At 57.2% G+C, this 104,656-nt stretch overlaps 1 protein-coding gene and 1 non-coding gene across 6 annotated transcripts; both read right to left on the bottom strand.

Moving 5' to 3' along the window:
- Nucleotides 1-1,402: 1,402 nt before the first annotated feature.
- Nucleotides 1,403-92,089, bottom strand: PDZRN3 (PDZ domain containing ring finger 3). 5 transcript variants are annotated; one of them, XM_036333324.1, is made up of 10 exons: nucleotides 91,023-92,088; nucleotides 83,838-83,924; nucleotides 76,980-77,087; nucleotides 12,561-12,808; nucleotides 12,094-12,181; nucleotides 8,587-8,685; nucleotides 7,021-7,083; nucleotides 5,765-5,866; nucleotides 4,523-4,669; nucleotides 1,403-3,745 (listed from the first exon to the last, which is right to left on the bottom strand). In XM_036333324.1, the coding sequence occupies exons 1-10, from the start codon at nucleotides 91,743-91,745 to the stop codon at nucleotides 2,297-2,299; spliced, it is 3,114 nt and encodes a 1,037-aa protein (XP_036189217.1). In that variant the 5' UTR covers nucleotides 91,746-92,088; the 3' UTR covers nucleotides 1,403-2,296. The 5 variants fall into 5 exon arrangements, with proteins under 5 accessions (XP_036189217.1, XP_036189218.1, XP_036189219.1 ...); XM_036333325.1 differs by having other exon boundaries at nucleotides 4,523-4,639; nucleotides 91,023-92,086; XM_036333326.1 differs by lacking the exon at nucleotides 8,587-8,685 and having other exon boundaries at nucleotides 91,023-92,089.
- Nucleotides 5,070-5,208, bottom strand: LOC118668737. Its single transcript, XR_004971742.1, has one exon. It is a non-coding gene; the product is annotated as a small nucleolar RNA SNORA67 (small nucleolar RNA).
- Nucleotides 92,090-104,656: the final 12,567 nt, after the last annotated feature.

Consider the following 104,656-nt stretch of genomic DNA (forward strand, 5'->3'; position numbering starts at 1 on the left):
CTGATGGGAGGCGGGGGGCCAGGCTGCAGGGGGCACTGCTTAGGAGCGGATTTCTCTCCGATCCTGGGGGCTCATTAAGGAGCCACATTTCTTAGTCTCCTAGAGTTTCCTGTTATTCATAAAATGATGATTTCTGAGGTCTCTTCCTATTTCTTTCAGAAGTTGATTTGCTAAATTAGATTGGGGGCGGGGGAACCCTCGCATTGCATTGCAAATTACGACCAAACATTAGTTACATGATAAAGGGATTTAAAAACAAGTTGGAGCGGGAGAATCTGGCCTTGGACGGACACGTATGTTGGTTTTATCTCCCTCTACTCCGTCACGAGCGGCACAGGGGACCCCCTCACCCAGAGGCTCACGGGGAGCGCTGGGGAGCAGCTCCTCTGCTTGACCCTGAAGCTGCCTGCTCGTGAGGCGGGAGCTGTGTTCTTCCGGCCGTGTACCCCTCCCCCATCTTTAATGAGAGCAGGAGGGGAGCAAAGCTATTTCCCTAAAGACCCACTATGTGCCTGGCAGCGCTTTATCGTTCATCTGAGGGGTGTCTGTTCCCTGGGAGACAGGGCATGCGCCAAGAGGCTGGGAGGGCGCTGCTGCTGGAGGCTCACCTGGAGACGTGGAAACCAGGCCTGGCACTCCAGCTGCGGGAGCTGCTCTCTGGAGGGCTGAGCAGGTAATGGATTACCTCTGCAGGGCCGGTTCTGGAAGAAGTGATGGGCGGACGGCTTCACTGTGAGCGTGAGTATTCCAGTGCCTTATCTTCACCAAGTGGTTCTATTGCCAGTGTGACGAGGAGGCTCCTTGGCCCCAAAGGAGAGGAGTTTGGGTTGGAATAGGAGTTTGGGAGGAATCTATGCCAGAGATGCGTGGCATCGTGGCAAAGGATGCCCCTCGTCACCCAGTCTCTATTTTTTGTCTTCTCAGTAGGTGCCACAGCTGGAATTGTGGTGAGCATTGCAGCCAGGGAGCAAGGCATAGCTCATTGATGATGTAGGAACTGGAAAGATAGCGGTGTTGAAGCCCACCCACTTTGGTGACCCTGGCCCTCCTATGGAAATGTTGTGTGATTTTCAGACGCACCTTGGAAATGGGAAGGGGGGCCTCCTTGCCGCCGACGTGAATGACCACCGCCAGGCAGGGATGGTGGCAGCCCACCAGAGGTTTCATCATGAGCATGACCCTGACCTCTAAACGTGTTCATAGTTATTCCTGTTTGTAGGAGATGGGGCCAGGTGGAGGCTTTCCACGAGACAGACTGCCGGCAAGCAGGGCTACACCGTGAGTTTGACTCCTTACTTTTCGCCGACAGACCTTGGTTTTATATCGGCCTTTTGTTTCCAGGCAGAAGGAAGGGTTTAATGATCTGAGAAGCAGCAGGCAATACAATGAAGGGAAAAAAATCAACACTGCAAAGGGCTTTTATTTTAGAGGCACCACTTCAAAAATGAGAAATCACTTCAAAACATATCAAATAGAAAATAATTTATTTCAACTTCATTTTCCTTGATGTTGGTGAGTAGTAATCATGACTTTGTGAACTTGCCTGTAAAGAGTCTGTCCCTTCAAACCTACACAGAAAAAGGTCTGCGAGGAGCGCACTTAGAAAGTCCACACACCGTCTCCATCCGCGACCCCCTGTGGGAGCACATTCTCCCCACCGGCTGCAATATTTGCAAACATGCTCTAATCTTCCATAAAGCGGCACAATACTTAGCTTTCTGCTTACACCTTTACGCTCGCTTGGGAACTTTAACCAGAAACATGTTTACAGTTGAAACATATGTTTAAACACGGCTGGTTTGGTTATGTGTAGTCAATCATGAACCGGTTTGGTGGTTTTGAGCTGAAGCCCTGACCTAAATAATATATTAATGGTCACTCATAGGAAACACGTTCAGGAAAGTAACATTATAAAATAGGGATCCATTAGAAATACATAATGGGAGTTGTATTTTCGGCAGGAAAGAAAGCACGTGTAACTTTTTCCGTATGAATATAGTTTAAAGACATTATCCTGTGAAAGTATGCTTAAAAAGATCTTTTTGAAATTTAAACACTTTACGTAAAAGGTAACAAAGTAAAAAAGTACCCTCGATATCTGAGAAAGGCCCTGGTTGTCAATACTGCCTCCCAAGATAGTCCCGGGGGGCTTTTCTCCACTTAAAATAGAGCCCTGCCCCCGGAAGTGCAGAGTGGACTATAAACACGACCTTGTTATCTTACATACAGAGACTTGCCGCATTGAACGAGGCAGGGTTTTCTACCCCAACGGTAGTGCTGTCTATATACATGAGGCTCAGACAGTAGTCACCGAGAGGAAGGAGTTGTACACTCTAGTGCCATCCGGGGACTTGGTGCCGTGGGTCAGGAGCTCCTGGATCGTCATCCAGTTATCCAGAATCTTCTTGTTCCTCCTCTTCATCATCTTCTTGTGGCTCAACTCAAGGATGCTCACCTCCCTCCTGTCCTCGTCGGCGGGCTGCTCCCGGGGGCCGTCCAGCCGGCTCTGCAGCAGGAGCGCGCGCCGCCGCCTCTGCTCCCGGGCGCGCGCCACGTGCTGCTTGCGCTCCTCGCGGCTCCAGTAGCGGCCCAGCTTCATGTCGCTGGCTGCATCGTCGTCCGTGGTGACCCCACTGCGCTCCTCGCGGATCCGCAGCGCGCGCTCCCGCAGCAGGCGGTCGCGCACTGGCCTCTTGGTGATGTAGCGAGAGCCATCGCTGCGCACCTTCACCTTCCACTCTGTGCGGGGCTCAGGTGGGCCGGCGGGGCCCAGGTCCTTGCACACCCCCAGCAGGCTCACCTGGCTGTGCGCGTACTCCACAGCCGACTTCTGCTGCACCAGCTGCATGTAGCTGCGGTAGCGCCGCGCGTGCGCCGGGATGTGGGCCAGCTTGTGGGGCGCGTGCGTCGGGGGTGCGGGGCTTGGGCCATCCCCTGGGCTGCGCTCAGGGCTCTGCGAGGCCCCATGCAGGTCTGCCTCCTCCGTGATGCAGAGTGGACTCTCTGGCGATGGCCCGCAGGCCCCTGTGGTCGCCTCGGCCCCTCTTCTCAAGGAGCTGTCGGGGGACATGTCCAGGGCGAGCGGGGTGCTCCGGCAGCTCTCCCCGGTGTTGTAGGCGCTTGAGCTGTCCTTGTCTGACTTCTCGGGGAGCTCGGTGATGTCGGAGAGCTCGTGACGGCGTCCGTCCGCCTCCGTGTCGCAGCCGCGGAAGCCACCGGGGTGCAGCGTCCAGGCCTCACGCAGCTGCCGAGCCCTGTGCGCGCGCACGACGCTCAGACATTCGAGCTCGATGCTGCGCAGCTCGGCGTTGAGCAGCTCCAGCTCCCTGTCCACGCTCTCGGGGGCGCCCCTGCCCGCGCCCCGCGCCGGGCACCGGAGCTCCAGCAGCTCCGCGTCCAGCAGCCCCAGCTCCCCGTCGGTGCTCTCGGGGGCGCCGCGCCCCGGGCACTTGAGCTCCAGCAGCTGGCGGAAGCTCTCACACTCCGCATCGTCTGCGTCTGCGCAGTCGGCCCAGAGCAAGGAGTCTCCGCTGAAGGGCAGGTCGCCGCTGCCCAGCGTGTCCTGGCTGCCCGTGCGTGTCCTCTGCCCGGCCAGCGCGGCCGCCTCGTCGCCGTTGTTCTCCTGCTCCGAGCTCTCGTCATTGCGCGTGCTCTCGTCAGTGCGGCCCACGCCGCTGTCCTTCTCGTGCTGGTTGGACAGGATGGTCGCGGTGTCCGTGGTCCCCCCGTCTTCCTCATGCTTCTTCTGCACAAAACAAGAACCTCCGGTCACGGCGAGAGGCCTGGGTGCCGCTACCTGTGACCTCTTCCTGCAGGACAAGGCTCTGCAGCGGGGGGGCCTCCACCACTCGGCACAGGTGAGGACTAAGACCGGGCCTGGGCATTAGCCAGACCCACCTGGGCGACCACTGATGCCACCGGAAAAGTGAGGTGACCGTCGCCTGGCCTGGATGCATGACCCAGAGCACAGGGCCACCTTTGGCTCCCGGTCAGTGGGGCGTGGAGGACAGTGGTGGTGGTATAGATGGCACAGGGGCAGCTCAGGTTAAACGGGGAAGGGCTGCACTTTTGAAAACGTGACCATGTCTCTGCTCTACATCAACGCCGCCCCCACAGGTGTTTTCCCTGCCAACGTGGAAGGTCAGCGGTCCCTCCCCAGTTCTCTGAGTGCAGGGCAGCGCTTCTCTCAGGCCAGAAGGACTAGCATGGTGTCCCTGCTGCCTTCCAGGTGGGGTCTCCCATGGTCCTTAGTTAAGCTTCTAAGGGAGACAGGAAGCGGTTTCCTGCAGCTGGGCGGCCCGCAAGGCTAGCAAGGGCTGGGCTAGGCGGTGATGGCTGGGCGTGGCCTGGCGGGGGCTGGGCGTGGCCTGGAGAGGGCGGGGCTAGGCGGAGATGGATGGCCGTGGCCTGGCGAGGGCGGGGCGTGGCCTGGCGAGGGCTGGGCTAAGCGGAGATGGATGGCCGTGGCCTGGCGAGGGCGGAGCGTGGCCTGGCAAGGACAGCGAGGGCAGTGGGGCCTTACCTGCTGCAGCGCGCTGGCGGTGAACTGCATGGCCTGGTGGTGCTGCTCCTCCAGCATGTCCATGTGCAGGTCGTCCAGAAAGTCGTTCCGGTCGTCGTCCATCCAGCCCTCGTCCAGCTGGGGAAAAGCGGCAGCCAGCACACGCCTCTGAGGAGAGTGCTCTTGCTCTCATGTAACTCATTCATATTTTTAAAGAAAAGACATTTCCTCGGGGAAAAACATTCCCAGGGCAGTCTGCCTGTTCTTTGCTATATTCCAGGAAACGCCCTGCCTCACCCCTTGTCTGGGGGGTGGGGGGTGGGTCCCCAGTGTCTGCCGTTTCATTTTGCAGGGTGGAACCCCTTCTCTCACATCAGCTACTTTCAGGCCGAGGTGCAGGGCCGGCCCCATACAAGCAGCAGGGCCCCCCCTCTTTCTTGTCCAGGAAGAGCAGACTCTTCAGGGGCCCTTGATCGGCAGCCCATGTGCCAAATCTGGCCTTTTGTGTTTGTTTTAATAAAAAGTCTGTTGACCAATGCGTCTCTCCCCCTCTCTCTCTCTCATTATTTTGTGTAGGCAGCCAAAGGAAGGCAAAGGACTTTAAGCATCACCTTCTCTGCTGACACCCTGAAGCCAGAGTTTATTCCAATTTGCTCATTCCCTAAAGAGGCCACATTAAGCCCCTTGGACAAGGAATCACCTTGGTGTGGTGAGTCATTAAAAAATAAAATAAAATAGAAACTGTTCTGTTTAAGGCAGACATCATGATTTGATCAACGTACTAAAATCATTACAGTAGTCAAGCTAATTAACGTCACCTCACAGTCCCTTTTTTGTGTGGTAAGAGCACCTGCAATCGACTCTCTCGGCCCATTTCCAGGCGTCAGGGCAGTATCACAAATCCAGGCCCATGCGGTGCTCCCCCTGCAGTTGTGAGTGAGACACAGCGCTAGGCTGGGAACTTGGTCAGGTCTTGACCTCTAACATCTTGAAGGTCGTGACCCTGGTGTTTTCCATTCCACGTTTTCCTCTTCTCCCTTTTCCAATCCCTGCGTTAAGGCGCCTGCCGGGCCCGCAGTGGAATTGCCCGGGTGGCTGCCAGCACCCTCCTTCAGCGGCGGACACGTCCAACAGATCCTGAACTCACAGTGAGACTACCTTTCCCGGGCACAGGGTCTTCACGCTCGGACCTGATACCGGGGCCGTGTTCTGCAGGGACAGGGACTCCGGGTTTAGAAATACAGGCCCAGGAAGTGGACTCACCTGGAGCTCGGGCCTCGCGATGAGCAAGGAGAAGTTCTTGTTTTCTTCACTGGTTAGAAGGGCCACAGCCTCTTCGTGGTTCCGTACCTCTATCCCGTTAATCTTAAAAAAAGAGAAAAGAAGGTGACGGGTGGACAAACGCAGAAGTAGGTCGCGCAGAATCACGCTGCACTGCTCTAGCTGTTACCCGTTTGGGGCGAGGACATGGAAGGTCTGCGGAGCTTGCAGAGAATGCTCAATTGTCAGGGGGCCGTGCCGGGACGCATGCAGCGCTGGCCAGGGACGGAGCCCCGGTGTCCAAGGCCGGGGCACTGTGGAGGCCGTGTGAACGGAGTGTGTGAAGAGGAACAGGTGAGCAACTGACTCAGACGTGAGACTCGGGCAGGAGTACAAGGGAAGCATGAAGGGTTATTACAGGTGTTTTAGGGTAACACGGGAGAAGCAGCCGTGGCAGGTCTGATGGGAACATTATGGAAGCTGAGGGCAGAGAAGGAAATGGGATTGTAAAGGGGGTCTGGGTCCCAGCCTCAGGCAGGGCAGACGGTCAGTGGGAGGGGCTCTCTCACCATCACCCCTGGTCACCCTCCCGCAGGAGTTCGGCTTCTTGTCCTCAGAATTTGGGGCTCTGCTGGTCTGGAGGTGTCAGCCCCAGGGTGGGCGATTCCTCCAGGGGACATGGCTGGTCCCACTGAGCCTCCCACCAACTCCTTACGCCTGTGCCCAACAGGCCCGTGGAGGGCTGACTGGGGTGATGGATCTCGGTTACCAAGGAGAAATGGGGTGGCTGAGAGGAGGGGGCCATGCTAGGTGGCAGACGCTGTTGGAAGCCCACAGCAACCACAGGAAGGCTGAGCCGTCCTGAAGGTCTGGGGGCACTCCACAAGATGGGGGTCCCTGAGCAGCCGAGGTTTGGGTTGAAGTCTTGGGTTGAAGGAATGTCGAATAAGCAGTGGAAAATGACAAAATCACTCACGGTGAGGAATGTCACGACAGATCTAAGCACAGTAGCTCAGAGCAGGAAGTGAGCTAGCTCCTGCCGGGGTGTGGGGCGCTGCCCTCTTGATGGGGTGCCCTGTCCCCACTGTCTCTGTCCTCACCACTCCCTGTGCACTTACTGTCCAGGGCTGGGCTTCACCCACTAAGTTAACGCGTCTGGCCTCCCTACACCCCTGGTTTGTGGCCCTCATTCTTTAACCCTGAGCTGTCACTACAACCAGTTTGATCTTCACAGAAGGGCAGGGGCGAGGCCGACCTACCTGGATGATGCGGTCGCCTTCTCGGATGCGCCCGTCCTGGGCCGCGATGCTGTTGGGGTCGATCTGGAAAAAACAGTGACCATGTCAGCACCAGGCGGATAGTGCAACGCACACGTACACAATGGCCCAAAGGCGGGCGCTGACACAGCCAGGCCTGTGCCTACACAGGACCCGCGTGATGCAAGGGAGCAAACATGGGTTGGTCCACGTCTCCAAGCACTTTCCAGGGCGTGTCCTCCGGTCCCTGCCTGGCAACCCTGTCCCACAGCCCCGTGTCCTGGCCCTGCCGGCCTTGGAGACGTGAGGCACAGCGGACTCTTGCTGCAGAGAAATGAAAATCACTACGGTGACTAGCAACCGTGCCTCGATTATTTTACCAAATGTTTCTAATAAATTTTGAAAAATTAACTTTAAAACTGAAGTGGTTTGGCTAAGTGAATAGAGCGTCGGCCTGTGGACTGAAGGGTCCCGGGTTCAATTCCAGTCAAGGGTGCATGCCCGGGTTGCAGGCTCCATCCCTGGTGGTGGTGGTGGGGGTGGGGGGGGCGTGCAGGAGGCTGCTGATCAATGATTCTCTCTCATCATTGGTGTTTCTATCTCTCTCTCCAGCTCCCCTCCTCTCTGAAATCAATAAAAATATATTAAAAACAAAACAAACCCCCCCCACAAAACAAAACAAAGCCTGAAGTGTACTTGAGACACGAGGACTGACTGTGGGAAAGAGACCCTGATGGCAGTGCCGATGGGCCCACTGGAGCGTGCGATGGAGAACATGAACTCAGAGGGAAGGTTACTGAGCCGGACCCACACACCCATGCTCATGCCATCGAGACAAGTTCCGTTCCCGACAGAACGGTTTCCGTGCTTGCAGACGTGAGCTCCTGACATCCGTGCTGGGGTCACTAGCTGTGCAGTCTTCTCTAGAACCGAGGTTGGCAAACTGCGGCTCGCGAGCCCATGCGGCTCTTTGGCCCCTTGAGTGTGGCTCTTCCTAAGCCTTTGGAGTACCCTAATTAAGTTAATAACAATGTACCTACCTATATAGTTTAAGTTTAAAAAATCTGGCTCTCAAAAGAAATTTCAATCGTTGTACTGTTGATATTTGGCTCTGTTGACTAATGAGTTTGCTGACCACTGCCCTAGAAGATCAAACAGCTTCTGCCTACCTGCTCTGAAGTCCATGCAACTTAGATGACTCCGACTACACACATTCCACCCAAAGGAAGGAGAGAGACAGAGAAACACGTGGCAGTGGGAGGGATCCCACTGGCCCAGAACACGAGACTGGAAATGAGCGTCGGCCGCTCCCTCAGGGTGGAGCACACACAACCATCTTATGGCCGGTCTGCAGGCTTCCCCGGGGCAATGTCGCCGTCTGTGCCGACAGTCGAACATAACCCCAGGAAAGATGGGGCTCCATGGGGTGTGATGAAAGGGACAGAGAAGCATGTCTGTGTCTTTCCAAGGGACTCAGTGAGGCAGAGTTAGGGCTGGTTACCACATGAAAGAAAGAAAAACCCCCTCTCTTGGTCCCGATGTGGTGGCTGTGAAGAGCTGCCCTCCTACCTCGCTGATATAGATGCCCAGGTCGTCCTCGTCGTCCGTGCGGTAGCACACCGTGAGGCCCAGCTTGTCCTGGCTGTTGGCGCGGTACAGGTCCACCTCCTGCAGAGAGAGGCCCCGTGAGACCCCCGCCCGCGGGGCGGCCGCCGGGGCCTCAGGTGCTGTAGAAATAGTTCGTTTAAATGATGAACTGGTTTTCTTTGCAGCCGACTAGGAGAGGAGCTAACTTACCAAACCCAAAGCGATTATGGACTCAGGATCAATGCACACGGCATTTTTGACCTTTCAGTCAATAGAAAGTCATTTTGGAAATAGTTATTCTATTGATCCCCGCCAAGAAAAATTACCCATATTTCATTCAACCTCAAGAGGTCGGGGGCTTTAAAAAGCATTCCTTCCACGTCTGCCACAAATAAGAATATTTCCACGTTCCCCACCGTCCGGCCGTTTCACGTCTCAATGCGTTCGGTTAGGTGACTGCAGGTTGTGTTGCCTTACTATTCACAGGAACAGAACTTGCGAACAGATCACACGGAAAGTGATCCGAGAAAGGAGGGTAGCGCGACCGCAGCAATGACTGCTCCCCACAGCAGCTGTCATAGCCATAGTCCGGAAATTGCTTTCAGCCGCCAGGCCTGCAAATTCGACAAGGTGAGGGCCCGACTATGAGACCCCGAGCACAGGGCGCAGCCGTAGCTGCCAGTTGGTCCTGCCGCAGAGCGAAGTCAGCTCTGGCGGCTGTCGGCGCCCGGGAGGAAGTACGGGGCCCTGAGCGAGCTGACCGGCCTCGCTGCCCTCTCCTGGGTGCAGCCCGCACCAGGCACGGTTCTGCAGCCGCGGCCGCCGCCCATGGGAAGGGCTGCCTGGGGTGCTCTCCCTGCGGCAGGCCCCTGGGTCTGGATTTAGTGTTATCTGCTCCACAATCCGAGAGGAGGGGCTCTGAGTTGGGGTCTCTGAGCCACTGTCTTTGGGGACAAATTCTTCCCTCCAGGCTCTTGGTGGAGGGGGGTGAGGAGGGTTCTGTCTTTGGGGTGCAGCTCAAAGCAGCTGTGTAGCAGCTACTTCCTAACCCTCCCTGGGAAAGGCAGGGTGCCCACTGCCATGGACGCCGTGAGGCAGAACATCAGGCACCCAGGTCCCGACGCTCTGTGTGCCAGGACCAGGGGTGGGCTGAGTGTGGCAGATGGTAAGGCTGGACCAGCGAGGGCCCCGTGAGAACTCACGTTTTATTGGGGCGTCATGGGAAACCATGACAAGTTCTATGAGCACCGCCACGACCTGACTATTCCCAGCGCCTCTGCCTTTCCGGTGCCCGGTGGAGTGTCATGTGGGGGAGAGTCGGGGCTGTGACGACCTCAGATCCCAGCTCTGCCTCTTTCTAGCGGCTTCCTCGGAGCTCATCACGGCGTCCCAGCCTCTGTCCTCACTGCGGTGCTGGCCGGGGGATGAAGGCGGCTATCGGACAATTTCTAACCAGATGCAGTATCTGGGGGTTCGGGGGAAGTGACAATTCCCCGAAGTTATCGGGGGTTTTGCACATTCTCAACGTTTCCTTCTGACGGTGAGCATGGAGGGGGTCACACATCTGCCCGTGACGACGGAGGCACGCTTCCCAAGACCGTGAATCGAATGGGATGAATAATGCACGGCCCGCGCTGGGTTACAGCCCCGCCTCGGTCCTGTGGCTTATCGGTAGATGGATCCCTGGATAACAAGGAGCGGCTCCGCCTGACATTTCAGATGCGACTGAAACGCTAGTCCAATTAAGAGAGTGAAGAGGCCCCTCCCCCGCGGGAGCCACGCTCTCCGGGTCCCGTCCCCGTCAGGCACTTTCCTCCGAGGGCCCCAAGGACCGGGGTGATGGCTGATCTACCTGTAGGAAGGCGGGTCACAACTCTTCCCTATTGGTCCAGGACGCTGCTCTGCACGTTTCTTTAAATTATCTCAACACTTTCTCTCAGCAGGTGCTAGGTGGGATGTAGAGCTGCCTCTAAAAGGCTGCTTTTTCCTTCACCTTCCATTCACCTTCAATTGACCTTCCATTCACCTTCAATTGACCTTCCATTCGGGATAGGGAACCACGGCCCTGATGCCTCCATTCAGCAAGTACTTGCTGGTGCCCATGCCAGGCCAGGGTGGCCCAGGCAGGAGTGTGAGTGAGTCGAATCAGAGCCCAGCTCTCGTGGGCATGGATTCTGGGGGAGCCAGAAGCAGGCAGGAGGTGGTGCCGTGGGGTCGGGGAAGGGGGCTTTGCCTGGAGGGGTCACCTCCTCGGGGACGTGCCGTGCAGGCTGTGCAGCAGCTGGGAGGGCTTAGGGCTGGTGGTGGGGCAAAGTCCCCCTGACACTGGGAGGGCCCTGAGAAGGTGACGGGGTGGGGTGGGGGGGGCACTCAGGACTGACCAGGGAAGGATCTGGAGGAGCCCGTGCTGTGCCTGGGAGGCGGAGGCTGGGCATCCTGTGTCCCCCCAGGACACCCCAGTGCCCTGTCACCTACTCCAGGGACCCGTGAGGAGCGCCCCCCAGGCCTTGGGGGAAGCAGTGCCCCCTGGCTGCTGTCAGAATCACGTCAGCGGAGCCCAGGTGACTGGGGAGGAGCCACTGATACACCAAATGGGGAATTAAAATAGATGAAGGACAAAGCCTCCTCAGACGCCTGCTTTCTCTCGGAATTGCCGACAGGACTGTCTAGAGCAGGTGTTCAGCCTGTGAAAACTTATGGGTGAGTTTGGCGCTCGACTCTGGGGTGTGCGCGAGCATCGCCCTTTTACCCGGAAGCGGTTTCCCAAGAGCAGGGACCTGACACTGACGTGAATGGGACATCCCGCCTGCTTTCTGAGAGAACACCGCCCTCCTGTGCGCCTGCCCCCAGGACACCCCCACGCGCTCCGCACGGTCCTCCCGTGGGACCCCCGCGGGACTTGTTCCCGCTGGACGCCTGGACATGAGCAGGCTTTTCTCCCTCCACAACGGAGCCCAGCCACCAGGCCCCAGAGCCGCATTTACGTGTGTTTTTTAATTACTTGAAGTATGCAAAAGACAGGGCAGCCAGTCCTGCTCCGCGCGTGGGAAGTGACATAACCGACCCTCCTGGCTCTCGCGCACCCTCGGGCACTGCCGTGAGCGCCTCCCTCGCTCCTTAGTCGCCACTCCTCACGCTCGAGCACAGGTGACCCAGTGCAGGGGCCCGCCACGCCCCCCAACAGGGCTGCCCACGGACTCGCGGGCCGGAGGTTTTCCAACACGGATCTCGCAGAAATTCAGCAGATCCATAGCTCTGCCCTTATGTGTTATCGGAGGCCAAAGAGGACGGAAGATTCCAGACGCCGTGTAATGCCAACTGGCCTCTGTGTTGCAGGTACTGAGAGGACCCCAGGCCCCGGGGTCTGCTTCTCAGATGCCTTTGGAACAGCGGGCGGTTGTTCTTTGGAAGGAAATCCGCCGGGAGCCCCGGTCTGTGCGTCTGGAGAACTGACTAGTGTTCCCGTGGCCCCCACACCAGCGCCCTCACCTCCAGCTCCAGCTCCTCCCTGTCCAGGTCCTGGTGGGCGCCGCCCAGGTAGTCGCTGGGGTCGTAGTACTCGTGGGCCGAGGGGTGCCTGCAAGGAGAGGAGCAGCTGTGAGGTGCCCCTGTGGTCACCGGCCCACCGGGCCCGCAGCAGGTCCGGCCCATCACCCACACCTCACGCTGTTTCCCAGCTTGGGGGGCGCGTGGGTACGCCTCTGGGGCCCCTCGCTTTGCGTCTATAAGAAGCACCGCCCGCATCCCCTCCCGCCGCCACTTGCGGTGATTAAATCTTATCCCGAAACAACTTTTACGACATTAGTAAGTAATTTTGCTCTTTGGATATAATTTGAATAACTCTGCTCCAGGCTTATAATAAAGAAATTAATATGTCACAGGATTCAATTTATCGCCTCCATAAACAAGAGAGTGCAGCATGGGAACCCTGGAGGGAGGCACAGGGTGCGACTTACTCCTCGGGCAGGAGGTAGGGCCCCAGCGCGGGCGGGCTGGGCGGGGACAGCTTGGAGAGGGCCATGATGTGCTCGAAGGTGATGTCGGTCTGGGTGCCCGCGTCCACCAGCTGCGCCTCCGACGGCGCCGGGAAGGCCCTGGCCCGGGGCGTCCGCCGCAGCACCTGCACCACGATTGGCTCCTTGGCCGTCCGGAACGCCTCCACGGCCTGGTCATGCGTCGCTCGGGATAAGTCTTTGCCGTTGACCTGTCGAAATATTAAGGGGGGACACGATGCTCAGTAAGCAGAACCTGAAAGACGGTTTTCACGTGCAAGCGGCCATCGGGAGGGCACGTGGGGATGTCGGGTCCCCGCGCGCGCCCTCCATCTCAGGTCTCCGGGGAAGAAGGCCTGGTGGGAGGGGCGGTTGGCAGGTCTGCGGATGTGGCATCAATACCAGATCCACAGCGGGACGCCCTGGCTTCCTTCTGGAATGTCTGTAACACCAGCGCGTCGTCTCGCCCGAGAGAAGGGCCCGGCCGCAGGCTCAGCGCCGTCATCAGGAGTGACAGCGACTGGAATGAATCACACTGTCACACGGTAATGGCGCGCGTTTCCCCAGCGTGTGCCAGGTGGCGTGACTGCTCCTTTCCTGCCAGTGACAGGGAGCTTCCTTTTGAAATGAATCCCTTTTGTTTCTCTTTAAAAGGCCAGTTGAAAATACGAAGGGACTCACAGGCCACAGGTGGATACGGCGGGTAACTCCAAGGAGCTCGGATGGCCGACGCTTGGGAAGCCCAGCAGCCAGTGTAGTTGCTGGGTTTTTCCGAGTGTGCGCAGCCCCTGCATCTGCCCTTCTTGCCCCAGTCCTCACCGCCCTCCCCCAGAGCGTCCAGTAACCACAGAGGCCGCCCGGTGGTTAGAACGTCGGTGCTGTGCCCCGGATTCTCTCCAGTGGCACCCTCAGAACTCACTCACCCCGACTACGTCCAGAACAACTTACACAAGAGGACACACAGCCAGCACCGTTTCTAGAAAATGAAGTCGCTCCCAGCAACACGGAAGTCCAGCCACTTCCTCCCCCCCCTCGTACTCCCCATGGAGGAGGAACATGACATCATGTCCCGTAGTTTGGTTACATCTAGTGACGGCACCACACGGACACCACCACCAGGCCCCGAACTACTTCCATATCTTCCCCGAGTGGTTGGTTTGCTTCTTAAAGGCAAGTATAGGATCGTGGTATAGGGACCGTGCTGCGGAATAGCTACCTCCCCAAGTCCCCCCGCTTCTCAAACCTTCCCTGCGGAGAAACTGGCAAATTGACATCACTCGCACGGCAATTTAATCCTGAGTTTAAACCCCTTAGATGCACACTACCTTCTCCCAGTAGGCATGCCGTTAGTGTGTACTCGTAAGTGCCAGGATGAACACCAACCCGTTTCCTGTCTGGCATTCATATCTCCCCCCTCAGTATCTCCGACTTCAAGGCACACACACTAGGTCCCTCCTCCACGTGCACATCTCCCCCCTCAGTATCTCCGACTTCAAGGCACACACACTAGGTCCCTCCTCCACGGGACAGACAACTTCCGCTTCTCTTGGTCCGAGCAGAACCGACCACGGATACTGTTTCTGCAGCTCCTTCCCTACTTTTTCCTAAGCCCTGTCAGCCCCCTCCGGGACAAGAACTCCGAGGCGGGGCCGCCTTGTAAACAGCCTGGGGTTGAGGAACGAGGAGCAGACGCCGGGTTCGTCCCCTGTAACGAAGCCCAGATGAACCAGGCCAGTGGGATCATGGATGATTCGGATTCATTCTATTTAGGTAATTTCCTTACGTCACAAGGGAGTTACTCGGGCCACACGAAGGCTCAGGGCACCAGTGAATAGGGGAATGGCGGGGGCACCGCCTCTTAAGGCCTCCACCCTGGAGGGTGGGAACACGGGGCTTAGCACACAATGGTCTTCGCCGTTCTTCCTTGGAGTAAAGAATAAAGGAAACAAAGGAATTCTTCCTAGCTTTCTGAACCAGCGGACCATTCCGACCCCGTCCCTGCTGAATAGGGCTGAACCCTTTAGCTGGATCCTCAGAATCCCAGTTCTGACCACTGTGCCTGAGGGAGCAATGTCACAGCTGGAGGCCACATACCCGTTCACCTCACACATTCCGATAAGCCCCTCCACACACAGGGGACCCCCTCCTTCCTCCCGGCTCAGGTGGCTGCACAGGGACCACCTCTGGGATCAGGCCATGGCCGGCACCCTCATGGGGGCTTTGGGCAATGTAACTGTCCTCTCTCTGTCTCCCTGTCTCACCGACAACATGAATGTCACCGAAGGGCTGGGATCTTTATGAGGCTTCATGGAATAAACTGGGTATAACGTCTAAGGCAGCGGTTCTCAACCTGTGGGTCGCGACCCCTTTGGCGGTCGAACGACCCTTTCACAGGGGTCGCCTAAGATCATCCTGCATATCAGATATTTACATGACAATTCATAAGAGTAGCAACATTACAGTTATGAAGTAGCAACGAAAATCATTTTATGGTTGGGTCACATATTTAAAGGGCCAGGAGGTTGAGAACCGCTAGTCTAAGGGATAAGAATTTACTAAGAAACCAGGGGGCCGCTGGGGACCCGTTACCAGGATAGTCACCTCTTCCCAGGAGACAATCATCTATAAATCAAAGGAGCAAAATGCAGCCTCGTCCAGGGGCCTGAATAGCTTCTGTACAGGGAGAGGCTCCCTCCCTGCCCACCTCGCGTCCCCGGCCACCGACACCCACATTAATGCCTCCAGTCCTCGACTTTCTAGGGACTCGTTAGGGGCGCGACAGATAAATGGCACCGGACTCCCCGCTTGCCGCACAAGCTCTCGACAAGGCGTCGCGGGATCATTACGTTCTCCTAACAGCCGATGAGACGAGGCGGCAGTCACTAACCCAGACAATCCATTCTTGCAGCCAAATTTGTTTTGAATTACCTTGTGCACATAACACTTATTACACTGTCATCTCGGAATCGCATCCCTGGGAGACTCGGCGAGGTGATGACTCACGCCGCCAGCCAACCGAGAATGACAGCCCCTACGCCCGGGATGAGCAGCGCGGCCTCGTTAGGGGGCGGCGGCGGCCTCCATCGCAGGAGGAACGCGCGTCCAGGCGCGGCGGGCGGTCAGGTGCAATATCGCCCAGTGGAGCGGACGGCTTTTACAACAGTTTACGCGGCTCTACGGCCTAGTAAGTGGAACGTTTTGGAACAAGAAATGCTGATTGCCAAGTTCATCTTTATTATAAATTAAATGCTTAAGTAATTCACCGCAGGCTCTGGTATGCAGGTGCAATTACGGTGGAAATCCAATCAGCCTGTCTCTGGGCTCACATCACAGCTGCAAATATGACGTGACACTAAGGGACTCCAGTGTCCTTTAGTGGAAGGTCTCCCGAGACGAGACCAGACGATCGTGCTGAGGGCGTGGGGCGATTCCTTCATGGTCCCACTGACACCCGGGTCACGTGCCCGCTGCCCCTTCCCATGTGCTGAGGACTAACGCGGAGCTGGGGGCTTGCCCATTTGGGGGTACATTTTACTGACAGCCCACCTGTCCACCTGTCCGTCACTCGCTCCCAGAAGCACCTGCTGTGGTTCCTGAGACGTGTCCCCTCTGGCGTGCCCCGCGGGAGAGCTCCTCGGGCAGAAGTGAGGCCGCAGCAGGTGCGAGGCGCGTCCAAAACGGTCAGACAGCAGGCACGGTGGGCAGCATTTCACTACAACAGCCAGACCGCGCCCCCCTGCATTCGTTGGGACACCAGCCGAGCCCGAGCCCAGACACAGGCTCCACTCTCACCGTCTCCCGAGAAAGCCCGCGGGGAGAGGCCCTCACACACCCGGCTCACCTTTCCGAACAGGAGCTGCAACCTTGCGAAGGTCTCCAGGGCCGGAGTGCAAGCAGGGCAGGGTATGTGTAAATACGGTATTTGGGAAGGACGGTCTACTCTCTCCAAATTAAAAAATCAGTGTCTTTTTATGGGAAGACATTGGTTTCTGAGGACCCGCGCCCCGTGGTCACCATCTATTTCTATCTCACGTGCTAATGACCCAGGGTAAGTGCTAATGCAATTTCAAATCCAGCCTATTGTCAATTACGCCCCTGGATAAAACCCAACTTTTATGGGGTTCATTTAATTAAATACAGGGGCAGTGATCTCATTCTGTAAAATATCACACCTATGTTTCCAAACTAATTAAAACGTAGATTCCATTGGAAGCAAGAGATGACAATAAACCATACACTGAAAAGTAAAAGGTTTTAAGGCCTGATCTAGCTGGGGTTACAAAGACTCTTGGAGTGATATCACCCCTGTGGTGACATAGGTAGTTACAGGACGGGGCACCACGGGGAGACGCCTGGAACTCGGGGTGAGCCTGGAGCGCCCCCTGCACCGACAGCGGCACTGGACAGGTGAGAGAAGTGCTGACCTAGACTGCATCACTGCCCCTCCCCCGGCGAGATGTACCGCAGGGGCCAGGTGTCCCCTGAGCCTCCGGTTCCTCCTTTGGGGAAAGAGAACCCGGGGGGACAACCAGCACCCCCAGTAGTGAGGGTCACTTGGTGGGAGCCCCCACTCGGATTTCAAGCCACAGGGAGTCCGTGGGCTCAGCCACTGGGAATCTGACTGAGGAGAAGGTGAAGGGACCTGCAGTGACCACACGGGGACCTGGCAGACTGGGCGCACGCCCGCAGCGCCAGGCAACACCCCAACCCGAGGCTCTGCTCACCTGCAGAGCCAGGTGGGGTGAACTCTCACCAGGGCCCTCGGTGGGTGCAGACCTGCCTGGTTCAGAGCCTCAAACGAGCCAGCCGTTTGGCGGCCCCGACCCCGGTGGGTCCTGCCCGCAGGGAGCCGAGGCCCAGCTCCACCTGCCGCGGGGAGCGCCCTGGTCCCCTTTGAACAGAAAGGCTGCTGAGCACTCGAGACCCAAGAATAAGATAGGACACTCTTGTCAGAAGAAACCACTGATCCTTTCTGGCCTCAGTTTCCTCATCTGTAAATTGGGGGCGCACTCTAGACACTGAAGATGGATGGTGACTTTTAACGTTGGAATGTCACCGCGTGGTTCCCAGGACCTTTCACCCGCTATGAGACCCGGGTTAAAGCATCTCGACTTCAGTTTCTGGCCCTGTTTAGTCACATGAGAGCATCACATCGGGCAGTGGGTCCTGCAGACACGCCCCTCCCCCCTCAGTCTCAGCCTCTAGCCACCTGGAGACACTTTGTTTCTGTACCTGAGCGCGTGCCAGTGCGCTGGGCCACAGAACACCCCGGCGGAAGGCTGGCCAGCGCCCAATTCTGAACGCTCTCGCTGCCGGACTGTCAGGGAGGCTCGGGGAGGAAGCTAAAGGGACTGCTTTGCTGTCGGCAGGGGCCCGGGAATGAGCGGGTGGACTCCAGTCCCCGTGACAGAGAAGGACCGGCAGCGTTTCCTACGATGATTTATGAGACGTGGGTAGGATTTGCTAGAAACCAACCAGACGCCGGTCCTCTGGGAAGGAATTAATGGGCCAAACACTTGATAATGCAATTAGAAGATGAGAAGAGGTAGGGGTTTCCAGAGGGGATGGCGGGGAGCGGGATGGGGTGGGGGGTTCTGGTTATGTCACACTTAAGGCCGGGTCAAGAACACAGCCCGCTTTTGAAAGAGCGAGGTTCAGAGGGGAGAGGGCTGACCCTGGTGCTATTTGTGTCTGATGCTTCCGGAGATGGGCTGCTGGGGGTTGGGCACTGGTGGCTGTGTTTCAGCTAAACGTGTGGGTCTGAGACAAGGTACGAGGTCCCTGGCGGCAAAACCATACTTAACAAGTAAAGTCAGATCCAGTCTTACATCCCATCCTATTAGAAAACAGCTGCGAAAGGCAACAGTCATGTAACACTTTTAGAACAAATCAGGGCCGAGAGCGTATGTCCTCACACTAGGGGCACACACCGTGAGAAAGGACGGATATCGGGCTCCAGTCAGTGACAGGATCCGGGTCCATGGGAGACGTCATGAAGAGAAGGCAAACACAAGCCACACACGGGGAGGGAATGCTGGCCACTCAGATCTGACGGACGACGAGAGTCCAGGCTGGAGCTTTTAAGGTCCTGCCACCAAGAGAAGGAGATGAAAACCCCAACGGAGAACCGGCGGAGCCTGAACAGGTGCTGCCCCACTCAGAGTGGCCGACGTACCGCTAGGACATGAAACAGGCACCTTCATGAGCAGTCAGGGTAAAGCCAGTGTAACCGGCGTGAGCCGCCTCTGCAGAGTCACTACGTTGGAAAAGTGAAGAGCAGGACAATTCCAAGTGTTGGCAGGATGCGCAGCCACCAGAACGGCTCGGCCAGGGTGATGAGTGAGTGGGCATGAGGAAGACCGAAGCGGCCTGTGCTCTAGGTGCCCTCCCGTCCTCTCTCCTCCTCCCTCCTGTCCTTTCCTCCACCCACCCCCCGTCTGTGCACAGGTAACCCTCCGTGTCTCTCCTAGAGCAGAGGGTGGTCCCCCCACCAGCAGCACCTGAAATCCTGGTGGAGCACAGGCTCGGTACTGACAAGCCCTCCAGGGGACTGCGATGCGTGTTCACGTTTGAGAACGGCTGCCCTGGAGGAATTTCTGTACCTTGAGACAGAACGCAAGTAAAAATGAGATTCCATCCCTCCACCCCCTTTTGCAATGAAAGAGGGGAAAAACGTGAGAATACCCTTAAGGCCCCATGACTCTGGGAGTGGGGGTGAGGAGAGGCGAGGTGGAGACTCATACACTGGTGAGCGCCTAGGGCATCACGGGAAGGCTGTGTCCAGACACAGCAGCACCCAATCATGGGAGGGCCCAGTGCTGGGACAGGAGCGCGTGGGGCCTCATGGGAGGGCTCAGTGCTGGGATAGAAGGGCCTCAGTGCTGGGCATCACGGGAGCACTCGGAAGGGCACCTGAGCTGGCGTGGTGGCTCACAGGCCTCCATCCTAAGAGAAAAGCAGAACTTCTCTTGGTCTCCAAAGCTTTCTACCTGAAGAAGAGACAGGTAGACAGAGGGCAGCAAGCCCTGGTCTAACCCTCCTTCAGCTTACGAGTGGCCTGTCCCCCACTGTTCACTTTGTTCACTGAAGAGCAAGCCATAGGCGGTGACAGAGAAGCGCCCACATGGAAAACAGCGACTTTCTCGGCCACAGACGGGCGCCAGGCTCAGGAAGAAGGGCCCCCAGGTTGTCAGGGCGGGAGGAGGCGACCTTCCCCTCCTGCACCTGCTCAGCCTACCCTAATTCGGGATGCAGAGCGGCTCTAAAACAAAGCTTTCAGAATGGACAGGCTGTTTACACAAACACGCTCCTCCTTGCCAGCGCACTAAACCAGGTGTGACACCGCTGTCTGGAGGTCAAGTCTAGGTCCATCCAATTACCCACCGTCCCTCTGCCCACGCGAACCGGCCACACGCTGCATCTCCGCAGCCGCACAGCCGCTCGGCTCGCAGGCAGACACGCATCTCGCACTGCATGGCGCTAATTGAATACGAAAATAGGATTGTATACAGTCAGGCTTCCAGAACCTTCCTTAAACTTGATTATCATTTCCTTTAGAAAGCTGTGTTTTTCTGACCACCTGGCTAACGGATACAGCAAGGGTCACAAATAGATGTATTTACATCTTCAGGTTTCTGGCAAGTTACAGTTATTGGGCAACGTTTTTGTTTTTTAAAACCAACATTAAGGGGCATGCGAGACACACATTGCTCGTAGCTGCTATGCTAGTTACTATCAACAGGCATAAGAACGTGAGCTTTCTCAAGTCACGTGGTCGTCACACTGCCTGGGAGGCCAGCGGGCTCTGTGCTCCCGGGGGCGCACCTCTGTTTGCCACCACCCTGTCCCCCGACTGAGGGCAGAGGCTCCGCGGGAGCCCCTCGCATTGGTCGGGGAGCAGAGCCAGGTCCTCTCAGGCTGATGGAGGTGCCAGCACATTTTTAAAAAATTTTAATCCGTGTTCCCCATAATGTCGGTGACCTATTCACTGGCTTTGATGGAAATGAAGAATTCTCAAGACATGGGCATCATAGCACAGACAGCATCCCGGCCCCATTTATCGTTCCTCTGTGCCTCAGTTTCTTCATCTTCGAAATGGGAATAACCTCATCTACCTCTTGGTGCCACTGTGAGGGGACGCCTGTGGTAGGCACTCAGCACAGTGCGACACGCAGGGGGTGCTCAATTCACATTGTGGTTGCTGCGATGAATGCCACGGAAGTCGAATCAATATGTTTTCCTTGCCTGCAGACTTTGGGGAACATGTTTTTTTTTTTTTATCACAGTTTTGAATCTGAAGCCTCAATCCCAACCAGAATGACTTCCCTGTGGCCAAGTCAAACCAGGGAAGTCATCCTTGTTCTCCAAGAGTCTCTGGCTGACCTAGAGGAGGTGGAGGGAATGAATGATACTGACCAGTGTGTCGCTTCTTTCCCCCACCCAGGCCTCCATCTGAAGACCCTCCTCACAGCCCCCACAGATGGGCCTTGTCCCTGTTCTGAAAGGGCACCGCGGGAGGGAGGGCTGGAGAGCTGGGCCTGCATCGAGGCACCAAGCCAGCAGAGCCACAGACACCCCCATCCCCGCAAACCCGTCTGCCCTCCCCTCCCCACAGCCAGGTGACCAGCCTCAGCCGGCTTCCAGCCCAGCCCTGGAGCCTCGCAGCTCTCCCTGCCCCCTGAACACGAGGTCGGGGCCAGCTACCTAATCCAAGCAGAAGGCGCACCCCTCCACGGCCTCAAAGCATCGTCCTTCCTACCTCCTTGTCTTTTTGCTTTAACAGGGCTGAGCCAAGTCACAAGACAGGCTGGAGCTCAGAGCGAGAAGCCGCTGCTCACTTAATGTTTAAATTTCCAATGGGCCCAGACCTTGTCTCAATGTCTCCCAGGACCCCCCCTTTGCCCCCCCACCCAGTTCTCATAAAAGCATAAACATAAACAACAGCTGTAGCTCCAGTGACCTCCCAACCCCCCGGGCAGGCAGGAGGCGAACACCCCCAAACCCTCCCCGCATTGTTCGCCTGGCGCAGATCGCAGATCGCTGGTGTGCGCGCGCTCTTTGCAGCGCCCTCTAAGCGCCGGGCGACTTCACGTGCCGTTGTTTCTCTAATGTGATTAAAGGTACAATAAGGTGTGTGCGAAGCAGAGGCATAGCCATTGTTCGGCATCATTAGGCTCACAGCAGCCCCCCAAGAAGCGGCGGGCAGCCTGCCAGAGGCCCTAATGAAGAGCGTCTCTTTGAATTATCTCGGGATGAGGAGAGGATCAAGCCTGAGCCCCAGAATATTTGATCCTCTTTGTGCTGCGCGAGGAGGGCGTACGGGAGGGGAGCCAGACGCGCCGGACCTTCTGGAACTGTAATTTATGGAAACCTCCGTTTCTCTGCTCTAATAAGGCTTCGCGTCACAAGAGCGGGGATGCGGTGATTAATTCCTGCAAGTGTTTTGGTGAATTCCTTTATGCTACGGTTCAGGACCCCCAAACAATAGGAGAAGGGGACTCTACTTAGTTGGCACAAAGGTAACGGGTCCGAAAAGCAGTTGGCATTTCCCGTAAAGTCCATCTGGACGGCTTCCTAAATTGCTGACACCGTGCACTCCACATGGAAGTCATTTATCAGCCGTTCGCTACACGATGCTTGGGCCAGAGATATTCCCACATACATCCACCTTGTGGAAAACAGAGTCCAGGCCCCCTCTCTTTGGGGCTGGGCTGGAGGAGCCCACATAACACAGGAATAAGCCGCTGGTTAGCACAGATTTGCGGGGGGTGGGTATACGAGGGGGACCCCCTTGGAGGCGGCCAGGGTAACTAATACACACACATCAACAGCCGGTAAAGAATGTTTTTGTGCATCAATGGTTAAAAGGAAAAAACGAGTTAGGAAAACTACATGCTGGGCACTGTATGTGTCCTACGTTCGTGGTGTGCGTGTGCACACATTGGTGATGCCCTGTTCGTCCTGCTTCATTCTTGAGTGACCGGCTCGCGGAGCTCTGGGCTCACTGCTCACAGCACATGGTAACTCGGCAAATTTAGGATTTCAGCTTCGCCACCTGATCGCAGAGGGACGGGGAAGACTCCCCCGTGCCCCAGACTGAAGTCCTGGATGAACTGTGTGTCCAAAGCTTGTTAAAGATGCCCATGTCTGGTCAGATCTGGCGGGGGGTGGGGGTGGGGTGTCAAGCCCCAAATGGTCTGTTTTGGCCGTCTCTGTGCCTCGCTGTGGAAAAGACACACAAACACCCCTTTATTCCCCCAGGGTGAGAGCATCATTAGGCAGCGGCAGCCAGCTGGGTCTCAGGATCTTTTTAATGCCACGCGCCCTCTGGTGGTGCTTGCAAAACTGACACCCGATGGACCACTAATCAAATTATGTTTCCACTCAAGTCCGGCCCTTAAAGAATATATTAATATACTATTGATCGTGATAAATGAAGAAACAAGAACATTTTTCTCACTATAACAACCTTATTCTAACATTCTATGTCAAAAAACCTTTTTAACAGGATTATGATTTTTTTGAAGACTGAAGAAAAATTTGAAGGTGTTAGAAGAGTTTAAGGCTGCGGTTCAAAACCTGTGGGTCGCGACCCCTTTGGGGGTCGAACGACCCTTTCACAGGGGTCGCCTAAAACCATCGGAAAACACATATATAATTACATACTGTTTTTGTGATTATCACTATGCTTTATGTTCAATTTGTAACAATGAAAATACACCCTGCATATCAGATATTTACATGACGATTCATAACCGTAGCAACATTACAGTTACGAAGTAGCAACGAAAGTAATTTTATGGTTGGGGGTCACCACAACATGAGGAACTGTATTCAAGGGTCGCGGCATTAGGAAAGTTGAGAACCACTGGTTTAAGGGGAAAATGCTTAAGTACCAACTTAGGTTACTCATAGCAGTATGGAAAGCTCCCAGCCCAGAATAAGACTTGCATGTGCACAAAGAAAACACTCACAGGGGAATAAATGGTGATGGAGGGAGACTTGACTTTGGGTGGTGAACACACAGAACAAGATACAGAAGATCTTTTATAGCATTGTACACCTGAGACCTATATAACTTAATTACCCAATGTCACCCCCGATAAATTCAATAAAAAACAAAAGATAAGAAGAAAACGCTCAACCCAAATGTCAGGTAAGTGATCTGGGCTCTACTTTAAGTATCCCTTTCACTCTCCGCTGCAATTTCATGTTGTTAGGAACGGCACAGAAGTCACCTGCCGTGGTGACAGCCCCAAGATCAGCCACCTGCTCCTGAAGGTGCTAAAATTCTCCCAGAGGGAGGGGCAGCCGTGGTGAGAGTGGAGCACGGGTCTGAGCCACAGGTCCCGCCAGGAGAAGCTGCCGAGAGGACGTGCCGGAGACGCTGCTCACCGCGTCCTGCCTGGGGCTCAGAGCACCGGCAGGTGTAGAGGCGCTTTGGGGCACAGCTCTGTGACACCTGCTTGCATATTCAGATGTCTGTGCGGGCAGCACAGACCGAACAACCACATCCCTTGATCCCAGCTCGTCCCAGCTCCCGGCGACAGACACCTGAGTGCCCCAGCGACGGAAAGTACAAGACTTAATAGGAAATATGCAGGAAAGTCCGGCTGTCTCGTTCAGAACACAAATAGACACCAGGCTCTCTGATTCCTTCCCCAGAAGGTGCCCTCTGCCAGGAGAGGAAGAGGCCACGGTTACCTGACAAACTTCGTAGAGTAGCCGGTACTGCTCCTCTGGCTTCCGCAGGCTGCACAGGCTGCATCCCATGTTGAGAGACGCGCCCACGGCCGGCTCCGACGCCAGCCCCCGGGAGGGAGAGCAGCCCTCCGTGCCCGGGGCCTCAGGCAGCTGCCGCGCTGGACACGGGCCGCGAGCACCCTCCCCGCCCTCGCCTCCCTCGCCTCCCTCGCAGCCTGCACAGACGCGCACTCCGCTCCCTCCTCCGACTGGCAGCTGCATTGTGCTCCGGCGCACACGTGTATATATACTGCTGCTCATGCATATTAATCAGCTCTCATTGACTATTCATAACAGACACCACCACAGAAGCTGTAATTGCCAACGAGGACAGTTGAAATTTCTCTAATTAACAAGTGAGCGCGCCGGTGCTGGGGAATAATAAAGGACACTGACAGTTGCGCAAAGCAAGCCCTGTGCCGGCGCGACAGAAGAACGGGACTGCGCTCCCAGCGAGGTCTCTCAGGAGAAGCCCGGACGCGCTGACGCTAAGCACAGATTCCGTTTAAATATATCGTAAAACGTACCTAATGCTGCAGGTAATGACGGCCCATCAGCGGGTTTTATGGCGTGGACCCGTTTTGAATAACGTTCATATCATGCTTAGTGCTATCCTCAGTGGCGGGAGAGATCCTCCCCAAGTGAATACAATGAGAACCTGTGAGACACACCTGTGCACATGCGGGGTGGCCAGGGGGTAGGGACGGAGGGGAGCAAGCAGGTGATTCAGGTCCCAGGGCAGAACGTCACCTGCTAATCATCCCCAGGGCCATGCAGCCCAGCTGACCATCCCCACGGCCACCCAGATGCTGGCTGGTCTCAAGGCCACGGCACCGAGGGCACTGTGGCGGGCACCAGGCCTGGGGGCCTGGGGGTGCCAGCGTGGCTGCTGGGCTCCCCAGCTGTGCCCGCCTGCTGGGCCAGGAAAGCAGGGAGACGCCTGCAGGTGGAGGTGGCACGGGTCCCCCATGCTCATGCCTCTGCCCACTTCGTTCCACGGTTTAAAAAAACCTTTTGTTTCTTGAGCTCAGAGGTAGGGGTTTATTCTCCACGAATTGCTGGCACTGAAGGTGGAGGGAACCTTCTCCATAGATGTTCGCCCCACGGCCTGCAGGACACGGGTGCCAGCACCCCTCCTCGGGCAGCGGCTGGTGTTTAAAACGCTCACGGTGCTTCCACGGCCTTCGCCCCTTCCCGGCACAAAGAGCGAACTGTCTCTGGAGGCCTCCCACGTCCCCGCAGGAGGCGTCGCGGGGCCTGGGGAATAAAGCCACCTTTCAGTCGGAGGACGGGCCCCCCTGACGTGACCAAACCGGCCCCAGTAAACCCGCGTGGGCTGGCGGCCAGCGGACACACCTGGTCCTGATTCTCAGGCCCTGACGTTGAGGCGAGGACAGCGGAGGGGGGGCAGTGTCAGGTCTGGCTGTAACCTGCGGTCACCTGGGCGGCAGCAGAGGACGCAGGCTGTGCAGGGGAGGCCAGGCCACGGTCGGACAGCGGCGCTGACCTCTGTTTGCTGGGCGCTGTGAAGGGCCCTGTGGGTCCAGGAGCCGGTCACCGGCTCTCAGTGTCCCAGGATCCAAGGAGAGTCACACTCGCTGCCAGGGCTGCGCCGTGACCACGGGCACCGCAGCCGCTCACGCCACCAGGAGCCAGGCTGCTCCCCGCCGCCTCAGCCACAGCCCGTCCCTGGAACATCTGTGCGGCTCTGTGACCCCAACATCTCCGACCTGTCACCCGAGGACGTGGCTGCTGCCCGCAGGGTGCCCTGCCCAGCTCCCTCCACACACCAGCCCGGCCGGTCGGCACAAGAAGGGAACACGCTCACTTCCTTCCTCCTTAACCCTCCCCAGGACGTCTCATCACCGGATCGAAATGGAATTCTCCGTCAGGATCTCTACTGCCCGGAACTCTGGCCCCAGCCCGCCAGCTTCGGCTCAGGCCTGTCCTCGTGCCCTGTCCTCGTGCTCACATGCCCACATGCCCGCCCACCAGGCCCATCCTGGGCTCGCGGTGCTCCCCGTGGGACCGTCCCCTTCTCCTGACCACCCAGCACCCAGCTCCGCGCAACAAGCCTCCTGAGAAAGCCTTGGCCGGGCCCCTGTGCGAATTTAGTTCTCAACCCTCGGACGCTCAGCGTCGCATCCCCTGCCGACCTCTTGGAAACACTGTTCCATCCACAGTACTGCCCCCCCTCCCGGCCCCCCTGCACAGGCGCCTGCGTTGGTGGGGACACAGGTGTGCACCGCCTGCCAGGGTGAAGGCCAATCCTCCTCAGGGCGTCTGACCGGCGGCACTTGGACAGTGAACCCCAGTCTGAACCCTGCTTCCCTTCCCCGAATTACGCTGCCCTACGGACCCATAAAATAAAACTTTGCAGAGAGCAATATCATGGCAAGAACACCCCACCCCCAATACTTAGAACAGAATTACTCAAGCTTTGGGGGCATTTTAGCTTCGGCAGGAAAAGGCTGCCTCTGGCAAACGTCATGGTTTGGTAAACAGTCACCTGCCCTGACGGTTCTCCCCACAGAACGGTTTGGGGGGTTGGAGTCGAGGCTGCCTAGTCCCTTGAAAAGCAGTTCACGCTTCCTGCTTAGTCCGGCCACCAGTGGAGGGCGGAAAGCACAAACACAACAACCTGGGGGCACCCCCTGCGGGCACCCCCACACCTGCGGTCGGGACGCCCCGCAAACACCTGGGGGCAGGCCCACACCTGCGGCTCAAGTGGGCACAGGTACCTTCAGGTTTAAAGCCGTCACCATGACGACCAGCCGCCAGCGCGATGAAGAACCTGCGTTCTCGCACCGTGTGTGGGGGCGCGGGGTCAGAGGCTGCTTTTCCCGGGCCTCTGAACCCCCAGGTCTTGCGAGTCCCTTTGAGTTTCGTTTGAAGCCTGGCCTTTGAGAAGCAGGGGAGACGTCGCAGTAAGGAAGGCTGAGACACGTCCACTTCCTGGCGGGGCTAACGAGGGAAACGGCGAGTAATGATGTCATCCCACTTGTCAGTCGGACACGGGAAGCGAGACGGAAGGCGGCCAGGGCCTCGGGACCCGCGTGCCAAGTCGTCTCCTAATTAACGAACGGCCCTTTAAGCTGTCAGGCTCGCGAGGAGCCCAGCCGACGCCTGATTAAAATTCACGTCTGGGCACTGGGCGCGGAGGCTGCGCTCTGGGCTGTGGTTGAACATCCGTCTTTAAAAATCGGAGAAATAACCACCGCCCGGCAGCCCGCGTCTCGGGGCTCCATCCCAGGGGGGCGGCGGCCGCCCCGAGGCCCACGGTCCGCGCGGGACACGGCCTCCACGGAGCCACCGGCTCGCATCGGGGACGAGGGCTCGCACGGTGAGGGGTGACTGTTTTCCCTCCTCCTGCCGCAGCCACACCGGCCTCGCTTTACAGACGGGAACGGCGCCTCAGAAAGCCAGCGACTGTGTACCCAGTGACAGCGCGCTGGACGGACCCCTCGGCGAAGGCCGCGTGGGAGCCCGAACTTTCATTCTTGGGCTCAGGCTGCGGAGACGCTCCCCTCCCGCCCCCCCTTCCCTGAGGGAAACCGGTCGGTCCAGGCGAAAGAGGCGCCTGCTCTTACTACACTCACTTTGGCTCACTTTGTGGAAAAGGCCGTCGCTAAACAAACCCAAAGCAGCCTACCGCCCCCCCAACCCCTTCCCCCCCACCCTCCCCTCCTCCCCCCACCCGTCCTCTCCTCCCCCCGGCCCTCCCCTCCCCTGCCCCAGTGGGCACCCAACACCAAGCGGCCCACCCCGTGGCTGCTCCTGAAGCAGGGGCGTGAGGGAGGGTCCCTCAGAGGCAGGGATGGACAGATGGACGGACGGACGGCGCCTTCTTCACCCTCAGTTCACGTTTACTAAGACAGCACCTGCGTTAGCTGAGGCTAACGCAGCCCAGCTCCCCCTCGAGTCCCAACGGCATTGGATTCAGAAAACCTCCCACCAGTGACCCCTCAGCCTTGGCTCTCGGGGTGGGGTCCCCCATAAGACTCTCTGCTGGACCAACCGAGGGCCGTGGGTCCCCCAGTCCTTCTCCCAGCATTTCCTCTGCATCCTGTGGGGCAAGGGAACCCTCTCCAGCCCTTGCTCAGCGTACCCCGAAGCTATTCCGACCAATCCTGAAAACAGGTGACAGTTCAGTGACGCAGCTCACACGCCTGCTGAGCAGACACAGTGGGGACAGGGTCTCCGGGAGGGTTCAACAGCAGCTGGGGGGCCTGCCAGGTGTCAGGCACCAGTCACGCAGCTCACGTTCCTCTGGGGGAGCGGGGCGAGGACATGCCTCACGCACAGCCCGTGCCTTTTACTAACGGAGTAGCCAGCCCAGTCCTGATCCATGTGACTGTCGGGTTTCCCAGCCTGAGCAGGAACGCACAGCCAAGCTGGCTCGGGCACCTGTTTGAATCCCAGAAGGCGTTTCTGCATTTCTGATGACCAGAGGGTGAACACTATCGAGACTGTCCCGCGGAAGACAGGGTCTCAGCAGGTAAAGGGGAAGCTGGGGGACGCCCCTCAGCTCCTTCCGCCCCTGGGGGAGACCATCACCGTTAGTGGCCAGACGTATCCCCCGATGATTATTTCTCGGATGACGTGGGACATGCCTCACACTCCCTGAGAAAAAGCTGACACGCTCCAAACTCACACGGCCCACCTGACTCTGGAGCTGAGCCTGCGCGGAGCCCGCCGTCACGGCCAAGCCCGCCCGGCTTCCCCGCGTCGGGAGGAGGCCGGGCCCACGGCCGGGAGGCTTGGCGCCCCACGGCACACGCCACCCTGTGCCGTCCCCGGGGCCGCAAACACTTCGGGCTCCCGGGTCACCGAAACTGGCTCCGACCCACAGGCAGTAAAGCAGCTAATGGTGTCTTTCAGGGCAAGCGCAGTAAAAGTGTAATTGCTCCCAAATTTTTACGGGTAACGAATGACTGGGACCGTCAACATTTGTGTTGCTGGGAGTGGATGTGTGTGTGTGCGTGTGTGTGTGTGTGTGTGTGTGTGAGAGAGAGAGAGAGAGAGAGAGAGAGAGAGAGAGAGAGAGAGAGAGCAGTCTTTGGGAAGCAAATACCCAAACCCGTCCATCAGGCCGGTTAACAACGCTGAGCCACTGACCACAAATGAATGTGTTGACTTTAAATGTCTGCGGGGAGCATGTGTCGTGGATCAAAGAACACACTGATTAACCCAACAGAGACCAGAGCCTGTCACTTTGCTCAGGGTGCGAGCCTGGGTCATGAAGGAGAGGAAGTGAGTGGGAGGAGAAAACCAAAGCAAATTCAGAGGGGCGCTGAGCTGCCCGCTCCCTGTCTGAATGTGACTCGTTAGGTGTGCGTCTTCCTTCCCCAAACCACCAGCTTGCCGACGCCAGGTAATCTCGCTGACACATAATCACTTCATGTTGCATGAGGTCATCAGCTCCCCCACGGAGTCCCACAGACACCCCGCTCCGGTCACACAGGCCCTAACGCGGCCCAGATGGAGAGATAAGCAGCTCAGGTTGTTGCTGGGAAGTCAGTTCTCATGTAAGTCACAGGACTCCTGCCGGCAGGACCGGGGAACCCAGGGAGAGCCAGGCGGCCGAACAATCAGCTCGGACGTGCACGTGCAAGAAATAAGCTGCCCGGGTTGTCCGGCTGGTGAGCGCACAGATGGATGCAGGCGAGGCCCCGGCCGGAGCCCGGTGCCCACGCAGGGCGGGCAAGTGGCCGCATGGCTACAGAGCGAACCCTGATCCCCGCCCACTGTTCCACAAATGTGGCCTCCAGGTGGCGGAGGGGACAGGACTAGACAAACACGGTCAATACGGCAGGTGAGCAGGCGGGTCCAGGCGAGCAGGCGACCGGAGGGTCGCGAGTGGAGGTGTGTGTGGGGGGGTGAGTTTGCACTTGAGCAACAAACACTGTTCTCTGGCACCAACATGACCACAATCATTTGTTATTCCCCCCCAGAAACCACGAACCACCCGCCACACGGACTCCCCGCAGGGGAACCCGCTCTGGTGATTCTATTCAACTGCCTGCCTCTCATTTCACTGAGGGCACAGCCTGCGCCGGGCACGCCCAGCTCACAGGGAACCAACGTCTGGGCCAGTCCTTCCAGTCCGCCCCCCACCGGCCGGTGTCGCCCGACACGCCCACGCGCGATGAGAATTCCAAGCACCGCGCATCCCGTGGGCCCTGCAGGGAACCCCGTCGCACTTGGCTGAGTTATAGCGACTCCAGTGTGCCCCTGCCCGTCGCACTAACACCTTCCTAGGATGATGCGGCTGGAACCTTTGATAAGCTGTGCATGAGCTGACAGGGCTGCCCACAAGGCCAGCCCCCCCCCCCCCCCCCCCCGCCCACGACACTCTCCCCAGCTGCACGTCCACCTCTCAACATCCTATGCACTGTCCTCCTCCTTCCACGGATTTGCTGGGCGGCTGTCAGACATGCCCCGCCCCCGTCTCGTCTGTGACATCTGTGCAGCGAGGAATGACCTGGGAAACGGACTACGAGCAGTGGACACTGAGGCTGAATACAGGACAGGGGTGCCGTGAGGAGGGCACAGCTGGGGAAGGGGGGTCCCCTGTTCCCCGCAGGCTCGGGTGATGCGCCGGGTCCGGCAGCATTCACAGGAACGGACTCCTTCAAGGGCACTTACTTCACGGCCTGACCCTGTGCTGCTTTCTTTCAAAACAGCACAATGACCTCAATGCACACAGGCGCTTGCTTAGTGCGTTCATTACACAGACGTCCATGTGTAATTTTAAATATGTCTCATTTATTTGTTTACTTTTTTAGAGAGGAAGGGAGAGGGGGAGAGACAGTGAAACATCAGTGATGAGAGAGAATCATCCATTGGCTGCCTCCTGCACGCCCCACACTGGGGATCGAGCCCCAAACCCTGACTGGGAATCGAACCCTGGACCTCGTGGTTCATGGGTCGATGCTCAACCGCGGAGCCACACTGGCGGGGCTGCATGCAATTTTATAGAATCGGCAATGATTTTATAAAGCCGACCATGTTGCTATTATATTAAGAGCACGTACTTTGAAAATCCCTCTGAAATGTTCCTGAAGGGAATGCCTAATCCCTGCAAGTGGGCCGAACGAACCTGCCACTTCTGCGGACCTCTCAGGCGATGTGGCCTGCAGGTGCGCCCGCCCGCGGACTCCGCTACTGAAGCAAACGCGGCCTTTCTTGCTGACCTCGTCCCGCTTCCTGCACTGACCTGCGCCTCTCATCCCCGGCCAACGCCAACAGGTCACCCTTGGAGGGTCCGCGCCGGCCAACGTCAAGAACCACCATAAAGCCTCCAGCATGTTCTAAACCAACAACCCAGTGGCCCACTGTTTGAAGAATACATCCCAGATGCTTTCATGGCAGAGGGTAGGCAAGGCCTGTGGGGAGCACGGGTGCAGACTCCCATTCAGTCATCAGACCCTGGCGAGCTGCTCTCGCACCGGGCTCCCTCCTCCGAAACCGGCTCGAACACAAGTGCAGACGGCAGCGCCTGGGGTGGGGCAGTGGGCCAGCTTCGCAGCCCCGGCAGGTGCGTCTCAGGAGAGTCATGCCCACGGCGGAAACCACCACCACCACGTGGACACACACCAGGGGCCTCGGCAAACCCGCAGGAGCCGGCGAATCGGAGGGAGGTGCTCGGAGCGGAAGGAGAGAGCACAGACCCTCTCAGTTCAGCCGCGCCCTGCCCTGCAGCCCATTAGCAATGACCCCCGGCCCTCACCTGAGCAGGGAGACGCATCCCAGCCTCTCCGTGTCTCCAAACAAACGTCCCCTGGGAAGAGGTCATGGAAGGGGCCACGGGACACCCCCGGGGTCGCTGATACGGAGCTCTGAGAAGGTCTGCGCGGACCGGACTCCAGACGCACCTGTTGTGTGTGCTTTGCCCGGGCTGCTGTTTGAATTAGTCTGCATAACCGAGAGGGCTGTCATTAAGCTGGGTGGAGTGGTATCACCCATTAATGCCGAGGACCAAGCGGCCAAGAATAACACTGCCCAGGACCGGGGTGGAGATCCGCAGTCACGGCGGGAGAGGCGGCTGGAGCGTGGCTCCATCGCACAGACAACCACACAGGCGGATACACGCACGAGTAAACACACGAACACGGAACACCCACGGCTGTTCACGAGAATCGCACCTCTGATGCCGGGTGTCAGCCGCTTTGGGGCACTTCATCGTTATCATCCCTAGGTGTGGTGATTATTATTTTCTCCGTATTGATGTTCAGTTCTGAGTGAGGGACGTATGTCTCGAACGTCTACACTCCCGGTGCCCTGGCTGATTTCTGCTAGAGGTCCCTCCACGTGGGCGCCTCCCACGCCAAACTGTTCGGGACAACCCACATCTCATCTCCCCTGAGCCGAACCCTGTCATCCGGGATTTCCACTCCTCATCTTCACGGAAGGCTTACATTGTTATCACCAGGACAGAAGCTGTTGTCGTGCTGGAGACAGAATCACCGTGAGTGATGCCCAACGACCATGCCCGGACCTCCTCCCCCTCAAGCCCTGAGCGGTGCTCTGCACGGGGGGGTGGGGTAGGGGGGTTGTCTATCCCTGAATCCTGGCAGTGACCCTGGGAGGGACAACCTCTTGCCTCATCTTCCCAGGGTGTAAGCAAGAAAGGTGAGGCCGGGAAGGTTGGGTAAACCACCGAGACTCACACAGTAGGTGCTGGAAACAGGATTCAACCTTGGCTCCTAGTGGTGACGCGATGCTGTGAGGACAGGCGAAACGGCCACGCCACTGCCCCACCCTCGCCAGGGCAGACGGACCCAGGGCCTCGGGACCTGGCCCCGGGGGCCCCACAGACACCCCTCCCAGCCGCCAGGCACGGGGTCTCTGAGCCTCCACGTCTCTCCCCTGCAACACACATTTAATAGGCCTGGTTCTGAGGATGAAAAAAACCCCATTTGCTTCCAAACTCCTGAGAGGCCGGGATGTAATAAGCCCGTGGAAGTGACGGCGGTCGCTCTTCTCCAGCAAAGAGCAAAGAACGAGCGTGAACCTGCATTTAGGTTTCCAAACACAGAATCAGAGGAGTCAAAGGCACGGCTTCTTCACTCCCTTCGCCAGGCCCACGGCGCACCCTGACCCTGCGAATGCCCCGATGGCGGCTGATCCGAACGCGCTGCTCCGGGACTTCCCCGGCCAGGCTCAGAAATCCCTGGTGACATCAGCAGAGTCGTGGGAATTGGACTTATTAGTTAATTACGGAGCCAGCAGAGGGAGCACAAGCCCAGCTGAAACAGCCCCGTCTCCGGTCTCTCAGGAAACAGTGATGGCCGGAGGGCGGGACGCACGAAACCTGAGTCACCAGCAGTCAATTGACAGTGTCTTCGATTTTTGGGGATAGTGTTAGGATAAACATACAATACTGAGCACGGCCCTTACCCTCTAAGCATACATGTGGGCTTCCTGGGTGGCCAAGGAGCCGGCAGCTGTGTGTGCGCACATGTGTGTGTGCATGCGCATGTGTGTGCATGCATGCATGCGTGTGTGTGTGCGTGTGCGCACACACACGTGTGTTTCCCTTGGTATTGTGGCGACACCTCCGCTGGTTGGATAGCCCAGCTCAGATGGCGAGACCTGCCTGGAGCGAGCCTTCTGACTCGATCCGGAACAAGACACACATCAGCAATGCATTTTCACCCGGCAAATGAACTTAGCCCAGCGCGAGTGCGGAACAGGCACGGATGCAGGGAATCGGGTTATGTTTACGATTACTCATTACAATTTGTGTCGACGGGTCTCAGGATGAGCGAATGGACAAAGACCAGCCCCGGGTCTCGCCTGGCCACGCTGGGAAGCGGCTGAACGTTGAAACCCTCTCATTTGTCTCCGTGAAAACAGGCACCGTCCCTCAGGCCGTGCCACATGTATGTTTTTACTTTCAGCACCTCGGGGCCCTCCTTAGCCACCTGGGTAGACAAGACCGGAAGCTGTGTCATCTTAGGGTCAGCGGTGTGAACTTGGGAGACCCCGTTTCACTGAGTAAACACCGGAAAGATCCGTGTCAGCGGGTGTCCCGGTGTCGAGAGGAAGCCAAGCCTGTGTGTGGCCTCCTGCCCCGTGCTCTCAGGGGCAAAGCAGAGACGCCACCACGAGAGACCAGGGACCACGCTGAGCACCCGGCGCAGGCTGTCATGTTTAACTTTTCGGTTATTCCTTCTTTAATGACAAACATTTCTGATTTTCCATTTCCAGAGGTTAGAGAAAATGTTAATTTACAGTTAGGTGAAATAAGCCAGTCCCAGGCCGGGGAGGAGCCTGCAACCGGGGTACATGCCCTGGACTGGAATCGAACCCGGGACCCTTCGGTCTACAGGCCGACACTCTATCCACTGAGCCAAACAGGCGTGGGCAAGGGTGCATTTTTAAAAAAAATCTGGAATCTAGATTCTCCTCTGCTAGGTGTCGGACACCCAGGCTGGGTGTGTTCTGAGTGTTAATTCTGCAGCTGAGATGCACCCCACTCCCCAGCAGAGAGCACAGGCTCACAGGTTGGGGGGCCGGGGTGGGGGGGCAGCACCTACCAGGCTCACTCGGGACCTGGTGTGTGATGGGCGTGTCTCTGTGTGTTTCAGTGCGGCCTTCCCGGTTTCTAAGGAAACTCTCCGAAGGGACGGGGTGATGAGGACACACGGATGACACGTGGCCGGTCTGCGGGTCAGGGCCGGCGGCTGGGACCTCACGATGATTGCTGCACATTACTTGTGTTTAGTGCCTGAGAAACGAGTTCCTGCTGCAATATCTCGTCCCAATAAAATGAAGAGCTCGGAGTAGGACCCAAATCCCCCCCAGAGGAGTTGGCTTTAAAAACGCGGTCGTTTTCCTGCCACGGGGATTTATGGGTCCCTGTGACCGTCACCACCTGACACCGGCGTTTCCCTGGTTGCCAGGGGTCCTTGCTGGCCTCCAATCAACTGAACTTCACACCAGGGCAAGGACTGTAAACGCTTCGGCACATGTCCCCACACAAGACCACTCTAAAATAAAACTCACGCTGAAGACTGTCTTTTCCTGATTGCCAGGCGGGCTAATTGCGCGTTGCCCGATGCCGCCTGTCAGGCTGGGACGGGGACGTGACACGTTTAGCCGCAGCAGGAGGCAGCGGTAATTGGCAGCTCCGTTTTCCCTCCTGGAGGGCAATTCTCCGCAAAGAAAACACAATGTTAACAAGATTTTACGAATCTGACATACGGCATCCTCTCCGAGACGACCAGCAAAGCGCCTCTCTCCCCAAGCACTTACCACCGGAAGGACCTCGCGAGAGTGAGGGACAAGCAGGGGACGGGGCCCAGAGTCCTCCTGGGGAAGTAAAGTGGCGATCACAGGAGAGGCCAGTTCCTCATGACAAAAGGGGAGACGCTGAGGGTGGATGTGTGCCCCGGAGAGCGAAGTGGTGACAACAGAACCTCACCCAGAATCCGGCTTCGTGAGTGACACCTGATCACGCCCAGGCCTTCGCGGGAGGGAGGGTGCAGACACCAGGGAGGCGTCCGTGAGGGTGAGTGAAGGCGGGGTTGGCACAGACACCCAGGACCCAGAACTGCTGGCCCCACGCACAGACACTCCTGAATGAATGGTCGGGATGGTGACATTGCTTTGATGTGACTCCTAGAACTTCATCACAGCATCATTCTTGTTTAAGACCAGACACCCCCAGCCCGGCCAGTGTGGCTCAGTGGTTGAGCGTCGACCACTATGAACCAGGAGGTCACGGTTCAATTCCCAGTCAGGGCACATGCCCAGGTTGTGGGCCTGATCCCCAGTATGGGGCGTGCGGGAGGCAGCCGGTCCATGATTCTCTTTCATCATTGATGTTTCTCTCTCTCTCTCTCTCTCTCTCTCTCTCTCTCTCATTCTCTCTCCCCCTTCCCCTGTGAAATCAATAAAAATGTGTTTTTAAACAATAAATAAAATAAAATGAGACACCTCCAGCGAGGTCTCTGGATTCTGTGTTAATCAGCAAAGGAAGGGAAGAAGGACGATGCCAGCACATAAAATGCCAGGCCCTCCGGGAACAGAACAACACGGATCCCCCTTCCTCCTGCTGGGTGGGGGCGCTCCCTTCATCCTGCCTCCGTGGGCACTGTGCAGACAGGCGCTGAGGGGGGCAGAATGGGTCCCCAGGAACTTACCTGGGATTCGCTGAGACCCCACAGTTTATGGCCCCCAGCTTAACCGGGACTGTCCCCAGCCCCCAGCGGCCGTCTCATCGAGCCCAGCTGCCAGAAGGCGCCGGGCTGAAGTTCCCGCTAAGGCTGTGATCTCCAGGGGGTTACCGGGCGGGATTACCAGCAGCTTCCCAACACCAGGTCCCCCCGGGAAAGGCAGGGTCGGGTCACGCTCTATTGTCGGGGGAATGAAGCAGCCCTTGGTTACCACCTGGTGACGCATAATTGAGGACAACCTGGAACGTGCCAGGGGAAGAGGGAGGGTGGGATGTACGTGTACCCATGAACCCAGTGGCACAGACACCCCACTTTCCTCAGGGGCAGGGCCTGCTTTTCCCCAAGACGAGCTGCTGCTTCGCTGTCCCGCCCGCCCGCTCAGCAGCGCTGACCCCAGGACACCTGTTCAGCTCAGCCTTGAATCAACCTGGAGCCACAGTGGGGTCTGCTCCCGTGGACGTCTCGCTGTCCTCAGACCGTGGGAAAGCGAGTCAATAAACCTGCCTTGTTTTAAGGGCCCCGTTTCTCCCCTCACCCCCAAAATAGTCAATTAAAACATATTCGGAAGTGGTGGTGACGAGGTACCTGCCTATGGCAGACCTGTGGGGATGTCTGTGAACACCTGAGGTCTGGCAAGCACACAGCTCAACTCCGGGGCTGTGAAAGGCAGACCCAGTGTCCCAGCACTAGGCACACAGAAGAGGCACCACGGCCACAAGACAGACAGCAAACAGGTGTCCGACACACTCTAGCTCCCCTCAACTGCAGGCCGCTCTCTTAGAACAGCCCTCTCCCAATCTCCATCTCCATGTTGCAAATATAATCCTTGAGTTCAGCTGGGAACCGGAGGCAGCGTCCTGGATCTAACCCTGGCCCTGCCACGGCCAGCTGCACCCGCGCCGGCTTGTCGCGCACTCTCAGAGCCTCAGTTTCTGCAGCTGTGAAATGGGATGATGGACACTCCCCTCCCACGAGCTGCTGTGGGGACCGGGCGAGAAGAGCATTTCTGCTGTGGCTCCGGCCCGACTCCTGTTGTTAAGATTCTGCCAAATAGTCCCAGGGACCTCGAATCCCCGCCACTGCGCAGGGCAGGCGTGCTCTTGGGGTGGCCTTGCAACTTGGTGGGCTCTGAGTGACATCACGGGTGCCGTGTGCCCTCACTGTGCCGCCGCCGAGGCTGCGGGCGCCAGGTTCGTCCGCCTGCCATTTATCAGCAACACGACCCCTGAGATGCGAATTCATCAAATGCTTATTGACTTGAGCTGCGGGGTTGTTTTCTTCCCCTTTCATAACATTAGAAAATATTGCTTCTGATTGAAATCGTTTTCTCTGCAGGATGGAAATAAAAAGCAAAGTGCTACTTAAGGCGCCCATTTTCCGATGGGAGGCATTGATCAGAGGGGAGCACTTATGAGCATGCCCCTGGACTTGAGGCAGGATTTCCAGGCTCGGCCGCGCTGGCGTCCTGCGCGTAGGGCGGCCGTGGCTTTGTGGGGTGTAGAGGGCATCTCTGTCTCTTAGACTTGGTGTCAGGGATACACCCCACCCCGGCTGAGACAACCAACAAGTCTTACCACATCTCTACGCTTCCCTGGTACCAACCCCTGCCCTGGAGTGTGCTGACTCCCAGGTGGCCAAGCACGGCTGTTTGCTAAAAAGATAATTAAAATATCAACATAGAAAGAGTCACCGTCATGGCTCCTAGTTGTGGGGAATTTAAAAGAAACATTTTTGCCTGTCTGGCGTGGCTCCATGGTTGTACGTCGACCTATGAACCTGGAGGTCACAGTTGGATTCTCAGTCAGGGCATGTGCCAGGGATGCAGGCTTGATCCCCAGTAGGGGGCGTGCAGGAGGCAACCGATCAGTAATTCTCTCTCATCATTGATGTTTCTATCTCTCTCTCTCCCTCTCCCTCCCTCTCCGAAATTAATAACAAAAATGCATTAATCAATCAATCAATAAAGAGAAACATTTATATATTTTTAATAGCATCTGTCCATACAGTAAATATAAGTTAAATGTAACGGTAAGTAACTGTAAATGTATGCTGTTAATGACTTAAAATTATGCCGCACTCTGGGGCCGGGCAGAGCGTGGGGTGCGTGGGGGTCCCTGGGCCTCGCTGTGTGCTCGGGCCTGTGTTCGCCACCTCGTCTCAGCGTCACCCTCTGGTTTTCACGCTGAGGGATGAAGGTTCAGGAAAGCTGAGTGTGGGATCAAGGTCAGTACCAGCACCGCACGGAGGTCACCCTGAGGCGGTGGTGGCAGGACCTGAATCGGGGTCCCTGACTCCCCACCTGTGTTGACGCCACTCTGCAGCGGGCAGGGGACGCACACCTGCTCCTGGTCGAGCCTTTCTGGAAACAAGGCTCAGATGCCCACATTCTATTTTTAAAAAATATATTTTTATTGATATCAGAGAGGAAGGAAGAGGGAGAGAGAGAAACAGCAATAAGAGAGAATCATTGATCGGCTGCCTCCTGCACTGGGGATCGAGCCTGCATCCCTATCACATGCACTGACCAAGAGCCAAACCATGACCTCCAGGTTCAAAGGTCGATGCTCAACCACTGAGCCATGCCAGCCGGGCAATAAATCCTATTTTTAAATCCCTCTGTCGGTGGCTACGGATGAGGGACTCAATCCCTGTGGCAGCCCCAGGGAGCTAACACGGTTTCTGTGCCCCACAAGAAGACCTGGGGACACGCATGTGGTGTTTTCAGGGTTTCTAGAACGCCATGCCCAAGTGTGACCTCGCCCGCCCCCTGGCAGCTGGGCCGTCAGTCTGTCCTGTCCTACCCTGGGTGCCGGGTCGCTCCGGACGCTTCTGTCCTCACCCCCAGGACCTGCCTCTCTAGGTCCCAGGCAGAGTGGCCTGGCTTTGCCCCTAAGGTTGGAATGTTCATTCACACAAATCCTGGTGGGTGTGTAAAGATGACATCTTAGGTTAAATGTCTATCATATGACAGCTCTATTCAGAGGTTCCGAAAAAAAGGAAGACCACTGACTAAGCAGAGAGCCACGGCAGCTTGGCGGCCTCCCCGGGACGGTGGGCAAAGACGGGACAGGCCGGTGGGCCACCGGGAAACGGACAGCAAACCTCCTCTCAACATGTTCGAACGGAAGTGTAGCTGATCTGCCGTCTTTAAGGTACTGCTGTGGAGAAGAGCCTACCTGGAAACATAAAACGTCTACGTGGCAGTGAGGCCGGCTGTCACCTGCTGACTTCGGTTCTGACGGTCGTTTTCAGACATCCTTTCCGCAACCCGCCCGCAGGGACTCACCCTGCCACCTGTCAGGGGGGACACAGCCCCAGGCCGAGGAGCCCTCCCCTCGCACAACCCTCACTCCCCTAAGAAGGCCTCGGGGTTTCACCCGACCGCTCTGTGACGGGACCAGCACTCCGTGTTTCTTTTAATCCACTCACCGCAACCTCGCTGCTCAAAAGAGAGGTAACCCACACGTGCCCTCGGCCTGGAGCTCCCGTGACCTTTCCCCGGCCCTCGACACATGTGGCTGAGACAGTGCAAACATCATCTGGAAGATGAGTAAATTCAGTAACTCAATTACAGCCGCTCCGAAGCCCCATTCGTCAAGCCGGGACCGGGCACTTGTCTCTCCGAGGCCCCTGTTTTCCACGGCCAGGCACTGGGGGAGAGCCGCTAATCCACTTAGGAATGATTAAACTGGAATTTGTAACACTTCCCATTATTAAACCTTCAATCTTCATTACGGCAACTTAATGATTACATCATGGCCGAGGAAAACAGATTACGGGTCACTGCGCCGCTCCGAAAGCTGGAGTCCAAGGAAATCGTCAAAACACCACAAGCCTCGCGCCTGTGGCTCAGGGATGGCTGGTGTGTCCAAAGGGCACGAAATCGCTATCCCTTCAGAGAAAAAGGTGCAGTGGGACTTGGCCTTTACTGCATCCCTGCCTTTTATGTGGCTGAGGTGAGTGAGCGGATGGGAGCTTGGACCCTTCACAATCTGAGCAAACCTGGAGGGAGCAAGTGGGCTCTGACCTGGAGGCAGGTTCCACGTCTAATCACGTCCTTACCGGAAGTGGAGTGGGGGCGGGGCCAGGACCAAGCCGGCCGGGGCGGGGAGGATGAGGGTTGGGGCGGGGCTATGGAGGGGCGGAGCCAGGGTGGGGAAGAGTGAGGGTTAGGGCGGGGCTACGGAGGGGCGGAGCGAGGGTGGGAGGAGTGAGGTTGGGGCGGGGCTATGGAGGGGCGGAGCCAGGATGGGAGGAGTGAGGGTTGGGGCGGGGCTACGGAGGGGCGGAGCCAGGATGGGAGGAGTGAGGGTTGGGGCGGGGCTACGGAGGGGCGGAGCGAGGATTGGGGCGGGGCTGTGGAGGGGCGGGGCCAGGGTGGGGAAGTGAGGGTTGGGGCGGGGCCAGGGGCAGCTGGTCCCCCGCAGAGAAGGCCCTTAGGCCAGTGATGGGAAACCTTTTGAGCTCCACGTGTCAGCATTTTGAAAAACCCTGACTTAACTCTGGTGCTGTGTCACCTATAGAAATTTTTTGATATTTGCAACCATAGTAAAACAAAGATTTATATTTTTGATATTTATTTTATATATTGAAATGCCATTTAACAAAGAAAAATCAACCAAAAAAATGAGTTCGCCTGTCACCTCTGACACGTGTGTCATAGGTTCGCCATCACTGCCTTAGGCCCTGGTCCTCTTTCTCTCTGAGAGGAAGTTCCTTTTGCAGAGACCTTTTCTCACTTAGTGGCATAACCCACGTGCAGGTTCTCCGCACACCCTGCCCTCGGCCATCTCCCGTCCTGGCAGCGGAGACAGGCCAGGGCTCGGCCTCTCCTGCTGACATTCCTATGGTTCTCGCTGTGCGCAGCCAAGAAAGAGGAAGTTCAAGGACGAGGGAGGGATACGGTGCAAAGGGAGAACAGCGGGACGTGGAGACATGACAGTGACCATAACTCCCCACGGACGTTCACGAAAACCAGGCTTCCCCAGAACCCCTGAAGTGAGCAAGTTCCCCTCACTGTTCGCATGGAGAAATGGGGGTGCAGAGACGTTACCTAACACGCCTGGCGAGGCGGCCAGCCTCGGGACGCCCCAGGGCCTGCCTGGTGCTGGGCCTGCAGCCCCTCCCACAGGGACCAGGTGCCCCGCGTCTCCGAGAGCACACCGCAGACCTGACTCATGTCAGTTCTGAGGTTAGGGAGTAAGATGCTAAGGCTTCTGGCCTGGGCGCTCTCCCCACTCCCGATCTCAGGGTGCCTGCTCTCAGGGTGCCTGCTCTCTGGGTGCCTGCTCTCAGGGTGCCTGCTCTCAGGGTGCCTGCTCTCCCCCCTACTGATCTCAGGGTGCCTGCTCTCTGGGTGCCTGCTCTCAGGGTGCCTGCTCTCCCCCCTCCCGATCTCAGGGTGCCTGCTCTCTGGGTGCCTGCTCTCCCCCCTCCCGATCTCAGGGTGCCTGCTCTCAGGGTGCCTGCTCTCAGGGTGCCTGCTCTCCCCCCTCCCGATCTCAGGGTGCCTGTTCTCAGGGTGCCTGCTCTCCCCCCTCCCGATCTCAGGGTGCCTGCTCTCAGGGTGCCTGCTCTCAGGGTGCCTGCTCTCAGGATGCCTGCTCCGGGGCTGCCGGCTGTAAGGTCGGAGCAGACCCACATGGTGAGGACACCTGCCCAGGGCCGGGAGGGACTCAGAGCTGGACCTCCAGGCCCCTGATGATGAGCAGAGCCAGTCTGGCTCCGATAAAACACTTTTACTGTCTCTAGCTCCCAGGGTTTGGGGCTGTCGCAGGTGATTCCGTAGCTATGGTAACAGAACTCGTCACACAGCGTCTGTGCAGTGGGGCCTGGCCTGGAACCCATTGGGCCTCGCTCTGGACGGTCTGGACCCTTCCAGATCCGTGTCCCAGGGTTTGGAGACCAGAGACTTCGACACCAGGCCGGCCACGGCCCGTCCATGCCCATCCAGCCCAGGAAGGTCCTCCGCCAAGCGAAGGGGAGTGAGGGTGAGAAGGGACCAGCTGTGAGGTGCCGAGGGCAGGGAGTGGGTTCATGACCCGCAGCCTCAGGACAGCCCCGCGGTCTCGGGGTCCCCACTACAAGGGGCGGGGGGCCAGGGCCGAGATGGGAGGGAGCTGGCGATGCTGCCAGTCTTTCTGCTCCGAACGGGCAGAGGGGTGATGAGGCTCTGCTTTGCTAAGTTAGCGTTTCACCATGATGTCACCAGAGCGAGCAAACCCAGGCCTGGCCCCAGGGCTCTGCTCTCCCAAACCAGAAGGGAGCTCTCGAGCCATGGAGGGAATGAGACAGGCCGGACGAGGCCAGGCTTGGGGCTCTGAGGAGACAGGGGCCTCCCATTGCTTCTGTTTCCATTCAAAAGGCCCCTCTCGCCAAGCGGATCCTGTGAAGCCCCACGGAGAGCTCGCACCCCCGCCCGTCCTCCCCAAGCCTCACAAACAGCCGCCATGGCCAACACGGCTCCCGCTCCGCCTGCGAATCGAGGCCCGGAACCCCTCTGCCCTCCTGGGTGCCACCGCTCTTAGCCCACAAATGAAAACGAATGATCCCGCCGCCTGGCAGCCAATTCCAGACCCACAGCCCTCCCCCCCCCCCGCCCCGAACCCATCTTATTCTGTTGCATAAAACTCATCTCATCAAATCAACCTCTCCAAGTTGTAAATTAAAAAATAAACATTCTTGAGAAAATGTCAAATGCAGGCCCGAGAGAAAGGCCACGAAATCCATTTAAGGGAGATTGCGGCGAATCTGTCCCCAGAAGATTGGGAGACGCCGAGTGGCGACTGAATATAAATTCCCTGCCTCGGGCCGGTGCGGGTGAAATGAGCCCTCGCCAGGGGGTGGGCACCTTGGAACCGCTGAGAGCAGCAGCGCAGGGCAGGGCGACCCCAAGGGCCCACAGAATATCCAGAGCGAGGCTGAGGGGGCGTGGCCGAGGGCAGTGCAGGCGTCTGGTCCCCTCGCTGGGGATTCACATACAGTCACGGAGCTGCCCCCCCCCTCCCCCGCCCCCCCAAGGGCTGCTCCTGCTGGCGGGCAAGTCCTTACTGCTGAGACCTTCTCCGGGTCCCGGGCAGCTTCCCGCCTCCACATGGTCGTCTCTCACCCGCAGATCCGTTCTGAGACCCCCGTGGATGCCCCAGACCTCAGAGCCACCGAACCCTGCACCCACGGCGCTGCTCTGAACGTACACACGGATGATACAGCTTAGCCCAGTGGTTCTCAACCTTCTGGCCCTTTAAATACAGTTCCTCATGTGGTGACCCAACCATAAAATTATTTTCGTTGCTACTTCATAACTGTCATGTTGCTACTGTTATGAATCGTCATGTAAATATCTGATATGCAGGATGGTCTTAGGCGACCCCTGTGAAAGGGTCGTTCCACCGCCAAAGGGGTCGCGACCCACAAGTTGAGAACCGCTGGTCTAGCCTATCGATTAGCACCGTGAGCTATTACAATAACTAATCACAAAGTAGAAAAGTTATAACAGTATGCTGTAGTAAAAGTTATGCGAGCCCACACGGTGTGGCTCAGTGGTTGAGCATCGACTTATGAACCAGGAGGTCAGGGTTTGATTCCCAGTCAGGGCACATGCCGGGGTTTCGGGCTCCATCCCCAGTGGGGGGGCGTGTAGGAGGCAGCCGATCAATGATTCTCTCTTATCATTGATGTTTCTATCTCTCTCTCCCTCTCCCTTCCTCTCTGAAATCAATAAAAATATATTTTTTAAAAAGTTATGTGAAGGTGATCTCTCTCTTTCTCTTTCTCAACATCTAGAATTTTCCATTTGGTATTTTTGGGCCCCGGTGATCTTGCAAAAGCACAGGAAGGGGCGCTGCTGTGTTAGACGTGCAGCCCCAGGCACTTGGTCTCCACGTGCCCCAGGTCCGCCCAGAGCTGTTCTGTGTGACTAACAGGGATGGAAGGGAGGGTGTGTTCTGTCTCTGGCTGCCTGTCCCTGTGCCCGCCCATCTGATCCGCGCTCTGGGGAAGCGGGTGGCACCTGCTGAGTGCCCTTCGGAGAGGCCGTGTGGTGTAAAGACCTGAGGAGGCCTTGCCCGTTGTCTTTGGAAAAACTCGCAGGCAGGGCAAGGATGATAAAAACCTATAATTACACCTAAAGGCGGCCACAGCATCTCATCCAGTCATTAGCGGCCCGTCTGGCAGCGGCGGCACGTGACTCACTGTTTCCAATTTCTCTAAGTAAATTTAAGGCTGTTACCAACGTCCGTGCCCACACAGCGTGGTCGTGGCCAAGAACTTTATCTTCATCACGGGCGGCAAGTGGGTCAGGCTGAGGGGAGTGGGAGGAGCAGGAACTGTGGGCCAGGAGGTGCCATGGCCCGGAGATGCCATGGGCAGGGATGCTGGTGGCCAGTGATGCCATGGGCTGGGGATGCCATGGGCCGGGGATGCCATGGGCTGGGGACACCATGGACCAGGGATGCCAATCGCTGGGGATGCCAGTGGCTGGGGATGCCATGGGCTGGGGATGCCATGGGCCAGGGATGCCATGGGCCAGAGGTGCCGTGGCTGGAGATGCTGGTAGCTGGGCGGCTGCTTTTGGTCAACAGCTTGAGTCCAAGTCTGCTGGGCAATCACACCGAGTCCTTGGCCTGTGCAGGAGCCCAGGATGGATGGTGGGGGCACTCAGACTGCAGGGGGGCAGCAGTGGGAGGATTTTTAGAAAACTCAAAACAACTCACAGGAAGCCAGACATTTGCTAGTGGTTAGAGCTCCTGTTTGGGGCGACGAGAGTTTTGGAAGTAGATGATGACCTGGTACAGCATTCTGAGTATAAAATCGTGAAGGTGGTAAATGTTACGGATTTTGCCACAATAAAAGAAGAAAGAAGGAAAGCGACCCGCTAGCTGGGGCGGCGCAGGCACAGGGGGAGCCCGCGGGGGGTCGGCTCTGATGATCTGTGAAGCTGCCGCAGGCGGTCGGCACCTGATCAGCAGGCGGGTCACCGGTCAGGAGTTTTATTTCATTTCGGGTGAATTTTGAAGGTATTGGAAAGAGAAGAATAAATCACCCTAAGAAACAGCCTCAGTCCCCGTCTCTTAGCAGCTGGTTCGCTTCTCTCGTTAACATCTTCTGCCCTGAAGCTGAGGGGGCTGCATGTCATCCAGCCCCCGACACTGTAACCCAGCTAAAGCACAGCGGTATCCCAGTGTCCCGTCTACACCGGAATCAGCCTTGACGCCTCTAAGTTTATAGAGGTATTTCCTAAAGTGACAGCTCCGGGTTTTGAAATTCAAGGCCTTTTCTCAAAAGCAATTTGTTACTGAATTACAGTAGCATTTGATTCCGTATCTTAGTATTAGAACATCATGTTCTTCAAAAAGAATACAAATGATTTTTTTTCCCACGGGGAAAAGCCACCAATAGAATAGGTACGTACATAACACGGAGCACAGGCACCTCGACTCGCTCAGCTCTGCCCGCACGACCCCGAGAAGGCGGTCCCCTCCCTGCGTTTTCCGAGGGACTCGCCAGCCCATCACGACACGCAGATGAAGACGTCACAGTTACCTGCTCCCAGCTGATGACCGCTGACACCAGACCGCCAGGGCCGCGGGAGCTTTGACGATGACGGAGTAACGATCGGTCTCGTGAGTCGCTCCGGGAATCAGCCCCCTTCCTCCCGATCCCGTCTCTTCACGCGTGAGCCTGCGGGTCCGCTGACACCCTTTGGGGACCTGACTTTAACGGCGTTGCCTGCTCTGCAGAACACGACACACAGCGTTTTTCCTAAACAAGGGACTCCGCGCTCAGGCCCCAGCGCACCTGTGGCCCCCGGGGACCCTCCTCAGGTCACAGGGAGGCCCTGCCGCCGGCACCGCCTGATGACGGTGTCAGGTCCAGCCGTGTCACCACCCGCTGCGGGTGTGGGTCCCCTCCCGCGCCAGCACCTGCGTGTCCTCAGAGGGAACCACGGGCCAAACCCAGGCAGCAGACTTGTCCCAGTGGCCACAGTGGCCCGGCAAAGGGGTTTCTCCTTCCCTGAGTCTCTAGCTATAGAGTCAAACGGAGCAGCGTCAGCAAACAATGCGCTTCTTTTCAGTTGAGTCAGCATGAAATCCCACGTGCAGACCCAAATGACTTCCCGGTTCCGTGGCCCACCCATCCCGCCTCCAGCGCGCCGTCATTTCAGGGACCGGCCCGCCACTTCGCCTGTGGCTGGAGAAGGCCCAGCCCCTCCCGCTAAGCACCGAGCAGCGCCCCACTCCGAAAGCGCTCCGGGCTCCGACCTGCAAAGCCTAACCAGCGGCTGGAGAGAGAGGAGGCGCCAGCCGAGGCCCCCGGGGTCAAAGGGAAGCCTCCTTCAGTTTCAGCCGCTGGCTCCACGCTTCCCGGGAACAGGTGGGTGGCTGTCCCCTGAGAGGAGCCGTGGGAAGGCGGGCCTCTGTGAACTGCCTCCGCTTTTACCCAAAGGAGACCCTTTCTTTCCTTAGCGTTGTCATTAGGCCGAGGGGAAACCGACAGCCGGGGCCGCCGGGCCCGCTATGCACGGTCAGGTGTCACTAACGCCTTTGTCTGTTTTCAGCCAAATTATAACTTGGTCACAGCCCCAGTGGCAGGTTGTTAGCGGGAGACACCCACTTCACAATGGGGTTCCTTGGCGTCTAAGCCAGTGGTTCTCAACCTGTGGGTCGAGACCCCTTTGGGGGTCAAACGACCCTTTCACTGGGGTCGCCTAAGATCATCCTGCACATCAGATATTTACATGACGATTCATAACAGTAGCAACATTACAGTTATGAAGTAGCAACAAAAATAATTTTATGGTTGGGGGTCACCACAACATGAGGAACTGCATTAAAGGGTCGCGGCATTAGGAAGGTTGAGAACCACTGGCTAAGCGAACGGCTTCTCCTATCGGGGACTGACTGCAGGTGGATTCGAGAAAGGAGGGGAAGGGACTTCGTTTTCCAAGCGATTAGGCCACTAACAAGTAAAATCATTTTCTTCAATATCTGTTCATTCTATTTGACATTCCTCTGATTACAGCGCCCTTCCCCCCAACACACAGGCACAGGTGGGCTGTTGTGTCTGGAAGTGGCCTCAGGGAACCCCCGGCGACAACCCCAGGGTCAGCCACAGAAAAGAGGGCGTAAGCCCACAGCCAGCCCACTCAGCTATAAGCAGCGAGACACGTGTGGTGCCGGAGCGCCACCTGCTGGCAGAGCCGTGTTTTACACATAACACGTTTTTCTATTGGAGTCACGTTGATGCTGTTTAAATAAACATGGAAGGTTAAGTTCTCCCCATGAGCAAAAAGACGCAAACGCTGTACGAGATGGTTTTGAACCGTTGGGGCTGGTGCGGGGGCCCGCGGACAGAGGCCATCACACTGCCAGGCTCGGTGTGCCCCCGTTTTAGATACGGCAATTTTATCTTAACGTTTTCTTGATCTCAACTTTAAAACTATAATTGTTTTTAAATAAACATAAAAAAACTCTTCACAAAGTATTTTGGTAACTCAGTATTTTTAGAAGAAACCAACCGAGTTTTAGAGGGCTGTGTTGCCTTCGTAGGCTCAACCTAGACTTATTTTAATGGTTCCCTTAGAAGTTTTTCTACTTTCACAAGCAAAAGTGTAAGTGGTCCTTTACTTACCCGGAAGATTCCACTGAGGTCATGAATCTGGTGAGAGTTCCAGTCACAAATGACAGGCATGTATAACCAAGTGCTGACAGCACACAGGAACAATTCTTTATGTTTAGTCTTGAAGGACATAGGGTTTCATAGTTTAAAAAAATAATAAATTTTTCAGGCTTCAAAAAAAAATAAATTCTTCGTTTTTAAACCAATTCTTTACCCATTATGCTTCATTTCAAACATCGTTCCCATCACTGTGTCCACAGCCTCAGCTAACGGACAATGAAAAAAAAATCCTTCTTTTGCTTCATGTGGTAGTTTTTGATTACAGACGTCATCTAATGCTTCTCCCCATCCACTTTGCAAAAGTCTTAAATGACAGAATACAAGTGCATTTCCAAAAATAGAACACCGCGTTTGCTGTGTCTGAGCTCGACTGTCTCAGCGAGACCGTAAATGTGTCTCAAGAAACTCGGTCATACCTCTGAACTTCTTTGGGGCAGAAGGCACCACAGACTGAAAGAAAAAACCTACAATTAAAGCTTTTATACAAAATTCATACACAGATCAAGCGCTGCTCCCCGACACACAGGCGGGGGGGCGGGGGGGCAGGGGCAGGGAGAGGCCGCGGAGAGATGCGGCTTGTAGCAGGAGAGGACCTCCAGGTCTGAACACAGCCCAGCGAGACAGACATCGGCTGGCTAGTCCCTTCCAGACCAGAACAGAGACGTGGATACGGTATCCTAACGCTGCAATGCACACGCAGACGACGTCGTTACTCACACTCCCGGCTTCTGTACTACACGGAACTAAGTTGCACTCTTGGCTGTGTGTGTGACGTTATTACTCTCCCCAGATGACCACCCAATGCACCCCGTTCACACCCTCAATTAAAACAGTATATGGTTAAACACCCAGGAACATAGGGCTAGTTGGCGAGGGCTGTATAACATGGGTTTAATTGGCTGATAATGGGCCATTAACTGGGGGACGAAAGAGAGGAAACGTATTCTTTTGTGCGCAGAAAGGCGCCTTTCAGGAAGAACAAATTTGTTCTGCCTCAGCCCTTCCTGCTAGAACCACCTGAACAAATACGGCGCCATCTGATGACAAGCGGGGTTTGTGGCACCAGCAAGGTTTCCATCTCCATGACGACGCTCCCAGCTCCAAACAGCGGAGGCCGGTTTCCCGGGTCAGCCTCTCGGCCACCAGCAGGCGCACCCGGGCCTGGGCTGCCTCTGGGCGCTCTTTCTCGGCTGTTTTTCTCCCAAATCGTCGGCGGCCGGTGATCACAGACCTGACCCGTGTTCCGGTGCCTCCACCGCCCAGGGCTTCATTTTCCAGCAACCAAGCACGTTACGTTCTGACTCAACTCCCTACAGCCACAGCGCGTCCCTGGAGCCGCGAAGCGCGTCCCGGCCCCAGGTGGACACCGCGGAAGTCACTGCATCTTCCACCTGGACACCACCGCTTCAGGGTGACTTACGGGCACGCGTGCGGCCTAACACGAACAGCAGGACTGTGCAGGTGTGGGGAAACGCACCAAAGGCTTTCTGGGAACTTCTCTCAAAATAAATAGCGAACAATGCAGCAGCGACGTTTGTGACAACAGCAGCGCCGCTAACAGGTGCTCCTGGCCCTTTGGGACGAGGCTCTATCGGGGTTTTTATTTGCAGCAAATCCCTTGTTTATTTTTTAAAACAAGGACAAAGGTTGCTGTTCACAGTGCTGCTGAGTAAAACAGGCCATCGCACACCAGGAAAGAGATGTGCCTCTACAAATCCTGTGTGTGCATGTGTGTGCGTGCGTGTGTGTACATGCATTTCCGTTCTCACCTTCTCTAATGCCCTCATTCACACTCATGCATGCATATACACACATGCACACACAAATGCTACATACATGCCCTCCACCTACACACACACACACACACACACACCCCGTAAAGCACACAAAGGGACGCACTAATAGGTTTTGTCTGCATCGGGAGATGGAGGTGACTTCTCCCTCTGGGTTCTCGGCACATTTAGACCCGTGACAGCATCACTTTGGTCACTGGGAGGAGGTGGGGGGGGGTCAGGTCTGATTGGAATAAGCCACACGAGGAGTCAGCACTGGCCCCCCACATTGGCTGAGCTGCAGACACCTGCACGAACCCCCACCAAGTCGCCCGGACGGGGTGGCAGCCATCAGAGTCCTGTGCACAAAACCCGCCCTGAGTCACCTCTAGGACTCAGGACACAGCAGAGGAGCAAAAAAACCAAGATAGGAAATACGAAAAGCCGAGCAAGGGGCCTCCACTCAGAGTCCACGGTCCTGGTCCCACTGACCTCGGAGCAACCTGAGGCCCAGGTGGTGCTTCCCAGACACTGCAGTGTCCCGCACGGCCACCAGGGGGCACTGCAGGCACAAGATTTTCCATCCTTCAGCCCAGCAGCGAGGCCCCATTCCCCACCTGAGTCACTGGGGGGCCAGCTCCCAGGTAAGGCCTGGTGTACATGTAACTGTAACATATAAATGTCACTTCTCCGGACATTTTGGTGTACGGGAGCATAAAGGGCTCTCTGCCAGAGACGGGAGAAGGGGAGGGCCGGGCCTACCCATAACCAGGGCTTCCTCCCCCAAAGACAAAATAAATGAAAACTGCAGGCAACAGAGGCACCCTGTCCTTTTGAGGTTCTATTTATCGGTGAGCCTCAGGCCCGAACCCCGGCAGCAGCAGACGACCTCGGCGCCCGGAGCCGCGCAGGCAGGGCGCTCCCGCGGCCTCCCTCCTAAGCCGTCGCAAATCCTTTGTGGAAGGAGGCAAGATGTAAACAACAATTTTAAAAACACAGAGGCTTCCTCTGTGTTTATATTTCTCACGTGTTCGGCTTTTCCCTTCTTATTTTCCAAGACCCCTCGAGGAAGTGACTTTGCCTTCACAGTCGTGTTGGCAACCGGCCACCCGGGGACCGATGAGCGAGAGGGGGGCTGGCACCCGTGGGTGCTGGGGTGGAACCAGGCTGGGTCTCTGCCTGAAAGGCAGACGAAGTGACCTCTGCCTTCTGTCTGTCCCTCCTGTCTCCACCGAGCAGGAACAAGGCTGCTCACCTCATTCCGTGCCTCGGTTTCCCCATCGATAAAAGACGAGGCCTCGGCGGTGGAGATGAGGGCTCCCGGCCCTGAGCTCCCCAGCGCCACGGCTCAGGGGCCAGGCTGTTAGGATCCATTAACTCCCTAACCTGGGCCTTTGAGTGTCTCATCGGGAAAGTCACACACAGATTTCATTTTGAACTGGGGTCTCCGCCTCTTCCCTAACCGCCTGAAGCAACTCTGGGCTCCGTTTGAAAAATCAATTCTGGGCAGAAAACTCCGGAGCAAACACCAAGCAGACAACTTCCTGCGCGAGTCCTGGCGTGGGCGCGCCTCTGAAAACCCGGGGACCCGGGCTGGGCCTCCTGCCACCTTTCCTTGAAAGCAAGAGTCGCAAATGTTTTGAAAACAACAGATTATCTTTGAAGCAGCAGCAACAACAAAGAGCCATTTGTCTCTCCCCCAGCCCATGCCGTCCAGTGGGGGTGGGCGGGGACAGGCCCTGGGACAAACTGTTTCCTACCGGGGCGAGCATTGCGACAGTCAGGGAAACCCCACACCCGGGCAACTGGCTCAATAAAGGCTCAGCCGCTGCCGCGGGGGGGTGGGGGGGGGGCCGGCTGCCTCCTCCCTGTCCTGTCTCTTCTGCCCCTTTTCCTGGCGATGGATCCACCGGCCGGAAATCAAGCACGATCATCACACACGTGGCCGGTGGGTCCCTGTGGGGAGTGGGGGCTCACACACAGCCCAGGAAGTTCCATCCCGGGGTCTCTCCTGGACACACTAGCACAGATGCAAGGTGGCTCATGGCCGCACTGCTGGGAACGCAAAACAGCCGTCAAACAGCCTAATGTGCAAACGAAGGGGACTGGGCAGCGTGCTCTGTGCCGGAGAGGAGGCTGGACCACACACGGAAAATGCACACAGAAAGGACACGTGGAATTCACAGGAGGAGCTGACCTCCGCGGTGGGAGGCATGGAGCGTGCGTGTGCGTGTGTGTGTGTGATCTGAGAGTTTCAGGGGTGTGGACTCTGAGAAGGCACCTAACAAGAAGGGCGCCTGGAGGCACCCTGGGCTCAAATTAAAAACCAGAGCCAAGCAGCCATTTCTTCACAGGGGCCTTTCAAGCCAACAGCACCTTAGGGAGAAGGCTGCCCTGAACTTCCTGCCTGCACTGTGTTCCTGCCGCTGAGCAGCCCTTATAAAGGGGCCCCTGGAATCCTATTTCAACCAATAGGACTGAGGCTCTCCCGTCCAATCAGAGCTGCACAGCTATACCTGGAATCTTTATGTGCATGAGGATGGACCAATCAGGGGTGAGGGGCGGGGACTTCTGTCTCTATAAGCCAGCTCCCCTCAGCTCCCTAGGGCCCCTAGGCCCACTTTCCTTCCTACGAAAGCCTGTTCCCAGGCTGGAGCCAGAGCTGGAGCTGGAACTGAAACACCAAAGACACCTCAGCCCAGGCCACCTCACCTCCGAGCTGTCCCACGGCCATCCCCAGTCACAACCGAATACAGTTTCCATCTTCACCCCCCGCCCCCCAGATTGGGGGTTCCTGTTGGCGTGGGTTGGTGCCAGGGACCATCGGTTGGCAGTTATATATGTAACGCGCCACAATTCTAATGTCAAAATACGAAGGAACGGTGCTCAGATGCCACTTTTTAATAGATGAACGGCGCTCGAAATGTGCGGTGGCTGCGGCTGCTTTTAAGCGGCAGGAGAACGAGTGAGGTTTTCGGTGCCTTTTCTCTGTTTCTCGCCATCCCTCACCCCAGGAGAAAGCACATGGGCAGCCTTCCTCCTATGGGGTCTCCCAGGTGCCCACTGTTGGGGAGGACATAGCTCTAGCCGACGCCAAAAGGAGGGGCCCCGAGCAGGAAACCTGCCACGGAGCCCGGGGCCTCGCCCCTCCCCAGCCAGCCCCCGAACTGGCAGCGTTCAGGTGGGTGAAAGCGGCGGCCTGGCTTGTGCCCTCGGACGTTCCTGATGCGCCAGCTTCTCCCTGCCCGTGGGCACCGGCTCCTGGAGGAAGCGGCCTGGCTGCAGGTCTCACCCGAAACCGTCGGGGCGGTGGACCAGGGCGGGCCCAGGGGCGGAGGCGGAAACGGAGACGGCTCCCGGCCCTGCGGCCCCTCGGCCCGCAGACAAAGCAGGGCGTGTGGAGAGGCAGTTCCGCTGGCACACAGAACACAACCCCTGTGTTGGGACCAGGCTCCGGGGCCACAGGGGAACAGACACCTCATTGTGCCGGGCCTGCCTCGCGGCTGCCGGGGAAGTCGCAGGGGCTGGTGTTTACATGAGCGGCCTCCACCGTCTGGACGAACACACGGGGTCTGTTCCAGAAAAGCCAGGCTGGGGGCAGGCGGGAGGCCGGGGAGGAAGGGGAGGCCGGGGAGGATGGGGAGCCCGGGGTGCTGAGGCCCCTGCAGCAGCACCTGGGGATTCATCACTCACTCTGTAATCAGGTTTGCTTTTTTGAATTTAGCAACAATGTAATGGATCAGAACACACGTGTCTCCTGGGTCAGGCGTGTCCCCGTGGGCCTGGCCGGAGCGCCAGCAGGGAAGCCGGAGTCCCCGGCAGATGAGCCCCTGGGACCGACGCCTGGGACGCCCCTCACATTCAAACACAGGACTCGGAATTGTTTGCACATACTTGTCTCATTTCAACGAAATGCTCTTTCGCCAGTTTCATACCCCTGGGTTCAGAAGGTCACACACAGGCCTCTAGCCCACATGTAACACGCGTGCGTTACGTGAAACACATCCCAGGAACACGCGCCCCCCCCCCCAAGGGAGGCATTCCATAGCATCACGAGGGAGGTTCTCGTTCTTCGGGGGATAACTCCCTCCCTCCATAAATAAAGCCAGACGCGCACTTGTTTTGTAAAAGGAAATGTTAAAAATACCGAATTCAAGTATCAATTAAGCCCAAGATCCCCTAGCGTGCCAAGTACAGCAAACAACACCCAGACGAGCCCTCGTGGAGAAAAAGTCCCCGGGGTTGACGATCACACCTCCAGCCACAGGGCCCGTCACCCAGAGGCCTTCCAGCCAAACACACCCGGACACGTGGAGACGGCACATGTTTTAAAATGCCGTTTTCATAAACTGAAATGAAAATTCATCAGCTGGCATGTTGCAAATTAGGTTTTTTTAAAAAAATCTTCACCAGAGGATATGTGGGTTTTTAAAAACTGATTTCTAGAGCGAGAGGAAGGGGAGGGGGGAGAGAGAGAGAGAGAAACATCGATGTGAGAGAGGTACGTCCACTGGTTGCCTCCCGTATATGCCTTGACCGGATGGACACGCAGAGGGAAGGAGGGCGGAGAGGGAAAGGCTGGGCCCGGTCAGAGCAGTTCGGGGCGCTGAGGGGCAGAGAGGGGGCTCCAACCCACCTGCCCGCCTGGCGCCCCGACCACCCGTGACCCGGTTCCTCCTGAGTCAGGAACAAGGAGAGACCCTGGGCCAGCGGGATGTCCGAGGGAAACGGGTCACGAGCACAGGAGCGTCCTGCCCGCCCACAGGCTGTGGCCCGGGGCCTGCGGCCTCTCTGTGTCTGAGCAGGTGTGATGAAAACTTGCCCAGTTGAGCATCAAATGCTTACTGGCCCCCCTGAGCAATGGCAGCTCCCCGCCCCCCAGGCAGGGCCGACCGGGCGGTGGTGAGAAGAGATTTCACAGCTGCTCTGCTCTGCAGAACTGAAAGGCAGCGGGGACTCTGAACACAGGCGGCCGCCGACGGCCCCCGTTAATGACCAGCGTGCTGGACTCCGTTTAACTGGTTAAACTTGGTTAACTGGTTTAACCAGCGCCCCTGAGAAGCAAACCTGTGAGCACCCCCGTGTCTGAAGGTACAGCACGGCTGTTCCCCGACATCCACCCAGCACGGAACCCCACTCTCTGCCTCAAACCAGGACCTCTGACAGCCAGACGCTGGACTGAGCCAGGACGACAGCGGCTGAGCCTTTACGGGAACCATCGGCCAAAAACACACGGGTCCTCTCCCCCCCACCCCCCCCACCCCCCCACCGCCAAACGTTCCAACCCACAGTTACAGGGCAACTGTAATGGCTTCGTTTGTTGTTCTTGAATGAACTAATCTTTAATGTAGGCATACTGATGGCATTCTATATAAAAATAAGGACTGAACAGAAAAATCCTCTGTTTCTATACAAAACTGTGATCTTAGCTGGTAGACTCCGGGCGGGATCAGGCTGCCTGTGTCAAACACAAGGGAGCCAGGAGGGGCGAGTCATCTAATTGCAGGAACAATGCTGCTGGGGAGGCGATCGGGAGTGAAATGAAACACTGGGCCTGGGTTAAGCAGACACAGGGCTCTCTGAGCTGGGAGTCCTCAGGGTGGGGAAGCTTTGATCGCCCTGAAAGGCAGGTTCACAAAGACTGAAAAGCTAGGTCTCCGGGTCCGTGTATCCTGCCTAGTTCAAGTGGGAATTGCTGCACTTAAAGGTTGGGGTGACCTTACATACCCTTCCTGGGGCAGGCCTGAGCCAGACGGCTCATGTAAGCAAATGGATTCTAACCTAACGGGTGTGTGTGTGTGCGCGTGTGCGTGTGTAAGAATAAATTAGGATTTCATCAAGATTTTGGTTGAAAAGAGACTTCACAGAGGGGTGGGTGTGAGAGGGTGGAGGATGGTACGTCTGAGTTTACTTTGGTCTTTTCTATCTGGGCAAGCTCTCTGGTCTTGGTTTGGGCTCCGAGAGCCAGGGATACAGAGATCCTTGCATTCCTAGACGCCCAGGAAATATCCGGCCTAAGAACCCTCCGCCAGCAGGCCTGTGTCTTGCGTCTTTCGCTCATCTCTTTGGTAAAGGAGTCAAAGGTTCTGAGTTCTGGCCCTCTGGCCTGCTTTGCTGGTTGACCGGTGCTGGTTCTGGAACCCGATGAACTAACTGTCAGAACCCCAGGCAACGCCCTCCCTGAGCTGGTGGGGTGCAGGCAGAAGTGCAATGTTAACATAAAAAAACATCCCGTAGGATTTCTGTGAGTTTCTTTGGGCCAAACTGTGGACAATTGCTGGGAAGCAGAATCTCAACGTAACGGGATAATGCTCCGGAGAACGGCGGTATCTCACCTTGTTTTATACAAAAGAGGAGAGGTAAGTGGGTTACATGGACTCCATTGGTGATGGATGAGGGAGGCGGGAGAAAGCAAAGCGGGGACACCTCTGGGATTGGATAAAAAGTAAAATGATAGACACAAACTTCTCTTACTTAGGTGGGTGCAGGACATTTCACAGTCAACGATGAACTCAGTAACAATGAGGGGCTGTGGTCTCTGCAGAGTGGTGCCTGCGCTTTGAGGAGTCCAGAAAAAGGAAAATTACTTTGACTTTCCAACAATATGTTTTTGCAGATGCAAAAAGACAATAGACAGGCTCAGTTAAGGTAAAGACTGACCTTTGTCAGGGAAGATACCGGCCTAGGACGTGACTACCCACCATCACTGCTTTTAGCTAATATTTTCATTTCAGACCATCCTTTGTGGTGACTTTAGGTCTCTGAGTTTGCAAGGCTGCCACACGGGCCTTCCCTGAGCTGTCAGGTGAGCATGTGGCCCCCCACCCCTGGCTTTTCGTCCACAGCACTGACCCCTGGGCTGAGGTGGCTCAGTTGTGGTTCAGCAATAATGCCAGGTACCAACCACCTTTGCCTGGTGCCAGGTGTGAGGAAAGTGTTTCCCTGTCTTCCCTCATTTACCCTTTAGCAACTGCCTGTAAGCAAGCTACTCTGCTCATCAGCCCATTTTTCCGGCATGGTAACAAGCCACGCTAGATCGAAACGTGAGGAGGCAAAGGAAGCCGCGTTTCAATCTAGTCCAGGGGTGGGCAAACTTTTTGACTCGAGGGCCACAATGGGTTCTTAAACTGGACCGGAGGGCCGGAACAAAAGCATGGATGGAGTGTTTGTGTGAACTAATATAAATTCAAAGCAAACATCATTACATAAAAGGGTACGGTCTTTTTTTTCAATAGTTTTATTCATTTCAAACGTGCTGGATCCGGCCCGTGGGCTGTAGTTTGCCCACGGCTGAATCTAGTCTCTGGTTGCAAAGCGAAGTCCCTCTCTGTTTCCCAGTGTGAAAAGCCACCCCTGAAACCAGAGTCCGCCCTTCCAGCAATTGTCGACAGTTTGGCTCGTTGGTGGTTGGGCACTGACGGCTCCAGAGACACAAAAGCCTGGGTGCTCCTTTCTGGCACGGGCGAGCCTCCCACCCCCACACCTGCACCCAATGCACCCCTCCCTCCAGTCCTGTGAGCAAGGAAGTGAGCTCACCTACACGCTCGAGTCCACCCAAGACTTTAAAAGATGGATTTCCACAGATATGTCCACAGAGCCCAGGACACACGTGGTCCGCTACTCTGATGAGCAGCTCTCAGCCCCAACACTGAGCCCCGCGCCCTCCCTTCCGAAGGGCAGCTCAGGACAGCGCCTCGGCCAGATCTGGACTCAGAGCGAAACCTCGGTCGGCAACTCTCAGAACGGCCTCCTAATAGACTGCAGTCACACTTAATTATTTTAAATAAACTGAATGCATGGGGGAAAAGTTTTAAAAAAAGTATAAAATAGCCCAGCCGGTGTAGCTCAATGGTTGAGCATCAACCTTTGAACCAGGAGGTCACCAGTTCAATTCCCAGTCAGGGCACGTGCCCGGGTTGTGGGCTTGATCTCCAGTAGGGGGCGTGCAGGAGGCAGATGATCAATGATTCTCTCTCATCAATGCTTCTCTTTCTCTCGATTCCTCTCCCTCCCTCCCTCTCTAAAATCAATAAAAACATATGTATTTTTTAAAAAGTATAGAGTAAAAATTAACAAACCCCAAAGCTTCCCCACATCCCTAACAGTAGTCCCCAAATTTTAACCCCTGCTCACAATCTCCGGGGAACCCAGTTGCTGTTCCCACAAGGAGGCCTGAGCTCTGACCCCTGAGGCCTGCAGCCCGCCTTCATGCCCTCCGTTCCGGCGGCACCGGGCTTGCGTCTGACTTGGGGGGAGGGCGGCCTGTGGCTGGGCGCCCACCGCACCGGGCAGAGCAGCCTCTGCCCCTTGGGCACACGCATTCCCTGGCAGCCACGTGCAGAGGCCTAACGGTGGAATGCGTCTTCACAGATATCGCCAAAGGCCGCGCCGATTTACACGCCCACCAACCGTTTACGGGGGCGCTTATGTCAACAGGCTCATCAATGCTGCATGTTATCAGGCGGGCGCACCGTTGCCAACACCGTCTCGTTCTGCGTGTCCTTAATTATGGCCGAGGCCGAGCACGTTTTATACGTCTGCGGGTGGCATTCTTGGCTCAATTTCTCCTGGGTAGCTTGTCTTTTCCCCTGACGTGTGGGAGCACATTCGGAAAGCAGGGAATCCAGCCCCTGTCCGCTCTTGCCAGCTTACTTCTTATTTTACTGTATCTGTGCCGCCACATTCAGCCCTGAGCTTTACATATGCAGGCCGACTATCCATCCTTTTGGTTATGGCTTCTGGGTAGACTGAGGGAAAACACAGATAGTCAGAGCTATGAATAGGTCCCCGTGAAAAATGGAGCCCTGGCCCCGGCCCCAGTCACCCCAAGCTCCGACGTGAAACAAACCCTGGAGAGAGGTCTGCCCTCGTCAGGGTGCTGAGTGCCGGCAGCTGACCACATCTCCAGAGCGAGCCGCAGGCCGTGTACAGGTGACAGGGGCAGAAGTAGAATGTTGGGGACCGGCTATCATTGTAAGAAGTGTGAATCCTGCTCTGCAACCAGGACTGGTTTGTTCTGATTACAGAAGGCACATTCTAACCGGGCTGGGAGGTGCAGGTGGGACCTGGGAGCTCACCTGGAAATACAGCCCATCCTCCCATCAGGGAGCTGCCTATGACCATGGGAAGATTAACAACCTGTTGCAGAAACCAGAGCCGCCAGCCCTTTGGAGGCCCCCAGCCTTTGCATACCCACAGGCCTGTGCAAATCTCCAGCCCCCATTCCCTGTAAACTGCCCATTTGGCCTACCCTTTGCCTCCTTCCCCATGGAACCTCTGTCCTTCTACCCAACATGAGCAGCCGGCTTACGGGGAGGGGGGAGCAGATTCTGTGGATGACCCGCTGCCCTCCCATGCTGCCGGCAGGATGGGAGTACACACTCATATAGGATTCAACCCTTTCTCTGCTGAACCGGCTCCAGTCGTGGCAGGCAGCCCGGACCCTTCGGTGGTCTGGTTACACCGTGGTGGTCAGTGGCCCGGCCCGCTATGCTCTCTGGCTCAGGATTCTTTCAGGTCAAAGCAAACTCGACAAACAATGCTCACAGTTCCCAGGGCTGAGCTGGGCTGGGCCGTTACCGCAGCAGCTGAGTTCTGGTGGGTCTTCCATCCCTGCTGGTTCCCCAAATTCTGCCTCCCCGGGGAGAAGACAAGGTGCTGATTTTATTTAGTGTCTGAGGCCTGTGCACTGGCCAGCACAGAGCCGGTGCTGACGTCCAAATGTCTGAAGGAGGGGGCGTGTCTGTCCCATCACCGGGGCTCCACAGGGGATGTGGGGAGACCAGAGCTTAACTCTGTACGTCCATGTGCAGCTCTGTGACCTCGGGGAACTGACTCACCCTCTCTGGATCTCCATTCCCCATCTGGTAAACGAAGAGGGTCATTTCATTATTTTCCAGAGTTATGAAAGGAACAGGGTCAAATGTGGACCTAACTGCTAAGTCCTTGGGCTACACAAGTACGCCATAAATGTTACTTGTTATTATGTTAAATAATTCACACATGACTCACTGTTGGGAAAGTTATAAGACAGTGCCAAACAAATGACAGTTTCTTTTAAATTTATAATCCTGCATTTTCCAAACAGTCTCCTTCCAACATGAAAATGTGGCCGCAGCATAACCTGCTGTTGCTTTAGGGGCCTAGGATCTAGTCACAGAAGAAGGTATGTCATTAGGTAAACACCCCAGCCCCCCACACGTAACATCACCAAGTCATTAAACACCCCAACCCCCCACAAGTAACATCACCAAGTCATTAAACACCCCAACCCCCCACACGTAACATCACCAAGTCATTAAACACCCCAACCCTCCACATGTAACATCACCAAGTCATTAAACTCCCCAGCCCCCACACGTAACATCACCAAGTCATTAGATAAACACCCCAGTCCCCACACGTAACATCACTGCTAGTTCAGGCCCCAAAGGACGCTCAGGGGCTCTGACGGGTTGGGCGGCTGCAGTGTCTACAAGAGGTGCTCCCACAGCGACAGGAGGAGACTCAGAGAGCACATGGGGTCATGGGAAAGTTGCACCTGACAAGTCACATGGCAGATGGCAGCATGGGCCCAACCTCGCTCCTGTGGGTCCACCCACGATCGGAGCAGTTGTGCCTCACACCTGCGCTCCCTCCGCGGCCGTTCTCACCATCTGCGGTGACTTGGAGAGAGGCCCTGTAAAGAACGTGCACTGGGGTGGGGGGGGCAACGTGTACCCAGCACCCACACAGGACATGCACCCCTGTAGGACACACAGCCACGCGTGACACACAGCCACACAGGACACACACCCACAGGGGACATACACCCACATGGTACACACAACCACATGATACATATAACCACACACGACATACAACCACACAGGACACGTAACCACATGTACCCCACATGGGACATGCACCCACACAGGACACACATTCACACGGGACACACACCACCGGGGACACACGCCCACCAGTTGCAGATGCCAGCCATGCCCCCCGCAACCAGCTGAGGGCTCCCTGCAGGGGAGGGTGAGGCACAGGCTGAGGCCTCGGGCTTGTGGGTAATTACAGGCTGTGGGACATCAAGGTAAACAGTGCGATACCATCTGGACAGGCACCTTAAACACACATTTCATAAAGGGACTGAGATAGGGAAGCCACAAGCTGTGTGATGCTACATTGAGTCCAAACAACCCCACGCATGTTCCTGTAATTTCCTTCTCCGGCCTGAACGCTGCAACGAGGCGGCCACCCGCCACAGCCCCGTTCCTGACAGACGTGGCCCCTGCGCCCGAGACTCACAGGTGGGAGCGCACACCCGGGACTCAGTGCATCGCCTCGAACCCGCTGACCAGGCCCTGGGTTCCTGCTCCACGTCATGTCTCCCACATCCTCTCGACTCGAGGGGGCCGGCCAGATGGGAACGGAGGAGGGGTTCCCACAGCTGGATCCCCGGCAGGAGACGCGGGGGAGGGGGGGCGGGCCACCCAAACCGCCGGCAGACACGGATGCTGTGGCTCGGCCGGCACGCCAGGTATGTGTGTCATTCGGGAGCATCTGCCGCGGCCGCCGGAGACACACGCAGACGCAGACGCAGACGCAGATCTGAAACCTCTGCCCGTCCCCAGACGCCCAGCTGCTTCCAATCCTGAGCATCGAGAACTTATTTTAAGACAAAGGTTTCTTCAAACCAACACCCATAACTCAGGGGTGGAGGGGTCCCCTCGTGAACGCCACATGTGCGCTTCAGCGGCCGCGTCCTTAGCTCCCCGCGCAGGTTCCACCCGGGACACCTCTCCCACGCTCACCACTTCAAGAGGAGAGGGAAAAGGGGCCCAAAAGACTGGGGCTCAAGTCTCTACTCTGCCAGGGGGGAGTGGGCTGGGTCCAGGCGGCCCAGGAGGTGCCTCAGGCTCCGGGAGGACCTGTCCTGCAGCCCAGGACTCGCTCTGACCGCCATCTCCCCCCCGCACCGCCCCCCCCCCCCCCCGGGGACTGGAGACGCCAAGTCGGTGTCCAGTCGGCTGGGACGTAGGAGCCCAGGTGCATCACCTGCCCTAAGGGCAGTCGCTACTTTTCCTTGGAGCTCACCAGCCTTTCTGATGAAGGAAGAATAATTGCCCGAAGGTCACGAACTGACGGCCCAGCCTGGCCCAGAGCCCTGGGCGCCCCTGGCACCGTCCCAGCAGACAGTCGTCACTGGGCAAAGGAAGGTCCCTGGTGGGGTCAGGAAGGTCTCAGAGAGTTAACCAGTGACGGGGGGGGGGGGGGGGGGTTGGGGCGGGAGACACCTTGGGCCGGAGGGAGCAGTGCGTGGAGCAGCAGCTGTGCACTGGTGAAGGGCGACAGTGCCCCGCCCATGGAGCACGGCGGGTGGGAGCACACAGCATGGCCCCAACCTTGATTTCATTTTCTCTTGGCAAGTCCCGGCTTCCTGGTTGGGGGGTGGTGGGTGGTGGTTAAAAGTCTCATAAAAAGGCTCCAACTGCTGCTTGGACACCAAAGAGCTCGCACCAAACTGCATTTTGATGAGCTACATGCAAATGAATTAGAAACACATGGCCCTCGCTTCCTTTGTGATCCGCGGGGGCCGGGAAGGCAGAGGCGGGCGCCGGCCTGGATGGCGGGGCTGGCGAGAACGCTGCGGGCCTCGGACGCGTGTCCACCGGAACGCAGGCTGGCACGCACCCCCTGCCCCGCGGGTCTCCCGCATCCACCCGCACCTTAGATGCTAGCGAGAGAGAATTTACTCCGCACTGACAACTGCGGGCGTGGGCTTTCTCTGAGACTGGGGACTTGAGCCAAAAAAAAAGTAAATAAAATAAAATGGACATTTTGGAGCTGCTGGGACTCATGAAACATAATATACAAAACTTGTACGCCCCTAGGACCCCACCCTCGCGGCTCTGTTAGAGGTGGGTCCCCAGCGGGCCGCAGCGCAAGGGGCTCACTCGGCAGCGGCCCCGGCCCTGGGGGCCAGGGGGGCGAGCCCTCCCCGCAGAGCCTCTGGCACGTGCTCTCATTAAGAGGGTGATGAGGGTCATAAAGCAGCGGAGTCGATGAGGACGTGACAGGGTCGCTCACACAACGCCTGTTGTGGCTAAAAATTAAACAGCCTTTTAATTTCACGTGCGGGGAAGCCAGTGTGCCCGAGCCCAGAGAAGCAATTCTCACCGAAGAAGAAGAAAACAAAACCTAAACCGGGGAAGCGAATGCTGGTGAAGGAAAACCCAGGAGCCGTGGCCACAGGGAAATGCCCGAACCAGCGGGGAAGGGAGCGGCCAGATATGCACCGGCCCCCTCCCCTGCCCCTCCCCGCAAGCCGCTGTCGAGGACCCCCACCCCCCACAGAGCCCGGCTCCTGCTGGCAGGGTCTGTGGCACAAGTGCGTCCCGTTTGCCGACCGTGAGGTTCGCCCGATCGCAGAGGCCGCCCTCGACAGCTCCGTCCCGCGCTGAAGGGTGCCATTGCTCCCATTTCGCCGCAGAAGCAGGGGCGCTGTGTGCGGGACGCGGGGCTGCGGCGGACAATGGTGAATGCGCGACGCCCGTCTTCGTCTGCTATTAACTGAGGGTCTGTCTACAGACAGAATGGGCTCCTTTCTTCTCGGTCCCAGCACAGGGCATGTCCCCGGAGAGATGTCACACGGCAGGAAGGCCGAGTCGCTCAGGTTCAAAGCCCAACCCCGAAGCCCAGAGTCGGGCGAGGGCAGCGACTTGTCCAAGTTCAGGCTTCCCTGCACGTCAGGAGGGACCAGGGCTGGCGGGTGCCCGGATGTGGCTGAGCTTGCGCCCAGGACGCCCACCTCAGGGTGGTGTTGCTGACACACATATGCATGCATGCACAAAACACACACATGCATATGAACATACATATACGGATATATACATACTGGTACATATGTGCATACATGCACACGGAGACACATATGTATGCGCTTTGCAATTCACATTTTTCCCAATGTACAGGGCCATGAGGAACGCCTGAGATGATCCCATGCGCTGCCCGGGGCGCCTGCTGTGTGGACTCCGTTACCAGGAGGTGCCATCTCGTCGAGAAGCGTAATAGGTTGGCATGGGAAGATACTCCGACGTGGTGTCTGGAATTGAGGTAAATGTTTCCGTTCGGGGATACACAGAGCCCAGACCCGCAGCCGATGCCCACGCTCTGGGCAGCACGTCCCGGACACACACAGGCTGTGCGCCCACCCCTGTGCTCCATCTCTGACGCTCCGGCCCCGACAAATTAAAGAGGCAACGTTATCGCGTAAAACAGAACAATCAGATGACATTTGGGACTGTGAATCGGAGTAAAAGGTACCTGACCTTCTTTACACTCTCCGCCCATTTTCCTTCCCGGCCCTCTGAGTAAGACTGACCCCGTGTGACAGGCGAGGGTGCAAAGGTCGGCCAAGCTGAGTCACCTGCTCAGCCCGCGCCGCGAGTCCTGAGGCTGTCCCACCAGCAGCTGCCTCTGGGCGGGAGGCGAGGGCCCAGGGCTGGGCAGAGGAGCGGCAGCACGTGACTGCGGAGAAGGACCTGGACGGGTGGGCACCGGGGCTGAAACACGCGTGGCACACACATGGCATCCTGACGGGGCCACGGGGCGGAAGGGAAACCCGGGTGGGAAGGAACAGGGTTGGGGAGCAAGAACCCGACACCCCTGGCAGCCGTCTCGCTGGCAGAGCCTGGAGCTTGGGGTCCCCCTGCCCCCCACGAGGGCCCCAGATGGAGCGGGAAGAGGAGCGCGTGTGGTGGCAGGTGCATGTAGACCCACAGGTTCTCTCTGCACTCAAGGCCCAGCTGTGACACTGACGGGCTCTGTCACCTCCGTCAAGTTACAGCATTTCTGTGGCCCTCCCTCTATTCAAATATGAAACGGGGACGACAACCAGAATAGTGTCTCACAGGACCGCTGTGAGGATTCTCTCTTCCTCCCCCCCCCCCCCTCTCGATCTCACGCACACACACACACGGCAGTGGTAAGAACACCGCCAGGCACACGGTATGCGCTCTGTGTCTGCGACACCGTCAGCAGCTGCATCACCGTCCACGCAGAAGGGTTTGTAACAGTGACAACTCAGAAACACCCTGCACGCAGCCAGAGACACGCGGTCCCCCAGAACGCCAGCCCGTCCCCACCGGGAAAAGCCTCAGAGAAATGGGCCCCCACCCACCGCACTCCCTGTGACACGGCCCTGTCTGTGCCTGGGACGCCTCAAGGCCCCACAACATCGCTGGATGCCAGGGAGACCAGCTCCCAGCACATGCCTGCCTGGCTGTGCTGCTTTAACCACCGGGCCAAGCCGATACGGTGCCGGGTGAGGAGAATGAAACGTGCCGGTTTCTGCATTTAAGAGCAATTAGGGTCGCAGCGGAGTGCGGTTTCTCGCCCAGGAAGACATCCTCCAGGAACATCTGGAGCCACCGCTCGTCCCCTGGAAGGAGCCCTCGCGACTCAAAGGGGCAGGAAGAGAGTGGACTGTGGGCCTGAGCGGCCCCGGGGGGAGGGGAAGGCTCGCCTCCATTCTCGGGGAGGGGGGGCACCCAGACCAAACAGCCAGCTACACCCCCGCCCCCCCGAGGACCAGCCCTGCAGACACCCGCAGCTCAGGACGTTCAGGAACAAGTCCGTCCTCGGGGTCACTGAGGGTTGCCATCTTGGGATGGGCGCCCGTCCTTAAAGCCAGGGCGGCTTCGGACCGGCTGCGGCTGAGCCTCCAGCTCCCGGCACGGGGCCTGGGTCAGGGTGCGTCTCAAAGCCCTGAACTGGGCAAAGTCCTGAGGGCTCCCGGCAGAAGGAGGGAACCTGGAAGAAAACAGCGTCCAGGAGATGGAGAGGGGCCTGGGGGGCCGAGGGGAACCTGGGTTCTCTTTCTGAATGTCAGGCAACTATTGCTTAAAACGTATGAAAATGAAGAGGCCAGGCGTAACCAGGGCCTGCTGACAGCTGGAGGCACGTCCTCCTGCCACGTCCTCCCGCATAGCTCAGTGCTCACGTAAGCGCAGCCGCAGGCCGGCACGGGACACCCGCAGGGTGTGTGCTCAGCTCCTCGGGAAGGCGGCAGGGGATTCAGAGAGGGCCGTCGGTACGAAACACGCCCAGGGACCGGGAGGTAAAACCTCCTGACAATGCCCCCACCGCCCGCCCCGGGCTGAGGGATCCTCTCCACGTCCAGGTCCTCACCGTAACACGAGCACCCGTGACACACTCGCTCTCTCATCGCTGAAATTTGGCGAGTGGCTGAAACACCAAGGAAATCGCAAAGATAAGCTATCATCATTCAGAAGCGATGAATGTTTTCACTTAAGAATCTGAGCAAAAAGTAAAGACTTTGCCAACAATAATGGGCTCAGACATTAATGCTACAAAAACGGACATAAAATAACATGTATAACAATAAAAGCGTAATATGCTAATTAGACCGGACAGCCGAACGACCTTCTGGATGACCTTCTGGACAAAGCCGGGGCTGCAAGGGACAAGCCCCTTGCATGAATTTTGTGCACTGGGCCTCTAGTATTTTAATAATATAAAAGTATCGTAAATAGGCATCATGAAGAATACCATCACGGCAACGTTTTCCTTTTGGCGAATGACGTGAATGTTTTCACCAGGAGATGCTGGGTCCCTAAACAAAGCCGAGAGATGAAGCCTGGCAGTGGTGGGGGACAGTCTCCCGGGGCTTCCTGTGGGGAGGTAGGCAGATGCCTGGTGCCGGGGACAGACAGGGAGGCACACACATTCATCAATCACGTGACCTATGGACAGGGACACTAGCCCAGGAGAGAAGATGCCCCGGGGGGCACAGCTCCGCCCCGGGAACCCGCGGGAACCCTCAGAAAAGCCACCCGAGGAACCCTGAGGATGCGGGTCTCACGGGGAATCTGCAGAAACAGCCCAGGACCTGGGTGCCTTCTGGCCCCAGGGTCTCCCCGTCCCCACAGAGACAGCTGGGCAGGGACCCGAGTGGCCCTGTGGATCCCACCGTCCCCGCCCTCTGCTGCCCCAGCCTCTGCCTCCTGGGCGGCTCCATAGGGCAGGGCTGTGATGGTGTTGGGGTTCCCTGTCCCGGCCCCCACACCCCCACGCTGGGCTGGGCCTGCACAGGACGGGCCAGGGCTGCCTCTCCTTCCCCCTCCGGCCCCTGCACAGGGAAAACGTCCAGAGCCTGTTTTTGAACCAAAAAAAAAAAAAAAAAAAATCCCAGCTCAAGGATGCAAAGCCAGCTGCTTTCAAAAAGAAACAACACAGGCATTCTTCATGAGACCTTTTCCATTTCCGGGGAAAAGGGCCGCATTCAAGGCAACAGCTGCTCCCGCCGCACAGAACGAGTTATCTGTGCTTGGACGCTGGTCACCAGTCTTCAGTGAGGAAGCTGGGTTCCCGGGACTGTGTCTCATCTGATGATCGGAATCTTTCATGTTTGTGGTGATAAAAAAAGAAAAGAAAAAGAGTGTGTGGCTCTTCTTTATTCCTACTTTAGGTTAATAACGATGCATCTTAAATCCAAGGCCTCTGATCAGAAGCTATGTCATCAAACTAGGGGCTGCAAAGAAAAGTCATCACAAGTCCAGAATGTTTCTCCCCCCTTTTAAACAGCTAACCTCATTACCTTCCATTTAATATGTCAAAGTCTCATGTCTGAGGATGAACAGTGTATCGGGAGAAATACGGAAAGACAGGGGAGACGATGTTGTCATCCTGTCTCAAAAAGGCAGGCGATTCAGCAAGGTTTTGAAACATTGTTCCAAACCACGGAATCGACTCTAATCAGCGAGCTGTAGAACAGGGGACGCCCTTTAGTTCCATTTGTGTCTCACAGGCAAGGAGAGAAAAGCAGAAGTAAGAAAAGTCACAGAGCAAGTTGAATGGCTGACGCTCGGTATATTTTCCTGTGCACGAAAATGAAAAGTAGGAGAAGCACCAAAGTATTCGGTGGTTTCCTCTCATTGGTGGGACTTCACTGTCACCGGCTTTTCTGTGTGTTTTTTTTTTTTCTATAAAAACCAAAAACGTATTACTTTAAGTCTGAAAAAAACTGTCTTTCGTGTGTGTGTTTTTCTGAAATGTGAAAAAAAAAAAGAAAGAAATATAAAACTATTTCCAAAATTAGGCCTCTGCAGTGGAACCAGTGCTTTTTATAAAATGAACCTGAATCCCAGGTTCGCTCTGTGCTGGGGAGAAGCTGCTTGGGGGTGGGGTGTCCCAGGGGCTCATCGGGAAGCTAGGCAGATAATTTTTTAAAAAGTACTAAATGTTAATTAAAAAAAAAAAAAGAGGAGCTGGCTAAATCAAAAGCATCATTTAGGCCCTGGCCAGTGTTGCTCAGTAGTTAGAGTGCCGGACCACACATTGAAGGTTCACAGGTTTGATTCCCAGTCCAGGGCATGAACCTCAGTTGCAGATTTGATCACCAGCCAGGTCAGGGCATGCAGGAGGCAACCCATCGATGTGTCTCACACCTCTCTCTCTCTCTCTCTCTCTCTTTCTTTCTCTCTCTCCTCCCTCCTTCCCTTCTACTCTCTTTAGAAATCAATGGAAAAAATAGCCTCAGGTGAGGATTCAACAAAAAATATATAAAAAAGCAGTGTTTGGGAGAAAGAACATGCCTCTTACAATCACACTTACACAGACTAAAACCCTGTCTTTTAAAAAAGTTCCCTATTCTTTGCATTTGGCTGCGTTCTCAATTTGGCGCCCCAAGTCTAACAGCTACCTTTCATGCACTTTCATTTGAAAGCCAGGGGCCACTCACCTACTGGGCTTGTCTGCAAATTCTCTACGACAAACAATAATTCTCAAATGCCCGGATTTCCCCCCATGTTGCAGCCGAGTGGAACAGCCAGAACAAAGACCACATAGCCCCAAATGCCAACACCTACCACCTGGCCCGTTAAAGCAGAGGTGAGCGGCCTGCTCTCAGTGCCTGCTGAACTGTGACAACTTCCTGAGTGCTATCGCCATCCCACCTGCGCAGAGAAGGCAACGGAGGTACCCAGAGAGGGAGAGCAATCTGCTGGAAGCCACACAGCAAGACGAGGCAGGAGCCTGGGCCTGAAGGGACAGAGTCGGTCCCGGGGAAAAGCAGAAGGAAGTATCTAGTCGTTCATCAGACTCGCCCTGGAGGGGACGCCCAGAACCAGGTGTGCGCCTCGTCCAGGCGGCAGGACATTGGGGCCGGAGCTCTCAGAACCTGGCAGGTGAGCCGCAGGGACACCGTCACCCAGGGAGCTCTTCCCGCTCACCTGGGACCTGGATGGCCGCTCCCCCCGCCCCCCCCACCGTCAGGTGGGTGACACCTTTGTCCTCCACAGCCTGTAAGATGGGGACTCGTAACCCACGCACGATGTGCCAACGATCAAAGAAGGCAGGGCCCGCAGTCTCCACGCTAAAGAAATGAAAGCTCAAAGCCACGGCCTGGGTTCCCGAGGTTGAAAGCTTCCTCGAGGGCTCAAAGCAACATGGATGATTAACAGATTTTATCAGCTCGACCGGTGGAGCAAGCCCCGAGCCTACTTCTCAAACCCCACGGGGAGCCCGGCTTCCCGCCAGGCGTCATTCAGGAAACGGTGCCCACCCAAGGCCAAGCCGCCGCGTTTCGGAGAAACGTGTTTTCGTGGCAACCTTCACACCTCAGTCACCTTCCTCCTCTCTGCCCTCCGCCTCTGAACATCGACAGTCATGCACAGCTGCGCCTTTAAAGCTCCAGCTCCCACGCCCTCACCTACACGTTAACGAAGGGCCCGGGTCTTTCGGGGACCACACAGGGAGGGGGACTGGCCTTCGTGGAGGGGACGTCCTGACGGCGGAGGCAGACAGTAAGTAAAATGGGATAATAAATGCCCTTAGTAAAAACAATGAAAGTGGAGCTTGTGACTAAGACCCTGGGTCACCTTGCTGCCTCTTCAACAGCGTGCCTCGGTCTCCTCATCTGTCACAGGGCTGCTGTCAGGGTAACAGGCCCAGCGGCCCTGTCTCAGCCTCCGCCCCGTCCTGCCCCGACCCGCCTCCTTCTCCTCCCGGCACTCGCTCTCCACACGACACAGGACCCAGGATACGCCCGTCTGGCTCACGGGCTCTGCCCTCCCTCCGAGGACCTGAGCCACCGGACGCCTGTCCTCTCTCGGCTCTGGCCCGGCACCGGGCACGGGAATGGGCAGGTAGAGGGCGTGGGCACCTCTCGGATGGATGAATGAGTGACGCACAGCGGGATGAATGAGTGAAGAAGCGAGTACGGACGGCCAGCTCTGGGCACACAGTCCCGGAGCCGCGCGACGGGCATCGCGAGACGGGAGACGTGAACTGTAGGTGATGACAGTAATTACAGGGATCCTTCGTCTTTACATGAGTCACAAGGGAAAGGCTGCTCATAAATAACACTCTCAGGATGAACTCAGCTGGAGGCAGGGGAGTCCTCGCCCGCCCTCACCCGCCCCGCACCTGCTCCCCGCCGGCCCCAGCCTCTCCCTGTGAGCTCAGTGATGGACAGTGGGTCCCCAGAACCAACTAGAAAGTGATGTGTCCCCTGTGAGGAAACTGGCCACTCCAGCCAGCTGGCTGCCGAGCATCACGCTAGTCCCAGAGGCCAGAGGAGTCTCCAGCTGTCACGTGTGACGCCTCCAGTCCCCAGGGCACGGTGGGGGGGTGCCCAGGAGAGAGGACCCCAAGCTCCATCAGGTGGTCACCCTGAGCGTCCGGTCCTTGAACGTGCCCGTGCTTCTTCCTGGTCACCTGGCTGTGGGCGCGAACACCTGTGCGGCAGCCCTACAAAGGCCCAGGTCTTCGTCATCACAGTCACCTGCTTCGACGAGCATGCAAACCCTCAAGAAAAAAGCCTCGTTTCACTCTGTCCCGCGTGTGGACTGAGCCCTTAGGATTCCCTTTCATAAGCGTCCACCTTACCCATGACTTTCCTCATGAAGAAATGAAAATGTCACTTCAACAACACGCAGACGCCCTGCCCCCCTCAGCCCCACACGAACCCCTGAGGCAGTCGGCTCCCAAGGGAGAGGCTCCGGGTGCCTGTGCTTCTCCCTTTAAAGGGTCTCTATCCCTTTCTTTTCCACACGCAGGGGTGGGCAGCTCTACCCCCTGCCCACAGCTGTTCCACCATAAACCCGGCCTTCATGGCAAAACCCGGATCTGAGAAAACAGATAGCATCGGCCACCACTGCCCGGACATCACCGCTGTGTCAGAAGGGCTCCATTTGGGCATACATCCTTACACATTTGAAGCCACACTCCCTGGAGGGCGGAATTCCTGGGTAAGCAGGTCTGGCCCAGGGACACTTTTCAAAGACCATGGCACCGGGTTGAAGTCGGCTCCAGGCCACATACCGTTCAATCAAATCAAAGCCACAGCTGCCTGAGGGGCAGCCCCGAGAGTCACCTGGTCCGCCTTGGAGCAGGTGGGTCCCTGAGCTCTGTCCTCAGGGCCGGCTCAGACCCAGAGAGCAGAGCCGAGAGCTGGTGTGTGAATGCGTCCTCCGGCCGGCCGGCGTCCTCGGGCTGGGACAGGGCAGGACAGAGACCGAGAGACGGGCTTAGGTTTGGGGGTGAACGTCTCAGGCAATTTCGGACTTCACTTGAGTGAGGGACAACAGGATAGCTTTCCAGAAATCAATTACGTTGTGTCCATGGAATTCAACTCACACAGAAAACAAGGTTAAAAATCACCTACGTAGCACCTTCCTTCTGCAGATACCCAAGCTGGAGTGAACAGCTAGCATTTGGGTCTCTAAAGCCTTTCAAAGCCAATAATAATAATAATTTAAAAAAAAATCAAGCCCGGCCAGCATGGCTCAGTGGTTGATCGTCGACCTATGAACCAGGAGGTCACAGTTCAATTCCCTGTCAGGGCACATGCCTGGGTTGCAGACTCGATCCCCAGTAGGGGGCGTGCAGGAGGCAGCCGATCCATGATTCTCTCTCATCAGTGATGTTTCTCTCTCTCTCTCTCTCCCTCTCCCTTCCTCTCTGGAATCAATAAAAATATCTTAAAAATAAATAAATAAATCTCAGCAGATCCTGACGGTGTTCCCGCCCCGAGGACAGACTGTTCCGTCTCAGCCACGGCGCTGGTTGCCTGGCTCCTGGCCCCGGGAAGGCCACCAGCACGTCTCGGACACGAGGGGTGTGCGGGGCCGGGAGGCTGCCATGAACGGGGCAGACGCCCTTTATTCCAACATCACAGAGCAGGGGCAGTTGTCAGGATTAGCGAGCCGGTAGGGCCCTCCGATATTTGACATTCGCCTCGAAAGGAAAGAATGTCCAACGTTAAGTACCTCCCGGGGCCGAAGCGCACACTAACCCCTCTCTCAGAGCCTCTCGACCGCTAATCCCTCAGCACTGAGACCACGGCCCGGACAGACGTGCCTTCTTGGCTGAGACGGTGGGAGCTCCCACTGCCAAGCCGAGCACTTGACCGGGCTGATGGCGGGGGGAGGGCCCTGCCCAACACGTCTGAGAAAACAGATGAAGTCACCAGTTCAGTCCAACAAGCACATTTATTCCCGCAAAACAGCCAACAAGCACATTTATTCCCGCAAAACAGCCAAAGGCCGTGGCCAATACTGACTCAACCCAGAAGACATGAAGGTCATTTGTCAACCGAATCCACGTTTCCCCCTCGTCGCGCCCGTTTCTGTCCAGACCGGTGCTAAACAATCCCAACTGCGGTGTGAGGTCGAGTGCGACCGGTCCCCCCTCCCCCCCCCCCCCCCCCCCCCCAGCTCCCGAGGCTGCGAGGAGAGGAGACGAGGAGATGTCGCTGCTCCGAAGTGTGGTCCTGGAAACGTTAGCTCCTTAACGCACAGGAGACCTCCAAGCTGGGCAGGCTCCATCCCTGCGGCAAACACTCCGACTTGTGTAACTCGATAGGATGGCCATAAAGACTGTGAACACATCGGATCATTTCTAGTTCCTTTCCTGCGCGCGCGGAGATAGAGCACCAAAAAAATTCGCGAGAGAACTGCCGGCGACGTCACTGCCTGTGATTTACGGTTTCGGAATCAACTAGGACGATTCTGCTCAGCAGGGGAAACCATCAACAAATGAAAAGACAACCCACGGAACGGGAGAAGATGTTCACCGATGATACAACGGATACAGGGCGAATATCCAAAACGTATAGAGAACTCATACAACTCAACACCAAACAAACAATCCAATAAAAAGTAGGCAAGGGCCTGAATAGACACGGCTCTGAAGGGGACGCGCAGGTGGCCCAGAGGCATAAGAAAAGATGCTCAATGTCATTGATGATCAGAGATGCAAATTAAAACCACAACAAGCTATCCCCTCACCCCTGTCAGAATGGCTGCCATCAGGGTGTGGAGAACAGGGAGCCTGGTGCACTGCGGGCGGAATGCAGACTGGTGTTTCCTCAAAAAATTAAAAGTGGAACTCCCATTTGACCCTCGTCACATCCTCTCCAGAGAGGCCCTCCCGGTCCCATCGGGGTCAGCGCTTCCCTGACAACTTGCCTGAATGAAGCCATTGTTTCCTGGGGTGTGTGTGTGTGTGTGTGTGTGTGAAAATCCCACGGCAGAAAATGGCACCTTCAAAACACAAGCGGGAGAAGGAACCTTCCGGAACTCAGCTACACCGATTTCACCCAAGCCACTGAGACGGCGGAGCACAGGGGACCCACGTGAAGTATTTCCCACATCTGCTCGGCTGCGGGAGCAGGAGGCGCACCTGCCGGGGCGACTCGCTGGGGGAAGCGCGTGGACCCCCAGCGCACGCGGCTGCGGGGCCTGCAGCTGCGCAGGACGCCTGGTCTTCACTGAGACATGAAGCCTGCGCGTCAGAAGTGCAGCTGCTTGTCCCGGGTCGGTTATAAAACCCAGAGTGGCGTCTCCAACATGGATCCCTTCATCTTCGCATCACACCTTTAGATTCGTCTTAAAAAAAAAAAAAGCACAGCCTGGCCAGCTTGGCTCAGTGGTTGAGTATCGACCTATGAACCAGGAGGTCAGGGTCTAGGGCACCTGCCTGGGTTGCAGGCTCGATCCCCAGTGTGGGGCGTGCAGGAGGCACCCCATCAGCGGTTCTCTCTCATCACTGAGGTTTCTCTCTCTCCCTCTCCCTTCCCTCCCTGAAATCAATTTTAAAAACTGTTTTTAAAAAAGCAATAACAGGGCTTCCACACTCCTCTCTTTGGCAGCTGTAGTCACTTGCTTCCAAATAAAGCAGCTGCCTGCTCCTAACCCCCCAACCCCCACCCCCGCCCCGCCCGGCACCGGGGATGAGGCTATTTAAAGCCGCTGCTATTCCCCGTGTGGACAGCTGGCAGACTCCACCTGTCGCTGTCAGAGGTCCGATGTCCCGAGACCTGGGGACACAGGGTCACCTGCCCCTCCTGCTCTAACGTCTGACCTCCTGCATTGGGACCCTCAGAAGTTGGCTGTGTGACCTGGAAATCTATGGCCAAGTCAGGCGACAGATGTTTCCGGGCAAATCCCCTGCACCAGGCGGGATGCTGGGTCCTGGGGACACGGCAGACACAGAGCTCGGTCATGTGACCTGCTCCGGAGCATCCCCAGAGCAGCAACCGCCTCGGCCCCACCCCACCCCACTGACCTTTCAACCTCAGGGCCACCCCTGCCCGCCAGGCAGGGGTGCAGGGAGCAGAGGCCGGATTATATTCCAATATCAGAGCTGACTGTGCTGTCTGCCAGCGGGCGAGGACCCAGATGGCCCCCGGCGGGGGTAAATGTCAGGAAGGACGTTAGGGGTCAGCACGGAAGGTAGAGCTCGGCCTCCACAGCAGGGTCTCAGCCTGCGGCCCGGCCCCTTAGGGAGCCAGGAGAGCACTGGGTGGCACTCGGTGCAGCGGGGCCCAGGGTTACCAGTCATCACAGAAGCACCTGAGCTCTGCGGCGCCCCCTGTTGTCGATCCCAGGGACGGGCATCCCTACAGGTCAGGGCTCGCTGCTGCCAGTCGGCCAGCGTGTCTGCCCGCCACCCCCAGCGCCGGCCTCTGACCCACTGCCCGGCACCTGGTGGACAGCCCCGCTGTCCCTCTCCCTTCCAGACCCTCATCCACCTGCCGGAAGGTCCCCACGTGCCTCTCCAGAAAGCACGTTTACAGTGCGCGCCGGACCATCCCACACACCTTCCAAGTGCGATGCACGTGCAGCCAGCTCCGTCTGACTCTTAGCAACGGGCAGAAAGTAAAAATTACAGTTAAAAAAAATAAGACACGGTGACTGTCCCTCAAACCCTGTAACTCCCAGCTGAGTGTCTGGCGGCCACGTGCAGCCGGTGACGGCATGTGACGTGTACCTTCCCCAGGGCTTCACGCTCCGTCCTGTCCTCGGAAAAGTACCAAAGGTCTCACTTTTAACCTAATCTTCGCTTGAAAATCTCGTGGGACACCCGTCGCTCCTGATTTATTCTTCATCGCTAAGTGCCTGCTCCGAAGGGGTAACTGGGAGCCACGGACATAAACCCCCAAGTTTATGGGGGAGTCCACGGGAGGGGCACGTGCCCCCACGTGGGCAGAGCGGGGCTTGGCAGCAACGGGTTCCGGCCCCGCCCCAGCCCCCACCCCTGGGCCGAGAGCTGGGCCCGCGGCTGATGTCACAGTCAGACGTCAGGGCACCAGGGACGGGTGTGACTTCTCTCGTGGACAATTCCACGGAGCCCTTCACCCCATTAGGCATGGTCGGGGGTGGGGGTCGAGCATGGCAGAGAAACAGAGCCCCCTCGGGGATGGGACGCGGTCAGGGTTCTGCAAAACGCCGCCCGGCTGCGGGCTCGTCCGTCACAGACAAGGGTGGAATCCACGCTGAGGGGAGCGGGCTGCTCCCGGCCCCTCGACAACGGGAGCTGCTCGCATCTTCCCGATCAGTGGTCTCCGGAGGCACCCGCTCTCCCGGGAACGAGACAGTTCACGCCCACGTGCCCTCCCAACCACGGCACGAGGAGCCCGGGTTTAAGAACCCTCAGAAAGTCACAGGCTGCGGCGATGCTAACAGTGTCCTCGACACAAAACCCAGGCTCCTCCTCACAGCCAGTGAGCCCCCTCCCCCCGCCGTCTCCTGGTGGGACGGCCGTCCCCCTCCCCGAGGGAGAGCCCCCAGCCATGGCCTCGCACAGGGTCGCACCTGAGGGAGACGGGAGAGCAGCTGGTCCAGCCCCAAGTGTCCCACCAGCTTGGCTCGGCTCACGGCTCGGCCCACGCGTTGGAAACGGGCCAGGAAAGCACCCAGAAACCCCGAGGCCCGTGCCTGTGCGCAGAACTCGAGCACCAGGCAGCCGCGCCGTTTGCCGGTGTCCCCCTAAGGCACCAGCTTCCGTGGGCCCCGCACAGCACCGTGGGCCCTCAGTCCACGCGTCCGCCAGCAGAGCCCACGGATGGAGCCCATGTGTCCGCGCACCGGAAGGGCCACCCAATGTCAAAAGCTCCTGCAAAAATGCTCCTCTGTACGAACTTGGCGACAAGAGCCCGCGCAAGGAGGGCGAGCGGGTCGCCCCTCGACAAGCAGCCGGGCGCCCGGGACACCACGCGCTGTGGGGCGAGGCTCCCGCCGCGTAAACGCACAAGCCTGGTCCACGGCGAGGAAAGCAGGAAGCCGGCCACGTGGGGAAGCGTGACATCCTCGACACCAGCCGCCTTCGCGTCCCCAACAACCAGCCTCTACAAGCAACAGGCGGCGAAGACAAACAAGAAAACACTCACTCGGAAACGCCCCAGCTGTGAGCCCGGGGACATCAGAACCGCTCAGCGCTGACACAGCTCTTCCCTGGGGACCGACGTCTACAGTCCCGTGTGCACCGGGCCCACGCAGCGCGCCCAGGGCTTCCGCACAGAGCTCCATGCGGCACAGAACCCACGCACGGCCGCGAGCAAAGACCATGTGGTGACCACGCCACTCGCGATCGGCTCCTTGCTAAGTCACACACACAGCACCGGCACCGCGCAGCCCACGTCCCCGTCCCACACAGCCGGACATGGAACCTGCCGCACCCACCGCCAGGCCCCACGGCCGCTGGCCGCGCCCACGTACCTCCACGATGCGGTCGTGGATCTGCAGGCCCCCGTCCTTGGCCGCCGGCCCGCTGTCCACGATCCTGGACACGAAGATTCCTTCACTGGACGAGGCATCCTGGTGGTCCTGGGATTAAAAACACACACGGTGAGCGCAGGCGCCAGTGGGCAGGCAACGCAGCTCACACTCCAGAAACAGCCCACGCGGCAAAGCAGTAAACGCGGTCTGTTCCCCCAGTTTCTGTTCTAAACTGAAAGGAACACAGACGATGGTAAAACAATTCAAACCACAGCAGACAGTACAGAATAAGCCCGGCCACCGCCAGCCCAGGCAGCCTCAGTCAGCGTTCACACTTCCTCTACACACCACGGCATGTGCCACCTCTCCACTGCATCTGCCCCTCTCCGCCGTGTCCGCCCCTCTCTACCCGTGTCCGCCCCTCTCTGCCATGACCGCCCCTCTCTACCCGTGTCCGCCCCTCTCTGCCATGACCGCCCCTCTCCGCCATGTCTGCCCCTCTCTACCCGTGTCCGCCCCTCTCCACCATGTCTGCCCCTCTCCGCCATGTCTGCCCCTCTCTACCCGTGTCTGCCCCTCTCCACCATGTCTGCCCCTCTCCACCATGGCTGCCCCTCTCCGCCATGTCTGCCCCTCTCCACCATGTCTGCCCCTCTCCACCATGTCTGCCCCTCTCCGCCATGTCTGCCCCTCTCTACCCGTGTCTGCCCCTCTCCACCATGTCTGCCCCTCTCCACCATGTCTGCCCCTCTCCACCATGTCTGCCCCTCTCCGCCATGTCTGCCCCTCTCCGCCATGTCTGCCCCTCTCTACCCGTGTCTGCCCCTCTCCACCATGTCTGCCCCTCTCCTCCATGTCTGCCCCTCTCTACCCGTGTCTGCCCCTCTCCGCCATGTCTGCCCCTCTCTACCCGTGTCTGCCCCTCTCCGCCATGTCTGCCCCTCTCCACCATGTCTGCCCCTCTCCACCATGTCTGCCCCTCTCCACCATGTCTGCCCCTCTCCACATTGCTGCCCTCACTTTAAAAACCACGCTGAGTTTCCCCTCAGTCCCACTGTCGGCCTGACTCCTTCCGTGGCTGAACAGCACCCAACACGGAGACATAAGCCCTGCTCCAGAGAGACAGGCTGTGCTAACACCTTCCTTCTGCATTTTCTAAATTAATTGTTTTTTAATCCTCCCAAGGATATGTTTATTGAATTTTTAATTTTTAGAAATAGGGAGAGAGAGAGAGAGAGAGAGAGAGGGAGAGAGAGAGAGATATCAGTGCAAGAGAGAAACACTGATCAGTTGCCTCCTGTGCGCACCCGCCCGGGGATGGAACCTGCATCCTGGGCATGTGCCCCGGCTGGGAATTGAACCCTAGCCCTTTGGGTGTGCAGGACGACACTCCAGCCAACTGAGCCGCCTGGGCCAGGCCTTCCTCCTGCATCTCGAAGAGCTTTGCTGGTGCTGCTGTGGGGCAAACCCAGCACTGGGAGCATCGGGGCAAAGGGCACGCACATTTGGCCACTTTTGTCCAATTGCCCCCCAGACAGTTTGCAGGGATGGGCCCAGACAGGCGTTTCCCACATCCTCGCCAGCACAGAGCTTTCGGTAATACGAGCAGCTTTTAAAGGACCTTAACAAGGCTTTTCCTTAACTTAGCGATACTCAATAGCTTTCCACTATGCAATCATCTCACTGTGACAACAGTGTTTTATTTTTGCTCTGGTTTGCATCAGAAATGCTATCACTGCCCGCGCCCCCCCCCCCACTCCCCATCCTAGTAATTTCTGATCCCCACTCTCCTCAAATCCTTGCAGATCTTCTAGCGCCCGGACAGAAACTTCCAGGGACAGGAGCGAGCTCCCTGCCCACACGCCTTCCTTTTCTCAAAGTCAAAACGCGCCCCCACGCTCATAAAACGCGCGCTCACAGCCTGGTCACGGCCGTCTTCCCAAGCAGCACCGCGATGGACTCCCCAAGCCTGGCACCGAGCGCCAGCGACTTGTACACTGAACGCCCAGCACATGTCGCTTCCAGACACAACGCCTGGGGGGGCTCAGGCTGCTCACACAAACCCCAAGTCCACGTGGCGGAGACGCCCACCTCCCTGCCAATCTGCACGCAAACTCGGAACTCCGCTTGTTAAAAAATAACTATGGCCCTCACCGGTGTAGCTCAGTGGTTGAGCATCGGCCTGCAGACTGAAGGGTCCCAGATTCGACTCCCAGTCAGGGCACAGGCCGGAGGGACGGGCTCGATCCCAGTGTGGGGCATGCAAGAGGCAGCTGATCAGTAATCCTCTCTCATCATTGATGTGTCTCTCTCTCTCTTTCTCTCCCTACCTCTCTGAAATCAACAAAAAAAATATATTAAAAAAAAAAACAACTACGAAAAGACCACATTTTCCTCTTTGAACATCCACAAAGCCCCTGTGTTCCCCCAGGGGAGGGAGGACTCTGGACGTGGTTCCATCCATCTGTTCAAGTGCCACAGCAGAGACTAAGGGGGAGCCCACACTCCCCAGATCAGTGGTCGGCAAACTGCGGCTCGCGAACCACATGCGGCTCTTAGACCCCTTGAGTGTGGCTCTTCCACAAAATACCAACTTCTGCGCATGGGCCACGAAGTTTCAATCGCACTGTATGTGCACGCCCGCACGTGGTATTTTGTAGAAGAGCCACACTCAAGGGGCCAAAGAGCCGCTTGTGGCTCACGAGCCGCAGTTTACCGACCACTGCCCCAGATGATGGAACGCAGATGATGTTCACAGACACACGGAGCTATAACTGTGATTCACAGAAACCCAAGTCACAGCCTAAAACGAGCAGTCAGTGTTTCTCCCAATATCTACCCCCCTGTCCACCATGTAATGCACACGACAGCCACAAGCGGCACTATTCGTATTCATTCCATCCATGGAAAACTGGGACAGAGAGGTTAAGTAACTTACCCAAGGTCACACAGCTAAAAGGTAGCATAGGTCAGGTTCAAACTCAGGATAGTTTGAATGCGCCACTGTTTGGGCACACACTCTGAGTGCAATACTGTCTCCCACCGAGAAACGTCTAAAACACACACACGGATGCAGAAGACCAGCATTCCAGGGGGCGGAACATTCCACCAGAGACGCTGGGGCGTCTCCGTGGACCACAAAGGGTTTATGGACAAGCCCGAGCTCTCCCTCGGAGGTGATGTCAGCAGAGCGAGTGAAAGAGATCTGTGTTCACTCTGCTCTAACGGCTGCGCATTTCTTGGCTGGAAGGAAGAGGGAGATGGGATGGGGTTTTGGTGTGGGTTCCTCTTGCAGAAAACGGCAGCCAACACGAGTCACTGTTCTCTAGGAGCATCTGAACGTCCCAGCAAAACCCAGAGAGAAGGGGCAACAGCAAACACCAGTTTAGGTTAAAGCAAGATCGTGTAGGCCCAATGCTCAGTGGTTGAGCATCGAACTATGAACCAGGAGGTCACAGTTCAATTCCCAGTCAAGGGCACATGCCTGGGTTGCGGGCTCCATCCCCAGTGGGGGATGTGCAGGAGGTAGCCGATGAATGATTCTCTCTCATTATGGATGTTTCTCTCTCTCTCCCACTCTCCCTTCCTCTCTGAAATCAAGAAAAATCTATTTAAAAAATAAAGACCGTATTAAGGGTGAGAACAGAAGTCAAAGAAAATCATCAAGTCCACCCCCGATAGCTACATTTTTCTTTTAAGAAGCATCTCATCTCCTATTTGGCTCCTCTCCTAAGGCACTTAAAGTCAGCTGTTGGCAAGGTGGAGGGACCTGGTTGGGAGGTGAAATGTCGGGAGGGCCTGACCGTGGCCTGCGGTTCTGAGGGGCAGGGGTGATGCTCCGAGCGGCGGCCACTTCCTCAGGATGAGAACTCATGAAGAACACTGGGGGCGGCTGAGCATGGCTCACATGATGGACTGCCTACGTCAGGGCCCCAGGATGGACAGATGGACAGCCTACGTCAGGGCCCCGTGATGGACAGCCTATGTCAGGGCCCCCTGATGGACAGCCTATATCAGGGCCCACATGATGGACTGCCTACATCAGGCGCCCGTGATGGACAGCCTATGTCAGGCCCCCGTGATGGACAGCCTACGTCAGGGCCCCCGTGATGGACAGCCTACGTCAGGCCCCTGTGATGGACAGCCTACGTCAGGCCCCTGTGATGGACAGCCTACGTCAGGCCCCTGTGATGGACAGCCTACGTCAGACCCCTGTGATGGACAGCCTATGTCAGACCCCTGTGATGGACAGCCTATGTCAGGCCCCTGTGATGGACAGCCTATGTCAGACCCCTGTGATGGACAGCCTTACGTCAGGCCCCTGTGATGGACAGCCTATGTCAGGGCCCCGTGATGGACAGTCTATGTCAGGCCCCTGTGATGGACAGCCTACGTCAGACCCCTGTGATGGACAGCCTATGTCAGACCCCTGTGATGGACAGCCTATGTCAGGCCCCTGTGATGGACAGCCTATGTCAGACCCCTGTGATGGACAGCCTATGTCAGACCCCTGTGATGGACAGCCTATGTCAGACCCCTGTGATGGACAGCCTATGTCAGACCCCTGTGATGGACAGCCTACGTCAGACCCCTGTGATGGACAGCCTACGTCAGACCCCTGTGATGGACAGCCTATGTCAGGGCCCTGTGATGGATAGCCTATGTCAGGCCTCTGTGATGGACAGCCTATGTCAGGCCCCTGTGATGGACAGCCTACGTCAGACCCCTGTGATAGACAGCCTACGTCAGGCCCCTGTGATGGATAGCCTACATCAGGCCCCCGTGATGGACAGATGGACAGTCTACATCAGGGCCCCCGTGATGGACAGCCTACATCAGGCCCCCTTGATGGACAGCCTACATCAGGGCCCCTGTGATGGACAGCCAACGTCAGGCGCCTGTGATGGACAGCCTACATCAGGGCCCCCGTGATGGACAGCCTACATCAGGGCCCCTGTGATGGACAGCCTATGTCAGGCCCCGGTGTGAGCACTGCTGCCCACCTGGCCTCTCTGCTGGCTCTCAATGACCCTCCAGGTCTCCAGGCAATGGTGCAGAATGCACGTAGGCCTTGTTGTGCGATTTCTGCTCGTCAGGACACGTTTTGAAAACCACTATGGCAAGTCCTGCGCGTGGATTCAAATCTTCCTTGGGGGCCAGCCTGGAGCTCTCCCAGAAAGACCACAGAGACCAAGAACATTCAGGACGCTACAAAATCCAGTCTGGGTGATACTTAAATCACTTAAAAAAACTGATTTTAGAGAAAGAGGAAGGGAGAGGGAGAGAGAGAGATAGCAACATCAATGATGAGAGAGAATCATGGTTCGGCTGCCCCTGCACGCCCCCAACTGGGGATTGAGCCCACAACCTGGGTGTGTGCCCTGACCAGGAATCAACCATGACCTCCTGGTTCATAGGTTGACAATCAACTACTGAGCCAGGCTGGCCAGGCTTAAATTACTTTTTTAAAGGAAAAAGAAAATAACCTAAAACATGTTCTTCGATAAGCACAAGAACAAACCAAAGAACCTCACTCCAGAGGCCGGGTGTGTGCTCTCGCCCCTGAGAGGTGCAGACTCCACCCCTCACCTGCTTTCTCAGAGAAGGTTTCCCCAAAGCCTCGGAGTCTCAGGCATGCGTCTCCACGCCACGTGGTTCTTGGGCACGGGGCTCCCTTCTGCTCCCCAGGGAACCTCGTGCTCTTGCGCTTCGCAGATAATGTGTCTCTGACAAACTGAAGGCTTGTGGTGACCCCGAGTCAGCTCGTCTGTCGGCACCGTTTTCCCGACAGCATTTGCACGCTGCATGTCTGTGTCACACGTGGTAACTCTCTCGGCATTTCAAACATTTTCATTATTATTATGTGTGTCACCTGATCTGAGGTGAGTCATCTCTGATGCTTCTATTGTAATTGGGCACCACACGGCAGGCCCATAAGAGACAGTGAACTTAACGGGTAAATGTTGTGTGTGTTCTAACTGCTCCACTGACGATGCAGCCCCAAGTGGGGAGAAGACGCCATGCGGAAAGGAGACGTCAGCACCGGTGTCAAAGCCCCAAGGACAGGCCGACTCTCCTGTGAGGGGCTCATGCAGCTGTGACTTCACGTTCAAGCCAATGCTCAATCCAAAGTCCTAGGAACCATGTTTCTCTCTCTCCTTCTCCCTCCCTCCCTTCCATTCTCTCTGAAAAGCAATGGGAAAAATATCCTCAGGTCAAGATTAAAGAGGAAGAGGAAGAGGAAGGAGGAGGGAGAGAAAATTATGCTAAATCTGCCTGTGCTCTATAAATGCAACAACCAAGCTGGGAGACAGCATCTCTGTGCACAACACAGTTTTGACACCATTCAGGTGACCCCACCTGGAGCTGACACCCTGACCGCAGCTTTGTCTCCTCCCCGGAGCCCGGTACCGACACACCCTGGCAGTTACCCTGATGGAGGGAACTTGGCCCCTTCTCTCCAGACAAGGGGGTGGACCAGGCCATGGGGGGAGGAAAGTAGCTCACAGACCCACAACAAAGGCCCATCCCCGACTTGTGGCGATGACCCGGAGCGGAGCCCACACTCCAGTTCAGTGCCACCTGCACGCACCCCACCACCTGGGCAGCTCGACTGCCCCACATGCAGACGTCACCCCCAATCCAAGCAGCGTGAACAAGCCACATATTACCAGGACGATGCCACCGTAGGAGACAACCAAACAGAGTCCCCGACTCTGGGGACGAGACATAAATAACGAAGTCTCCAACTACAGGAGTGAGCGAAGGACGCAATGGAGGTTCCGCCCTCCCTCCCCAGGCCGTCCCTCTCCCAGCCGCCGGGGGGGAGGAAAACCACTGAGGAAGGAAGGGACCTACCGCACACGGCCGTCCCCCGATGATGTTGAAGCCGAGGGAGCCAGCGTCGCGGTGCAGGACCAGGGTCAGGCTTTTGGTCTCTTCGCCCTGGGGGAACAGAGGAGGCCACAATTACTCACCAACAGGAAGCAGGTGGCAGGGACTCGCTCCATCTAAGTGGACTCATGGATCACCAGCTGACATCGCTCTTGGGGAGTGTAAGCAAGGGAACCGCTGGGCCAAGCGGAAGCCACACCCTGTGTTTAGGTTGCGAACACCTGGCGGCCCTGGTGTGACCATGGGAGACTCCTGGCGAGACCCTTCCATCAGACCCTGGTCTGCAAGTGCGTCTTCCCATGATGCACCCGGGTACTCGGGCTGTCAGCACCATTGTCTGTCTGCTCCCCACCGGAGCACCCCCATTAGGTCATGAACGGTACCCACAGCCTGCCCGGCTGTCTGAGCACATGTGCGGCCGTCCACAGTCCTCTCTGCTGGGGTGACGCTGCGGACAGCACATGGAAAGTCAGGTGCAGCCCCCCAGTGTGGCTCAGCGGTTGAGCAGCAACCTATGAACCAGGAAGTCACGGTTCAATTCCTGGTCAGGGCACATGCCCAGGTTGTGGGCTGGAGCCCCAGTAGGGGGCGTGCAGGAGGCAGCTGATCAATGATTCTCTCTCATCATTGATGTTTCTCTCTCTCTCCCTCTCCCTTCCTCTCTGAACTCAATAAAAATATTAAAACAAACCACCAAAAAAAGTCAGGTGCAAACCCGAGGGAACCTGAGGAATCCTGATCTAGTGAAGGGCGGGCGTTGTCGCAGGTAACACGGCGACCACAGGAGGTGCGGTGCGGAGTGACTGACAGCACTCGGCTCAAGGCGGGCGGGTCAACACGAAGCCTCACAACAAACACGCAGAGTCGCCCGGCAGGTCTCACGGCCATGGGCGCCTGTCCCGGGATGGAGAAGCCAGGGCTGCCGGGCAAACTCACACGGAACAGACCGATGAACACGAACAGATGAGCCCGCGTGCGAACTGTGGCCTGACGGGTGTGGCGTTAACCCCACGCTTGCTGACACAGCTGACATGTTGCCGGTTTGCACATCACGTGTGTGCACTGACTGTAAGCTCGCAATTGCTTTGCTCACGTATCCTGTTTCAACACGGGCTTATTTAAATGCAGCATTTTAAAGCATGAAGCCCTTCATTATAAGCTTTCTTGGAAACACTGACAGCTTATCGCACAAGAGACCTGATATTTACTGTTTCCTGATCAAACCTTTGCCTCCTGCTCTTTCTGGGAATAAATGCAGCACCTGCGTGGCCTGGGCTCAGCTCTGACTGACCACTCTGCCCGGCCTGGGGCCTGGGTGGGGCTCCATCACCCATACTGTGCACAGCCCGCTTCACACGGGCTGGACAGCTGTGCCAGAGGAGCCGAACACACAGAACACGGACACACACACACGTGCAGATCCTCTCCCACACTCAAAGCGCGCACACACACATTGCCCTCCACACACACATACATACACACACACATTACCATCCACACACAGACACACACATCCTCTCCCACACACATACACAGATCCCCTCACACACACATATCACACACACACACACACACACACACATACACAGAGGCACAAAGAGACACACACATAAGACTAATGGAGAATGCACAATCACATCACTAAAAACATCAGCTTCAAATCTCTGTTCCCAGATGGCACGTGTCCCCGGGAGCCAGAACCCAGGGGAGCAAGGGGCTCCCACCAAGAGCCTGGGGTAGGGGGAAAAGAAAGACGCCTGCCATCCTGGGGTCCAGCGACATCCCTCCTCCTTGTGGGGAGTGGTAGGGAGCTCTAGCAGTCCTCAGCGCCCCAGCGTCCAGCCAGGACCCCGCCCAGGGGCAGTCGGGCCTCAGAACACTGCAGGGTCTCGTTGGACGGTCACATCGTGTCTGCCTGGAAGTGCCAGCAGAAATGGAAGCTCGGTGTGCACGGCCTCACGGTGATTCACTAAGAAGATGACACGCTAGAGCAGGGGTGGGGAACGTCCGGCCCGCGGGCCATAGAAGGCCTGTGAAACCATTTGGTCTGGCCTGGCCAAGAATGAGGGGTGAGCTAATTAAATGTTTGACCGAATAGAGCAGGCTACTTTTTTTTAAGTTGAATTTTGTCGGGGCCGGGAATGATGTTATAAATATCCAAATGGCCCCTGCATTAGATCAATGTTAAGACTGCCCAGATCACAGTCTGCCCAGCTTTCAACTCAAGGTCTAACTGGATAAGAGTTGTGGGGGGAATAGAAGTCACAGGGAACAAGGAAAAATCAAATGTCCTTTGTCAAAAGACACCTTATGGCGGCTGTTTATTTTTATAGAATGCAAACTGCCTTCTATGGGCAAAGTCCCGCTTCTATGTCACTGTTCTCCAAAAAGCCCAGCTGGGGCCCTTGGACGCACGCCACCTCCTATGGGTGTGGCGGTCCCCGGAGTCCGTCCACGCCTGTCAGTGCGGTCTCTCTCCTCCCCAGGACGGGTGTCCCTGGTTCCCGCGGTTGTGGGACTCGCTGCCCGGTGGGTTCTGAGAACTGTAATTGACTGACCGCCCGACTGTGTATCTGGGGGACCCGACACCTCAGCCTCGGATTATGCGAAGCTCCCAGAGACTGCACAGCTGGGACACGGCTCCGTCTGCGGCCCGGTGACGGGAAAGCGCAAAAATGTGCAGGGCGGGGGCGGGGAAGGGGAGTTGGTGCCAGACATTCCATCTAAAGAAGGCGGTGTCTCACTCCCTACACAAGACGTCTGTGTCCTGTCCTTCAAACTGATCCTAACGGTCAGCAGCGTGGACCAGCCCACCCCCTGCCACGCTCCTCCCTTCCAGGGGAAGAATTCTCGGACGAAGGACAGAGAGGAAGCGCTCAGGCCTGCGGGTGAGTCACTTGGAATGATGCTCGGAAGTGAATTCAAAGAGCCCTGGCGGGTGTGGCTCAATGGCTAGAGTGTCAGCCTGAGGACTGAAGGGCCCCAAGTTCTATTCCAGTCAAGGGTATGTACTTGGGTTCCAGGTTCCCCGGTCTTGGTCAAGGTGCGTGCGGTAGGCAATCAATTGATGTGTGTCTCTCACACCCGTGTCTCTCTCGTCTCTCCCTTCCACTCTCTCTAAAAATCAATGGAAAAATATCCTGAGGATGAACAAAAGGAAAAACACCAGACAACACAAAACAACAACGTGGATGAGAGTCAACGGAACTGTTATCGACTCGTGTCTGTCCCCAAAGTCAGTGCGGAGAGGGGGAGAGAGACACCGGGGACAGGGGACATGGACGGGGAACAGAAATCGCTTGTTCAGACACTAAATGGTCATCCACAAGCCAAACAGACTTTTAAAAAATAATGTGAGAGAAATACGTGAAGAGTCTCAGTGCTTCCCTGGCCAAATACACATGTCCGTCCGCTGTTTCAGTGAAATAACCTGCGGATGCCTGAACATCCGCGTCCCTGGCCCCGGAGTCTGACCTCAGGGTGCACCCCCGATCTCACGCGGAGCTCGCCCGCGTTCCTGGTGAAATCCGGGCGTCTGCCCACGCGTCCTGGGAACCAACGCCCCCGTCCAAGGCGCCACCGCCGCTCACGCTCCCATGCGGTGGACGGCAGACGGTGGCTCCGGGCCTGAAGGTAGCCCCCCAGCTCCCCATCCTGAAGCATTCCTTCCCCAAATCAGAGGAAGGCACAGGCTGCCCAGGGTGACAGGCCTCTCACAGGACAGCAGGGGCCGTGGGGCGGACCTCCCCAACTGTGATTCCGCGGGACGAACACGTCACACGGCAACCTGTGGCCTCACCTGGTCACCCGCCTGCCCTCCTTCACGCTTCAGCCCGGAGCAGAGGCCAGGGATGCTGCTCAGCACCCTCAGGGCCCTGCACGCCCACCCCCGACACACAGGCTACGAGAGCGCAGGCCGAGGTCGGAGGCCCCGGTGTGGGCAAAGGTGGGCAGCCAATGGGGCTGAGACCAGTGCCCACCTTTAGGGCACAGGCATGTGTGGGGGTAAACTTGACAGGATTGAAGGACAGACGGTGTGGGAGGGGGGCAGAGCAGAGGGGTTAGAAGGAGCCCCACGTTAACAATTCCCGGGATGCTGTGCCCAGAAATCCCAAGATGCTTTGCTGTGGAATGCCTGTTCTCAGAATCAGGTGGGTACATCAGGGAGGGAAACCGAGGCAGGGAACGGAGCCCTTTCGCTCGCTCGAGCCCAGCATCGCCAAGGCTGTGGCAGCCTAAGGGACCGCGTCGTGCAGGCGGTCAGGGGGTTCTGGAACTTGCCCTGGTGTTCCTCAGAGCGTTCAGGAGGGCCGTGTAGACAACGATCGGGAAGTAAGTACCACGCAGAGGAGCCCAGCGCATCCTTCTCCGCATGGAGCCGAACTTCTGTCGAGCTGAGAAGCTACGAAGTGTGACAGGTAGTCCTCCTGGCTCGGAGCATGTCACCAACGCGGACCCCACGCCCGTCGTGGGTCAGAACCTCGGAGTAAGACGCAGGAATCTGTGTGAACCAGCTCTCCCGGTGATTCCGATCGTGCGTGGGGTGTTCGAGAAGCGAACCTGAGAACAGCGCCAGCAAACCCTGAGCACTCGGCCGGCAAAGACACATTAGACGACGCCAGGGCGTTTTATGGGACAAGGGCAAGGCCCTAAAGCTGGTGCCGAAAGCTCCTGGCCGCGTCCGTCTCCTTCAGCTGCCACAGGTGCAGACATCAGGATGCATGAAAAAGCAACGCTGCTGTGCAGGCAGGAGCTTCTCGGGACACCGACCCGCCTGCCTTCGGAGAATAAACAGTGCCCGTCCGGCGGGGCAGAGTTCACCCGATGCAATAAGCCAGTTCTCACACAGCCTGCGGAGCAGCAAGGGCCCCGAGGGGGCACCTGGGGCTGGAGGAGCAGCCGGGAGCCCAGCCCTCCGGCCGCTGCTCTTGGGGCTCGGCTGGCCCCGGGGAGCAGTCGGGGCTCCAACACCGGGAGACTTGCTCTGTAAACTCCACAGGCAACATCTGGGCCCCCAGCTGAAGGCCCCCGATCACCCTCCCGCTCAGAGCTTCACCAGCGTCCAGTGTTCATCCAAGTTCCGTATTTTTGATTCTGAGAGAATTTACCCAAACACTCCAGAAAGGAAACAGAAAGGCAAGAGAAATAATAAACTCGCCTAACAATGAATGACGTGCCAACCCTGGGGAGCAGAGGGCTTATTTATAAACAAGTATCACTTAAAACTACGCAGGGCATCCAGAGGACAGCGCGGCCAGCAGGAACCCGAGCCCCTCCACCCGGGCCCGGCGCCTGCCTCGGACCAGGCTGGGCCCCGCTGGGGTGACTCCTGGCCTCTGCAGTCCTTTGTAGCCTGTGCGGTCCCCGGTGAGCTCCGAGCTGTAAATATTTGCCCTGAGCTCAGCGAGGCCAGCTGCTCAGGCTGCAGCTGACAGGCAGGCGGGGGCCTGGCGGAGGGGGGTCGGAAAACTTGCGGCCTGGTGTGCACTGGGGGGAGGGGGCTGGGCCAGCGGGAGGGAAAGCAGACGCAGGCCTGGGGCCCTGGGGCAGAAATGTCTCCTCCTCGGAGCCATATGGACAGGCAACCAGAGGGGCAGCGGCTGGAGTCCCGCCCCCTGTAGTTGAAAACGTGGCCTTTGCAACCAGGAAACCCCAGTTCTCAGGGGGTGATTTCCCCGCCCCCCGCCCCCTCCCCCGTCCCAGAGAACACTGGACAATATCTGGAGACATTTTGGGTTGTGGAAACATGGGGGCTGGTGCTACTAGGATCTCATGGGTCGAGGCAGGGATGCGGCCAGCCGTCCACAATGGAGGATTACAGGCCACCGTGCCCATGGGTCCGGAGGCTAAGCGGAGGCAGAACGGGATTCCCACTCCGCCCCGAGTTGCTGTCTGACTTTGTGCAGCTCTGGGACCTCTGTGAGCCCGCCCGTTCCCCTCAGCGGACTGAGCAGTGACGCACAGCAAGTGCGGCCCTGGTTGCTGGCGCCCAGTCCACGCTCAGTAAATGGCACCCATGGCTTCAACCGGTGGCAACACCGCAGGGGCCAGGAGTTTGGGCAGAAGACACAGGCACGTGTGGGTGCAGAACCCAACCCCCACCTAACAGCTGGGACCCAGGCCCACGACTGTCCGTCCCCGGCCTCTGTTCTTTCATCTGCAAACGAGACGCGTCCCCGGTGACCTGTGAGCAGCAGGCAAACAGCTGAGAAGGGCTCAGCGCTGGGCCCAGAGCAAAGTCGCCCTCAGACGGTGTGAGACACCGCCTCCCAGCAAGCGCCGGGGAGGCCTCCGGCCTGAAGATCATTGCAGGCACAGTTGTTGGGCACTTACCCCCACCCTACCCCCACCCCACCCAGGCACAGCGCCAGGGCCTCCTTACAGGGCCCTCTCTCCTTGAAGGCTGACAGCAACCACTTCACATTTAGAGGCACCGGCGCAACTGGGTCACGTCTCGAGGTCACCCAGCCGGTCAGCTCAGCGCCCAGATACTGAAACAGCTCACATTCACGGGACTCGGTCTCAATGACTGCTTCACGCCTGGTGTCGGTTCCTTTATTTCCTCCCGGGATCCCGGGTGAAAGGCACAGAGGGTGCCCGGCTGTGTTTATCCCTGTCCGGGCAGCTCACTCAAGGTCAGCAGTCACTGCCAGCACGTCCGTGGCTGAGCCTGCCCGCACGTCCGCGGCTGAGCCTGCCCACCCTGAGGCGGCCTCTCTGGCCTCCTTCTTCCGTACCCTGGACTGGCCCCGGGCCCCGGGGAAGCCTGGACATAGCTCACCCCGCGTGCCAACATCTTACTTACTCTGTGTCACTACGTAGGGACCACGGTTTCCCAGAGATACCCTAGCCTAGCAGGTCTGAGCAGTGAAACTAGAAGCCTGCCCTGGCTCTCCCTGGCTGTGGGTTCCTCTCTGTCTCTCCAGGCCCTTGAAGCTTCAGACCCTATCCACCCCGTGTGCTTGGGCCTCTATGGGGACCAGAGTTGCCAAGCTTGGGTGGACTCAGCGCCCAGCTCCTGGTGATCTGGCTGCAAGCAGTGGAAAGAGGAGGGGCAGAGATGCTCCCAGGGAGCCCCAGGCATCCCAGTGCCCTGGAACAGGAGGTGCCCTGCGTACTGGGCCTGGCAGGAGTCGGGCGGGCACCTACCTTGCCGCCAGCTGGCGCGGCCACGCAGCGACTGAGCGAGTCCAGGCGCGCGCTGTACTCGGTGAACTTCTTCTGGTAGCGCAGGGCGGTCATCTGCAGCTCCAGCTGCGCCGCGGCCAGCTGCGCCACCAGCGACTTCTCCCGCTTGCCCGCGCGCAGCGCCTCCTTCTTGAGCGCCTTGTGCAGCGCGGCGAGCCGGGCCTGCAGCGCGCCGTTGTGCGCCCGCAGGGCCCGCGCGCAGCAGTGGCCGCCCGCGCGCAGCTCCCCGCGCGTCAGGGGCAGCCCGCAGCCCTCCTGGCAGCGGCCCACGGGCCTCGCGTCGCACGCGTCCCGCATGTGCGCCTCCAGGTCTCGGCGCGGCAGCACCTGGGCGCACCCCGCATGGCGGCAGCGCGCGGGCGCGAAGTCGCAGTGCTCCAGGTGCGCGGGCAGCGCCTGCAGCTGGACCACCCGGCCGCAGCCCCGCGCCGCGTGCGTGCACTTGATGTCCAGCTTGAGGATGAGACGCTTGAGTGGCAGCACGTGGTTGAGCTCCTTGGCCGACAGGCGGCCGCGGCAGCGCGCGGGGCAGCTACCCTCCTGCACCACCCAGGGCAGCACGCAGCCCGCGCAGAAGACGTGGCCGCACGGCGTGGTCAGCGGGTCCTCCAGCACCTTCCCGCACAGCGCGCACTTCAGGTCCGGGTCCACGTCGCCGTCGAAGCGGTCCAGCTCGAAGCCCATGGTGGGGCCGGGCCGGGGTCGCCGCCCGGGCGCGGCGCCCTCCCTCCCGCCCGCCTTGCGAGGAGCGCAGACCCGGCCGCGCGCGCGCTCGCCCCGGACTGAGCCCAACTCGGCCGACGTCTCGGAAAAGGCCCGGAGCTCCTCCGCCGTATTTGCGCGAGCGCGAGCGCACACACATCCCGCCCGGCCCGCCCGCGGCTCCGGGGAGGCGGCGGGGAGGCCGAGGGGGCGGGGAGGCCTTGGGGTCGCCGAGAGGCCGGGCCCCCAGGACGCAGCCGCACCCTCCTCTCCGGGGACTCTTCGCCCCCTCTCCAGCAGTTTTCGCTTCTGAAGGCAAATTCCAGCCGAGCAAAGCTCCCCGAGTCTGGAGCCTGGGCTGCTGTGGCCCCGCCCGGGTCGCCGAGCCCCTTCCGGGACCACCGCCCCCTGGGCAGTCCGGGCCCCGCCCCTCCCCGCCCCCTTCGCTTTTCCGGCGGCGCCGGCGGAACTTGCTGGGCCGCTATGCCGGCACTTACGGCCGCTGCCGAATTCGTGCAGGACCGCGGGGAGCCCGGGCTCGGAGGCCCGCTCTGCGCCCGCGTGGGCGGTCGGGTGCCCCCCGTCGCCTCCAGCGGGCAGCTCAGGCCGGGACAAGGCCAAGGAGTTCTGCAGGGCCGCGTGGAGCGGTGATTCCCAGATGTTATTGCGGATGCGGATTCTGACCCAGGGTCTGGAGAGTCCCCAGGTGACCAGCTTACAGGTGACACTGACGCCCTGGTCCAGGTTCCATCCAGGTGGCAAGTGGCAGCCCATGAATCTGGGCCTTTCGCACCAGGACGGGGGGCCTCGGGCCGGTTTCAGCGGCGCCTCTGCGTGTGGAACGGAGCCCTGGGGGTTCACAGCATCACCGTGAACTGGGGACTCTCTCCCGAGGCTGAGAAAACGCTCCAGTTTCTGAAGCTGGCCCCCTGGCTGGGCTCAGGGCGGCTGTGGGCCTGCGAGGTCGGGTGACAGCGTCCATCCGCCCATGGCTTCTGCTTCTCCTTCGCCCTCTGTGGCTGCTGCTGCGACCTCTGACCTTCGCTACTTAACTGCTTCATGGAGTGCAAGAATCGCCATGGTGTCAGAGGGGCTGGAACTGACCCTTCAGAAGCCGCCACTGGGCAGTGACCTTTAATTGGGGCTTATACGGGTGTTTGTTGCCGTTGGAGGGCCTTTCATCCCGGTGCTCTAATCGGTGCCCTTCTTTGGTGGCCGTGGGGTCACTGGATCGGCTTTTGTCCAGGTGAGCTCAGCGACTGGGCAAGAAATGGGTTCTTGCAACAGAGCTGTGTGGGCTCCTCACTGTCCCAGGGTGGGATAATCTTCAAACCAAACTGGTTCTGAGGCCCAGGCCCAGCTCTCAGACACCGTCAACGGGAGATCAGTGCTTGCTCTGGGTGTAGTTTCTCTGAGAACCGCGGCCGACCAGGGACTGATGAAATGCTGCAGCTGAGGCCAGGGGGTGGGGTGCGGTGGGGTGGGGGCCTCGCCTCTTTAGGCAAAGGAGAGTCTGTGTCAGCCGGCAGCGCCTCCGGGTTAATTTTAGCCTCAGGGAAAGAAACCCCCTGCCTGTCAGGCTGGTGGCCAGGCATGTGTTTCAGGGCTGAAATGAACAGAGTGGGGACTCGGAAACTAGAGGAGCCTGATCCTGGGGGGTGGGGGAGGGGTGGTATCTGATGGGAGGGGTGTGAGCTGTCCCTTGAAGGGTGAGAAGGAGCCAGCGGTGACAGCAGGACATTCTGGGCAGAGGGGACAGGACTGCGGAGGTGCTGAGGGATTGAGGTAGAGCTGGGCCAGAACTGAACGCCGGGGAGAGAGGGGAGAACAGAGGCATGTAAAGGCAGAGAGGTGGGCAGGACCCCATCTCCAGGGGCCCAACAGGGCACACGTGGTGAGGACTTTGAACGGATTGGGGGGTGCTGGAGGGCGGGGCAGGGCTTTGGGCAGCAGGGGGCACAGCTGATCAGGTCTGGTTCCTTCAGAGTGGAGCATCGTGTCCAGGTGCCCCCTCATGTCGGACAAGGATGGGCTCCCTCCCCTGCTCCAGGTGAGCGCTGCTCTCAGACCTCCTCACAGGTGATGCCACCGCACAGGGAGCTGAGCACAGGGTGGCTGTTTGGGGGACACACCCGCACTCAGGACACCACTCCCGTCACAACATCTCTCCTGCATTCTGAACAGCCAGCTCCCGCGGGACCCGCTGGGTCACCGAGCCGCTGGGAAGTGGCGGGCTTCCCACGGGCATCGCTGCACACCCGCTCGGCTGGTGACCATCAGAGGACAGGCGGGGAAAGGCGGGCAAGGACAGGGAGACCTCGGAACTTCCCCACGTGGCTGGTGGGCCGGCAGCCTCCTTACGAAACGGTCTGGACGTTCCTCAGAATGTCCCACATGGAGTGACCGTGTGGCCCAGCAATCCCACTCCTCGGCGTGGACCCACGAGAACAGAACGAACATCCACACAAATGCCCGGACTCGAATGCTCACGGCAGCGTGGATGTTCACCGCAGAAGCTGAGACAGCCGCCCAGCCTGCTGGGCCCTCCTCTGGGGGCGGGGGTGGGGTGGGGAGGGGGGGCGGGGAGGTAGGGTCTTCCCCGGAGGTCTCCATGTGGCACACACAGCCCCTGCATCCCGCAGGCTCACCACACCCACCCGAAGAGCATCCTTCTCCCAATAGTTCCAGTGAAGGCCCAGCACCCCAGTCACCCTCCCAGCCATCACCAGGACCCCTGCCTGGAGCAGTCATCTGGGAAGGGACGTTGCATGGGGGAAGGCGATTCAATGCTCCTTTTAATAAATTCATTCGAAATGGCTTATGCACCCACAGACCCTCCTCCTTCAGCTAAATCACATGATGGGCCAGTTTCTAAAATCAAATTCAACTTTTAAGTCTCGAAGAAAGCTGCCACACCGGGCCCTGGCTCACAGTGGACACCCATTGAACGCAACTTACCCAAATATTCCCGGATGCAAACGCATTTTTCAGGTTCCTAAAACATCAGAGACCCTGGGTTATTCCTAAGAAGGGAAAAATAAATAAATGAGGAACTCAATTTGAAGAGTGAAGATCCATGATAAGACGGAATCTCCCATCAAACTCAATGGCCGGCCCTCCCAGATGTATAGGAAGGTATGAAATAAAAAAACCCAGCAGCTTCCAGTCATAAATGAAAAACAGAATCCCAGCGCTAGTTCCATGAGTAAATCGAACAGTTTTAATTCGGAAAGTCTGTTTTGCAATATTCAAGTTTCCCTTTACAGCATTTTTTTTTTTTTTTTTTTTTTTTTTTAACGAGCAAGCTCTTTAAAGTCCTTGCAGCTCAGGCCTATGATCTAGGAACTCGTTAATTTTAATTTTTCTCCTGGCACCTCCACCACTCTCATTTTCTCTGTAAAATTAGGATAATAACAACCCGCGCTTGCCTAACGTACGGTAATCATTGCTAATTGACTAATTTTTATGTGCAGAAAGCCCTGAAGACTTCACACAGGTGCTCTGAGGTGTCATTTCGGGCGGGTGGGGAGGGCCGGGGTGTTGCCTGTGTGGGTGGGGCTCGCCGAGGCTGCCCCTCCGTGGGTGGAAGGGGATCAACTGCTTCCCGGTGTCACCAGGCTGGCTGATGTGACCAGCAGACCCTGAGCGTGGCATCAGTCTCTTGTCCACTTGGGCCTCAGTAGCCAGAGGGGAGCTCAGCGGCTCATCCGAGGGCCTCTGCTCAGGGTGGCCTTGAGCAGCACCACACACACACACACACACACACACCCCATACACACCACATACACACACACACACCCCATACACACCACATACACACACATACGCACACATACACACATACATACACACACACCATATACACTGGTCTGAGCTCAGACCTGGGGTTTCCTGAGGGCCCTTCCCCCTGGCGTCTAACACACAATTATTTTCATTTAAGTACCATTTGACGGTCAAAAGAAGAGGCTTGCCCATTGTTGTGTTTTCTTCCCTTTTTATCATTTTATGACCAAAAGAATGCCTTTTTATCTTCTGGAAGGGCTTTAGGCAAAACATTCTCTCTCTCTCTCTCTCTCTCTCTCTCTCTCTCTCTCTCTCTCTCTCTCATCAAATTCAACTTTTAAGTCTTGAAGAAAGCTGCCACACTGGGCACTGGCTCACAGTGGACACTCATTGATTTCAGAGAGGAAGGGAGAGAGAGATAGAAACATCAATGACGAGAGAGAAGAGAGAGATCATCAATTGGCTGCCTCCTGCGCGCCCCACACTGGGGATCAAGGCCACAACCCAGACATGTGCCCTGACTGGGAATCAAACCTTGGCCTCCTGGTTCATAGGTCGACACTCAACGACTGAGCCACACCGGCAGGGCAGGCAAACCATTCTTGAGATGCCAGCCAATCAGGAGAACTGTGCCATCGCCTTTCTTTGGAATCTCGTCCTGAAACTGTGGCTTTGGTACCCAGATCTAGTGCACACTAGGCAGTGAGAAGCTAACACACACCATTAAGGAAGAGAGTCCTACAGGGGGGCGGGGTTTCTCTTTCTCCTGGAACTGTTTGCTGCAAAGTTAAAGACTGGAGCTGCCTGAGCCCTCCCGGCTGTTTCCTAGGCAGTGCAGGAACAGACACCAAGCACTTCTCCCAGCTGGCCCTGCTGCTTGTCACAGGGCAGCGCAGTCGTGGAAAAACTTCAGGGACGGTGACACGTTTCTGTGCAGGTCCAATGGAAAGTGTGTCCAGCTGCTGGCAGACGCGCCCTGGCAAACAGCAACCGCGTCCCGACAGCGCCGAGGGCCTCAGGAGTGGGATCCCACAGACGAAAGCGCCCGAGGCCCGAGCGCCGGCTGCCCCGGTGGGAATCTCTGCGTAACCTGTAATTTCCCTGTGGGCGGGGCCAGGGTGCAGTGCAGATCACGCTGGAATCCAGTGCTCCTCCGGGTTGGTTCTGTGCAGAACCACAGAGGCTCTGATGGCCCTTTAACCTGCGGGGGTAAGTGAGTGTGTGGGGACCCTGTCCTCGGGGCTTTTTGTTTTTAAAATATATGTTTTTATTGATTTTTACAGAGAGAAAAAGGGAGAGCGAGAGAGAGACAGAAACATCAATGATGAGAGAGAACCATTGATCAGCTGCCTCCTGCACAGCCCCTACTGGGGATCCCGCAACCCAGGCATGTACCCTGACCAGGAATCAAACCGTGACCACTTGGTTCATTGGTCGATGCTCAACCTCTGAGCCACGCCAGCTGGGCTGTGCTTTGTTTTTGTTTCCCAGGCAACCATAACCCCCCAGCCAGTTTGTAAATAGAATCAGGAAGCCTTATAGGAACTGAAGACACCCCGGGGAGGGGGTGGCAAAATGCAGGGAGCCTCTGGGGAAAGCGGCAGGCGGTCTCACACGTCACATGTTACTTGGGGGAAGGCTGCATATTCTTCTCCATGCGAAATCCCCCCCCCCCATCATCGATGTCTGGCCTTTTTTTGGGGGGGGGGTGTTTAATAAAAATGTGTTGAATTGAACAAATAATATGGACATTTAATTTAACAGTGGAAATAACCCTGAGCCATCAAATATCCCTAGAAAGAGTTTCATCCCAGAAACAACAGGGGTGATTGTCCATATTAGGGTTTGGCAAACCTTTTTGTAAAGAACCAGGTAGTCAATGTTTTCGGCTTAGAGGGCCAGGTCATCCCTATTCCACAGAAAACTGCCGCAGACAATGTGCAAACCAACGGCTGAGGCTGCTCCCGAGAAAACGCTGTTGGCAGGAGGGCGGGATTTGGCCCACCGCGGCCACTGTTATAAGTGAATAATACACTGTGTTTTTTGAAAAACAAAATCAGCTCAACTTGAGACTATTCAGACTGCCACAGTGACGCCAAATGGCCTGGACTTTTCCATAGACAGATGCCCAGTAAAGGGCTGTACTTTGGACTCAGGGGATGTGGAGTGTCATGAGCTTGGAGTCAGGCCCGCCTCCCTGCACATCCTGGTTCTGGCTCGTCTTGGCCACGGGACATTTGCACAACCCGCATTTCACTGTTCACCGCAGTTTCTTCATCTGTAAAAGTGCTCAACCTCCCCTGCATTTGAAAAGTCTGCCCACTGCATTTTAAAGGGCTGAGAATTCCCACGGACATGCCTGACACAAGCACCAGAGAAGCAGCTTCGGTTGCTGAGGTCGGTGCCTGACGTGTTTCCCCGGAAGCCGTCTCCGCTCTCCTCCCCGACGTGCACCGTGTCCCTCGGTGCGGATGCCGACGTGGCACCCAGGCCCCGTGGCTGGCTTTCTGCCTGTATGTGACAGGCAGGGCAGGGACAATGGCTCATGCATGAACCCTAGGACTCCGTGCCCCTCTCAAGCTGCACCGGAGCCCCTGTGTCAGTCAGACGGGGGCCCTGGCTGCAGGGCTCAGGTGCTGGGAGAAGGAGAGGTTGAGAGTGTGGCCACCTGGACTTTCTCCCTTTCCACTGCTTCTCCCTGTGACTCACGGAGGGAGAGCCGAGAGTCGGCTGGGTCGGATGACATGCGAACCATAAAAAGGTATATTTTCAAGGGCAAGAGGTTAAATAAAGGTGAGAGGTTCACTGGTTTTACAGCCACAAGTGGTTTCTCCTCTTCAGTGAGTCAGACCCGGAGAAGACACGGCCGAGTGCGCAAGGAGCCCCCGGGAGAAGCAGGCCTCCACCGCTGCCGGGGTGGGGTGAGGCGGAAAAGCTGGGCCAGCCTCGGGCTGTTCCCCTCGTCAAGAGCCTGGCGAGGCCGTTTCCTAGGACCGCCCTCCGTGGGATACAGGCCTGGCCGGCTCAGGGTTCCTCTCCTTTCTTTCCATCCACTGGGATCTCCAGCTTCTCCGTCATCCGTGGACCCGGGGCTGCCACGGGCAGGGGGAGCTGTCACTGGAGTGGCCCTGGCTGGTCCCCGCAGGGAACGGGCGATGCCATCTCTTAGAATAAAGTGCCAGAGGACAAAGACACGACACAGCTCCGCTGCACGCCCGGCCACTTCCCGAGTGTGTCCTCGGGCGCGGGCAGCAGCGTATTATACCGTTTCCGGAGCCACGACACATATCCGTGACCCTCCACTGACCTGTCACACGGATGTTCCTATTGACATACAGTGGGGCCTTGACTTACGAGTGTCCCGACTAACGAGTTTTTTGAGATACCAGCTGTCTCTCGGCCGACTTTTTGCATTGAGTTGATAGAGTCATTTGAGTTAACAAGCTCCTTAACGAGCTCGGTCTCGGAACGAATTAAACTCGTAAGTCAAGCCTCACTGTATTGTTGTCCAAAACAGGCATTTTCAGCCATTACTGAGCTCAGGGCTCCCGAACCCAACCACCAGAAGGCCTGCTGCGAGCCTTCGAGAGCAATCCAGGCCTTCGCCCCCACCAGCCCGGTCGGCAAGGACAATTATGACATCACTGCGCTTTGGTGGCAAGGGTGGAGGAAACAGCTGGATGTGGGGGTGTGCGGGGGGAGGTGGAGGGGCGACGAGCGCTGGCCGTCATCAAACACCCCTCTTTCCTGGGGGTCCCTGTCCAATTCTTCCTCTGTCCCGGCCCTGGAGGCTCTGGCCTCCTCTCTCCTCCTGGTCCCCATCCTCCTCGAGATCCGTGCTCAGCGGATGAGAGCGTCCCCGGTGTAGACCGTGTGCCCCAGCACAGGGCCGGGCGGAGCGTGTCTGCGGAGCGTGGCAGCGAGGGACCCTGCAGAGGCCTGTGAGGGGCTGTCCACGGTGGAGGGACGTGGTGGTTTCCACTCAGCCTCCGCCCCTCACATGTGGAGGATGCTGCGTCTTCCCTGAGCGCCCAGGCCCTGACTGCTGACTGAGTGTGGAAACCTGGCCACGCTTCCCTCTCTCTCTGTTGTGGTGTTTGCGTGAGCCCTGGCCTCGCATGACCAGCCGGCTCTCTGCTGTGAGGTCCTCTCTGTGGCGTTGTTTCTGCTCCTTCCTCCACGTTACTGTTTCACATCCCGAGGCCAGATTCCATCACGTCATCTTCCCCTCCCCACATCACCAGGCGGACGATGGTTCCAGTCAACTGGCCTGCAGCTGCCCTTGCACTTCGTTACGAGTAAGAGGCGGTCAAAACGTGCCCACAGCCGGGCCGGTGTGGCTCAGTGGCTGAGCATCGACCTATGAACCTGGAGGTCACAGTTTGATTCCTGTTCAGGGCACATGCCCAGGTTGCGGGCTCGATCCTCAGTGTGGGGTGTGCAGGAGGCAGCCGGTCCATGATTCTCTCATCACTGATGTTTCTTTGTCTCTCTCCCTCCCTTTTCCTCTCTGAAGTCAATAAAGATAAAATAAAAACAAAAGAAACTACGTGCCCACGTTTCCCCAACGATGAGACGCGGTGACCCTGTGAGGCGGGTACCTCGCTACTGAAACAGGTGCAGCTCCCCTAACACCGGTCCCCTCGGCATGTGGAGAGTAAACGTGGCTGGAATTCAGGACGCAGCACGAATGAGGTGGCGGTCACGGCCAGGTCCACGGTGAGGCGTGTTGACGCTGGTTGATCAGCAGGGCCCTCGGAGTGGCAGCTCGGGACGCGGTCCAAGGGTCTTCGACTTACGCTCTGAAGTGATGGAGGTGGAGATGTTTCTACTGAGGAAGAGCAGGTCCTGGGTGAATGGAAGGAGAGTGAAAGCAAAAGGACCAGAGAGGTGGCCGCTTGCGTGTCCAGGTGAAGGGGCGACAGTGGGTGCGGAGGGGGGAGGGGAGGGGACACCCTCAGGCTTCCGGAGGGACACCACTGGGTACCTTTCGGTGGCAGAGCCAATGAGGCTACAGTTTAACAACAACACAATCATGTGTGGAAGTTATATACTCTCATCGGCGAGACAGCATCTGGTTGAGCCGGGGCGGGGGGGGGCTGGGGTGGAGGGAATGCTCTACCGACCAGTGCGAGTGACTTTACACAGTTCCTGGCCACGACCCTGACAGCTTTCGGGCCTGGCGTGCAATGGCCAGGCGAGGGAGACCTCCACAGAGCAGGTTCAGGTTGCCTGGGGGCACGCAGCTCCCACTGTGCGGAAGGGCAGCTGGGGCCCAGAGCCGCCCCTGCCAGCGGTCATGGGTGGCTGTGCTTTGTCCCAACCTGGGGGCGGTTGGGTGACGAAGAGCAGAAGCAGAAGGCAGAGGCTCACTTTGGACTGGATATGGGAGTCCAAGCTCATTAAGAGAAAACAGCAGGAGGGAACACCCCTCCCCCCCCCCCCCCCCCCCCCCCCACACACACACTGACTGGCTACATGGATCTTTTGAGAGCCACTCCGAGGTCTAGACGAGAGAGGGGGCAACCCGCAAATATTTACAATTGTTCTTGTTGACATTTTTGGCCTTTGGAATATCCGACAAAGATGAACGTCATGGTTGTCTCTGGTGATTAAATTCCATAATTAATTTTAAACTCAGCATGACCTATTGCTGTTGCTTTAATCTAACTAATGAGCCTCCTTGAGATTCATAGGAGCCAGTGAATCTGCTTGACTATGGGGGGTTGGGAGGGCGGGGAGCTCTTAGCAACCAAGTCCACAGTCCTTTGGAACTGAACGCTTAGAGACCCACCTGATCCATCCCACCTGCCTGGCTCTCATCACGTGTGTATCGGGCACTGGCTGCACTGTTGCTCTTTAATTTCTGCGGCTCAGGGCTGGTTCTGGAGTGGAGGGCATGGTCTGGAGGTGATGGTAGGCCTGGGGGCTTGCTCTGCGGAAATGGAAAAAGAGCACTCACTAGGCTGGCTATCCTGAAGTGACAATGATTCTCCAGTCCTGTGTGAAATGAAAATGGAACCCTAAGAATGCTCACTGCCCACCCGTGCCCGTTCTGCCAGAGGTCACCCCAGGACAACGCGATGGTTTTCCAGTCACTTCCCCCGCACGCCTGGTTTTGTGTGTGGGGTTTGGGTCCTGCGAGTATCACTTCACTCGTGAAGTGACGGTGGGAGGAAGGAGCACGAATTCCTGCCAACGCGAGGCAACACAACCCCACGGAACTGTCTCCTCAGAAGTGAGCCTGAGCCTGTGCTGCCGTGTGAGGCAGAGCGGGGCCCCAGGAAGGCACTGGCCGGAGGCAGCGTGTTTGTTTTCCTCTGTGTGTGCAATGGGGCTTAGACTCCACTTCAACAATATATAAACATTTTCCTTGGGAACGCACATACTTCCTGCCTTTATGACGGAAAAACAAATGAAAGCTCTGTGTCTTTGGATGGCCATGTGGGGGGAGGAGAGGAACTGGACGCCGGGCCCTCCATCCCCGCTGTGGCCTGGGGTGCATTACACCCCGCCCCCTGCAGCCGCGCCCCCCCCCCCCCCCCCAGTGTTAACGGTGAAATAGCAATGAAATGGTGATGTGAATGCTAAGGGTTCTGCTAGTTCTACCATTTCTCACTACTAGGGGCCACTTCCTTTTCTCCTTTCATTTCTCATTTTCAATAATTTAATGCGATTTTGGCAGTCATTTGAAATTCCCCTCAGAATTTTTCCCATACTGTCTCACTTTCCCCCACTGTGATATAGTGATATATATATCTTGCCCGGCCAGTGTGGCTCAGTGGTTGAGTGTCAACCTATGAACCAGGAGGTTTCAGTTTGATTCCCGTCAGGGTACATGGCCTGAGTTACGTGCTCAATTCCCAGTAGGGGGCATGCAGGAGGCAGCTGATCAACGATTCTCTCTCATCATTGATGTTTCTATCTCTCTCTCCCTCTCCCTTCCTCTCTGAAATCAATAAAAAATATTTCTTTTAAAAAAGAAATATATATGTATCATCGTTCAGAGGACCTGAAGATATTGTTCTGGTGTATGTGGTCTTCGTCCACAGGGCCCCTTCCTGGTTCATGAATCCCGAGCCCCTTGGCATCTGCTAAGTGATGACAACAACACCGTGTCCCTGGTTGTGCCGATGAGCTGGCTTTTGGACCCCATCCCAGGGGCCGCTGGTGGCCAACAGTAGCAAAGCCTCCTGTGGTTGGAGGGTTGTAATGTCCAGTCCCCTCCCCGACCCAGGATTTCTGGGGACTCCGGTCGGGGGGGGGCGCTGGAGGTTGACTCAGCCTCAGTGGCCAATGAGAGTGCAGCAGGAGGCCCCATAGAACCCACAGGGACAGCTTCTTGTCCCTGTTCCGAGACTCCCCCCTGGCGAGCCAGGCCGCTCTCCTCTCCGGGGCCTCTGCGGGGCTCTCAGCTCCAGGAGGACAGAACTCCTTCTTCAGGCCCTCACCTGTGTCTCTTCAGTGAGCTGTCGTTTCCTACCCTTTTGTTTGTTTGTTTGTTTGTTGTTTTTTAATATATTTTTATTGATTTCAAAGAGGAAAGGAGAGGGAGAGAGAGAAACATCAGTGATGAGGTAGAATCATGGATCGGCTGCCTCCTGCAAGCCCCACACTGGGGATGGAGCCCACAACCCGGGCATGTGCCCTGACCGGGAATCGAACTCTGACCTCCTGGTTTAACCACTGAGCCACGCCGGCCAGGCGTTTCTTATCCTTTAATTAACAGCCTGTGTCACAGTGAGGAAATGGGTTTCCCTTGGTCCTGTGAGCTGTTCTCACACCCCCTGGGCCTGTCGCTGCCTCTGAGGTGCAGGGGGTCTGTGGGGCCGAGCCGAGGGCCTGAGTCCGTCTCCAGGGGGACGGTCAGGACAGAGCCAGCTCCTCAGATCCCTGCTGGTGGGAGGAGCCTCCAGGCACACGGCGGAGCGGGGTCTGAGCACCCCTCTCAGGAAACCCCACTTACAACGTGTCTTCTCCCCGCTGGGGAGCCTCCGTGGAGAGCCAGATGTCTGCCCAGGGGGATTTAATTAGGGGTTTATTGACTTTCCTCACATCGGTCCATTGTCCTTTCGATTTTCGGTTGTTTATAAACACACGACCTTGCATTTAAGTGTTTACAGGCCCAGATTATGTAAACAATTATTGTAGCGTCAAGAAAACCTATCATCACAGCGTGCGTTGGTGGTTGAAACATTTTAAAATATTTGACTTTTCTCCTGGGGAAAAAAGGGTGAAGACATGTGAGCAGCCGCCGCCGCCACGTACAGCATGTGAACCCAGACGCAATCTCAGCGCCCACCCGCCATCTCTCCTCCCAGCAGAAGCCACAAGGCAGGAGCCCCAAGGGCACCTGAGCTCCAGGTGCCGCGCCTGTGAGGGTCCCGTCCACCCGCTGAGCGAGGCCGCTGTCCCCTCTCGGGCCCACGCACACGGCCCAGCGCAGACCCCGCGGGGAAAGGCCGGTAAGGGACGCGCTTCAGAGTTTCCCCGGGTCTCAGGAATGATTTCCTCAAGGACCTCGTGGGTCACGTCCAGCTGAAATTCTTCTTTGACAAACACACAAAGTTAGAAATATGCCCACAGATTGAATTTTAAAAGTTTGATTTGACATTTCCCAGTGAACGTGGAAGTGCGTTAAGACAAAACACCCCGAGTACTAACTGGGCTGTGTCTCTTGTATCTTAGGACGCACTGAAAGCTACAAAGCGCTTGCGAAGTTTGCCATGTTTGAATCCCCGGATCTTTGCTGCTGTTAGAAAAGTTTTACATTCTATGGTCGACTGTTTTCCGGCTTCCCTGAAGACCTCCCCCCGCCCCCCACCCACCCCCATGGATTTCTGTCTCTCCTCATGATTTCCGAGCAGTTTTCATAATGGGATTACTTCCTTTACCGTGTCTCTGTCTTTGAAATAGTTTTCTTCTCTTGTGCAAGAACCCAGGCTGTTTATAACTGGCCCACATCACAAGACCACATCCTGCTAGAAAACATTTTGAATTTGTTTGTTGGGTATTTAATTTGGATTTCGGGTAACTTTGTTTATTCCTTTTTGACTTTGGAGCAGAAACGCATTACCGATATTATTGAATACTATCTTGTAATGGACGCT

This window comes from Myotis myotis, unplaced genomic scaffold (assembly GCF_014108235.1).
Source record: "Myotis myotis isolate mMyoMyo1 unplaced genomic scaffold, mMyoMyo1.p scaffold_m19_p_13, whole genome shotgun sequence".
Taxonomy (NCBI): Eukaryota; Metazoa; Chordata; class Mammalia; order Chiroptera; family Vespertilionidae; genus Myotis; species Myotis myotis.

Coding starts and splice junctions, on each gene's coding strand:
- PDZRN3 (XM_036333324.1), bottom strand. CDS start 91,745: ATGGGCTTCGAGCTGGACCGCTTCGACGGCGACGTGGACCCGGACCTG. Junction 83,925..91,022: donor CCGCGCCAGCTGGCGGCAAG/GTAGGTGCCCGC, acceptor CTGTTCCCCCAG/GGCGAAGAGACCAAAAGCCT. Junction 7,084..8,586: donor TGGGCATCTATATCAGCGAG/GTAGGAGGGCAG, acceptor TGTTTTTTCCAG/ATCGACCCCAACAGCATCGC.